Here is a 101080-nt window from a genome sequence, read left to right as displayed (position 1 = left end):
GTGCCCTAAACACTTCTATGGCCAACCCATAGACTTTACTTGTGCCTGTGCGGCTCTATCATCAAGGACTTGGAGTGGAACCCCTTTTTTCCCCTTTGGATGCTTCCAAAGATACCCGTCTTTTAGAAAGAATCCATAGGCCTTTATTTTAATCCTCTTGTACTCTTTTTCAAACCACTCTTCTCTTTTTGCTAGTATGTTGAGGTATTGTCCCATTTTCAGCCAATCCCTTACTAACCTCTTATTTAGCTTCCATTATCCCATCTTCATTCTGAAAGCGTGACCCTAACAATATGTTTGCAACTAGATTATCCCTTAACAATATGTAATTTAGGCTTTAATGACTTAATATAAGCTATCCATCTTAACATGACATTAATGGGAAATGCTTTATCCAAATGTTAGCCAGACAATGGAAGGCATTTGCATTTTCATCCATTGAAATAGGTTATGTGGACCCAAATATTGTGGCTCCAATGGTGATTCTTACTATTCCATATGTGGCATGGAATTCAAGGCCAATTCTAGTGCCTCATGCTTATTTTTCTAAGGTAATGGAGCTACTGAATGAAAAGATATGCATGAAGATACTAAAGCCATCTTCAATCCCATACTCAAATCGATGATTTACTGTGCCCAAGGAAAATGGTGCATTGAGGTTTATTCAAGACATGCAACTAATCAATAAGATGACTATAAGAAATATTGGTGCAAGGCATATAGTTGATGAGTTTGTAGTGGCTTTTGTTGGAAGAGTTATTTATTATTTGGGAAATTTATACTCGAGCTATAATCAATTCAAGCTACCAATTAAAAGCAAGGACATCACAACCACGAACACATCCTTAGGTTTGGTATGGATGTGTACTCTTCCACATGATCTGACAAACTCAGTAGCACACATGATGAATGCAATGAATAAAATGCTTGGGATTTTATACCACGGTTTGCCTTTTTTGGACAATGTATCAATCAAGGGTTGTGTAGAGGAAGAGAAGCATGAAGAGTTGGATACTCACGGATGTAGAGAGTTTGCTGCAAAATTTATAGCCAACTTTGAAAAGATATTAGCTCACTTGGAAGAAGTGCACTTGAACCTTTTAGGCCACAAGTCTATGTTTCAAGTTGAGGAGATCTTGATTGTGGGCCATATATGTGGACCCTATAGTAGGAAGCCTTCACCAGCAAAGATAGATGGTATTGATAGGATGTAGGATAGTTGTGCTAGTGATTCTGAGATTAGAAGGTTTTTGGGAGCATGTGTCAATTACCTTATATGGATTCCTCAATTTCACATGTGGTTAATGATCTCTATCAATTGTTGAGGAATGAAAAAAGGTTCTAGAAGGGTCAAAATTACACTAAAACTATGAAGAAGTTGAAAGGACTATTGAAGTTATCACCTACATCGAGCAAGGTTGATTACTCAAAAGGGAAGCCTATAATCATAACAGTGGATACGAGCCTAATTGGTATTGGGTGGGCAATTGGGTAGGATGGTGGATAAGAGCAAGACATATGCTATCAGGTTTGGTGCAAAAGTCTTGAATGAAAGGCGATGAAGGTATCCACAAGTAAAGAGAGAGCTTTTGGGGTGTTACAACAACCCTCAAATATGACAAAGAGTGCTTTATAGGGGCATGATTGCAAGTTTTTCAACAAAGCAAGAGGAATGCCTCACAACTAATCTTCAACTCTTTCAGTGTTTTAACCATAAGTTTATGCCCTATACCCATTGGATTCCGCAAGCTCAACTACCTTGGTACTTTCTCATACAACCCATCACTCTTAGGTAGTACTGACAAAGCAACTCACTTGACTTTCTTATCAACCATCTTATATTTTGTTTCAACAATTGCCTTAGTCCATTCTTTCAACATTAACCCTTCTTGTTGAAATATTTTGTTATGACTTCAAACATCTCCAAAGAGCATACCTGAAGCACCCTCTTTTCAGCCTCATTTTTTGCATATATTATTATTGAAAGTTTAGCCATAGTATCAATAAAACTCATCCCATCATAGAGTTTGAAATGCCCTCATATGCAACTAGCAAACATTATTTTCTTAGCTCTTTTTTAGCTTTCATTATGTACAAAATTTTAGCCTTGCACATGGTCTCTATATGCTTAAACCAACTTGAATGGCTTGTTGTAAACTAAGTAAAACCCACACCAAACACATCTTTTTCTACTTTAGGACTAAGAGCATCCTCCAAACAACATTATTATAGCCCCACATTACAGCAATGCATGTTAGAAAATCAATTGCCTGAATTCTCTTGCATTTGTAGGCAAAGATAATCTCTTAAAGTGTCTTAGTTTCTTAGTTGATTCACACATACAATAAGAATTTGAACATGCTTTTTACTAGCTTTGCTCCATGACTCTAGCATAAGTTGAGCCATCATCCAATGCTTAGTCTCCATACGGACACCTGTAATATATGGCTATCCCAAAATCACTGAATATGAAGAACTATCTTGCACAAAGAAATGTTGCTCTTTTTGTAAATCCCCAATAGCTATTTTAATATTAGGACAAGTAGTATATAGATCTCTCAAAGAGTTATTTGTAGCTTGCATCCTCCAACCATGATCTATGTTAATTAGCCATTCACCATTCTCATACAAACTCCGAATCATTGCATTAATTTCCAAACGTTTAAGCAAAGCAATGTATAGAGTCTCACATTCCCTAAACTTGAACATAGTTTCAATTGTAGCCCATGCCCAATGGCTTTGTATGTAATAACTTCTAGGGATAAATTCCAAAGCCTCATCATTAATATGATGCATTTGCCTAATTGCCATACGAGTGTTGTTACAAATAACAACATTTTCAATCATCACTATATCATCATTTTTACCCTCAGCCTACTAATTTACAACATCAGCCCTCTCCAAAATATCACATGCATTTTCCTTGCAAATTGAGCTCCTCCTCTACCTCATCAAAGCATTAAATGGATCTCCAAAAAACTATATTTTTCTCTTTATTATCTTAACGATTTCACTTGAAATTAATTCTTAGCAATGTGAAGAACCTCCCCAAGTGCGAATTCCACCCTGAAGGTTGTGAAGGCAGGAGCTGCCAATAATGCTGCATACACAATTACTACAAACGGAATGGCGAGTACTGAGATTACAAACGAAGCTGCGAATACCATCAACCAAGAACCCATCATGGATTCCCATGTACTATATTTTTATAATAAAGGTAGCTAGCAAGCCATCATCCCGTGAATTGGCAACAAAAGTTACGTTCATAAAATATGATTTTATTCATCTTTTAAAGAATTTCTTAGTCGCAAATTCTAAGGAGTAACTTGGGTTTGTACAAGATGAACCTAAGTGAGTAAAAGGAAGGTATTGCATCCCTAAGATACTTAATATTTTAATTTGTATTGATCTAATGAAACCTCTAATGGATAATCACGGATGATGTACATTCTTCCCTTACAAGAATGTAGGAGTGGCTTGCAAATTTGTGGATAGAGTTTGGGGTGTACAATTGAATAGATCTCCCTATACATACCCACCTTTAGGAATAGAATGATAGCCTAGGGATAATGTGGGTCATGGAATCAAATAGATATTTGTATACATATATCCACTTTACAATAATAATCATTCTATTACTCTATGGAGAACTCTAAATGTGTTTGAGTAATATAGATGTGGCCATGCTAAGTACCAATTTTTACAATATTAGATTCATCAAATATATTGGATGTGATGCAAGCCTTTTGATGATTTAGATGTGCTTAGGTCATTTTAGTTTTAGTCCTTGAATTCACACTTGAGCACAAACGAGACCACAATAAGACTAGGTCCATCACAACCATCACATCATGACATTGTTGACAATTCGGGTTATCATCAATGCCACTTGGCCCTTGGCTATGTTACTAGTAGCTAGCAAGGTGGTGATCAACATGACCATAACCTTTTCTACCTCACATAACATGAATATGGGCAAAGAGAGTTATAGATGCAATGGCTATGAGAGTTTTTTTGCAAAGCATTGCCCACATCGAGAAAGGAAAATGTTCCATGATCATCCTTCTACTTTTGGTAATAGTGAATGTTTGGAGTCGTACTGCATTGGAAGGATAATTCAAATTATGAGAATGTTTTGCATTGCAACCATGGATAAGGAGGTCGATGTAGTGTATAAGATGTTGGAGAGAAGGGTAATTCAAATTATGAGAATATTTTGAATTGCATCCATGGATAAGGAAGTAGAAGTAGTGTATAAGATGTTGGAGAAGATCAACACGAGGTAGCAGGGAGGGAGTTGCATGTAGGGCATAATCCCTATATTAATAGGCCATGAGACTATATTTTGAGTTGGCCAAGGGAGGGGTGTTGCATGTGGTGGAGTTGAACATAGTGGACGAAGAATAAAGCTTGAGTTAAGAGAGGAGGCTCTAGAAAGAAAGATGTTGCAAGAAGGGGTCATGTTGGTAGTATGTGCTACAATTGGCATTGCTCTTGCTCCCTTGCTCCCTCCCTCCCATTGTATAGAGGGAGAGAGAGAGAATCTAATGTGTGCATGCACGCACGCGTACACATAGGTCTATAAATATAGAAACTAAATCTTAACTCATGTTACTAATCTTTTTGAAACTAGCCTCAAGTATGTATGCAACATGTAAAGCGTTTTGCCAACAAAGAGAATAATCTACATTACCCAAAACACATAAAACTATTGAAGTAGATACTTGTGAGCTTTACAATAATATATTTCTAGTAATTGACAATGAGGGGCCAATAAAGTGACACTAAAACATACAATGTTTGAAGATCCTATGAAAACAAAGATAATAAAAAGATCATACAATCGAACCGATTAACTCTCGTAAAGCCTACATTTAGTGTTTGAGAATTTGCATCATAACTTCAACCATCTAGTTGTGAGATATCATCATTTGTAAAATTTGGTAGTTGTTGCGTGTAATGCCAAACACACTATTGATTTTATTGTACGTGAAAATAGAAGAGCAAAGATGATTTTGTTCACAAAAGTGCAAATCGAACAAGGCAGAACTCTACTATCGTTGCAACGATGCCAATCCCCGAAATATGGGCAACCCTGGCAGACGATGAGGGTATTTATCGTCTCGGAGTATGTATGCCAGCGTCAGTGTTCCCATGACGAGAAACATCCTCGCCTCACCGCCACACCTCGCCTTTCCAGCACAGAGCTCTTTCCCAATCTCTCTCTGCTTTCGATCACCCGGGCAGCTTCATGCAACTCTCAGGGAAGCAGAGAACGATGCAGTACAAGGCGTTTGTGAACAAGACGAAGGAGGAGGAGGAGGAGAAGGTGAAGGAGACGAAGAAGAAGAAGAAGACTGTCAAGGAGAATCGAGGTCTGTCAACACGGTTCAAAGCAATCCGAGGTCCAGATTCAGAAAAAGGAAGAGTTTGTTTCTTCTGGACGTTGCCCCCCTCTGCTATACAGGAAAGAAGCCCACTCCCTCTTCGTTAATTTACTGGTTGCGGCCTCTGCTCTCAGATGTCACCGGCAAGGATCCTATTGTAGCAGTAAGTCTTTTTTTCGTCAGTGCTGACTAGGGTTCACCAAAAATATTCTTCTGGTAGCAGATACAAAAACCTGGAATTCAGAATTTTGGAGGGATTTTTGAATCAAATCACACATATTTGTTGTTTTCATAACTAAAAACTTTTTGAAATTCAAATTTTTAATTTTTCTTTAAAAATTGAAGTTTGGGGAAATTTGCAATCATTAGATCTTAAATTTCTATGTGAACATTGGTGGTAACATTTCTCACACAATGGTGAATTGGATGATCCAAAAGAATGTTGAAAACGTAGTTTTCTCGCTTGGACTTTAGCATAATAATAGGGAGTGTGCTAGATGATTGCACTATGCTAATTCCTCCTACATTGGTATATCTCCATAGGCCAATAATTTTGCTTAGTCCATAGTTTGACATATAGACTAGGGAGAGACGCTGTGTATATGGGGCTATCTATAGAGATTTTATTCAATAAGTGGTGACACCTTTGTAGGATGCAAGCAATGTAGTTCAAAGTGAAAGGGGAAATGAAAAGGTAGAGTCACTTTTCCTCACGAAAGAAATGAGAACAAGTAACAAAAAAACTTGCACTAGGTGAAGGAAGTTTACATGAGGGTGCCATTATATGCCACAACTTGAGGAAAGCCCTAATGGAGGGTTTTAGAAGAGAACGTTGACATAGGTGGCCCCAAAGAGGTAGCCTAACAATTAGGACTCGCCTCCTCATGCTATTTGGACCTTGGACACATTTTGCTTTGGCCATTGAGTCATTTATAGTTGGGCAACTACTCTTTTAGTCAGTCAATCTCCAATCCTTCTAGTTTTCACACTCCTAGCCCCCTCAGTACAGCCATAAATTGTGGCATGTGCAAGGGGTGCCTTGTATCATCCTTCTTGCTAGTGTTAATTATACATTGGGCTATGGTCCACCATAATAAAGGTAGAGATGGCCACTTACAAAGCTATTTTGTGCTTAAGGTGACCCTTCTAAGACCTTATAGTTGTTGGTTATAGTCTTTTGGACCAGATGAAGCTGAAAGTGGAAGGGCAGCAGGCTGGAAACCAAAACATAGTAGTGTGGAGGGTTGGAATTGGTAAATGTAGTAGTGTAACCGCCTGGAGATAGAGAGAACTAATCATCGGCAATAGTAGAAGCCTGGGAAATAGCTGTAGCACGTGAGGATGATGCTGATATGGGCTGTATTGCAATAAATGCATGCTATAGGAATCTTTGAAAGTGGCTGATTAGTAGGATGGCCTGCCTAATGTGCATACACAAGTGTTTGGGAGCTGTAGGATGGTTGCCAACAGTAGGAAGTGAAGGGTGGCAGCAGTGGACATGGTGCTAGGGATTGGAAGGTATGTGGTAGTAGTCATGGATGGTTGTATTTGTAGATTGGTCAGCTCATGAGTGAGTTTGTGCAGGTGTATTTGTCGGTCGGGCATAGGGGATTATTTTAGGCATTTTTTCTTGTGTATTTTTATGGTTCCTGGCATTTATTGACTAGCCAATTGTATTTCTAGGGCATTATGATACTAGCCAACTTGATGCATTTTTGGGATTATTTTATGCCTATTTATTTAGGCTCCCTCCTCTATGGTTATTGTCACTCACTTATAGACTTTTAGTGTAGGTTTGTTGGAGAGGGAGCCGGTGCTAGTGTCCACACAGCTAGTGACTCCTTGTTGTATGTGTTTGATATATGGATTCCATTTTCTTAGCATTCTTGTGAGTTCTTCTCTACAATGTTCTTCTGTTTTCTATTTTTGCTTGTATTGTGTAGTCTAATACAACAATATTCTATGCTTCCATCGCTGCATCCACTTTTAACATGGTATTAGGCGTCCATGTTTGGGCCCTGGGCTTTGTTTTTTGTGGTGGAAAGCTTGTCCTCACACCTTACTATTGCTGAACCATAAGGGGCGGAATGGTATTTGTGAGTCCCAAGGAATTCATCCATCCTCTAGAACCAAGTGGTTATTCCACATAGACTTCCTCCTCTAGATAACATATTAGAAAGCCACTTTTGACATTCATTTGATAGATTGGCCAACGATGGTGAGCGGTGAGCGCCATCCAACAGACTGAAAGATGCCAACCGCCTTGCTTTTATTGAAACACTTGTACTATAGTCTCATTAGCATTTGGCTTGTTTCTAAAAATCCACTTGGTTTCAATGCCTTTCTTGTGACTCGGATGATCCACCAACGTCCAAGTCTCATTTTGGTCAATACTCTCTAGCTCATTTTCCATGGCCTCTTACCATTGGGGTGTTAAAGAGTCCCCTTGACTCGGAATGTGCTATATAGTTTGCTGTAATAGTGACGCAAATGAAGCTTGAGGGGCAAGTGAGGTAGATCTTTTGGGGCCCTTCAAAGTAGAATCCGGTGGAAAGATCCTCAAGTTGTGCATGGTCTACTGGTATTAGTGAGGTAATGGGTCTCGTGGGGGAGGCCTAAGGGTTGAAGAATTTACGGGAAGGTTAGGAGGTGACATTAGACTCACCTCAAAATGCACCATCTTCGTTGGTGTATCTTGAGGAACTAGCTCGGAGTTTGGTGTAGAAGATTGTACAATGTCTATGTCATAAAAAACATCTCTCCATACAATCACCTTGTTTGTCTGTGAATCAAACTTGCATTTTGAACCTTTGTGTCTCCATTACTGTATACATTTTCTTCACGATCTTTCACGTCCTCGTGATAGCATTGTTGTAGAAATGCGGGCCCGAAAGGGTTGTTCTCCCAATGCAGAGAGAAAAAGGGTGATATATTCTCATTGTGGCTAAGACCACATCGTGGGAGCCTCCACTCGGTTGGGAGCAGCTGGCTACAGCACAGTTATGCGCCCAGGGATTTATATAAAAAGGGAAGGGCCCACCCCCCGCCCCCCTTTCCCCAAACAGAATGGAGCATTTGCATGACCAACACTTATTCCTTGAGCCCCAAAAGCACGACAGGGTACCAATGCTTTCCCCTATGCGTGATTTTGCACACCATGCATGATACCGATGCCGCCATACATCGGATTATGCATTCCATGAACCATACCCGAGTACATTGGTGGGTTATGCAAGCCATGCATTGGTTGCTGAAAGTTATGGGGAGGTGTGCCATACATTCCCACATTCGGTCGCTCACCCACCATGGTTTCGGCTTGGTTTATGCTGTCAGCACTATTGAGAAACAAGAGTTTGGGATGCATCCGATGAGTTTTTGGCAACAGTTTTGGACTATTGTTGAGCTTTATGCTATGTTTATGCTGGTTGGAAATTTTTAGCAAATGGTGGGCACATGAGATAGTTAGCCAGTAGTGGCCAATGTTGTGTTGACTATGATGCTTGGTGAAAATTCCAGTGTAATATTGTTTGCTTTGACACATTACAGTGCAATCGAGGACGATTGCAAGGATTTCAAGGGGGTGGTTTGTCACGAGGATGTGAAAATTTGATGCTTTGCTTATGTTTAATTGACATTTGATTAAAGGATTAATCAAATGTGCAATTAAAAGATGCACATGTGTTGCACATGTGAGGTGCAAGTTGTTTTTTCACAGTTGAAGGCCGAAGGACCATGTGAAAAAGATGGGTGTCAAAGGCAAAAGTTGTAACAAGTTACACTTGTTAAATTCTAGGTAAATTTTGGTGTCAGTTTTTCCCTAGGACCATTAATTGGCCAGTAAGTGTCAGTGGTGACACTAGGGAGTAGGCATTAATTAATGGATTAATGCTTGTCCAAGGGTCAATTAATGCATGGGACCACTTTGGGTTGCAAATGGCCTAGCCAATTAATTTTTGGATGGGCAAGGTCAAATTTTTGGGCATGAATTAAGGGCTGATTTAATTTTCAGAATTAATTAATTCTAAAAATTAATTAAATGACTGGAAATTGCTGAAAATGGATTAAGAAAGCTGCCACTTGGCAAAACTTTCCCATGCAAGTGGGGGAAAGGCTAAATAGGGCTGAAGGGAGAGGGAAATCTCGTTTTTTCATTTTGGAGCTGTTGGAAAGAGGTGTTGGATTGTTCCTGCCAACTTTTGGGGCCAATTCCCAGCCATTGGAGACCATTTTGGTGATGGAGATTGCATATTCTTGACCTTGGGAAGCTGGCAATTGCTGCTGATGCACTTTCTCCTGAAGATCACAGTCTCTGATGCTTCTATTGTTGTTGGTGCATCCGTTTGGGGCTGGTACAGCAGGGCAGCAGCTGATTTTGATTAGTTCTTCGCGACAAATCTCAAAATTTTCTCTCTTTACATCATTCTCTCATCTCCTTCAGCCTATGCTCAGCCATTCTCAGCAATTCTCAGCCACTTGGAAGAAATTTCAGCCATTTTTTGTGGACTGATCTATAATTTCTGCAGAAAACCCTAATTTACAATAGAAATTAGGGTTTAGCAGCCACCTTGGGATCCGTGCCAGAGATTGAAGGCTCAAGGGATTGAAATCAGTAGCTGATAATTGAAGATTATCAAGGGATTTTCAGGAGCCAGCCCATCCTGAATTGATTTGGGGCAGCATTTGGCCAGCCAAGAGTCAAATTGGAGAAGAAGTCCTGGGTGAATCAAGTGGCAAATGACCCAAAAGGCTTGCTGGTCATTTATGACAGCAAGAGCAATCGGTTAGTAAGAGGAGATTGAAGAATCTCAAGTTGTACTCCTTCCAATTGAATGAAAGCTAAAGAAATACCGCAAGGGGCACCAATTTTGGGGCCAACAGGGTGTCTACTGTCCAAGTATGTTATGGTAAAGTGTGTATTTCATTTTATGTGCATTTATTTATTGCTGTAATTAACTCTTAAATCAGGTTATCACCACCCATTCCAAGAAGGAAGGCTGGTTTCACGATCTCAGCCCACTTTTCTTGAATCGCTTCTTTGATCGTGATCTGAACCTTTTCATACATTCCATCATCTTTAATACCAGGGACCTTCCTCACTCTTATCAAGCTCAGAGAGATGGTGGACTTTTGGAGTGTTCTATAGGATTGTTTTTGGGAACGGGTTTGCTTGCATCATTATTTGAAGCTATTTTGTGCAATTGCTAGTCCATCAAAAAAAATTCAAGCATTCAATATTCACTGTTCACTATTGCAGTGCTGTATTTACTGAGTACTATGTATGTATTTAAGGACCGTAGGTCACAAACTGTCTCAATTCATCAAAGTTTACTCAGCAGTTGTCTCAAAGCTCAGCATTAATTGCTATGTACAACTGCCACATTGTCACAATACATTCATGGGAGAGTTGCTGTCAGAGCATTTCAGTGTATATTCCATGTTGAGCTAAAAGGTGCATCATAGACTGATTAGATCTCTAAACCAGCCCCAAAACATGTAAAGTACCTAGAGTCTCATTAAGTGGTGCACAATCCTAGAGAGAGTCTATGTCCTATAAGTCAAGCTCTAATTTGGGAGGGTCCACTCATCTATGAATAGACAGGTTGCCCACCATTCAATCTTATCCCTTGTCTTGCAGGTTTTAACCATCACCTCACCCACTAGTGGCTAACCAGTCCATTGCGATTGTTGCGATGTCATCAGCAGCCCCTGGCACCCTATCCACTGCTATTGCTCTGCTGTCCAACCTCTTCCCGAGCATCATACAACTTGTGTTAACTGCAATGCAGACTAACTCTGCATTAGATCTTTCTCCTATAGCTATCACTAAGCCTCCCATTGCTAATGACAATTAGCTGCCATCATCTTTAGGTTGTCACATTCCTGTGCTTACTAGTTCTAGCCCTCGAGACCGCTATGTTTTGGTTTTCAGCTTGCTGCCCTTCTGCTTTCTGTAGCATCTCACCTCTAGCTAGTGGTTACAACACTTGGGATCCATCTTTGGTGGACATCACTAACTACTTCCTCAACTTGCTCCCGCAAGTGCCACTGGCTGCTTGACAGCTCCACCCTTGAGCATCTTGTATGTTCTTTCCGTCATTTACAACATTCATTCATCCACTTCAATTATCTTTTTTTCCTGTTTGTGTTTTGCATTTTTGCGTTTAGGTTTGAGTTCTTTGTGTTTTAGTCGTGGTCATATACTCATGTTTTCTTTTGCAAACTCTAACATATCTTTACATTCTAGATTGTCACTTAAGCGAGCTAGAGTCAACATTCATGTCAGAGTGGTATTCATGCTATCACGAGGTTGGCCCAACTTGACTAGTATTTCGTCAGACTAGTATCTAAGGCATTCCCATATAATTGTGCGTGTACGTGCACACACGTGCACACATGCGTAAAGAGAGAGAGAGAAAGAAGAAAGATATATTTGTCTTGAGGCCAAAACCGGCCTATAAGACAAAACCATGTACAATGCCGTTCGTCACTGGATATCAAAGTGTGACATGCTAAAAGATGCACAGTGATATACTATGAAAAGAAGCTAAGCTGATGTACAAAAAAGAAAAGCTCATAGAGAGATGCAATGGGAGGATGAGGTAGTAGATGTCTAGTTGTGTGACTAAATGATACCCCTATATCTAGTTCCACCCAGTTAGGATCGGTGGATAGAGTATATCGTCATACATCTCAGATGAAATAGTATGAGGGTAGTATTTGGATTGGGCCCTCAACTCTATTAGCTGCTACTCATGTCGTTTGGGAGATCTTCCTCATCTCTCCCTGATGTAGCATTTGTGTTTGGTATCCCTTTATCCATGGGTGGTGTGCTGTTTTGATCTCCTTGGATCTCTGGATTGTCACCCCTCTTTGTGTGGGTGTTGTGTGTGGTCACTGTTTGGAAGAAATCGGTGAGCTATGATTGACATCTTCCTCTCAGTGTTGTGCAAGCTTGTAATAGTGATGTGCGAAGGCTCTGAATCTCGATTAGGACTGGCCTAGGTGGCGTTGGTGTGGGACTCCATGACTAGTTTGAGGGAGGTGTCTCCTCCAAATATTAGAGGGTACCTAGCTTAGATTGCGCTATAGGCTCCAGTGAGAGTGAGGGGGATGGGTAGTCTTTTTCATGGGGCGAGAGGTGAGTGGGGTGTTGTGCTACCGTGAAGGGTTTCGGGGGTGCGTCCTTGTGTAAGCACCAAGAAATATCAAGTGACATGATGGATTCCCTGCCCGATGGGGGGATATAACATGGTGGACTGTTGAACTGTGTCGGCGCTGGGCCGTGTCGCGTTACCGTGCCGTGTCGACCTCCATGTCGTGTTACCTTACCGTGACGTGTTACCTTACTGTGTCGACCTCCGTGTCGCGTTGGGCTGTGCCGTGCTGGGGTGCTGTGACGAGTTGGGGGAAGTGTGTTAAGTTGTGCCATGCTATGTTATGGTATCATGTTGAGTTCCAAGGGGCGTGGTACGCCGTGTTATGCTGTGTTATGGTGCCGGGGCATGTTGGCATGATTTTTGGAGTTTATCACTGCATTTGCTCCTCGCTCTCTAGATCTTCCTAGCATAGCGTGCAAATCCGCTTAGCTCGGGAAATGTGGATTTCCCTCCTGATCTCAATCTCAAGTTGATGAGAAGATACCTTGATTTGGCCAATGGCTACTCGCCTCTCATGTGACATGTATACATCTAGGTATCTAGGTCTCTCAATGAAGCCATCCATTGTAGTCTTCATGGAGTGTTCTTTGTAGTATGACATCTTTGGGGGAAGGCATGAAGTGAATTTGATGCAAGGGTGCCATAGCACGAAGGATGCCTTGGAGCAGGGAGACTATTGACGAAGCGTACGAGTCTACAAATGTAGGGATGATGAGGTGTCGCCTAAAGCAGGGAAATTGCCGAAGAAGCCTTTGAATTTGCAACGCAGGGATGAAGAGGTGATGCCTTGAGTAGGGATACCGCTGTTTAAGGGTGAGGAGCCTTTGAGCCTGCAAACATAGGCTTGAAGAATGACGCCAGCTGTTGGAGAGTGACGACAAAGAAGACAGAAGAGCCAGAAACTAAAAACGCAAATGTCAATAGTCTCTGATGATGATGACACCAACTAGGAAGTGTGATGTGTGATGAAGGGAGCAGCCAAGATGCAAAACACAAGATCCATCTAACTCTAATGATGAGTGGATGAAGATGCTTGATGAAGAAAAACTCCCCAGACAGTCGAACGCAAGGTGGAGATGTCACTTGGAGGAGGGGAAAGGTGTCGCTAAGGTGGGGTTTTTGACGCAAGATAGAGATGTGCGACAGAGGAGGAGGAATTTGTCACTAAGGTGGGGATGTTGATGCCAGATTGAAATGTGTTGTCGCCAGGGTGGAGAAGCTAATGCAAGGGTGGGGATGGACTCCAAATGCAAACCTAATGTTGAGTAGACGGAGCGTTTGAAGGTGATGGAAGGAGAGAGGAGAGACGAAAGTCTTAAAAGAAGTGAGAGTGGTGAGAGATGCTGAAAATGGGGGATGTGTTGTATATACATATCTAGGCATGACTTGTCTAGAGTCTTGCTCACTGAAGTCTCTTGAGTGGAACTTTGACTCTCTTGAAAGGCCCTAGAAAGCCTTTTTGGGGCTGGAAATTGAAACCAAAAATGAGAATGAAGAAGGGAAATTATACGAGATGATGTGGTTTCTGAACATATGATATGATTGTTCTATGTTCATGAGCATCTCTTATAGAAATTGGTATCTAGGATGTCTAGAAACTTTAGTAGCAAGTGAATCCCTGGGGCAGCCACCTATCATTATGAAATTCGAATATGTATGATTTATTGTAAACTAATAGGTTTACTAGAGAGAGTTCTCAATGATATTAGGCAACAAAGAGTGCTTGATCCCCCCTTGAGGTTCCAGCATGAGCCCTCCTGAACTTGGCCATTATGAAATGTTGTTAGAGATGATCATCCTATGTGCACTTCCTAATGGGATGAAATATGTGCCATACTCTATTATCCCCGGTGTAATATGATAACCTTTGCGTGTTCCCATCCTCTAGGGCAACCTCTTCATACTTGGTGTTACGCGTGCCATGAATCACGGTTTGGGTGGTATTTGTGCATAGCTCGACTAGTAAGATGCCATTTGTATTGGCAAACCATAAAATATCCTTATATAGTGGCATGCAAGGGGACTCCTTTGTTGCATCTTCTGATGGTGCATACCTAGAACTAGCTGGTGGAAAATAGCCAATTGCTATGTACAATTCTTTTGAGTGAGTATTCTGTGGAAAGTACAAGGATGCATGCTTCAATTAACTTACTCCACAACACCTACATGGAAAGGATTTCTTACAATGTGTGAGTTGCAATGCAATTATTCTGATCAAGGTTTCTCAAGGTCTAATCATCTACCCCACAAGTGCATTTTCCATTAGAGATTTTCTTTCACCTAATTTGCCAACTATCATTAGGGTCCCAAAAATGACTGCTCTCCTTGTGAAAGAAGATTTTCCAATCTGCTATTAGATGTCTGAGCTTACCACATTTCTGTGCAAATGTGCTTTGGGAAATTTGTGGCTTTTCCCAGATTTGATGCTATTTATGTTTGATAGTGACATTTGTGTTAGAAATTGCAGACATTGTGCATGTTGGCCTCAGTTAAATCCGCGATTTTGCCAAATTTGTTGGAATTTTGCTAATTCGAGTAAAATTTATTGACATTGGACCCAGAAAAATTGGGGCTTTTCATGTATTGATGAAATTTTGTTCAGGTGGGTCAAATTGGCTGATGTTTACGCACTGTTGGACTTGGAAATTTGGGATTTTGTGCAGATTTTGGTAAATTTCTACATTTTTTGCATGTGTGGTGGTTGGTTTATGTAAAAACAGCATTGGTTTTCTTGCTGGTTGGGCAAGAATAGCAATGCATTTATTGGTTTAGCTTGTGCTCTTTACACTTGTGTTTGGGTAAAAAATGGCTGCAACTTCTTTCAGTTCCGACATTAAGAGTTTGATGGAAATCAAACGGTTTGATGGTTAGGGTTTTGACCTTTGGAAAGACCGTTTGTAGGCCATATTGTTCTTAAAGGATTGTGAGGATGCTTTGAAGGAAGATAAACCCGCACAAATGTTTGATGCAGATTGGGCCAGGGTCAACAAAAAGGCTGTGGCTTATATAAAGATGGGTGTCACTGATGACATTTTGACAGACATTAAGGGTTTAGATACTGGTCATGCAATATGGAAGAAATTGAAAACTACTTATGAGATCACCACACCTGTTAATAAAGTGCATTTAATGTGCAAGTTGGTGAATATGCAGTTGAATGAGTCCAAGCCTACAGCTGAGCACTTGAGTGCATTTACTGTTATTTTAAATCAGCTCAAGGATGCTAATTTGGATTTTGATGACAAGTTGAGGGCAATCTTTTTGATCATGTCATTGCCTGACTCCTGGGGGACCTTGGTAGTTTCTCTCAGTAATAACCCCAATCTCTCATATGATGGTGTGAGGGATTCAATCTTGAATGAACAAATTAGATGTAAGTCTAGTGGAGAAGGCAACAAGTCAGCTTACAATGTTAGAGGCAGGGCTGAAAAGAAAAATGCAAATGCTGGATAGAGAATAGAAGCAAGAGCAAAGGAAAGAAAAAGAGTAATCTTACTTGCTATTAGTGTGGTCGGAAGGGCCACAAGAAGCTTGATTGCAGGTATTACAATAAGGAACAAGAGAGAAAGAAGAATGCAGGAGACCAAAAGAAGAAAGAGGATAAGACAGATGCATCTGAGGTAGCCAAAGGCAAGGAAAAGGCCAATGTGGCTTCTAGTGTAGTCATAGAGGAGCTCTCAGATGCAGAGGCTGATGTACTATGTGCAGTAGATTATGATGCCCTTGTATGTCACATGCAGGATATGCAGATTACCAAGGCTGATGTGATTGATTCACTTTTGTCAGTTGATGATGGTGTCACTCAGACTTGGATTGCAGACTCTGGTGTCTGTTTCCATGTAATTCCTTGCTTGGAGTGTTTTGCTATGTTCAATGTAGGCAGTTATGGAAAAGTATATCTTGGAAATAACCATGCTTATAGGATTGATGGGATAGGCACTGTACACTTGTCCTTGGATAATGGGTAAGAGCTTGTGTTGAAAGATGTCAAATATGTGCCTTGCATCAAGAAGAGTTTACTATCTGTTAGACAACTGGACTTGTATGGTTACACTACAGTGTTTGGTAGTGGTTTGTGAAAATTGAAAAAGGGTTCCACGTTGATTGCAAAAGAAACCAAGAAGGGCACCTTGTATTGCTTGCACTGTAAAGCTTTGAATGGCAAGTTTCTTGCAATTGCTGAAATGGGCTGTCATTTGGAGTTGTGGCACAAGGGATTAGGCCATATGAGCGAGAAAGGACTTGATGTCCTTACCTCTTTGAAGAGGGTTGATGGAAAAGGTGTCAGAGTGCAGCGGTGCGGAAGCGTAGGACTGAGAGAGAGAGAAAACGCAGAGAGTGCACACGGGCGCTGTGCGCTGGACTGCGTGTCTCCACCTCAACGTTGCAACCTGCTGTTCACCTCAAAGTCCGCTGCAGTCTGCACTGTCTCTTGTCAGAAATCTGCGAACAGAGACGGAGTCTGCGCGAGCCACCAATCTGTAATTTGCGAGCAGAAAAGTGTCCCCTGAAGACTGAAAACTCGGCTATAAATAGCCAGGAAACGAGCGCCAAAAATAGGCCTGTCGGCTGCATTAAATGCAGCTGACTGACAGGAACAGGTCGGATTGACACGTGGCAGTCCGACTGCACCTGGACAAATCTGTCCGACTGCACCTGGACAGGATCTGATCTAACTGCTAACACCCCCTCTCAGAGCCTGGGCGGGGCAGAAACCTGAGGGATCTGGAATGTCTCCAAAGTAGAGCCTGGGGAAGTGCCTTCGTAAACAAATCTGCAAGATTGTCCTCCGTCTTGCAGTACTCCACAGTGATGGTCTCATCCAGAAGTTTCTCTCATGAAGTTGTACTAGATCTCTATGTGCTTCGTTCGAGCATGAAAAACAGGGTTCCGTGCCAAGGCAATGCAACTCTCATTGTCGCATCGCAGCAAAGTAGGACGAGTCTGGGGGCAGCCAAGCTCCTCCAACAATCTCCGAATCCACACAGCCTTACATGTGGTGGAAGACGCGGCCCGATACTCCACCTCAGTAGACGAAAGGGCTACCGTGGGCTACTTCTTGCTACTCCAAGAGATAACACCTGCACCCAAGGTAAAACAGTAACCTGTAGTAGACCGCCTGTGGTCCACATCACCGGTCCAATCCAAGTCGCTCCAACCTGCAAGTACAAGATCTGAACCATCTGTGCCTGCTGGATAATGAATCGCTAAATCAGACGTTCCCCTCAAATACTGAAGTATCCTCTGAGCAACCTGCCAATGCACTGTCTAAGGTTCACTCAGAAACCCTGCCAAGAGCCCAACAACAAAACAAAGATCAACACGAGTGTTGAGGAGCTAAATCAATGATCCAATCAACTGACGATAGCGGGAAGCATCCGCCATGGGAGAAGCTGAATGGGAAGTGGCCTTCCAGTTCGGATCCATAGGAGTAGAAAGGGCCCGACAATCCTCCATCGCAAAAGAAACCAAGAGCTCTTGTACATATCTCTGCTGAGAGATGAAGATCCCCCTCTGAGACTGATAAATCTCATGGCCCAAAAAGAAATGGAGTAGACCCAAGTCCGTCATCTCGAACGTCCGATGTAAAGCTGCCTTCGTCTCTTGGACCTTCTGTGCATGATCACCTGTGATAATCAAATCATCAATATACAACACAAAAAGCACACAACCATCCTCGGAAGTGTGAACATAAAGCTGCGGATCGGCCTTAGAACGCCGATATCCCAACTGTGTTTGAAGGAACGAATCAATCTTCTCGTTCCATGCACGCGGAGCCTGTTTGAGGCCATACAAGGCCTTCTTCAACCTGTAGACTTTCCCATATGAAGATCCAAAGCCAGGAGGCTACTCGACATAGATCTCCTCCTTCAAATCACCATTGAGGAAGGCCGACTTCACATCCAATTGGTAGACAGGCCAATGCCTATGGCTAGCCAAGGCAAGAACAGCTCGAATAGTCGCCATACGAGCAGTGGGGGCAAAAGTATCATGACAATCGATCCCTGGGTGCTGTGCAAAACCTTTAGCAACAAGGCGAGCCTTGTGCTTGTCCAAAGAACCATCGCTAAGGTACTTGGTCTTGAAGACCCATTTGACACCAATCACCTTCTTATTCGGGGGGCGTGGCACGAGTGACCAAGTGCCATTCCTCTCAATAGGCTCCAACTCAGCTTCCATAGCTTTCTTCCATGGTGCGGACTGTAAAGCCTCCTTCACAGAGGTGGGCTCTCGATCCTACATAACACGGGTCATCAAACAATAGTTGGAGCAAACAAGCTCCGTAGAATGTGCCTTGGTGCCTCCGTGGCCGCCGCGGACCATCCTGCGGTCCCCACTTCTCAGGAACCCCCTCGATCCCTGAATCACGGAGTGTGTCACGGCCCCAACAAGGAGGAGGCCGACCTCTCCTCGTCTCTCTCCATCAGCTGAAGACTCTGGAATATCCACCGGTGGGAACTCCTCGGGGGGGACCGGTGGAACTGTGGACTTTGTGCCAGAAACAGAATCTGTATCATAAGGGGCGGGCTCCATAGGAACTGTAGCGGGAGCCCAACTCTCCCCTGGATCTCCAAGAACGGGATGCTCCTCACCCGCTGGTATGGCCGGAACCTCCACAAACCGCACATCTCGACTGGTGTACACATCTCGCTTGACGGGATCATACAAACAATAGCCTTGGGACTGGGAGCTGTAGCCAACAAATACCCGTCTTCGGGAAGCTGCTTCAAATTTATCGCGATGAGCCTTGGGAATGTGAACATAAGCATCACACCCAAAGACCCTAAAATAAGAAACATCGGGGTTAGTCCCAAAGTAAGCCTCAAAAGGTGTCATCCCATCAACGGCCGAAGTGGGGGATTGGTTAAGGATGTGGACTGCAGTAGTCACAGCCTCGGCCCACAGAAACTGAGGTGTCTGTCGGTGCTCCATCATGGTGCGCGCCATCTCGATCACAATGCGGTTCTTCCGTTCAAGAATGCCATTTTCTTGAGGAGTGTTGGTATTAGCAAACTCTTGGTGAATACCTTTATCTGCACAAAAACGAGCAAACTCATTAGAAACAAATTCACCACCCTTGTCGGATCGCAAGGTCTTCAATCTCCGGCCCGATCGGTTCTCCTCAAAGAGAAGCCAATCCTTGAAGTGGGAGAAAGCTTCTGACTTCAATTCCAAGAAATAGGTCCATGTCATCCTGCTGTAGTGATCTACGATCAACATGAAGTACGAGCTCCCTCGCAAGGACTCGTTCCTCATAGGGCCACAAAGATCCGTAGATACAAGCTCCATCATTGAAGTAGAACGCCGCGAAGCTTTGTGGGGAATGGCATCCCTATGCTGCTTCCCACGAATGTAGGAGACACATGGCTGCTGGCTCACCACTATATCCGGCAACCCTCTAACAAGTTGTCCACGTGACGCCCTCCGAAGATAATCATAGTTGAGGTGACCAAACCGAGCATGCCATAACTCTGACTGTGTCGGAGAGGTAAGAAGAAGAGTAGAGAGGGCGGTGAAAGACTTCAATTTATAGATGTCGTTCTCCTCATATCCGGATGATAGAACCTTCCTTGACCACGATCAAGGACTCGCACCGAATCACTATCAAACTCCACCAAAAGTCCAAGGGAGCAAATCTTATGAACTGACAGTAGATGATACCCTAAACCTGGTACGTGCAAGACCTCTGAGGTATGGGTACGACCACGTCCATTTGGAATAAGCTGCATCTCACCCCGGCCTGCAATAGACACTGAAGAGCTATCTCCAATGAGAATTTGCCCACGCGAGGGTCGCAACTGGGCAACACCATCTGATGAAGGAGTCATGTGCCAAGAGGCACCACTATCAACGATCCAATCTTGAGCCTGGGGAGCCGTCATCGCAGCATCAAAAGCATTCGGTGTAGAGTCCTCAATGACAGCTAGATGAAGAAATGCAGCTGATGAGGGTGCAGCCACCGCTCCAGAATCCTTTGTGTCCTTCTTGTTGGTGTCCTTCTTGTCTTTCTCAGGGCAATCCTTCTTCCAATGGCCAGTCTTTCCACATCCTTGTACTACAGCCTCTATACACTTTGTAAGGCCCCTGCTACAGCCTTTGGTTGTCCATCATGTTTGTGGTACCCACACTTAGCCTTTTCTATGACAGCCTCTGGTGTTTTGCCATGTTTATGGCGTGCCCACACTTTGCAGGTGTTGCTTTCACTAAAGCCTCTACATACTTTGTACTTTTGGTTGTGATTGAGGAGGGGTGTTGAGATATTTGCAATCACACCTACTTTAGTCCCTTTGTGTAGGATAGCTAGGCTAGGAAGATGCAGTCCATTCTAGGAAGAGAGACAAAATCCCATATGCACAATGGATGTTAAGTGCTACCAAAGAACTCTATATAATGATGTACTTGAACTATCACTTTCATACGATAATAATGCAGTCCATTGTAGGAAGAGAGAGAAAATCCCATATGACAATGGATGTTAAGTGCTACCAAATAACTCTATATAATGATGTACTTGAACTATCATATGGCATGTGGATTCTTTGTCCTTGTCCTTGTCCTTCTTTGACTTAGTATCCTCCTTCTTTTTCTTTTGGTCCTTCCCCTTCTTCTGAGAGGCTTGACTTGCTAGTGCCTCCGACTTGGAAGCATTCTGTCCCTTTAGCTGTTCCTCTTGGTCCAAGACCATAGGAACCAACTCTTCCCACCGAAGAGTGGACTCATGCCCCGAGGCAATAAGGGCAGAGTAGAAAGCACCGAATCGTGGCGGCAACTGGGACAAGAGTGTGATCGCCATGTCTTCGGAGGAAATCGGCTTCCCCGCATTCTGAACCTGCATCTGAAGCTGTCTAAGCTTGTTGATGTGCTCCCGCAACGAAGAAGACTTGTTCATGGACAAGGTCCGCATCTGTATCTCCAAAGAAACCCGCTTCATAAGGGTCATCCAGTTATACATCTGATCAAGCTCCAACCATATCTCCCGAGCCACTATCAAGTGCTCGATGTGAGCTATCACGGTTGTAGTACAAGACAGAAAAAGAAAGGAACGAATCGTGGCATTCAGTTTGTCCGGTGAGACTGTGCCCTGGCCAACTCCACACAAGCATCGGAAGAGAGTTTGGACTTATCTCTCACCGAGGGCCGGTCGATTTCCTCCTGTACAAGCTTCGCCAAATCATAGGACTCAAGGATGGCCAACATCATGACGCGCCATATGCGGTAGTTGTCGCCATCAAGCTTCTGATTTGCGGGAAGAGCCGGTAAGACAGGCACCTTCCGGTCCATAATCGTTTGGAACTCCAAGTCAATCTCGGTAGACATCTTCACCTGTAATGCCTTCAAAAACGCAAAAGCAGCCCCCTCTGACTGTGAGAACTCAGCCTGCTAGAGCTCTTCCGCGTCCTGAAACTTCTTCACCCGCCGGAGGCGATGAAAAAGCAAAACCTGCACTAGAAAGCTAAAAACTCAAACTTCCTCCTTGTCAAACAGCAGTAAACAGCAGCAAGTCCACCACCTGGACTCCTTTCCAGCGCGCCCACGCTCGCTTCAGCCTTGTTCCGAGGCGCAGCCCTCCTGCCTGCCCTCAAACGCTGAAAACGCAGCCTTGTGTTGCGACAGAAACTCCTCTTCAGGTTGGTTCTGCACTCAGGCAGCCCTTTAACACTGCTCTGATACCATGTCAGAGTGTAGCAGTGTGGAAGCGTAGGACTGAGAGAGAGAGAACGCATAGAGAGAGAAGAGAGAGAAAGAGACAGTGGAAGATGAAGATCTGCTGTATAAAGTGTGCCGTATACAAAGATATGTAGATATGTATACGGGCGCAGTGCGCTGGATTGCTTGTCTCCACCTCGACGATGCAACCTGCTGTTCACCTCGAAGTCCGCTGCAGTCTGCACTGTCTCCTGTCAGAAATCTGCGAATAGAGACATAGTCTGCACGAGCCACCAGTCTGTAATCTGCGAGCAGAAAAGTGTCCCCTGAAGACTGAAAACTCGGCTATAAATAGCCAGGAAACAGGCGCCAAAAATAGGCCTGTCGGCTGCATTAAATGCAGCCGACTGACAGGAATAGGTCGGACTGCCACGTGGCAGTCCGACTGCACCTGGACAGGATCTGATCTGACTGCTAACAAAAGGCTCTAAACTTGATTTTTGTAACAATTGTTAGTTTCGAAAGCAAATGAGAAATTCATTTAACTCTTGTGTCTCCCGTAAGTACAATGTCTTGGACTTAGTGCATTCTGATGTTTGTAGCATGCCTGTGAATATGTTGGGTAGTGCTGCATATTTTCTCTCTTTTATTGATTATTGTCGCGGGAAGATGTGGGTTTATTTGTTGAAAAAGAAAAGTGAAGTGTTACTGTTTTTAAAACTTTTCATGCATTTGTGACCACTTAGATAGGTAGAAAGCTGAAATGCTTGAGAACTGATAATGGGGGTGAGTTCACATCTAGTGAGTTTAAGTCTTATAGCCCTTCTTCAAATGGTGTGGTTGAAAGATACAATAGGACTTTATTTGAAAGAGTGCGGTGCATGCTGTCCACTATTAATCTCCCTCATGAATTTTGGAGAGAGACTTAAAAACCGTGGTTCACATTTACAACCGCTCTCTAAAGAGGTGCTTAAGTAATGGTATTTCTGAGGAGGTTTGGTTTGGCAAATGGGCCTCATATGACCATTTACGGATATTCGGTTGTGATGCTTTTGTGCATGTTAGAGATGGGCTGAGTAAACTTGACCCAAAATCCACCAAAGGCATTTTCATGGGCTATGGTGATGAGAGTGAATTTGGCTATAGAGTGTGGTCACCACAGTCCAAGAAAATTGTTTGCAGCCGTAATGTTGTGTTGAATGAGGCAAAGTTGCTGAAAAGTACTTTTGCCTTTGATGAAGACATGAAAAAGGTCATATTTCTGAACTTGCAGCCACCTTTTACTTCAAATGATGAGCATCATGATGCTGTACCACAGGCTGAAACTGATGATCAGCCGGTTATTTTTGAGCTAGATGATGATGGATAGCAAATAAAAGCACAAGGAGGTCATGGATAGCAAGATAGACTTGCTGATTATTAAAATGCAGTTGCTGGAAATGAAAACGAAGGTGTTGGATAGGATGAATAGTATGCTGAAAATGGCTTACAATAGCCAATAAATGCTGAAAATAACATGTCTCTAGATGTGGACCCAATTCCTGAGAATGTACATCATTGGGTACGTAGGTCTATACGCTAATTTGGATGTAAACCTGTGTGACCACATAGGTAAAACAAGCCGCAGTCGAGTACGTGTTGAGGATGTATACCATAATGTTAGCAGCCTCAACCCAAAGGCATTTAGGGAGCTCTGCTGCGAACAACATAGAGCATGCCATTTCCATGACTATCTGGTTTTGACGCTCTACAACTCCGCTTTGAGAGAGTGTTGGTAGAGGTGAGCTGGCGAGAGATGCCATGTTGTAGAAACTTGGAAAACTCGTGGGAGATGAACTTATTACTGCTATCACTCCTCATGCAACCAACACGATGACCTATTTGTTTATGAATCAGCAGTGCCGAAGTAGAGAAATATATGAAAGCATCGGACTTAGGCTTGAGGAAGTACATCCACATGTATCTCAAATAATCATCTACTATAAAAAAGAAGTGCCTTGCTGCCGTTCAAGGCAGCAATGGATGTGGACTCACAAAGATCAACGTGAATCAATCTAAGAGGTGCCTCAGCTCTATTTGTAGATTGCTGAGGAAATGGGGTATGGTGTTGTATCTTGAGTTGCCATGCTCTACAGTCATCTCGAGCTAGCTTTAGGGGATGAAGGCTCTTAACCATCTCATGGCAAGAGAACTCATAAAGAGAGTCATAGCCAAGATGCCCTAGACGGAAAGGCTAAAGATCATTGTTCGTAGGCTCTCGAGATGTGGTTAATGCTTGGAAGCTATGGAACAGGGAGCCCTCGGTTGTCGGCTCTATAAGAAAATGGGTCATGTGGTATAGACCATTAGGCTATGCTTCACCGCGAGTAATCACTAAACTAGTCTAAGAGTTAAGGACCTCGACTGTGGTCGCTGTAAAGAAAATTGCTTGCCCCAACTGGCAAAGCTGGTGAATAGATAACAAGTTTACTTCAAGTTGAGGGACATGGTATACGTTGTCCAATGAAGCTAGATCCGAACCCTTGTGGGTGGCAAAATTGACGCAACCTTAAGCGTGGATCTTGATGGATGAGTTGTTTCCTACACGGATCCTCTCGGTTGTAGGGGCTTGGGTACGGAAGATCTCCTCTATAGAAGTAAAGTGATGTGTAGCTCCACTGTTCACAATCCAAACATGTGCTAATGTGCTGGCTGTGACGAGTGGGCCTTTGCGATAACCTCGTCAGGAGGCAACTCACAGATCTGGACGAGACTCGCATTGGATGTCTCGACGGAGATGATGTGGGCCTCTGCAGACCAATTAGACAAGCCCTCTCAAGTTAAGAATATTGTCGAGTGAGATGGCTGACCGGCGGCAGTGTAACTTTGACCTTTCCATTGTCCGTTGCCATCAGCTTGCCTCCCGTGATAGCAGTTGCCTGAATGAGGGGCGGGGGTCTGTGACTTGGGTTTTGGTGATGCGCCTCTTGCCTTTAATTGATACTCATTGTTAAAATGGCGAGTCTTTTAACAATGTTGACAATATCCATGTTTCTTAGGTACATTTTGCCACCTAGGTTTGAGTTGAGATTCGAAGTTTCTTTGTGATTCCCTTGCTTGATTTTGATTTTGATTTTGATTTGAAGTTTGATTTGATTTACCCTTCCCTTGCTGCCCCTTCTGAGAATGAGCAACAAGAGTCTCCTTTGAGGAATTATTTAGATGAAATTGATCGAAAAACCGTGCATAACACAATAGCTGACATTCAAATTCATAGAATGTGGGTAAATTGGGCCGAGAAGCCACTTGCTGCACAATATTGAAGTATTTACGATGTAGCTTGTTAAGAAACAATGTGACGTGATCGTCAGAGGACTTAGGAGTCCTTGCAGTGGAGAATTCAACAAGGAGATGTGGATACTCAGTCAACTTGACTTTCAAGTCATCGTGGTTAGAGATTTTGAAGTTCTAAAGCTAATGGTCAAGATTTATTTGACGGGTCCTATTCGGAGCCGCATAGTGATTAGTCAAGTATGCCTGTCGCTTTGACACAAAGTCAAAATACTAAAGCTGAGAATGAAACTTAGGCAACAAGCCTTGCATCAACTCGACAATAGCAGAGGCATTCGTAGCCTTCCATGAGCAAACGACCTCGTATGGAACAAGTGTGGCATCGGATTGGGATTCCAACCCTTGTACAAGATCCCATAGGTTCTGTGAGTCAAGGACATGTCTCATCAAGTTTGACCAAGTTATAAAGTTTGAAACCTTAAAACGAGTCTTGTCATTGAATGCATGCTTGGCGGAAGATGAGGTAGAACCACGAGGTGTCGAGAATGTGGGATAAGATGGATGTGGAGGATAAGATGATGGTGGTGGAGGTGGAGGTGTTTGATGAAGAGGAGGGGGAAGAGGTGGGTAGGTAGAAATAGGCTGTGAATGTCCTATGAGTATCGATTAATACGAAGGCATTGGAACATGAATGTTTCCATAAGGTGCCGGTGGAGGTGGAGGCACTCGGATACGTAAGCTTTGTCCAAATGTTGGTTGGGACACAGTATAATGACCAGAGGGTCCACTAGATAATGCCATGGAGGCAAACTGTGGCACCAACTGATCCACACTCGAGAGAGACTAGGGGAATACCGAGATTGCAATGATATCGAAAATGTGTGAGGAAAAGGTGGAACACCACCTGGCTGAGGAAGAGATGAGGTCCTAACGTCTGTGCCTAAGTTTGAAGAATCCCTTAGTGTGATGAATGAAAACACATGTGATCCTACAAGAGATGCAACATGCGGTGCACTTAATGGAGGTTGAAAGGATGTGGCAACGGAATAAGAGGCCGGGATGGGAGGTAGATTAAATGGATTTGTGATATGTGTAGATGTGGGAAATAGTGTGGGTTCCTTTTATCTTTTAAATGCATTAAATTGTAATGATGATGATGAAGATGCACCTACTTTATTTTGACCTTTGAAAACAAAATTGTTTAAAGAAAAATAAAAGGAAGAAGTACTCACAGTTTCTTGTTTTAGCTGCTTACCTAGTCTTGAGTTCATAAAGAAATATCTATCTTCCTCATTACTCATAAACCAAAAATTGTTTTGCGTACATCCTTCATCATTAAAATCATCCATACTAGTAGGAGAAGGGAAAAAAAAACACAGGTTCGGAGAGAGAAAGGCAAAACGTTGGCTGTAGGAGAGAGAAGACAGCAAACACAGGTTGTAGGAGAGAGAGAGAGACTAAAAACACTGGAAAAAACAGCAGCAGCAGTAAGTATGTTGAAAGCAGCTCTGAACAATGTGTGGTAGGCTGGAAATAGGTGCCATACTATTGTAGACAGCAATGGCCAGCTTGGACCACGATGTCCTTCACGTCTGGGGTGTGGGCAGCAAACTGAAATACTTGAAATCTGCAAAAACGAGATTAAGGCTGAATGGACGGCAGTATACGTATTTATAAAAAGTTTGGGCTCTCCCAAGGGGGTTTGTGCTTATGGGATATAGATAGTCTCTAGGAATGCATTTTTAAAAAAATAAACAAGGTTTCTTTGTTAATTAAGCATGTTTTGGGGCTGTTTAAGTGAAGCTAATGCATTTTTAACTCAACAATGTGGCCCATGTTCGTGGTTTAGTGTTATGGCAAATCTCCTCTATGGTTTTAGCTGACTTGGTTCTTCCTGACATTGTTGCTCCTTGGTTGGGTATTGTTCGCTCTAGTCTAGTTGTCCTTTCTGTGTGCTATTTGTGTGTTATGATCTTAGAGGCCTTTTGGCTTGATTTGTGTCTATTCTGTTTTTCTTAGCTGTTCTGATGGTTTGATGTAAATATCACTACTTAATTCAATTATCTTCACGAAAACACACACACACACACATAGAGAGAGAGAGAGAGAGAGAGAGAGAGAGAGAGAGAGAGAGAGTAAAGCATGTTTTTTCAGTTGATCAGGTTATGGATGGTTCACGGGGAAATGAATATAGAAGAGGCTTGCTTTCAACTTATAAGGCAAACCGCAACCTGTATGCTCCTCTTTCAGCTTCAAGAATCAGACAAACACGAAAAGGGGATGATGCAGACCTCCGTGATGCTCTTCCTTTGATAAGAAACTTCTTTCAAGAATGTCAGATTCCTGTAAGGACTTTGAAGCATACAGTTTTGAGTTTTTGTACTTGCTTTGTGTAAAGTATGCTATAGCTTCCTTCTGGTGTTGATTGGCTGATTGTCTTCTTTGAATTATGTGGTTTATTAGTTTATTACTTTTTTGAATGTACTCTTCAAGGTTGAGGTTGGGTTTGTTATATTTGCTCAAAGTTAGTGCCTTTTGATATAGATACTCAGTACTTATGGTTGCATGGACTGATGTTTCTACACTATGATTGTGTATTCATTTCATAATACGCAAGATAATGATGTGTCAAGGCAATCTTTATTCTCGTGGCATTCAATAGCATGCCTGTTTTGGCTTTAAAGGTTCTTGTTTAAGCTATCATGACCTCTAGAGTGTATTCTAACATTGTATTGATCAATCATAGCCATTATGTATATTCAGCATTGTAGTATATTGATATAGTGGATCCTTTTATTGATCATGTTAAAAGTTGCCAAATGCATTGCAAAGGAATCAACATGTATGATAAAGGGTTTTTGGCAAACAAGAAATAGAGGCAGGATTGGCTGATCACAATATCCTGGCCATGTTTAAGGAGTTAAACAGGCTGTACAATATGACGCTGGAGAAATCGCCAGGATGGGGCTGTATAGTGCCAATATAAAAATTATAGTTGCATGTTAATGACAAATACAGTCTGCATCCTCCAAATGCAGAATCCTTCTGTTTGAAGGAAAACAATATTCAGAGACTTCACCTTATACATATCATGTGGATGTGGCTTTGCATTCCAAGAGCAAGGAATCTTCATCTAGGCACCCTGGTTATGCCTTAGCTATGCTAAAAACTGTGAAACTGTTTGCAGAAGTCTCTCTTTGTGAACCTTTTACTATAACACTAGTCCCAACAACAGTACATAAGGAGAAATAGGAGAAAGCAACAATACTGTATGCATCAAAGTAATTGGCATATTAATCCTGACAGCACACTGTTTGCAAAAATAGAGTTCATATATCTTCATTTGGTTCGGCTGTCTTCATCAACAAATTTACTTTGTGCCTGACTTTGCAACCTTTGTCTGTCTATTGTTCGGAGAAACAATAAGGAGTTGGGTAAAATAACGGGTGAAAAATGGGCCAGTTTTAGGTGATATGGAATGGTGGATGTAAATGATGAATAGTTTCAATTCTCCTTGACAATATTGTGATCTTTGGGTTCTATGCTGAGACCATGTAAGATTGGCGGTTCATGGAAACTCTATTTCTAAAGGGATGTTAATACATTCTCATGCAAGTGTTCATATGCCAAATTGCAACTTGGCCTTTGCCTTCTTCATTCTTCAATGAAAGGAGAAGAGGTCTAGACTAAAAATGTATTATAAATGCAACATGCTAGGCTGGAACTTAAACATGTCAATAGACATGTGCTAGAGTTTCATCAAATGGGATTGTGCAGCTTGGAACACCCAGGTCTGCTTTCTCAGCTTATTTGTTGATGCCAATGAAACTTGTTATGGACTTGACGTGTTTATGCATGTAATATGCTAAGCATCACCCAAGGCAATTATGGTATTAGCTTATGGCTGAGTAGACATAGGTAGGCAAAATGTAGTTAGACATGACACCGTACAGCAGCTGAAGAAGTTGCTAGTTGGTTGTCTATTCAATTGGCGAGTTCTGGGGCCCCCTCTTATAAAGAGGCAGTTCTTCCCTTTTTTCCACTGAGAACAGAACAACTTTATTGATAGCCTCCTCCATTGACTTGACCGATATGAAATCACAAAACAAGCCTTGTATACAATAATAATGCACAATACAAAATAACCAAAAATAGTTTAATAGAAGGGTTATGTGAAAAGTCAATCTAGATGTCTAGAATGCCAAAGTATATCTAGCTCCAGATGGAACAATGTGATGGAGTCCCATGTATCAAGAAATGCATCTCTCTCCATCCCCATGTGCTCAAAGTTGCCATGTAATGTCCCTCATCCACTCATGAAGTGTATGGCTGATCTGTCTCTAGATCCTGGAGATGGGGTTTGCTATGGATGTGTCTTGTGTCTCAATGTTGCAATCACATCTATGTAGGGCACATGTGGACATGAGTGTTTTCCTTGTCAAAACACAATATTGGGCGATAGAACAAGCCAAATGCTTTTCAAAGATGTTTCTAGACCATGGGTACATAATCAGCCAAAGTTTTGGACAATTAAAATGGCCCTATGCAGTCATTTTAATGGTCAAAAACTGGGTTCTAACGAATTGGATGAACTCCTAATTATTTTTAAGTCTTGTAATTTAGTCAAGAGTTTTAGCTATTTAAAGCCATTGTTAGTTTTCAGTCAATCATTAAATTGCAGATAAGAGGATCATGGACTGAGGTTATCCTTGGGCAGCAACAGCAAATGCGTGAGTTGGATGGTGCACATGTGGACAAAGGAGCCATGAGGAGTTGTGGCTTTTTGAGGACAGATCATGGATGATTGTGACTATGTCCTAAGCATGGGAGCAGTGCACCTTTAAGGATTCAGAGCTTGTGATAGTACAGACTGCGCTTGGGGAGGAAGTGTAGTGTAGATTTGCTGTTGGCAGCCTTTACCCTTGCATACATCTATATAATTGCATTTAGAGGGTTGTTTCCATGTTTGGCTTCTTTGAGTCGTGCATTCAAGAGACAAGTGTCCTGCAGTTGGTATTAGTGCTGCCTGGATGATTGGCCGAAGTACTGATAGAATTGAAGTATTCCAAGCTTCTTATTTCTTCTATATGTAGTAGAAGGTTTTTATCATCCATGGAGTCTTGACATGAAAAGTTCGTGTTAAGTGGAGGCTGTGAGGATACACTAAAGTTTGCAAAGAAAACAGAGAAAGTCTACAAACACAATTAACACAATGAACTTGGACAAAACACAAAATGAAGAAGAAAGAATGACTGGGTGCTGGAAACTCAATGAACAGACTGATGGAGGATGTGATAAAAATGGATGCTCAAGAAGCAGAGGGCTGTCGAACAGGCAAACTCTCGGGGGATGGGCTGAGGGAGAGTGCCATCCTCTATGAATAGATTCATGTGCAGCAAACAACCAAGCTCCATGCCAGATGCTGCTTGAGAAGGATGCAGAGGCTGTCCACAGTAGTGTGACATCAGAACACAGCAACTAGCAGACCACGTAGTGTCAGTAGGCGGAAGCAGACTGAAGGCGGTCTGAAAATACAGGTGCAAAGGCCTTTTGGGGAATGATGTCTATGAACAGGAACTCCAACAGGGATTAACTTGGCATGCAGCAAGGGCAGCAGACCTGAAAACACAGTAGTGGCAGTTCTCCAATGATGATGACCAGCTGGAGGATGGTGATGGCCAGGCTGAGAGATGATGTCCAGCCACTGCAGTCTTGTAGAGAATGGTGATGACAGCTCTAGAGGTTGGCGATGTTAGCAGATGATGGTGTTGAACAAGCTGGAGTCCAAATGCAGCTTTGGTGATGATGACGGGGGAGAGATGATGGGAAGGGGGTGTGTGGCAAAGTGGGGGACAAGAGATATTTCCCCTTTGTTAGCAAGATTGTTAGCGTATGTGTGAGCCTGTGCATGCCTATTAGGGCTGGGCACATTGTTTGTCCTTATTTTAGGCATTATTGTTGTGATTTATTTGTGGTATTTTAGGCATCCAGTTGCTATTTTAGGCCTATTTCATGCCTATTTATAGTGTGGCTCCTCCTCTCTTTAGTGATCATCATCATTCACCAAATGGACTTCTGAATGGACTCGGTGGTAGTGCCCACACAGCCAGTGACTCACTACTGTACTCGACTATCTTGTGTTTGGTATATGGATTCCATTTCCTGAGCACATCTTTGAGTTTTCTTCTTTTGCAATGTTCTTTTGTTTTCTTTCTCTTTTGTCTTATGTTTAGTAGTTGATTTTAGCACTTGTCTATGCTTCCATTGTTGGACCACTTGTGACATGGTATCAGATTGCAAGATCTACGTTCCTGCTGCTGGTTTTTCTGCTGATTACAGTTCATTCCTCCATTTGCTGATCCGGTGACTTGTTGCTAATCATGTTCCGCTTGTAAGAGGTCAATTGCTGCTTGCGTTTCAGTCCAACACCTTGCATTTTCAGCCTATGCTAGTGTTACAGCTTGTAGCTGTCAGTTTATTGCATTCACTGCTTAATCAGCCTGCATTTTGCATTTTCTGTCCCTACTCATTGCTAGGTGACTATTTCTACAGGCCGTTTTTGCTAGTTTTGGCAGACTGAGTTTTCATCATCTTGTAGCGGTTGCCTTTCATTTCTAATCAGATTTTTGGTTACATTACTTACGAATTCTCATTTTGTGACATCTTTACTGTAGGTTTGGCTGTATTCTCTCTCCCTCCCTTTACATTTCTATCCTCTCTTTTTATCCTCTCTATATGGGGTCCTCCATGCACTTCTACAGATGATAAGTTACATGGATTTGACTATCTGACCTGGAGTTTTATTATGAAAGCCTGGTGTGTGCAAAAGCGATTGGGGTACATTGTTTGTGGAGCTATTCTCCGTCCTCAACATTCTTTTCCACTTCCTAAAGATTTTGATGAGGAGAACCATGCGGAAGCTATACTTACATGCGATACGGATGATGCGCATGCCTATTTTGCTATTCTTTGATGTATCCCTAAAGAGGTTCTATGGGCAATCATCTCTTGCAGGATATCTTCCGAAATATGGTTGAAGCTTCAGATGTTGTATGAGGCATCTTTCACCATGCGTGCAGTGACCCTTTATGGCCAGCTTTAATAGATAAAGTCTGAGCCTAAGGATACCATTCAATCATTTTTGCTCCGTATTACAGAGGTATAGGACTAGCTTCGATACTTGTAATTTGTCATTCTCGAGGCATGTCTCATGGGAATGGTACTCTATAAGCTTCCCTCGGAGTTTGATGGAGTGCAAATACTTTGAGGGCGCAAACATCATCCACACTTGTGAGCTTCACAAATATGTCCTCAATGTTGCTCGAGTATGAGGCATCTTTGTGTTTATAGGGGAGGCTTCCATCTCATTATGGAGGTTCTAGTGACGCCTTTATCACTTCTTTAGAGAGGAGTGATAGGAAGAAGCCAAAGGCCCAGTGTTGTCACTATGGTAAGAAGGGCCATTTGCAGAAAGACTATAAGCATTAGCAGTCTCACAGAAGAAGGAAAAGATGAATAAGTGGGATGTGAACTCCTCCAACGAGTCATCCCTTTCCTTAGACTCCAACTCCGATCCTTCGGCTAAGGAGAAGTCCAAGGCATGAAAGGGATCCGCTTCTTTAGTGGAGGGAGGACTTGATAGCCCCTTCCTCTCTTGCTTTCTAGTCCAAGTGGTGCAGTCATTTCTCATGACTCTATAGTGCGAGAGAGAGTGTGTGAGTAGGTGGTGAGATGGGGTAGTTGAGCCTCATCTATAGGTATACAGGTGCATATGTTCCAAAGAAGGACGTCCCTGGCGCATTGACCGAAGTGTAACAGTTTTAAATTTTGAAGTCTGGATTGACATCTAGGCTCATGATGAGCTTGTTATTTGATAGAGAGTGGGTTTGGCTCCTAGTCTGAGCTCACATGAAGGGATACTTTGGCAGCCTGGACAAAGGCGAGGAATGCATGGTTACATATGTGCAAAGGCATTTTTGACGAGATAGTCTTGTACGCTATCGTGAGACATTGATTATGAACACAGAGACATGCTATGATTCTTCTGTTTTTTTAGGAGTTGGCACTATTAACATCGACATCCAGCTCTCTTCGAGGTACCTTGGTGGTGGATTGATCACCTATTGCTTGGGTATCTACGGCTCTATTCTGGTGGCTCTATGCTGTATGGACTCAGATGAGTCATTATCATTGTATCAGATCACCTATGATTTGAGAGGGTGTTAGTACGATTGAGATCATGTGTGAGTTTGTGCATGTCTATTAGGGCTGGGCACATTGTCCTTATTTTAGGCATTCTTGTTGTGATTTATTTGTGTCATTTTAGGCATTTTATGCTAGTTTGCTAGCATTTAATGCTGACTGACTAGCTGCTATTTTAGGCCTGTTTCATGCCTACTTATAGTGTGGCTCCTTGTCTTTAATGATCATCACTCTTCACTAGGTGGACTTGGTTGTTGGAGAGAGGACCTAGTGTGAGTGCCTAGGCAGCCAATGGCTCACTATTGTACACGACTGTCTTGTGTTTGATATATGGATTCCATTTTGTGAGTGCATCTCTAAGTTCTTTCTTGTTGTAGTGTTCTTTTGTTTTCTTTCTTTTTTGTCTTGTCTTCAACTATTTATTTCAACATTTGTCTATGCTTCCATTGGTACACCACTTCTAACACCCTCTTGGGCCCAAAACGAGGTATTTCAGAGATAGAGAAATAGACTCTTAAGTCTCAATGGGAAGGGTCCCACCCCAAGGAGATCAGAGCATTGGGCCAAGCAATGTGTTCTTTGGTTACACCACTAGGTTGGGAAGGAGGATTTAGATGAGTAGAATTAAAGCACACCAGTAGACAGCCGCCTGCCATTGGCATAGGCAAGCATTTGAGATCATTTCTTATTAGATTGTGGAGGAGGTTAGATGACAACTGTCTCTTCCTATGGCTATTAGCTGATAGGAGCTTATTAGTTGGTACTTAGCTTGGATATGGCAGGAATTTAGTGGTATGTGTGAGATGTGGTGAGCCAAAGGAGGCAAAAAGATATTGCTATGGGACTATCCTAGAGCGCAAGAGGCATGGAGGAGAGCCCTTGAGATAATCTTTCACAACACAATAGACACCATGGTTGTAGCTTGGGTCGTAGACAAAGGCCCAACATGTAGATATGAGAATGTTGAAGGGAGCCTCTCTTTTCTCATCATTGGATGTTATTTGAGTAGGATTTCCACTAGAGATTACTTGTAGGCACAATGAATCTAGTGACATTCCCATAGATGGGAGCTAATTGCTAGTATTATTGCTTGGTACATTTGGAATGTGATGTGTATAGATTTTATAGACCTTCAAGATGTATCTAATGTAGAAACTCTTCCAAGAGCATTCAGTACATTTGGAATGTGAGGTGTAGACATTTTATAGACCTTCAAGGTGTCTCAAATGTAGACATTTTATAGACCTTTTAGAGGATTTGGATAGCGATGATCCACACCATTCACAAGATGTGGGAGGGGATTTAAGGTGGCTTCGAAAGAATTTTGTTTCTTTAGAAAAGAGATGTCACTCAAGATTGCCTAGGGGCCTACTTGGATCATAGGGGTGATGGATGCGTTTGTACAAGAGCTCCATCTAATGAAATGAAGACATTGGATTGAGGGTGTTGCAATGGGTTGGTGAAGGGCTTGCAATTGTTGGAAAGGCAACGGAACACTCACATGAGACTTAGTTTTTACTTTCATGTGTGATGTCACATGTGGCTTATTAGTAACATACAAGAGTGATACCAAAGTACAAAACCATTGTCAAGATGTCGATGTAGAAAGTATGAGGAGTTCGATAGAAAGTGTTGCAAGGAGTGGAGTAGTTGCTTTGTTCATGGGGTGAGCAATGGAAGCTCATGATGGTTTGCTCGATGATGTAAAAGGGAACACAATGCTATGGAAAGGGAATGCAACAAGGGGCATACTCATGTAGTGGGTTTTTACTTGGACAGTGCCCTCACAAGGGAATTGTTCACTTGCCCAAATGCAATGCCCTTTCACAATTTAACATGAGTGATACATGAAGCGTAGGTACAATAGGAAAGAGAGATTGATGTCAAAGACAAGGAAGATGAGCCAAAGCTTGAATTTACCATGTGGGTGAGCTATAAAGCACCTCCCTCTCAAAGCGTGTATGTTGATGCTGAAGGAGGAGGAGCACAAGCTAGCTAAGGGGTCAAGGATGTGATACAAAAGAAGAAAATGGAGCATCTCAACTATAAGAGCTATGGAGAAAGAGGATTGTTGTGGAAGTTGAAATGGTGTCTGGAAACTTAAACTTGAGTAAAGAAACATAGTCTCCATCTCCATGCTAATCAAGAATGCAACGGGCAGTTGAAGCTTAACCTCGGGTATCTCTGTCTGTATGCTAGCCAAGAATGTGAAGGCTCAACCACCAAGGTAAGACCGAAAACCCCATTCGTTAGTTCTATAATGAAATACCCCCTAACATGCAAGTACCAAAGGAGGAGGACAACTTCGAGATGCTTTTGGAGCTCAGCTAAAGCTAAGAGAGTGTTAGCAATAAAACAAGTGAATTGAAGAAGCCTTAGAAAAGCAATATGCAAATGAAGAAACCTAGCCTTAAAATAGGGGCATGCAAATGAAGAGACCTAAGGACGTATCCTAAGGAGCTACAAAATGACTAGCCTAGAGATATGCTATCCTATCTTAGCCTAGGAGGCTTAATGGGAGATTAGCCTAAAGATCTAGCGAGACAAGCTTGCTAGTTAGACAAGCCACAAGGCACAACCAAGGGGGTGGTGTCTAATTCACAGCAGTAATATAAAGGCACTGATAAACATGGATACTACCGAGATGGAGAAAGAGTTACTGTCATAGGAAGTACCCATAGAGATAGGGAACGCCCGTTTCGGCACTTAGGAATGGATTAACGCGTTTTAGGAGGTCTAAGCCCAAGCAACACTGGCGGAACGTTCCAGCCCGTTCCCGCCCGTTCCGCCTTGTTCCTTGTTTTTGGAACGGCTGTTCCAAGGCATTTAAAAAAAAACGTCATTCTTGTTCGCCTCCACTCCCGCCTCGACTCGTGCCGCGCCTGCCTGTCGTGACGTGTTCTGACTGTTGCCTCACGAGTCACGCCCCAACTGCTGCCTGGACTCTCGCTTGCTTGGCCCAACTCTCGCCGGCAATCAAGTGAGGACTCTCTCTCTCTCTCTCTCTCTCGTGCGCACTTCAGATTCCAAAATCCAGATCAGTCTTGACTCTTGACTCTTCACTCCTTGAGACTTGCCCCAAATTTAGGGGTGATTGAAGATTCATCAACAGGGACTTGCAATTTTGCCCCAATTTAAAGCATCTTTGATTCAGGCTGCAAGCTCCCCCAAATTTGGGGCGTTTTGGATCAGTTTTTTGGCAGTTACCCCAAAATTTGGGGAATCGGGATTCCGGGATCTGAAAGAGCCTCCAAATTTGGGGCATTTTGAATCAATCATTACCCCAAATTTGGGAACTGAAAATGCGCCAAAATTTGGCGCATTTTCAGCAAGGGAATGCAGGTTGGAATGCTCCAGTTTGTGGCATTTTCAATAAAAGGAATGCAAGATGAAGTAGCAACAAAGTTCGGGCATTTTTAGCAAACATTTAACACATGCATGTTGAAATTTTGGCTGCAAATTTCTGCAATTTCATTGAACTTTGCAGATTATTTGTCACTTTTATATAGATGGCAGCATTGACATCTATGGGATCTTCATCATCCTTAGCAGGTACATTTTCAACAACTGGATGAAGTTGAAGCACTACTTGGTCATGGTGGGATGAGGTAGATGCAAGGGTGCCATTGAGAGGTGGAGGGGCTCGCCCTTGGAAATGCAAACTTTGCTCTTATGCTCGCACTAGTGGGACTGATAAAGTGAGAGCCCATCTTCTACATGAGGAGGGGAAAGAGGTGCGTTTTTGCACCAATGTATCAATTGAGAAAAGGCAGGAGTTACTTGATTGCATAGGCATTTCTATGGGGAATTCACATGCCAAGAAGACGCCAAATATGGCAGTGGATCCAACAACATGGACTCCAAGGCCAGCACGGCATGATGCTTCATGCAGAAGACCACTAGGATTAGTGGCTACGCAATCTTCTTGTGGGCCATCAGTGGCAACAAGTCGCGGTGTTAGACAAAGTTCATTGCACACTTCATGGGAACCAAAGAAAAAAGAGGAGACAGATGCAGTAGTGGCACACTTTTTTTACCATGACCATATTGCATTCAAATCAGCCAGGTCACCTGATTTTTTAAATATGGTGACAGATTGTAGAGCATGGACCTACATTGTCCCCTTCATCAGAAACTATCAAGACTACATTGCTTTAGAAGGAGCAAGCAACCATAGAGATTGCAACAATAAATATTCGCAATCAATGGGCAAGAAATGGAGTGACATTGATGGTGGCAGATGGATGGAGTGACACGTGCCATAGGTCCATACATGGTGTTGTTGCATATTCTGGTGGGGATGTATACTTCATTGGTAGTTGTGATTCTTCAGAGACTCGAAAGAGTGCAGATGTATTGGCATCGGAGTGGTGCGAGGTAGTGTAGGCTGTTGGGGTAGAAAATGTAGTGCAATTGATGGCAGATGGTGAACATACAAACAGGGCATGATGGTGATGGTGATGGCCACGTTGCTGTTTAGGAGGATGAGCATTCAGGCACAGTGGAGGCATCTTCCATGAAAGAGAGCACTTAGCGGCTAGCCTCTTGGAGCTTTAAACTTGGAAATTGGAGTTCTTCTAACTTGGATCTTTAGACTTTAAAGTTTAGTGCATATTTTGTGTCTTTGCAATGCACACTTGTTGGACTTATGCAACATTGTTGATTACAATGTTGAATGTGACAATCCATTGCTGGTTACATTGTTTTGAATCTTTATTATCGTTGAAACTTGATTATATGTCTCTAATTTCACAAATTATGGTTGATATCTCTAGATTCTAAGACTTTAGTATTAATTCTCTCTCTCTCTCTCTCTCTCTATATATATATATATATATATATATATATATATGTCTCTAATTTCACAAATTATGGTTGATATCTCTAGATTCTAAGACTTTAGTGTTAATTCTCTCCAAAGTCTCTCTACCCCCCTCCCCCCCTTCCCTTTGCCACATGTAGTTTTGTGAGACCTTTAATGACCTCTCTTTCATTCTCTCTCAACTACCTAGCACATGCATGTTTATAATTAATGTCAGTAAAGTCAATAAGACTCTAAGAAGGTATAGATCAAAGCTAGAGGTAGGAGGATGAAGGTTGCTTGCATGGAAGCAACTCTGCTCACACACATTGTTGGTAATATCTCTTTGTTTGTTTAGCATATTTATATACAGAGGACATGGGTGAGCCCTGCACAGCCACTGCCATCGAAGATGGCACATTATTATACACAGTTCTTGAGCATATCAGAGCAGGGATTCATAGAGATTCCGAGATATATGCAAATCTATATGCCACATCGATTGAGAGTTCTTATTGGACAGCTCAGGGTATCATCACATCAGCTTATGATTGAGAGTGGCAGAGCCAGTGGCATCCCAGGGGAGGAGAGGATATGTCCCCTTTGCAGATCAGAGGTGGAGAGTGAGGAGCATTTTGTTCTCAGATGCCCGGCATACTCAGAGTTGAGATCTAGATACACATTGAGCAGCTCACTTCAGGGATGTATGACTGATATGGATCAGAGATCATTTGGCCGTTTTCTGGGAGAGGCATGGCACATCAGAGAGCAGAGCACACAGCGGGTCCCAGTCAGAGAGGGACCCACCCAGACGACTATTGCACAGTTCTTTTAGACAGACAGAGTGGGAGCTACTGTACCAGCCTCCAGCCAGACCTCCGGGCTCACACTACAGCAGGTTGAGGACCAGCGTACCCGACGCCGCACGAGGATCCGTGGGTTTCGGACCCCACAGCCACACTGACAAGAGATTCGGAGGATTCTTGATCTACATCGACACCAGACTGAGATCTGACGACACTCGACACATTGGATCTCAGATCTCCAGTTTGCTCTTTCTCCACCGCCGATGTACCACATCCTGCATCCAGGAGGGATCACTTGCTATTAGCGACTTCGACGACTGCTACTACATCCCAGGATAGTATATCTCCCTGCATCTGTTACATATACACATCGCACCACTTTATCACAGCCGACAGTTGTTCCCCTATCATAGCCGACATTTGTTCCCCTTTTGTAGCCATTATCTGGAGTACCAGAGCTACATACGCACATACACATACACGACACTTATCACACTCACAGCACCGTATTTTCAGTTTCTAGTTTTTAGCTTTTCATTCAGCACTTTTATTTTGGATAGCTGGACCTCATCAGTTGTATCACAGTTTGTCTCATAGGCCAGTTTTGGTCTTTAGAAGGCGTTAATATAACTTTCTTTCTTTCTTTCTTTCTCTCTCTCTCTCTATATATATATGTGTGTGTGTGTGTGTGTGTGTAAAAAGTATGTATATATGTATGTATGCCGTTCCTTCCATTCTTGTTCCCTAACTTTGGGCGTTCCCCCTGTTCCGGGGGGTCCCATTCCCTATTCCTAGTAACTATGGAAGTACCCCCACTCAATTGCCATTGAATAGTACCGCACTATTGGAGGCTGGATGAGGAGAAGTTTTAAAGTACCCTTGGCCTTTGAATGACAATTGTCATTGAAGAGGTGAGGTTTTTGGCAATATGTTTTCCTACCACTCCTATTTCTTATCATTGATTTAGGTGGATGATTGGCATAGGGGTGATCCCTGCTTTTGATCAACTGGGGAGGGTGGTCTAGTGTGCATGAAGGGAATGCCCAAGATAGGAGCACTTGCAGTCAGATTGAGACATACTTGGGTGAATTGGGAGGTGCATTGTGCAGGGTGGCATTTGTGGCAACAAATCACCAATGTGCAAAGCTGTACACACTTGAAGAGAGTCAGCTAAGGAGGGCCTAAAACCTATATGACGATCTAAGCTAACTTGGGACAAAATGAGACAGCCTATGGTGGGGGACCTAGAGGAGTGCAAGAATGGGAGGGATGGGGGGAATCGAGGATGTGGGGACCAACTCTTGCTGATAGCACATTTGAAACAAATGGTAGACTTTGAGGCAAAGTAGGGATACCTGGCCGAGTTCTCCTGCTTTTAGAGTCTCCTCTATTGAAACATGTAGCAATCTGGGTCTCTGTGGTGACTTACAGCTACTACTTGCACAATAGGAGCAACATAGAGATGTTCATATAAATGAAAAGGATCATATGAACCTGCCATTGGGTTGGCTGAGATAAAGGCATTGGATTGCCAATTACTTTTTAAGATGGTTTGTTCTCCCCAATGGAGAGCTGCACAATCACACAAGGTGGTTGCCCCAACCAAGATGATCGATGAGATATGATGTCAAATGACATTTTTATTGGAAAAAAGAAATATGGTTGTGGGCAATGCCTGATGACTTGCTTGATCTTTTTTGCCCCTTTTTTCTTTTTGCATTTGGACAGTGTATAGATAGTTGAATTTAGCAATCATAAATAGTAAAGTCAAACTGTGAATCATACCATGGAACTTAGCATTTGGCAAGTTTTAAAATGGAAACTCTACATCATGTGCACTCCTGAAGCCACTGTTCTAAGGTGGTATCAAAAGTTCTTCATGAGACTGTCTATAGGCTAAGTTCTGGTGCACTCAGCCTGAGCAGAACAGAGCAGCTCTGCATTGGATGAGTGAGTTTGGAACAATTTGTGTAACATACGAGCATATCCCAAACATGTGAAAACGCTCCTATGTTCTTTCGAAACTTCAAACCATGCAAAGTGCTGCTGGCTTATGGCTAGACATAATCCAACAATTGGAACCTTGAACTGTATTTAGAAACTTGAAACCATGCAAAGTGGTGCTGGATTACATCAGCTTATGGTTGTTTGAACCTGTGATGTACAAGTAGCAACTACATGTACAAAGCTAATGGACCATTCTGCCTTTAACATTTTTTTAGCGTTTGGCATTGAAATCGTACTTTGCACTAGATTTTAAGTGTGTAGCTTTTGGCAAAAACAGGACATTCATGCAAATATAGTTGTCAACTTTCTTGTGGTTTATCCATCAGAGAATACTCATACAGGCTTGTTCTTGTAGATTGCAAGCATGGAAGATGCTGAAGCTGATGACGTGGTGGCAACACTGGCAGAGCAGGCAGTTAAAATGGGAATGCGAGTCACAATTGCATCTCCTGACAAAGATTTCAAACAGTTGCTCTGTGAAGAAATACAGATAGTAACACCATTGTCAGACCTTCAACGCTGGTCTTTTTATACACATAAGCAGTACTTTAGTCAACACAAATGTCATCCAGACATAGAGCTCAGTTTACGTGAGTGGTTATTTTGAACTCTCCTTGCATTTTATAGAATTGTATACTTGTCCATACTTTTTACTCACTGTCAAGATTTTTTAGAAGAGAAGGCAAATCTTAATCTTAAATCTTGCTTGTACAAATAGAACTATTGTGGAATGCTGATGCAACTGTAATTAGTGTAAACCTTTGTGTAGGAAATTGTATAACCTTTTTCTTGTAGTGTATTCATCTTGGTCCCTGTGTTGAGTCCCCATGGTTCATCATATAAATGTGTGTATCCAGCCTCAATGCTCTGCATGCACCATAAATTAAGATGTTAACTACCGTACCATCAGCCAAAACCACATTGCCCACTAGTGTTAATACCATCACACTGATTTTTGAGCCAGATGATGATAGACAGCAATAGAAGCACAAGGAGGTCATGGACAGCAAAATAGACTTGTTGATTATGGAAATGCAGGTGCTGGGAATGAAAATGAAGGTGCTGTACAGCTTTAACAGGATGCTGAAAATGGCTTAGAGTAGTAAAATGCTGAAAATAACATACCTCCATATGTAGACCCAATTCCTAAGAATGTAGATCATTGGGTGTGCAGGTCTATATGCTTAAGAGGGTAGCCATATAGGTATGACCTGTCTTTGCACTATGTGATGCTTAGAGATGAGGGTGAGCTTCTTACTTATAAAGAGGCGAAGTCATGCAAATTCAGCAATAAGCGGGAGCTAGCTATGCAGGAAGAGATTAAATCTCTGTATGTTAATGATACTTGGGACCTTGTGTTGTTGCCCAAAGGAAGAAAGCCTCTTCCAAACAAATGGGTTTGCAAAGTAAAGACAGTTGATGGGAAACCTAAGTACAAGGCAAGACTTGTTGCCAAAGGGTATGCACAGAAGGAAGGGATTGACTTTCAAGAGGTCTTCTCACCTGTTGTGAAGATGACTACTCTACGTGTGTTTTTGGCTCTCACTGTTGTATTGGACTTAGAGCTATACCAAATGGATGTGAAAACAACTTTTCTGTATGGTGACATTGATGAGGAAATCTACATAAAACAGCACGAGGGTTTTGTAGTTCTTGGAAAAGAACAGTTGGTGTGTAAACTAAAACGTAGATTATATGGGCTGAAGCAAGCACCTTAGCAGTGGTACAAAAAGTTTGACTCTTTTATGCTCTCTCATGGTTTTACATGCAGCCATGCAAATCATTGTTTGTACATGAAAAAGGATATAGATGGCAACCGCATCATACTTGTTTTGTATGTGGATTATATGTTGCTAGCTAGGAAAAGAAAGACTAGCTTGGATGCTCTCAAAGATCAGTTGAAATCAGCTTTCTCCATGAAAGATTTGGGGAATGTAGAGCATATATTGGGTATGAGGATTTGCAAGGATAGAACGCAAAAATTGCTGTTCTTATCTCAAGAGTAGTACATTGAAAAGGTACTCGACAAATTTAAGATGGTTGAAGCTAAGCCTCTTGGGGTGCCCTTACCTTCATATCTTAAGCTTAGTAAAGCCAACAGCCCAATGGATGACATGGATATCAATGCCATGAAGGGAGTCCCTTATGCATCGGCTTGTGGCTCTCTTATGTATTCTATGGTTGCTACTCATCCCAGATATTGCTCATGCAGTGGGAGTTGTCGGTAGGTTTATGTCCAATCTTGGCTAAACAATTGGGAGGCTGTCAAGTGTATTCTTTGATATCTCAAGGGTACACAAAGAAAGTGTATTTGCTATGGGCAGGATGTACTTAGTCTGCAGGGTTATTGTCAGATATGGCATGTGACTTGGATACTCCTAGGTCCACTAGCGGGAATGGGCAGGATGTACTTAGTCTGCAGGGTTATTGTGATGCAGATATGGCATGTGACTTGGATACTCCTAGGTCCACTAGCGGGTATGTCTTTATAGTTGCTGGTGGGGCTGTTTCTTGGTGCTCTAGGTTGCAGAACATCGTAGCACTGAGTACTACTGAAATTGAATACATATCAGCTTATACTGAAGCTTCTAAAGAAGCTATATGGTTGAGCAAACTTGCAGAGGATCTCGGCATGTCTATGAGTATTTCATTGTTGGGATGTGATAGCCAGAGTGTTGTGTATCTGGCTAAGATTGCCATGTATTATTCATGCACAAAGCATATAGATGTGCAGTATCACTTTATCAGACAAATTTTGGAAGATGGTCTAATCACATTGATCAAGATCAAAACAGATGACAATCCAATAGATGTTCTCACTTAAAGTCTAAGCAAGGCTTAGCATGAGCATTGCATACGACTAGTGGGAGTTGGTTAGAGGTTCACTTTGGACCTTTAAGTGGGAGGTTGTTGGGATAAAGGTCCTTTATTTGCCTCTGTGTATTGTACACGTGTATTATTTAGTACATGTGAATGCACCGTTACGTGCCCTAAGTATAAATACATTTTATTCTTTGTGTACCAACACATTTGTTGGTACACCCAAATCATATCGTACTCTCTCTCTCTCTCTATTACTCTCACTCACTTGCACACTGTCCCTGCTGCAAATCTTCATGCTTCCTTTTTTTGTGCGCTCATATCACTTTAGGGTCTTTGGGAGTCATGAATACGTGCACACTCTTGATGATAAGATATGAAAGCTCACTCATTGAGTTGATCTCTTGATTTTTGTAGGTTATTTTTCCGAAGCGAAGGCCTATCATCCGTTTGATTCTCAAACAAACAAGGTGATTCTTAGGAGAGATGTTGTTTTTGATGAGAGGAATATTGTGCAGACTTCTACACCAAACTTTGTATGGTTTCTTGAGATTATTTCATTGGAGATAGTGCTTTTTGAGCCAGGTCTATTACTTGCTTCTAACCTTACTATAGATTCTTTAGCTCCTGGGTCCCCTCTGTGGAACCCGTCATCTTGTTGGTACCAGTAGACTATGTAGAATTAGGGGATCCTTCTACCGGATTCCACTCTAGAGGGTGCTAGAAGATTTGGTTGGCTTGCACCTCATGCTTCATTGTGTTGCTATTTATAGTTGATTACGTAGCACGTTCTAAGTTGGATAGTTGGTGGGAGGTACTTCAACAACTCCAATGGTGAGAGGCCATGTAGAAGGAGCTAGGGAGTATTGATTGCAATGAGACTTGAACTTTGGTCGTGGATCGTCTGAGTCACAAGAAAGTCATTTGAACGAAGTAGATCTTTAGGACTAAGCTAAAGGTTGATGGGAGTTTAGACAAGTACAAGGCTTGCCTTGTATTGTAAGGATTTTGATAGAAGCATGGCATAGACTATGAAGAGACCTTTGCTCTTATTGCGTAGTTGATATCATTCTGTTTGTTGATTGCACTAGTTGCTGACTACGGTTGGCTGATCTATTAAAGGGATGCTAAAAGTGTCTTTTTGAATGGTTATTTGGAGGCAAAAGGTTATGTGGACCAGTCCCCTCTGTTTTCTTTTGCTAACCGAAAAGATAAGGTCGTTCACTTTGCAGAAAACTCTTTATGGGCTGAAGCAAGCATTGCGGTCTTGGTTTCAGAGGATGGATGATTTTGTTTGAACTCATGGATACCATTCTATCCCTTATGAACCAAACTTATATGTCCATATCACTTCACAGGGGGTCAACTATATGCTACTGTATGTAGATTATTTACTTATCATTGGCTCAAATTCTAGTGTCATTAGAGAAATTAAGATCAAGCTGTATGATACTTTTGAGATGACAGAACTTGGCTTGTTGTCGTACTTTTTGGGGATGAAGGTAAGTGATTTGGGGATGTATTTTTATATCATAGCACAAGTACGTTCTTTAGTTAGTGGATCAGTATTGTGAGGATCAGACATGGCTCGTGGCCATGCCTCTTGATCCCACCGTCCACTTGTCTAAGGATACCTTGGATCATTCTTGTGATGAGCACACTTATAGATCTATTGTAGGGGAATTGCTTTGGTTCATTCACACTAGATTAGATTTTGCATACTCAGTTAGTTTGCCGAGTAAGTATTTTATTGCATCTCAGATGTCACATTGGATTGCATGTCTTTGTGTCTTGAGATATTTAAGATGTATATTTTCTTATGGCTTGAATGATGGTTCGGTTTTATGTTTGTAGGGATACATAGAATTTGATTGGGTAGAATATCTTGATACTTGGTGTATTTGTGGCTGTTGTATCTTTATCTTAGGCACGACTCCTATCTCTTGGGTCTGTCGTAAGTAGGAGACGGTGGTAGCTTCTATGGATGACGCCGAGTATAGGACTCTCTTTGATGGTACCACAAAGGCCATCTACTTGAAGAGCTTACTGGTAGAGCTTCAATTTCCATGTGCTTCACCGATTGTTCTCTACTGTGACAACCAGAGTGCGATTGCACTAGCTGGTAATCCTATTATCACACCTCGGACTAGTCATGCTGTAGTACATTTTCATTTTACTAGAGAGCAAGTTGAGCTAGACACCATTCACGACGAGTTTGTGCCTTCATTAGACAATTTTGCAAACATATTGTCATGAGGACATAAAATTTAATTGCCTTTAAGTTAATCAAATATGCTAGTATGACTTGCATATATGAGATGCAAGTTAATTATTTCATAGTGTGGGACCTAGAACTCGAAATATCAGTTGGTGCTAATAAGAGCAAAAATTGTAAGAAGTTATGTTTGATAAGTACTAGGTGGTACTCGGTGCCAAATTTTGGTCTAGATGAATTTGTTGCCACTAATGTCAGTGGTGACATTAGAGACTAGGCACAACTATATTAAGTAATGTTGATCTGAAGGCTTATAAGTGTTTAGGAATACTTGGAAGACAAATTGGCCTAGCCATTTTAATTATTGGTTGGTGGAATCATTTTTTTGGGCATTAGAATAATTATAAAATCAAATTTCAGAATTAATATTCCGAAAATCAATTTAATAAGTTGTATAATGGTATTAGAAGGTTGCCACTTGGCAAAAGTTATCCATGCATAGGAAAAACGTTTTTGGGGGTTGGTGGAAGTCAATTCTAGCTATTGTGAGAGAGGAGGTGTCACAAGACTGTGACAACTATTACCTTTTTGTTGATTTCTTTATTACTACTTTATTTGGTTTTTCTTTTTGAAAGGATCCCTCTTGAAATCTAAACGCCTGAGTTGCATGGCCAGTATGTGAAACGGGCAAGAATGTCTAGTGAGTCAAGACTGGACAGTTAAGGTCTAGTACAAGTCTAGAAGAGACTGATGGCACTGTAGATTGACAAGCCTGGAAGAGACTTGTGAAAGTGTATATGGACAAGTGTGTTGAAGAACTAGCCTGGAAGAGACTAGTTCAAAGTGAAGATGGGAAAATCTGCAAGAGGTTAGTCCATGTGGGGTCATCAGTGGAAATTCACTTTCAGTTGAGCTACATTGCAAATTTGGATGTAGCCATAGTCTGCAAAGATGGTCAGAAGACTAGTGGGGATGCAATGGAAGCAGCTCCTAAAATTTAGGGAGTTACTATTTTTGGACCCCAGAATCTGTTCGCGTCATTATCTTCGTTTTTGCACGAGGATTAATTCTCTGTTTGTGCCGAGGTTAAATTTTGCACCGATCATAGAGAATTTTAGACTGAAAGGTTTAAACAGGAAAATTGTTACGTGTATGCCATGTGTCACAATTTGGGCATAAATTCCCAAAAGAGAGAGAGAGAGAGCAACACAAAAACGAGTTTCAGTGCCTGAGGGGCAGATTGGAGCATGGAACTCATGGGGCTGAGGGCAGATTGCTGCAAATACATCAGCTATGGAGGGTACTTCTTCATCTCTGACTCATGTACAGAGGTTGAGCTTGCTCCTCCTAGGTCACTCTCTCCTAATCTGAGCAGATGGATTATGTACAGTGTTGTGGGCTGATCAGATGGATCATGTATAGTGTTGTGGGTTTATGCATAATTGCCGAGGCAAGAGTCTCTTGAATAAGTACAGGGTTTGCTAATTGCATTCCCAAGCAGATACTTGTGTGGAAAACGCTGTTTTCGTGAGATTTCTCGTGTGAAATCTCGCAGGATTCAAGGGGCAAGTGGCCCATAGGGTGTGGGAGCCCGTTGGCTACGCACACAAGTGATTGGCAGGTAAAACAAGGCCCAAAACAGGAAATTACAGCCTGCTGTATATTTTTGCAGGTTTAGGTTTTTGGACATTTTTGCTGTCTAATTGCTCCAGAAGTTGCAAGGAAGCTCCAGGGACACTGTACATGTATTTTTGGAGCAGTTTAAAGACACAAACCAGAAAATTCAGCGTGCTGAATTTCTTACCAGGCACTTCATTGAGTGTGTTTAGGTGTATGGAGGCACCTATTGAGTAGGGATAATGACCAGGTCAAGTTGTACTGCCGTTATGGTGTCAAAATCTGGTTGGAACTGTGTTTCCTTCTCCACTTTGTACAGGGACAGCTTGTAGGCAGGTTATTGTGGGATTATCCCTTTGTTAATGAATAAAGAAATACCGCAAGGGGCGCCTGACATAGGGGCCAACAAGGTGTTTGTGTCGCAACAGGAGCATTCTAGCTTCCTGTGTTTCTTCTTGGTTCTGTGTCTTTAAGTTCAGGTAAAGTGGGCAACTGTGAATTGGGTGAAAGCATTTATATATTTTGGTTGTACACTACTGCCATTTCCAGTGAACAGGCCGGTTTCAGGAGGAGGCTGCTAGAGAGTAAGGAGATGCTGCTGATGTGATTTGCAGCCATAGGGACTAATTCTATAGTAGGTGACAACAATTTGGAGCCCTCCAAGAGTAGGTCATAGCCACCCAAGGTCCTTCGATGCAAGTGATAGCATACAAGAGGGGGTGTTAGTATTTTTGGTGGTCCTAAGCTGTAGGTGATAGCTTCCATGGTTGTTTAAGTAGGGCAGTAACATTTTTTTCAGCCTTTTCTCATGATCAGCAATTTGGGTGGCCATCTCTTTTCGAATCTTAGCTTGTGCTACCTAAAATTTGGGGCTTTTGTCAATTTTTGCTCCCAGAGTTCAAATCAATAACCAATTCGAAGTAATTTCACAATTTCTTTGACATTACCACAAAAAATTTTGGGTTTTTGCCTGATTATATTATCAAATGTTTACGTTATGGTTCAAATTTATGACTTTTAAAAACAAGAGATAGGCGGAAATACTCGTGTGCATTGGCGTATGGCCTAAGCAACGTGTAGCCTTTAAAAAAGAAAAAAGTACATTTATGTTAATATAATGGTAAAGATGTCCAGTGTGCTGCTTTAGCCATCCTTAATTGGCTTTTTCGCTTCCGACGTGGCATGCGTTGGCCAATAACCTAAAGATTTAGCCATCGTTAATTCACTTTTTGGTTGTCCGATATTGACAGCGGCCTGTGGGCTATGCAAAAACACACTTGGGGTTGATGGGGGCGGGGTGTGGTGCACACGTGAGGCGTAGGACTTAAACAAGCCTACACTCTACGTGGACAAGGTAGCCAACAAGACGAGCCACATCGCAAAAGAGAATGCTGTACGGGCTGCCACATGGGACTTGAGGTGGTCAAACAAGCCTACGCCCTACGTGGACAAGGTAGCCAACGAGACGAGCCACATTGCAAAAGAGAATGCTGTACGGGCTGCCACATGGGACTCGAGGCTATCTCCGGCCATATGCCTTCCTCCACCCTTGTAGTTTCTTTGCAAGGAGACTCGAGAGAGGGGCGTTTTATATTGGGAATAAAAACTCTTGTGCCTTTAAATGTGCTCGGGTGTGAACACACCCTAAGCACTTGTACTTATACATATATATCTATCTAAAAACCTAAAGGTACACACTCGCCATTGTATCAAAAAACGTGCACACTCTTTGCTCTGCTCTCTCTCACTCTCTCTTTCTCTTCGAGACTAAGGAACATCTACTGTCTCGATCCTCATGTTTGACTCGTCACTTCAAACTAGTATCGGAGCCATCAGGTTTTGTGCGCTAGTTGAGATTTGACGAGACCAGCAAACTGTTGGAGTTCTTGGCGACCTGTGTGTGTCGGGTTGAGAGAGAAGACCATGTGCGCAACGGGCAAGTTGAGGAGACGTCAGGTTGCAGATTGGGCCGTCGGCAGACAACAGACAATCGATGGCGTGAGTTAGTCAGCAGGCAACGGACAACGACGAGGTTCACGGTGGGACTAGTGCTGCCCACAAGCGATGTTTGCAAGTGACGTCTATAGGGAGTTCGGGGGTGACAGGCGCGAGGGAGCTGCAATCAACTCGTTGTGGGGGATAGGTGCAGGCGATGATGGGCTCGTGGCGGGTAGGTGCAAGCGATGACCAAGCACCGACCTGCATGGGGTCAACTAACCCCGTCACATCTTTAAAAAAAAAAAGGAAAAATCTTTTCTTCAAAATCTCCTTTGAATTTGCATGCTCTCCTTCGGGTGTTTGCGCGCGCAAGCACAGTGTGCAAATCTGTGCAGATGTAGGCTCAGAAATTCGGGGCTTTTGTGGAATTTGGGGATCTTAATGGAGAATTGGACAATCTGACTAAGAAATTGCAAAGTCCGTGTACATTTTCCTGAGAATCTTGGGGATTTTCACATTTTAGTGAAATTCTTTCAATTTCACTGAAATTAGTGCACGCACGACTTGGAAAATTTGGGGATTTGTCTAGATTTGTGCAAGCAAGACACAACAGTGATATCTGTCTCAAAAATTGTAGGAATTTGTGACATTTTGTCCTTGACATTTGGGGCTTTTCATGTACATGCATAAATTGGGCTGAAATTTACCCAATTTCTCGACATTGATGCATATTGGACCCTGTGCAATTTGGGGCTTTTGCAGTTTGGGCAAAATTTTTGCACCATTTGGTCATTCTATGTGCATGTAGGTTCGATTCCATGCAATTTGGACATCAAAACTTGGTAAAATTTGGGGGGTTTTGCTGAAATTGCTCTATTTTGGCAGAATTTGCCTGTTCTATGCATGACAGAGAAAATGCAGATGTGCGGTTGATGCTTTGAGCACAATCATTTTGGGGCTTTTGACCGTGTGTGTCAAATTTTATGCCCGTGGGTACCTTTACAACATATATTGCAGCTAAAATTTGGGATTTCTCGTGTAATGTGATGCATATGCCCTTGGAACAGCTGTAATCAGGTGTGGAATGCTGTAGCACATGGTTTGGTGCTTCTGAAAATTTAATTACAGATCTGAAATCTGTGCTTCTACGTGGTCATTTATTGTTGGTTGGTACTTGTTTGTACCTTGGTCACTTGGGTGACGGTTTAGGGCATGCATTTGCTTTTTTCTGGTCACATTTGGGCTGAAAATCATGGCTGGCAGCAGTGACAGCAGTAATCTTATGCACATAAAGAAGCTGGAAGAAACTTTGCAGTTTGGCAAAAACAGTGCTACAAGATCGTGTTGCAAAAGAAGCAGGCAAAGCCGATCAAAACCAAAGGGGCAAAGCCTACGGACATGGCACATGAAGATTGGGATGAAATAAATGAGCTTGCATGCTCAACCATCTAGCTATCGATTTCTGATGCCTTGCTGTTCAACATTGAAGGTTTGGATTCTACATATGCTATATGGACTCCATTGGAAGAACTTCGACTGGAAGAATTGTACTCACAGAAAAGTGCTGCAAGCAAAGTGTATTGGCTGAAAAAGCTTATGGATTTGTGTATGAAAGAGGGTACAGCAATGTCTACTCACTTGAGTGAGTTGAACTCCATTTTCAGCCAGGTGGTTGCCTTGAAATTCATGATTGATGAGGAATTTAAGGCTACTTTCTTGCTTTGCACTCTATCACAGAGTTGGGATACATTCAGGACTGCTATCAGCAATTTGAATGTGATTCTTTTGTATGCTGATGTAGAGAGTGCTCTACTCATGGAAGAAATGAATCAGTAGAACAATGCATCTAGTAAGTCTTCTAGTTCTTTGCATAGTAGGGGGAGATCACAACAGAAAGGCAAATCTGATAGCAAGGGACACAGTAAATCATGTGGCAAAGATGTTGAATGCCATCATTGTGGCAATAAGGGTCACTTTAAACTTGACTGCTACAAATGGGAGAAAGAGAAAGGAAAGAGCAAGAAGACAGATGATAGCAAGGAAGAGAAGAAAGACAGTCAGCCTAAGAAGAGCAGTGTCAAAATTGAAGAGGCGAATGTAGTCACTCATGACAGTGATAGTGGGAGTGACGTACTCTTTGTCTCTTCACACTTTGGTGCACATGCTTTAGTTGCAGATATAGATGATGACATGTATACTTGGATTCTCGATCTAGGTGCTTTCTTTCATGGCACCTCTCATCATGAGTGGTTCTCTGACTATATAGGGGGTCGACATGGTGCTGTCCATCTTGGGGACAACTATGCATGTGACACTGCAGGTATTGGCAGTGTGCAGTTGCAGTTTCAGTTTGGCTCTGTCTTCACAACTTCAGTATGTATGGCATGTATCTTAGCTCAAGCAGAGCTTGATTAGCACAAGGCAGCTAGGTGATGATGGTTCTCATACCACCTTTGGTGATGGAAAATTGAAGATTTATAAGGGATCTAGGGTTATTGCCAAAGGTTGCAAGAGTGATACTTTGTATCCACTTTATGTATCTAGTGTGCGTGACCATGTTGTCGCCGTGACCGAGTAACCAAGTGTTTCTTTGTGGCATGGCCGGTTGGGACATATGAGTCAAACAGGAATGAAAGTGCTTTGTCATTTGGCTTACTTGCCTTGTCTTCGTTATGCTGATTTTGAGCATAGTGATTATTGTATTTATGGCAAACATGCACAGATGTCTCATAAAAAGTCTCTTTTGCTAAAATCTTATCCTCTAGAGTTAGTACATTTAGATGTATATCAAATGCCAGGATTATCTTTAGGGGGAAAGAAATATTTTGTCACCTTTGTCGACGATGCTACATGAAAGGGATGGGTTTATCCTATTCGTAGCAAGGATGAAGTGCTTGACAAGTTCAATAAATTCTCATCATTTTTTGAAAATCAGATTGATAAGACACTTAAGTGTCTTCGCTTTGACAATGGTGGGGAATATGTGTCCAAGGTCTTCCAAGCATTTTGTGACACCAAAGGGATAAAGAGGGAGCTCATTGCCTCTGATAATCCACCCCAAAATGGAGTTGCAGAGCATATGAATCGGACCATACAAGATAAGGTCCGTACAATGATGTCTCATGCTACATTACCCCATGGTTTTTGGGTAGAGGCTGTTATGACAGCCATACACTTGTTTAATCGGTCACCAAACAGGTCTTTGGGGGGAGGGGAGTTCCCCCAGAAGCGTGGTCGGGCAAGCCACCTTCATATGCTGATCTAAAAGTGTTTGGCTATGTGGTTTTTGTGCACATTCGTAAAGAAAAATGCAGTTAACTTGAGCCAAAGTCCTGTAAATGCATTTTCCTAGGATATGGTGAGAAGGTTGAAATGCGGTATAGACTGTGGGATCCTAAGAAAATGAAAGTAGTACGTAGCAATGATGCTATTTTTGGGAAAGATCGCATGCATAAACAGCCTGAAAAGACTGAGGAGGTCTGTAGGGTTGTATTCTAGGAAGAAATACCTTTTGGACAGCAAAATGTGCCCGCTGTATAGCAGCAAATACCTGCTGTAAATGAACCTGTAAATGTAGAAAATGATGCTGGAAGTGATGGGCCAGCTATTGCCCATGATAATAAGCCACTACATGTGTAGAAACATTCATGACAGCAAGCCGTCAATACTAATTTGTAGGCTGAAATGCCAGGATAGCAAGCTGAAAATGCTCAACTACCAGCAAATAATGATCATTGGGTTAGGAGATCGTCTAGGGCTACTAGACAACTTGATAGATTCATTCCTGGTGTAAATAATGTGGCTGATTATGTGATGTTGTTAGACTGTGGTAAACCGTGTTGGTTCAAGGAAGCAATGGATAGACAGGACAAGCAAGAAATGGTATAAAGCCATGTTGTGAGAAATTGAATCTCTTGAGAAAAATGGCACTTGGGACTTGGTGCAATTGCCTAAAAGATAGAGACACTTTCATGCAAATGGTTTTCCAAGATGGTCACTTCTGGTTTCTCACCAAAATACAAAGCAAGATTGGTTGCAAAGGGATACAAGCAGAGACATGAAATTGACTTTGATGAGATTTTCTCTTGTAGTCAAGATGACTACATTAAGATCCATTTTGGGCTTGGTTGCAGCTGAAAATATGGAGCTCATACAGATGGATGTAAAGATTGCATTCTTATATGGTGATCTGTATAAAGATATATATATGCAGCTGCCTGAAGGCATTGGAAAGCAGTGAAAGGTATTATGAGATACGTCAAAAGGAACAAAGGATTTGTGCATCTGCTTTGGAAAGCAAAAGGCATTTGTTGTTGGCCTTACGGATGTAGACTATGCTGGTCATGCGGATTGTAGAAAGTCCACTTATGGATATGTGTTTACCTTCATAGGAGGAGTAGTCTCTTGGATCTCCAGGCTAGAAAAGTGTGTTGCATTGTCTACTACAAAGGCATAGTGTGTGGTTGCCACTGAGGCATGCAAGGAGACTTTATGGCTTTCATGTCTAGTGGGAGAGTTTGACATCATATACTTACTTGTTTTCCATTGTGATAGTCAGAGTGCTATTATGCTAGCACGAAATCCTGTGTTTCATGCAAAGACAGCACATATAGGTGAAGTACCACTTCATTAGAGATGTACTTGACATCAAGAGCATTGAGCTTGTCAAAGTGCATACAGACTATAATCCTGCAGACCTTGTCAGGAAGGGTCTTCCAATAGAGCGGTTTGCTTATTTCTGACAGATGATGGGAGTTGGATAGATATATGTATTTCAGCTTTATACATACCTAGACTTAGTTGATTCTTTTATCCTCTTAAGGCATATTGCCTTTAGGTGGGAGGTTGTTGGGAATAAGGGCCCTTGTGCCTTTAAATGTGCTTGGGTGTGAACACACCCTTAGTACTTGTACTTAGACATATATATCTATGTAAAACCCTAAAGGTACCTACTTGTCATTGTACGGAAAAATGTGCACACACTCTGCTATGCTCTCTCTTACTCTCTCAGTCTCTCCGAGACTAAGGAACGTTTACTGTCTCGATCCTTGTGCCTGACCTATCACTACATTTTAGGCCTTGCCTCTCTTTCTCTCTGTGTCTCTAGCTTGTCTTTTTCTGCCTTTAATTATCGGTAACATTTGTTAAAGCTCCCTCCGTCATCGCTTCTTACTCTAAGAGAGAAGCGTTTTTTGCTCTGAGAGAGGAGCATTTCCAGCCTTGCCTCTCTCTTTTGACCAGCCTTCTTTTGCCATAAATAACATATATGCGGTATTCATCACAGCTCCGTCCGTTATCGCTTCTAGCCTTGAAAGAGAGTCTTTTTGTTGCAACATTCATTACTTGTAATATTGTGTAATCAAAGCTCTCTCCGCCATTTGTCTGTTTGCCTTCCTGTGCCATTAATACTGTGTTGTGCAATCAGAAGCTCACTCCGGCATCGCTTGATTTTCCCTCGCGCCTTCTTTGACGAGGGACGATGCTTGATTAGAGACTCTTCCGAAACAAATGGTTTCCTCCAGTCTCTCCCATGCCTTCAGGCTCATCTTCTTTGAAAGGCTTTCCCTCCAGAGTTGTAAAGGTTGAAAAAATTGTTGGAAAACGGCAGCGAGCTATGGAGAGAGAGGAGAGACAATGACAGTAGGAGAGTGAGCTGAAGCAAAAAGAGAAGAGTGTACTTGCTAGAATGAAAGATAGAGTGAAAGTACAACTTATGTTTAGGTCAAGGGTTGACCTAACCAGCCTTCCACCAACTAACTAGAGTTAGGTTTATTTTACTCTAGAGCCTAGTGTCACTACTTTAAGTTTCTAAGATACTAGGTGTACACACCATACATTGACACTTTAATAAGTGTCCACACCACACAAATCACATTGGGCACTGCGCATAGAATCAATAAATTCTAACACCCCCTTACAGTGCTAATGTGATGAAGTACAAGGATGATCAATCACCAAAGGGTAACAAGTTTAAGGACTTTCGAAAAGCCTCGAACTTCTCGCTTGGTAATGCCTTGGTAAAAATGTTTGCAATATTTTTCTATGTGGGTATATACATCAAGCTGATCTCTCCTGCATAGCATCTCTCTTTGATATAATGGTAGTGCACCTTTATATGTTTCATGCGAGCATGAAACACATGATTTCATGCTACTGCAATAGCATTCTGACTATCAGAAAGAATGGGTGTAGAACCCTCCAATGGTTAATGTAGATCAGCCAACAATCTATGCAACCATACACGTTCCACTGTTGCCATGAAGGTTGCACTGTACTTAGCCTCGCAAGATGAGGTAGCCTCTGTAGGCTGTTTCTTGCTTAGCCATGAAATGTATGAACGGCCTAGAAAGAAACAGTGTTCAGTAGTAGATTGCCTAGTGCTTGCATCACTTGCCCAATCTGAATCATTGTAAGTTTGTAAGTGTAAGTCTCCCCCCTAGGAAATAATAATGCATGTCACTGAGTACCTTGCAAATATCTGACGATTTGCTTAATAGCTTGCTAATGTATGGTCCGTGGGCTATGCATATACCTGCTCACTTGAGATACTGCATATTGAATGTCAGGGCGTGTGTTGCAAAGATAAATAATACAACCAACAACTTGGCTGTAAATTGCAATATGAGACATCTCTTCACCATCATGCATAGACAGCTTTAAGCTTGGCTCCATGGGAGTGCACATAGGTTTGCAATCTTGCATACTAAACCTATGTAACAACTTATCCACATATTGTGATTGTGACATGATGATACCATGCTGATTTTGTGTAAATTGAATCCCCAAATAATAGTGTAGGCAGCCCATATGTGACATAGCAAATGCATGTTTTAATTCAGCCTTAAAATCTGCAATTTTTTCTTCTGTAGGTCGAGTGAGCAACATGTCATCTACATAAAGAATGATAATCAGCTTAATGTATAGAGTGGGAGCAGTTGGACTATTTTTGAACTCTTTGCTAGCCAAATAAGCATCAATTTTGGAGTACCATGCACGAGGAGCCTGTTTGAGACCATAAAGAGCTTTATGCAACTTATATACCATGTGCTCTTTCCCTTTAACCACAAACCCCGGAGGTTGTGACACATAAACATCCTCATGCAAATCCCCATTCAAGAATGCTGTCTTAATGTCTAACTGATGTACTTTCTAGCCATAATTTGCAGCCATAGCAATCACACATCTCACTGTACTCATACGGGATGTAGGAGCAAAAGTTTCTTCGTAATCTGTACCTTTCTTATGTGCATAGCATTTTGCTACCAACGGTGCTTTGTACCTGTCAATTGTACCATCAACTTTGCGTTTGAGTTTAAAAATCCATTTTGTGCCAATTGCCTTCTTGCTAGGTGGTAAATCCACAAGATCCCATGTAGAGTTAGTGGGAATAGAGTCTAACTCATCCTGCATGGCTTGTATTCAATGTACATCTTGCTGAGCTTCATCCAAGGAAGTAGGCTTATCATCATCCAATAGTGAGCTCATAAACACATGCTCATCACAATCATCTACTTCCGTAAAATTTATCAAATGTGCCCTCCCTCCACCATTTATTGTATTTCTGGCAGTCCTCCTACTGCGTTGAGGTATAGGAGCATCCATTTTACTCTCTTGGAGAGTCTGTAACAACCATCTTGGGACTATTTTGTCTGCATTTATAGCAGCCCTTTCATGCTGTACTGCTTCTTCCATTGCATGTGGCAAACTATCATCGATACCCTGTTGTTCGGGAGCATATGGTGCAGCAACAGCTTGCTGTATTAAGTTTGTCGTCCTGCCATTTACAATAGGCATAGACTCCAAAGTAAGTGGCAAAAGACCCTCACCAATGTCATGGGTGGCAAGCATTTGAAACTGATCATGTGAAAATGCAGCATTTTCAGCAACTAGGACATCCCTACTGATAAGGACTTTCTTCATGCGTGGATCATACAAGTGATAGCCCTTGCTCTCTGAATTGTAGTCAATAAGTATGCATTTTAGAGCCTTGTCATCAAGCTTCTCACGAAGCTCTTTCGGAACATGTGCATAGGCTATGCAACCAAATACTTGAAAGTAGTCTACTTTGGGTTTCTTGCCATGCCAAGCTTCGAATGGTGTGATTATCTTCATCGCCTTAGTGGGTGCACGAATCAACACATGATTTGCACACCGAACGCCTTCTAGCCAAAATTTATGAGGTAGCACCTTGCTTTTTAGCATAGAACAAGTTATCTCCATAAGAGTTTGATTCTTCCTTTCAGTAATACCATTTTGCTGAGGAGTCATTCTAATAGTGGCTTGATGAGTAATGCCATGCTCAAGCAAATATATCTCAAAAGCACGAGATATATACTCCCTCTCTATCTGTGCGAAGTGTCTACACTTTTAAGTTAGTTTCAACGTCAAGCTTTTGAAGAAGATGTTTGAAATGCATAAACACATCGAATTTTGCCTTCAGCCTATACACCCATGTATACTGAGAGTAGTCATCAATAAATGTAACAAAGTACTGATGACCTCTAAGTGCACGTGTCCTCATGGGACCATAAACATCAGAGTGAATAAGCTGCATTTTTCGGACAACACACACTGCACCATCCTTTTTGAAGCCAAACCTACGCATCTTGCCCAAAATATATCCCTCACATGCATGAGGAGGTGGAGTCTCCACTGGAGGCAATGCATCTACCATATGACACCTCTTAAGGGCCATCAAACTCCCAAAGCTCATGTGTCCATAGCGGACATGCCATAGCTGCGCATTCTACATAGGAGGCGAAAGAGTAGTGATTGCTAAAGCATCATGAGATTGTCTATCATATGTATCCAACAAAAATAGACTCTTATACAGGGTGCTAGACAGCCTAAGTGGATAATCCATCTCTGTGTCTCTAATAATGCATTTGTCATCCTCAAAGATGACGTAAAAGCCATGCTTATTAAAAGCAGAGATAGACAACAAGCTCTTTGTAATGCTAGGTATAAACAAGACATCTAGAAGCATGAAATCACAACCATCTGTAGTAGTACTAGTGACTGTCCCAATGCCACATACATCATAACTGCTATTGTTCGCACATGTAACAGGCTTCCTAGCAGGGGTTGAATGCAAAGAGGTAAACAAACATTTCCTGGAAGTGATGTGCTTTGATGCCCCACTAACAAAATACCATGTTTGCTATGTTTCAGCAGCATTAAATGCTAAATCAGCCATTGAAGAATCATAACTGCATGTGAGAAATGCATAGTCCTCCTCTACAAAGTTGGTTGAAGTATCATCATCAGTAGATTTGTTGGTTGATGTTTCTTGGATAGCCAAACCGGAGTTCTTTTTCTTCTCTTTGACCAATCTCTTTCTGCATTTATCGATATAGTGACCGGGCTTCTTGCAATAATGGCATTTTCCCGTCTTTTTAGTCTTTTCTGTGTCTTGGACAACCTTATTTGATGGTTGTCTTTTTAGCCACATCACCTGAACGCAATGCCACATTCTTCTGAGTTTGTTGCTCTTGTAGCAAGAGGCCTTCCAACTCCATAAATGTAAGGGCCTATCGCCTCCTTCCCCCCTTTTTCCGCGCCCGCCCCTCCCCCCCCTGAAAGACAACATCAAAGAGGTGTGAAAACCAAGATATGACTTTGGAAGAGAGTTTAGTGTTATGTTTACCAATTTAGTATCCTGAATGACCTCATCAACATTGAGTAGCTGCTCACACAAATCCTGTATGTGAGTAAGGTGCTCTGTCATGCTATCATCTTCATCCATGGTCACATTGGCCAACTCTCTATGGAGATAGGATATCCTAGCCTCATTGCGTGTTGCAAACATATACTCAAGTACATCTCATGCTGATTTTGAGGTCTTACAAGACCGAATGTGCGGAATAATTGCCCTTTTTATTGACAAGGCAATCAAAGAAAGTGTTTATGCATCTTTTGAGTCCCATTTCCTCTGATCCTTGGTAGGAGGGAGAGGAGGGGCAGTAGTAGTAGCAGCACCAATACCACCACCAGCAGCACCAACAATCTGTGCTCGAGCGTTACGCTGAGGTGTCTGAGGTGCAAGACCTCCTGGTTGCTACAAATCACCTGTAACATAGTCCCACAAGTCCTTCACCACAAGAAAGTTATAGACCATAAAACTCCATAGTGGGTAGCTTGAGCCATCAAGTTTGTCCTCCTGAGTGAGGACACTAAGGATGTTGCTCTGATGTTTATTCCCCTGACGTGCCATGCTATTAAATGATAGACAAAAATTTACAACCAAATACTTCACTGCTGAAGTATAGAGTATACTCCTCAGAGTACCAAAATCCCCCACGGGATTAAGAAACAAATACCAAGCTGTCACTTAAATGCCAAAGTGTGCACAATGCCACCCGAATCAGCACTCAGCTAGTTAATTATAGAGCTTATTGCTGTACCACATCCGCGTCGAAATGTGTGCCCACAAAAGTACAAAATATAGCAACTTAATGTTGATTCTTATCAAAATTTATTGAATTTTTCCAAAATTCTTTGCCCAGTCTGACTGTAACAGCAATTAAATGCTGTTGTACTACTTGTTGCTTGCCTTGGAGTGTGTGTCGGGCAAAAGCCTTGAATTTTTTTCTAAAATTTGAAAGTAATTGAAGAAATTTGTACCTTACAGTTGGAATTTCTGTAGAAATGTTGCCTCGGGATGCGTGTCAGTAGTGCACAGCATCAGAAATCTGCCTTTGATGCGTGTCGGATCCAAAAAACTGAAAAGCCCCAAATTTTCTTGAGCTAATCTGGAAGAAATCGCGCAATTTCTATGAGTTTGGTAACAATTTGTGCAAAGGGCCTCCAATTGAGCAAAAGCCCCAAATTTTTGGTGGGAATGTCCAAGAAATTGAGAAATTTCTTCGAATTGGTTGTCAATTCGAACTCCGGGAGCAAAAATTAGTAAAAGCCCCAAATTTTTGGGCAGCACGAGCTGAGATTCGAGAAGAGATGTCTAAAATAGACTGGAAATTCTAGAAATTTCGAGAAAACCCCAAATCTGAAAATTAGGGTTTTTGCACTTTTTGGGGTTTGTAGAAATTGATGGGCGGGATTGAGAAAATGGTGGGCAGAGCTGAAAACAGCAGCAGCTCTTCCAAAACAGCAGCTCCTCGGGCTGCGTACAGGGTTGCGTGTGGGACTATGCGTTGGACTGTGTGCGGGGCTGTGCGCAGGCTGAAAAGCGCAGATCTGGAGCAGATGACTGAGCTGGATAGATCTAGAGAAAATGGACAGATTTGGAGCTGATGGCTGAATTGGATAGATCTGGAGCAAATGGATAGATTTGGAGTAGACAAGAGACGGCTCAGCTACAGCTCCTCCTCCTCCACTTGAGCAACACCTCACAGCAGCTGAAAACTCTTCCTCGAGTTGAGAACCAAGTTGGCAGTAGTAGGACCTTGGGCGGGATGGCACCGGCTGACGGTGGCTGAAGGGAATCCGTATGTACGAGTTGCTCTAATAGAAAATGGCAGCTAGCTATTGAGAGAGAGAGGAGAGACAATGACCAACAGAGTGAGCTAAAGCAAAAAGAGAAGAGTGTACTTGCTAGAATGAAAGATAGAGTGAAAGTACAACTGATGTTTAGGTGAAGGGTTGACCTAACCAGCCTTCCATCAACTAACTAGAGTTAGGTTTATTTTACTCTAGAGCCTAGTGTCACTACTTTAAGTTTCTAAGACACTAGGTGTACACACCTTACATTGACACAAGTGTCCACACCACACAAATTACATTGGGCGTTGCTCGTAGAATCGGTAAATTCTAATAAAAATGCCGAAAAAATAGTTGAAGACCTCTATGCTTCCTGATAGTCACTCTCAATAGAAAACATGTGCCAGATGGATGCAACAGCAAGGGGTAGCTTGAATTGGGATGCCCTTTGCGAACGGGGTGTGGATAGCAAAGCTATAATACCTGGAATTTGCAAAAATGAGATCAAACTGAATGGAGGGTAGCATGCCTATTTATAGAAATTTTTGTTAGAATTTGCTAATTCTATAGGTAGTGCCGAATGTTTTAGTTTGTAGTTTTTTTTTAGTTCTTAGTGTAAACAAAACTAAATTTATAACTTGTGTCACCACTCTTAGAGTTAGAGTTAACTCTAGTTGAGTTAGAGCTAGGTCTATCTTAGACCTAACTTGTACATTTGATTCTCATTTTCTTAGATCAAGAAGTAGACTCTACTCTTTTGCTTTAGTACACTCTCATTGTCTCTTTTTTTTCTCCTCCATAGCTGGCTGTCATTTTCCAACATTTGGTATTAGAGCAATGTTCTACATGCTGATTCAATTCAGCTACCATTAGTTGGTGCCGCTCGTCCTAAGGTCTTGTAGCTGTCAACCAGCTCTTTGCTTGAGGAAGAGAAGGACGAGATGCTGCTGTTTTCAGCTTGCATGTAGCCATGCGTGCAGTTCCGTATGCAGCCCGCAGGCAGCCTGAGGAGCCACAGTTTTTGAGAAGCAGAGGTCCTAATTTTCTGCAAACCCTAAAAAGTGCAAAAACCCTAATTTTCAGATTCATGGTTTTTTTTGAATATTTTGCAATTTCCTATCCATTTTGGCCATCTCTTTCGGAATCTCAGCTCGTGCGATCCAAAATTTGGGGATTTTGTCAAATTTTGCTTCCGGAGTTCAAATCGACAACCAATTTGAAGTAATTTTACAATTTCTTTGACATTATTACAAAAAAATTTGGGTTTTTTTCTAATTTGCAGTCCCATGTGCGAATCTTCATTGGAAATGCTAACATTTCACAATTTCATCAACATTTGTGTAAGAAATCTGGGGCTTTTTGTCCTTGAGGCTCCAACACGCATCATAAGGTAGATTCTAGCTGCTTTTTGTTGTTGGCACGCATCGAGAGGTAACATTATTGTAGAAATTTAAGCTCTAAGGTACAATTTTCTTTAATTTCTTTGAAATTCTAGGAAGAAATTTGAGGCTTTTTCCCACACGCATTCCAAGGCAGCAAACAAGCGGTACAACATCGTTTAATTGCTTTTACAGTCAAATTGAGGAGAAAGTTTTGGAGAGATTCAGTAAGTTTTTGTAAGAATCGGCATTAAGTTCTTGTAATTTGTACTTTTCAGGGCACACATTACGAGGCAGGTGTGGTATAACAATGCATTGCTATTATTTCTTAGTTGAGTAGTATTTTGATTCAAATTTGGATTTTTGGTACCTTGAGGAGTACAATCTATACTTCAGTAGAGAAGTATTTGGCTGTAGATTTTTGTCAATCACTAACAGCATGATTCGCCAGGGGACTAATGATCAGAGCAACATCCTTGGTGTCCTCACTCAAGAGGACAAACTTGATGGATCAAACTACCCATTGTGGAGTTTTATGGACCATAACCTTCTTGCGATGAAGGACTTGTGGGACTGTGTTATAGGTGATTTGCAGCGACTAGGAGGTGTTGCACCTCGAATAGCTCAACATAATGGTATAGGACAAACTGTTAATGTTGTTACCCCTCCTTCCTCTCCTACTGAGGATCAGAGGAGATGGGACTGAAAAGATACACACGTACTTTATTTGATTGCCTTGTAAGTGTAAAGATGGATCATGCGACGCATTTGGTCTCGTAAGACGTCAAAATTAGTATGGAATATACTTCAGCATATGTTTGCAGTACGTAATGAGACCACAATGTCTTATGTTCGTAGAGAGTTGGCCAATGTGAACATGGATGATGATAGCATGACAGATCACCTTACTCACATACAGGATTTGCGCGAGCAGCTGCTCAATGTGGATAAAATTATTCACGATGTTGAATTTGTAAACATCACACTCAATTCTCTTTCAGAGTCGTATCTTGGTTTCCATCCCTCCTTGATGTTGTCTTTGGGGGAGGGGAAGCAGCCCTGTATATTTGTGGGATTGGAAGGCCTCTTGTTGCAAGAGGATTAGACTCGGAAGAATGTTGCATTGCGTTCAAGAGATGTAGCTATGCTTTTCAAGTTCACATGCAAAGAAAAATTCAAGCAAAATGCAAAAAATCAACAAAAGGGTGATGTTGGATAGCCATCAAATAAGACTGTCCAGGATATAGAAAAGTCAAATTAGAAGGAAAAAGTCATTATTGCCAGAAGCGGGTCACTATATTGATGATTGCTACAAGAGATTAGCCAAAAAGAGAAGAAAAAGTACTCTGGTTTGGCTCTTTAAGAGACATTAACTAACAAATCTATTGATGGTGATACTTCAACCAACTTTGTGGAGGACTATGCATTTTTGATTTGCAGTTATGATTCTTCAAGGGCTGATTCAGTATTTAATGCTGTTGAAACACAGCGAACATAGTATTTTGGCAGTGAAGCTTCAGAAAAGCACATCAGTTCTAGGAAGTGTTTGTTCTTCTCTTTGCATTCAGCTCCTATTGGGTAGTGTCTTATATATGTGAACAACAACAGTTATGATGTTTGTGACATTGGAACAATCACTATTACTCTTGGAGATGGTTTTGACTTCATACTTTTAGATGTCTTGTTTGTGCTTGGCATTACAAAGAACTTGTTATCTCTCTCTGCTTTTAACAAGCATGTCTTTCAGGTCATCTTTGAGGATGAAAAATGCATTGTCAGAGATAGGGAGATGGATTATGCACTTAGGCTGTGTGGAACCCTATATGTGAACAACAATAGTTACCATGTCACTATTACTCTTGGAGATGGTTTTGACTTCATGCTTTTAGATGTCTTGTTTGTGCTTGGCATTACAAAGAACTTGTTGTCTCTCTCTGCTTTTAACAAGCATGGCTTTTAGGTCATCTTTGAGGATGAAAAATGCATTGTTGGAGATAGGGAGATGGATTATGCACTTAGGCTGTGTAGAACCCTATATAAGGGTTTTTTTTTTGTAGACCTATGGTGCACAATCTCATGATACTTCGGCAGTCACTATTTTGTCGCCCGCTATGCAGAATGCAGAGCTATGGCATGCTCATTATAGACATACAAGTTTTGGGAGTTTGATGACCCTTCAGAGGTGTCATATAGTAGATACATTGCTTCCAGTGGAGACTCCACCTTATCGTGCATGCAAGGGATGCATTTTGGACAAGATGCACAGATTTACCTTCAAAAAGAATAGTGTAGTGCATTCTGTCTGGAATTGCAGTTTATTCGCTTTGATGTTTGTGGTTCCACGAGGGTACGTGCACTCGGAGGTCATCTTTACCTTGTTACATTTATTGATGACTACTCTCGATCTAGATGGGTGTGTGGGTTAAAAGCAAAATCTGATGTGTTTATGCATTTTAAGCATCTTGTTTCAAAGCTTGAGGCTGAAACTGGCTTGAAAGTGCAGATACTTCACACGGATAGAGGGAGGAGGGGGAGTACATATCTTGTGCTTTTAAGACATATTTGCTTGATCATGGAATTACGCATCAAGCTATTGTTAGAATGACTCCTCAGTAGAATGGTGTTGTTGAAAGCAAGAATCACACTCTTATAGAGATGACTTGTTGTATGCTCAAAAGAAGCAAGGGGTTGCCTCATAAATTTTGGTTAGAAGGCCTTCATTGTGCAAATCACATGTTGAATTGTGTATCCACTAAGGCACTAAAGACGATCACCTCGTTTGAAGCTTGGCATGGCAAGAAACCCAAGGGTGACTACTTCAGGTGTTTGGTTGCATAGCCTATGCACATGTTTCAAAAGAGCTTTGTGGGAAGCTTGATGACAAGGTTGTAAAATGGATATTCTAGCTATAGTTCAGAAAGCAAGGGCTATTGCTTGTATGACCCACGCACAAAGAAAGTTTTTGTTAGCAGGGATGTCATATTTGCTGAAAATGCTGCATTTGTACATGATGAGTTTCAAATGGCAGCCACCCATGACATGGATGATGTCTTTGAGGGTCTCTTACCACTTTCTTTGGAGTCCGTGCCTATTGTAAATGGCCAGACAAACATAATACAGCAAGTTGTTGTTGCGTCGTATGCACCTGAACAGCAGGGTATTAATTATGGTTTGCCACATGCAGTGGAAGATGCAATACAACATGAAAGAGCTGCTGTAAATGCAGCAAAAACAATCTTGAGATTGTTGTTACAAATTCTCTAGGAGAGTAAAATGGATGCTCTTGGTATAAAGCTTATAGTGATTTAGATTGGGCTGGTGGTTGAGACATTAGGTAGTCTACTAGTGGACACTGTTTCTTTTTGGGCCGCGTCATGCATTTCATGGCTAAGCAAGAAATAGCCTATAGTGGCTACCTCTTTTTGTGAGGCTAGTGCAAGGGAGTCTTTATAGCAACAGTGAAATCTTGTGTTTCATGCTCGCATGAAACAAATTGAGGTGCATTACCATTATGTCAAAGAGAGATGACATGCATGAGAGATGAGCTTGATGTCTCCTACATAGGAAAATATTGCAGACATTTTCACCAAGGCACTACATGGTGAGAAGTTTGAGGCTTTTTGCAAGTCCTTAAACTGGGTGTTACCCTTTGGTGATTGATTATTCCTATACTTCACCACATTGGCACTGAAGGCGGGGTGTTAGAATTCGCCAATTGTATGGGTAGTGCCTAATGCTTTAGCCTTTAGTTCTTTTTCAGTTCTTAGTGTGACACAACTAACGTTATAAGTTGTGTTAGCACTCTTAGAGTTAGAGTTAGAGCTAGAGTTAGTTAACTCTAGTTGAGTTAGAGCTAGATCCATCTTAGACCTATCTTGTATCTTTGATTCTCATTCTTTCCGTTCAGCAAGTATACTCTACTCTTTTGCTTTAGCACACTCTCATTCTCTCTCTTTTCTCTCCTTCATAGCTAGTTGTCATTTTCCAACAAGTTTCGGGACCTGGCACGACACATCATTTTAAAACTCTCTCAAACCATGCACCAATTTAGGGTTTTCATTAATTAAGCATTTTTGGGGTTGTTTAAATGGCTAATTGAGCATGTAATGCTTATGTTAGCTCAATACTATCTTCAGAGTGAAATCTAGGTAGAAAGAGTTTGAATTACAGCCAACAACTCTTTCTCATAGACTTGCTGGTTCTTTTTTGCACTTTGCAACACCCTACTTTCATAATCTAATACGTGCCATTCTTGCATGAGGACTACATCAATGTTGTTCCCACATGCATCACATTTGGACAATAAAAGCTTTTTGGAGACTTAACAAGGATGAGAAGTTCTTGTTTTAGTTGTGCAAAAGTTGCACTTCGAACATCAACCTAAAAAGTAACATAGATTTAGGGTCGTCTTCGTATGTAGTATGGATTGATGTGGATGGTATGATTCATATGTGTAGGCCATCTCATGGGCTACGCACTGATGCCCTTTGATCCATGATCTGGGCTCCTAGGCGTTTAAACTGTCATTAAATGCAATTGTTGCCCCCTGTGTCTTGGGCACTAAGTAATACTAGGGTTAGGGTTTTGCATAGGGTTTCCTATGACATTTAAGCTATTAGGGTTTTATTTTATCATAAAAAGACACTTTGTGCCTCATTAGTACATAAATGTTGCATTATTCATTGTGATCACCTTTCATTTGTGATCGAGTATCATTATTCTCTCTCTCGCTCGATAATACATCACCTCTCTTTTGATTGTGCATCAGTCAATTCATTCATTATCTTTCATTCTCTATCAATTAATCACACAATTCATTCTCGCCTGCAAGAGTGGTATCAAAGCCACTTATTGCCATCGCTCATGACCATCTTTCTTGGAGCCATTTCCATTGAGCACCACACTTTGGCTGGTTGTTGCCTAAAGCCATTGCCATTGCGTCGGCTTTCATTGCCCTGATTAAGTGGTCTTAACAGTCACACGTCACCATGCCACCATTGTTGCCTCCACTTGATCTCCTTAATGCACAAACTCCCATCAAAATTGCTCTATGCTTGTTGACCTTGTCTTTGTGTCCAAGAACCCACCTATCTGCCGCTGGTCTATAGCTCCTACCTGTCCTGCACTTGAAGTTATTTGCCATATCACTGACCTGATCCTTGGTATCCCCCACTCCTTCAGAATTTGTTGTTTGGAGTGCCTCCAAACAACCTCCACCACCTTGATTGTGACCAGCGGAATTGCCAAGCCACCCATGCTGTGACATGTTCCTTCAACCAACAACCATTAATCACTGTTGTCCTATCACATTACACTGAGCTGAAGAATCACTTGGGGTTCGCCATGTCATGTTGCATCCTGTTAACCTGCCAATCAATGCTTCATCTGCTGCCTTGTCCCCAGCTGGCCGACATATTGTTTTTACTCGAGTCCTTTTTAAAAAGAAAGGGGTACATCAATTATTCATTTTTTTTCAGCCAACAACAAGCCCTTGCTCTCCCACACTACCTTCACAGGCACAATTTGGGGCAAGTTTGGGGAGTTTTCTTTAAAATCTCTGAAATTTGTCCCAATTCCGAAAAAATTTGGAATTTCCTTCAATTTTTTCCAAATTCATTATCAAATTGAAGAAATTAGGTGTATGGCATCCCTAAATTTGGAGCTTTTCATCTAATTGGCTGAATCTCACCCAAATTTCACCATCAAATTTTGGGCTTTTCAAGAATCAGCATTCTTCATCAACATTGAGGCTAAATCCATCAGCGGGTGCGACATTCGGCAACATCCCGTAAGAATCTTACAAAAATTCTTCAAATCTCTCTTCAATTTCATGACAAAATTTGGGGTTTTTAGCCATTTGGGCTCAATTTCATTGAATTTCTTCCAAAAATTTGGGGTTTTATCTGAAATTGATCAAATTTCTTCAAAATCGAGGCTCAATCCACCTTGAGGTGCAGCGTTCAACATCAATTGGGTAATAAATTTGTCCAGAATTCTTTAAATTCTCTTCAAATTTTCATCTTCTTTGGCTGTCACTCATTGAAAATGTCCTTTACAGGACTATTCATGCCCATCTCCATTAAGATTGAAGCCAAATTCTCTTATGTTGGCACATTTATTGGGTGAAATCTCTTAAATTCTGCTGCTGTCCATATTATTGGAGCATCTCAACCACTAATCTTTGATTTCAGCATATTGCTGATTGCTGCCTTATTCAGTTAATATTTGATTTCTGAAAATTATTATTATTAGCATACTTTTCTCTCTCCTCGGCAGGAAAACAGCAAGAGGAAATTATTATTCTTTATATTATTCGACTTCATTGAGCTAGCCAATATCTCTTTTATCAGTGGTTTATTATTATTCAAGCATTTCCTTTCTATCTCTTCACTTGGAAATCATTATTTAATTCCCGATCACCACTCATGGCCAGCAATAATAGTGATTTGTTGGGTATGGTTGGTGCCAATGACAAGCTTGACGGCATCGATTAGGCAATGTGGGCTTATATGATGTGACATGTTCTTGTCGGGAAGAACTTATGGCATGTTGTCAACGGCATAGAGCAAAGGTCGTGGCCTCTCCAACACTGGCACTGCCTCCAGCCTCCACATCGAGAGATGGCTCTCATAATGCCGAATCCTCTTCCTCTTCCTCATCACCTCCCACTCAAGAGCAGATGGAGTCCCAAGAGGAACACCAAGGAAAAGGGAATTCTCTTGCAAGAAAATCTGTCTTGTAACATCAACAAGCTTTTATTTCATTATTTTGATCATCAAAACAAAGAAAAGAACACCAAAGGTAAGAAATCTTCACGCAGTATCATAGAAACAATCTCCCACGGCTTTATCTTTAACAAACTTGATCATATTCTTCATATTCTTCATTAATAGACAAAGAGAACACAACTTTTGATGGAAAAAAAAATCACATAGTATTCATCTTCATTGTCTTCATAGTCCTCTCCCTCATAGAAAAAATACAATGTTTCACATAGAATCAACTATCTCTTGCATATGATTTCTCTCAAAATAGTATGCTCTCAATACTACATCATATCCTCACTACAATTCCTCAATAATCACTCACAATAATCCTCATTAGGTCGTGGATACACCTCCCAAAAGGTATGTCAGATGTGAAAGGGCACCAGAGACTTCATAGTGTCCTGTGAGATCTGTCTTTTGTCACTGTCCTTTTGTAACCTTCTGTAAATCTTCTGTAAATCTTCAGTAGCTACTTCTTCACTTCAATTAGCTTGGATAGAGTTTCCATTCATCCTTTTCCTAAGACAATAACACTTTCCAAAACATCCATACATCCATCATAACACTCAACAGAAACAACAGAACAGACCACAGAACAACAAAGCAACAGGACTACAGAGCTACAGAAGCACAGAAGCTACAGAACTTTACAGAAGATCAACAAAATCCATAAAAATCATAAAAACCAAAACAAAACCAATTCAATCTCTCATAAACCTTTTCACACATTCTCAATTATCTCTCAAAATATTCATTCAACCATCTCAACTACCAAAACAGAACAAAACAGAAGAAAATCGGGCCTTACAGAACCATACAGAGAGAATTACAGAACTCTTCAGAATAACATATTTCATCAAAAACCAACATAAACCCTTTCAAACATACTCAAACCACTCCAAACACTTCAAAACATCTTCAAACTCAAACAATCAACCACAAAAAACAACCATTCAGCAATCAAAAACAACAAAAAATCAGCCCAAAAACCAATCATTTCCACACTCAACGGCAGATTGGATAGGCTGACCATGATGCCCAAGTGCATGCCTTAATCGCTTTATCTGTAAAGAGAGTCATCATTCAACACATTCGATTATTCGTAAAGGACATGTAGTAAAAATAGGGATATGAGGAAATCCAGAAGGGGTAAAAGCCTAATGGTATCAGGACTTGAGGAAAGAAGTGAAATATAAAAAGAGAAATGATACGCCATAAGAGAATAAGAAAGGAGATCACCAGGATCCAAAGAATAGATAGAACAACGGAAATTAAGGTCCCGGAAAAAGGAATCAGTAAATAACGGATGATCAGCAATAAAGCTCAACAATTGAGATTGTAATGACTGGATATCAGATTTATGGAAAACACTCCGAAGACGACGCGGTTCCAAAGCGTCAGCCTCCAAAGGTGGATGCCAAGCATGTCCCTTACACCAAGACGTCTGATTATGATAATACTTCAAACTTTCTGCTACTAACAGGAGCTCAACTGAGTGCACATACATGACTGCCTGTAAGATCACATCCCCCACATAAATATTCAAGTCCTCTTCATCAGGAATTTGTAGATGTTCGACAAGATACATAAAAGATAATAACTGAACCTCATGGGAAACCAACTCATCCACAAATCTATCAAAAACTGCTCTCAAGAGACCCGCAGACCAAAGATTTGACCACTCATCCTCTGGAGGTTCCAAATCCACATTGCTTAAGGAGATGTACAGGGCAAACCTCTGTTGATTATATTTGATTCAAAAGGATGGAGGAGGTGACACCAATTCAGTATAGCGGGTAAAATCTTCCTGCACACTGTTCATCCTCTGCTGAAGGCGTTCCACTTTAGTGGAGAACCCATTACATAATTTAGCTTTATGGTGCAACTGATCAAGCTCTCCTTTGGAAGATATGACTGAAGAGACAATAGGAGTTGGAGGAGGAACAGAAAGAACAGCCACTTTTTGGTGAAGTTCTTCAATAACTTTCTATTGGGACTCTACAGTTGCCTGAAAGTGTTGCAACTCACCTTCACTAGTACCAAGTCTACTAGCCAAAGTGACCATTTCCTCAAGGGCAGAATTTTTCTCAAGCTGCAAGGATGCATTCTCCTCTTTCAACTTAGCAACCTTAGATTCTAACTCTTGGATAGTTGCCTTCTGGGAATCCATTAAGGATGTGGCAACAGTCATTTGAGTATTAATATCACGGAGTGTAGCTCTTTCTGCAGACAAATCCTCCAGTGCCTTAGTCAGCTGACTAGTCAAGGAATCCACCTTGTGTTGCAAGGAAGTATAAACACTGGTATACATTGTCTGAAGACAAGAGGTAATGGAAGTTTCCAGAGTGGATTGGACATTTGAAACTAGCTGTGAAAGCATAGGTCCAGATAATATAGTATGTAAGGATGAAGGCATCTGCTGATCAGTTTGTTCTTCCTTTTGGGCTGAAAATAAATTAGGACAGGAGAGGAAAGAAGGAAGGGCACTACCCGACACAGCAGGAACACGTACGGGTACAGGGGAATCGAGTACAAGAGGGCTAAAAGGACCCTTTGTACGAAGGTGTTTCTTGTGAGAAAATATAACAGGGAACTCCTCATCTTCTGAATTTGGTTGCATAGGTGGAGGGGAAGGGACTGATGGTGGAGGCTGCGGTTGTAAAGTAACAGAATCAAGCACTGGCACACCACCAGGAGGAGGTGCAAAAGTGATAATGCGCTGTAAGAAAGCACCATAGGAAACATTAATGATCTGACCCTTCCATACACGCTGGAAATGTTGATCCATCTTCGAGAGTAAGAAGCTTGCCCAGTTGAACCTAGCACCGTCTAGGATCTTCACAGAAGCTGTGAACAGTTCCTTGGAAAGATACTTAGAAGCTGACTTACTCGTCATAAATCGGTCCTGGAGGAATTGATATAATTGCTTCCATACTGGAGAAGAGATAGGAGCAATAGAGACCCCTGAACTGTTAATAAGTTGATTGAGAAGGAAGGGGGTAGAAGTTTCCTTCTTCAAGAGCGTAACTATCTCTTCAGCAGTAAGTAACTGATGACCGGTGGGCACAAAGGAAGCAGAAAGGGGCAAGCACAATGCTTCATGGATATTAGCTGTAGATAAGCAGAAGGTACGGTTATAAACCAGGCCAGACTGGTTTTTATAAGAAGCCAAGAAGGAGTAACAAAGCTTCTCATCTACCGACGGGAATATAAGGGCAACAAATGGTCTGAGGCTTGCACGTCGGATGCAATCCACCTGTAGAAGGAGAGAATAATCATAGACTGCGAGGGGAACATGCTGTACCATAATCGGAGGGGAAGAAGAAGATGATGCCATTCAGACTATAGCAAAAACCACACACAAAACCATATATGCGATCGAAAGCTTCATGCGGTGCAACATGCAAGCACCCAAATCTTCGTAATCAAGCACACAAAATAAAACAAAAGTATCACACATACCGTAACCCAGACACTGACCAGACTCCAAACAAAATCACAGACTCGGACTAGTAAAATAGACATGAACAAATATGACCGACATCTTTGACAAAAAAATCCAATCCCCGTAAACGTTCAGCGTCCTACAGTGCGGTGAAGTGGATGGGTGAAACTAACGACGCATTTTGTTTAAATAATCAATTAAGCATAGTTCATTATTAATGGTTAATCCATTAATGCATGGTGAGTCAGAAACGTAGCCTAGTTCCTCTCAGACTTGACACGACTTTACTTGATTGGGTCTCTACTAATGCAGTTCATTGTTATAATTACATGATCTGTGGTACTTGCGTGCATGCATGCGTGACTTCGGGGGGGTTCATTTTATTACAAATTAAAGGTGTCTGTAACGCGTGTGCGTGTGCATTGGTGAATGGGTTTTAATTTACAAAAATTAAGTGGGTTATGGTGCAAAGGTGCCCGTGCAACAGCGGGGTTTCTTTTACAATTAACATTCGGGTTCGTTTTATTACAATTTTATGAAGTGCAATATGTTAATTTTGTGTATGTGCAACGGTCAATTGATTTTAATTACAATTTAAATGTGTGTTATGGTGCAATGTGAGAGAGGGAAAAAGAAAAAAAACCTGGCAATGTGTGGGTCTGTCTGCAAAGTCTGAGACGACAGCCTCGAAAAGGGAGAGATGCAATCCATCGATAATCCACAAAACTGACAAAAGACCGACTAAGACTAGTGGTCCTGTCGTACAGGAAAACGGAAAAACAATTAACACACTGACAAAAAAGAAATAATAAAACAAATGCGACGTGTGACCAAATAAAAAAAATAGAGATGTTGGGGGTTTGGATCGATTGGGATTTAAGATTATGATTGTTTGGTTTTGTGGGTTTGTTTTTGTTTTTTTTTTTAAAATTTACTTTTAGTGTGTTTTGATTGTATTGTTTGTTAAAAAAAAAAGTGATGTTATAAAATTTCAGCAACCAATCATGAGCATTAAGTGTAAAGAAGGTGATTGGATTTAATTCATTTTTTTCAGCTCTTTTGTGGAATGAAAATGATTTTTTCATTGAATTTTGTTGTTTTTTTTTTTAAATTAGGGTTTTGGGTCCAATTAATACTTTTGCCAATTAAGGAAAGCATTTTCAATGAGAAAATATTGGCAAAATATACCAAAGAATTTGTAGAATTTTCAAAAATTTTTCTGACATTATTTCGGCATTTTTATGAAATTTAAAGAAATTTCTTTTCATTTTTTTCATGTTTTTGAAAAAAAAATTCAATTTCGATTTTTCTTTTGTATTTGTTTTTGATATTTTAGTTTGAAAAAATATGTCAATTGTTTGCAGAAATATTGGGAAATTTTTAAAGGAAATTTTCTGTAATTTTTTTATTTTTAATGATTTTTTGAATTTTTAAATGTATTTTTAGGGTTTTTCAGGATTTTAAATTAAAAGGACAGTACTCGGCTACATGCCAACAGCTGATAAGGATTGCGTGTGAATGGCGGGTGTTGGCACACCACTGCACGAACAAGGTGGAACGCGCGTCCTCGCGTGGAAACGACTGCTAAGCGCGCACGAATCCGCGATCACGAACACGCAGATACACAACTGCGCGCACACCCTGCGTGTGACAGGGGGCCGAGAAGGAGGTACGGGGATTTTTTTGGTGGGGAAAGTAAGGGGGCGGGTTCTGCACTGCGGGTGGTGTGGGTGGGCAAGGGGCTTAGGAAGGGGAGGGGTGTCTGTGGGGGGAAAGGGGGGCTTATGGGAGGGAGTTGTGTGACTGGGGGGGGAGGGGTTTGGTGGGGAATAGGGTGAATGGGGGCTTGTGGGGGTGGGGGTTGTATGTTGGTGTGAAGGGGGGGTGGAAATGGGGGAGATTGGGAGGGGGGTGTGGCGGCCGTAGGCGGGCATGATGGGTGTCCACGCCAGGTGGCCGGGGGGTGGGTGCCAAGGCGCACGCGACCAAGGGGGCGAGGTGTTGGAGAGGAGGGAGGGGTCCACGGAGCACGCGTGAAGGGGGCGAGGCGTGGGAGAGGAGGGAGGGGCCAGCGTCAGCGGGCGGGGGGGCAGCAGGTGGCTAGGCGAGCAGGGCGTCAGAGGAGTGGCGGGGCCAGTGTCAGCGGGTGGGGGGGCATCAGGAACCCAGGTGGTGGGAAGAGGCGTCAACGCTAGGCAGGGGGCGACGTCAGCGGGCAGGACGGGGGCCCAGGCAGGGGCTGGAGGCGAGGCGGCCTGGGGGCGGCTGGAGGGCGTTCTAGGCGGGAGCGTCACGGACAGGGCGGAAGAAGGAGAGGAGGTAGGGTGGAGAAGAGGAGGAGCAAGAAGGGAGAAGGGAATGTGGAGGAGACGGGGAGAGAGAGAGAGACGGGTAGGAGAGAGAAAAGAAAGAAAGAGAAGAAAGAAAAGAAGAGGAGAGAGGAGAGAGGAGAGAGAGGAGGGAAGGAGAGGGGAGAGGTAACGGCCGCGGGAGGGGGGGAAATAATATTTTTTAAATTAATTAAGAAATTAAGTAAAAAATAGAAAAAAAAAATGAAAGGTGTGCCCCTATCCCGCGCGCGTGCGTGGGGCGGGGTAAAAAAATTTGTCGTGGCAGGATTGGAATGGTGTCAGGACGTCGACATAGGGTATGCGTACGCGACCGGGGCGTGTAGAGACGCGTAAAATAAAAGACGGGTGCGTTCACGCGCGAGACGAGTCGCGTGAAACACGTAAAAACAAGGAAAAATTAATATATCCCAATCCGGGCATCGAAACGTAATGGCATAAAAATAAAAATTGTGCAGGATGACAGAGGGAAGACAGGGCGTTCACATGTAAAAAACGCAAAAAACGGGTCAAAAAATGCAAACGAAAATTAATATCGGAAGATCCGTGCATCGGAACGAAGTGTACGAAAAAGAAAAAATGTACAGAAGCACGTGCTCGATACCCCTATCTCGACAAAACACCGTTCCAACCGAAATAGGATGCGTTCACATGGGAAAAACATAAAAAGGACACACGAAAAACCCTATCCTTTTGCCGGAACAAGGGGCAGCTAAAACGACAACTGTGCGGGAGACATAGTTTCACAGGCCTGGCACGTTAAATCGCAATTTCGATAGGGTTAGGAGATGCTCGCATGCAAAAAACACCAAAAAGATACTAAAAAATATATTGAAAATTTAATAATTAAAAATCTAGAAGTCGAGATAGGGTGGAGGAAAAAGAAAAAATGTAGGGAAAGTCGCGGTGGATACGGCTGTCAAGTCAAATTGAAATTCCGATGCAAACAGGATAGGTTCACATAGAAAAATGTCAAAAAGACGCATGAAAAGGTCTCGAAAAACCACAAAAATTAATATTGGATAAACCGTGCATCGGAAGGACACGGAGTAAAAAGGAAAAATGTCAGGGGGAAATTGGTTGTCAGGGCTATGACGTCAGATCACCGTTTCGAAGCAAGAAAAGTGCGTTCACATGAAAAGCCGTCTAATGTACGCAAAACCCATAAAAAATTAATAACTCAAAAACCGTGCATCGGAACAGGGGTAGGTAAAAAGGAAAATTGGACAGTGCGAAGGGATGGACAGGGCTATAACGGTAGATGGGGATGCTGCTGAACGTAGGGTACGTGCACTTAGAAACACATCAAAATAAATGAGAAAGAGAAATGGAGGAGGAACATTCTCAAGGGAGGGGTGACAGTGGACGGGTGGGTGGGAAAGGGACCCCAGAAGGGTAACAGAAAGTTATAGGGTACATGCATGAGTAAAGTGAGGCATATGCAGGGCGGTAGGCAAGGTAGACGCGCAGGGACGCGTCTCCACACTTAAAATCTTAACGGATAGGGTTGACCGAGCAACAGGGACCTAACACCACACAACAGACCAACCGCTAACGTCCCCACACTTAAAACATGACCGTCACCGACAAAACAAGGTGTAGGGTTAGAAAAACTTGGCCCATGTTGTCGAGAATCAAGGTTGACTGTCGATGGCACGTCCACTATCGTTGTCGGCTGCAAGAGGTACCAAGGCATCTTTACAACACACGTCCTTCGTGGCAGGGACCACTCGGCAGCACCCAGGGAGGTAGCTGGTTGAAGGAAGCGTAGGAAATTCGTCGATAATGAGGAATATTGCACTCAACGCACAATCACTCATATGGAATGAAATAGCAGTCACTCGTCCCATGACTAATATCACTCGAGGAAATCAGAATGAAAACCCATGTCTCACACCCCGGTTTAGGAAGCGACAAAGAAATGGTGTAGAGGGAGTATGCCAGGGTGCACAGTTGATGGTGCATCAGTGCGTCCAACCCGTCTGGCATAGGTGCAAGGAGGAAGATAAGGGAGCCTTACAGTGCAATGCAGAGAACAGGGTGACGTGTCCTGTGTTGATGGCAAAAATCCACCTCGTGGGTGCATAGGAAAACATGAACGTACCTGACTCCAAAGGTCGTAACGTCCCTCAATCCTCACCTCTCGGTAATTGATTGAAGAAACTCCAGTCACACTTAGCTCACTCTCTGTCTCACGCTTTGTTGATAGTTACAGAAGGACAGCCCTTTCCTGAAACCCATTGATGTAGTCCTCACGGTCACTTGTGCAAAGGTTGTATGCCTTGTGCGCATTTGATGGTGCAACTGTGCATCTCGCCCTGTGCCGGCATACGATGCGAGAAGGAAGGCTAGGGGAGCCTTAGGGTGCAGTGCACAAGAACAGATCGTGCTTTGTGCATTGAGAGGCCCATCCGGTGCGTGCAACACTTCATTCACACTTCTCACCTCTCATTTGCGTTGAAGGGAAAAGATTGGTCACTTGCCCCACCCTCTGTCTTTCTCTGTTGATAGTTACAAAGGGCAACTATACTCACTTCCCCATCCGGTTAGGATGAAAGCTCGCGTCACTCGATTGTTTGTTGATGAAGATCGCATCGTTAGCAGTTGAAGAGGCGTACCTAGGGAGGTAGCCATCAGATCGAACGATGTGTTACATAGGACCTGGCGTTTGCTAGAGGACTGTGTCAAACGCTCTGCAGAAAGGCACAGGATACAGCGTACCAAGGGAAGCAGCTTCGAAACTGGATCCTGGGAATGTCAAATGATGAATCCACTTTCTAGACTGCTGGGTGTTGCCACCTTTTCCACAGCCAGCTTTCCGTCCTAGGGTGTTAACCACCTTTTCTTGAAACGAGGCCTGCTATGACGGAATTTTTTCATTTTCTTCTATAACAGTTTTTTTCTTGTGTTTTTTTTTTTTTTTTCTTGTTTTTCCCTATTCTCCAGGGTATCTCCACCTTTTCTCGAAGAATAGGTCGGCATGACAAGGACCGAAGTCCTTTTCTCCGATGACCGATATATCTTTTTTTTTTTTCAAGTAACAAGGAGAAAGGTAGAAATACCATGTGTCAGAACCATCCTCGCCATTGTCGCTGGTGGAAAATAGAGGATAAGAGATCAGGGCTGGAAGGGGGGGCTGAGGGGACAGAGGGTTGCGTTCACCTCATCAGGAGTGGCTGAAGAACGGCTATTAGAAGTAGTATCATAAGAGTGACAATGACACGCCAACGGGGGAAAGGATCAGGTAACCGTGATTGTCAAGATCCTTAAGGAGGGAAGTACTTCTTCAGGCGATATCCATTGATCAGGAAGGAATCATCAGAGGCATCAACGGTCTGCACTTGGACAGAGCCATTAGGATTAACAGCAAGTACCTTATATGGACCCATCCACCGCTATTGAAGCTTGTCAGGAAACTTGCCAAATCGTGAATCATAGGCTAGGACCAAATCACCTTCTTTGAACTCCTTGTGCTTGATGAAGCTGTCATGGTAAGCCTTACGTCGAGCTTGCGGGGCTTCCATGCACTGTAGAGCCATCCTGCGAGTTTCGTCCAAACATTCCAAGTGCAGGAGACGGCGTTGCAATGAATCATCGTCTCCCAAACGCTCTTTGATAGCCACTCGCAAAGAGGGCAATTCCAGTTTAACAGGAAAAACAGCTTACCAGTTGGAAGGGTGTCTATCCTGTTGCTGCTTTATGGGAGGTTCTGTACGCCTAGAGAGCCTCTGTAAGTCGATCATTCCAATCACGACGATGTGCAGCAATCGTCCTTGTCAAGATCGAGCAGAGGATGCGATTGGTGACTTCGACTTGGCCGTTGGCTCTGGGGTAGTAAGGAGTGGACTTGCGATGACGGATCTTATACAGCTCTGTCAACTCTTCCATGACTTTATTAATGAAATGAGTGTCTCTGTCACTTAGCAGCTCTAGGGGACTGCCAGAACGGATGATGATATTCTCGTACATGAACAGGGCCACGCTGTTACCATCGTCCCACTTTAGGGCTTTAGCTTCACACCACTTTGTGACATAATCCGTACATACCAAGATGTATCTGTTCTGTTTCCTTCTGGTGGGAGGATCGATTGGGCCAACGAAGTCGATGCCCCACTTCTCGAACAGCTTCAAAGGAAGGATAGGTTGCAATGGCATGGCACTTGTTTTGGTGGGTTTTTCCATTCGCAAACAAGCATCACATCGCTTGCAGTAATCATAAGCATCCTTGTGGAGGGTTGCTTGCATTCTTGTGGAGGGTCGCTTCCCCATTATTGCAAGCATCTTTGTGGAGGGTCTCTTCCCCATTACTGCAAGCATCACATCGCTTGCAGTAATCATAAGCATCCTTGTGGAGGGTCGAGCACCAGTTACCTGTTAACAGAGCTTTCCTGGCTGTAGCTTCTCCTGCAAAGTGGTCTCCACACGGCTCGTCATGGCAAGCCTTCACAACAATCCCAATCTCATCTCCTGCAACACATCTTCTGAGCACTTCATGTTTGCCTTTCTTGTACAGTGCTCCACCTAACAGGGTGCAGGGGGCTGATTCTAACATAAGCTTTTTCTTTTCCCGACTAGAAATGCCAGGAGGGTACTGTTGGGTTGCCAGCAGATCGGCAATGTCTGCATACCTGGGGGTTACAGTTTCTATTAGAAATTGGGAAACATCAGGGAGGTCTGGATCATCCTGTTCCTCGTCTGAAATCTGTGGGATACGCGACAGGTGATCAGCCACAACATGGGAACGACCAGGTTTGGTAATTACCTCAAAGTCAAACTCCTGGAATAATAGGAGCTATCTCATCATTCGCCCTTTCACGTCTGCTTTGTTCATCAGGAAGGACAGGGCCTCATGATCCATATAAAATTTAAAGTGAGTAGACAGTAAGTAGTGGCGAAATTTCTCTAGGGCAAACACCATTGCCAAGTACTCCAGCTCTGTCACTGTATAGTTCTGTTTCCTTTCAGTGACTTTTCGGCTTGCGTAATAGATCGGTCGATCTAATTTGGAGGGGCCCTTTTGACATAGGACAACACCTAGCCCTTCAACTGATGCATCAGTGTGTACATGAAACTCCTTCGTCCAATCAGGAGGCTGTAAAATAGGTGCCTCAACCAGACATTGTTTCAGAGTGTTGAAGGCTTTGTCACATTCTTCCGTCAAAATAAACTCTGCCTCTTTCCTCAGAAGCTTGTGCAAGGAGGTTGCCTTTGCTGCAAAATGGGCTATGAACCTTCTGTAGTAATTCACATGGCCAAGAAATCCCCTCAACTGTTTGAGGTTGGTGGGTTCTGTTAGAGCTGCGATCTTCTCGATCTTTGCAGGGTTTGTTGATATCCCTTGTGCAGAGACAATGTGGCCCAACAAAACTCCAGAAGAGACCCCAAAGATGCATTTGTCGGGGTTGAGGGAGATCCCATACTCCCGGCAGCATTCTTTCAAATATCCCCAGTGTTCACGGATTAAACTATAGACACAGAAGTCATCCAAATATATCTCAATAAAGTCGTGCAGATGATTTTGAAATGCGGCTATCATGACTCGTTGGAAAGTAGCAGGGGCATTGCAGAGTCCAAACGGCATCACTCGGTAAGCGTAGGTCTCCCATTCTGTGGTGAAGGTTGTTTTAGATTGATCTTCTTCTGCTATCTGCACTTGGTTGTATCCACTGAATCCATCCAGAAGGGAATAAAGCTCATGTCCTGTCACTGTGTCCAATAGTTGGCCTGTGAAAGGGATAGGAAAGTGATCCTTATTGGTATTGGAATTCAACTTTCGGAAATCCACACATATACGAAGCTTGCCATTCTTCTTGGGTACAACCACGATGGGTGAGACCCATTCACTATTTGCCACTGGATAGATGAACTCGGCTTCCAGAAGCTTCAACAGCTCTGCTTTCACCAATGTGGAATAATTCGGGTTCATTCGTCTCTGTCGTTGCCATATTGGCTTGGCATCAGGCTGCAAGTCAATATGATGTTGACATATTGTTGGATCAATCCCCTTTAGGTCTTTGTAGGACCATGCAAACACGTCCAAATTCTCTTTCAATAAGTTGTACAAGGTTGACAACTCCTCCTCTAGTAGGCCGCTATCCACCTTCAAATGGCGTTCAGTGCCATCTGCATTCACAAAGGTTAACTGCCTTTCACCTTCTACTTCACGGATGAAGGTCCCACGGATTGCTTCTGGGTACAGATCCGACTCCTTCAAAGGGGTGGTGTCCTCTTCTGATGTCCCACTAGAACCAACTTCTTCTTTTGGTGGAGACTTAGGTTGCTTCTTGAGATGTTGAAATGGAATTAGAGCCGTTTCGGGTTTGGTTTCAAGATTAGTTACCTCTTGGCTTTGAAGACTCATCTTCTGATGACACGTTCAGGAACATCACATAACAGGGACCCTCTGATGCCTGTTGGAATCGTGAGACTGGTGCTTGTTGGCACGGTGCATCATTATCATCTTTTCTTGACAAAGGTGGGTGAGGCCGGCATGATCCACGGCTGAAAGACGGCTTGTTCTTCTTAACCCATTTCTTATAAAGATTTTGCATATGAGAAAATCCATTTACCAAACCAAATGGTACCATCGCCATTCTGTCCCACAGCATGAGCTCGTCTGCTTTTCATGTTTCTGGAACTTCTTCATATATATCCTCTTCGAGTGGGATAGACTCTTCCATCTCGCTTTCATAACCTTCTTCTTCCGTATCATCTTCGTTCTCTTTAGACTCTCTCTGTATTTCTCTCTCTGTGTCTCTGTAGGAGCTCTGTAAGAGAAGAATATGTTCTCTGATTTACCTTCTGTCTCTGTCTTTGGCTCTACTATGGCCATGTAACAGGGAGAGCAGTATATCCATGCGTCTATCTCACTGTCAGAAGTGATTTCGGAAATCGTTCTTGGTTCAGCCAGGAAGTATTCACCCATTGATAATGGCTTTGCATCTTTTGGGAGTTGGCTTACCGTATCCACTGTTAAGGAACGTGCCACTGTTTTCTTGGGAAGGATTTGTTTGACAACATCTTGTTCTGCTGATGTTCCATCTGTAGTCTCATTAGGGGAGTCAGAAGATAATTCCAAGGAGGTGGATCCATGTCCTTTTTGAGCACCATATAACTTCAGCATCACTTTATTGGGTCCTCTACCCAAGGTCAAGCTTCCTTCGAACCAATCCGTCCTTGCCCAGGCTTCAAAAAGCCATGGTCTGCCCAGTAACAGGGGGTAGAATGTACCATAAGGGTTTGGCTTCACCACCAGATAGGTCAGCCAATAATCTTTTTCGGCCACTGTAGTCTTCACATATGGGAGAATGCCCAAAGGCTTGATTCTGCTCTGATCCGCTAGTCTAATGAGCTATTGGATGGGTTGCACACCTTGTAGACCTAGATCCTTCATTGTCACATCCGTCATAATGTTCACTGATGAGCCACCATCAATCAGTGCATTTGCAATAAAGCAGCCTTCTATCCACACGCCAGTCTCTGGGGTACCTGGATCTAGGAAGGCGTTAGCCACATCCACTTCTTTTACAGGCTCTGGAGCTTTGTTGGACTTTGTTGCTGTTAAGGGAGGAATCCTTAAGCCACGTCTTCTTGTCAGTATACTTTTGAACATTTTTCGGCAACTGGGAGACAACATCAATAATTGTCGGAATGTGAGGTTTGGTTTAAAGGTATCTAGATCTCTGACCAGATCATATTCTTTAATAGGATCCACTGGTTTCTCTAACCGGTTAGAGAATGGGGCGACACCCATTTTCATTTTCCTTTTTTCTTCCAACAGGGGCATTATGGGGACTTCTGCCACTTGTGGCACTTCCTCCTCTGGTATCTCCTGGACCTCTGGTCTTGTCTCTAGTAACGTCTCTGTGACTCTCTATGGCATTGTAGTGCTCTATACGGCACTGTAAGGCTCTGTTTTGTTCTGTTTTTCTGTTGGAAGATTGAACTTTACTATTCTGGCAGGAGGATTATTTTCTTTCTGGATAGGTGGTTCCTTCTTCTTTGCACGCGTGATGGCAGCAACTTTCAATTCCACTAAATTGGAGGTAGGCTTTTGGGCCTTGGACGGATTATCAATAGCACTGTTTTTCACTGGGGCTGGGCTTGGACAGTCTTTTGTAGTGTGGCCTTCTCCTTTGCATCGACTGCATAAGGGCTTGTAATCCACTGACCTTCTGGGATTTGGACAATTTGGTGAAATGTGTCCCTTTTCTCCGCATCAGTAACACTCCACTTCTGATCTTTGACCACCGCCAGACTGTCTTCCTCTGTAACTTTGGGATGGAAATCTTCTGGGTCCGAAATTAGGATCAAACTCCCTAGGCTTTGGTCCAATATCCTGTGTTGTCATTTTGGATTTCAGCAAGTTGAATCTTGCATCTTCTTCTTTCCTTCTTCTATCATGCATCTCCTTCAACGAGCAAATATGCTCTGTATGGTTCTTCCGCAAACAGTAGGAACAAAAAGCTCCAGGAATGATTGGTTTTCGTGTACATTCAGTGGCTAAATGACTTGTTTGATGACACTTACCACACCAAGTATTTGACCGCATCACATCTCTTGCTGCTCCTGCAACGTTGGATATGCTAGTGGTATTCACTTTCAGTGTCTGCAACTGCTCTGTAATCACATCCATCAACTCCTTTTTGATATTTGCAACTGAGTTGGATAAATAATCCTTCAAGCTTTCTTCTCGTGAGGTACTGGTAGTAGGGTTTTGAGGAGTCTCTGTAATCACTGCATAAACAGGTTGGGCTGGTGCAGAGGGGTCTCTATTCTAATTCTGATTCAAAGCTCCTGTTTGAACTGTTGGCTGTTGGCTCCAGTTGGTAGGGTTCCACTGTTGCTGCTGATTTGGCATTGGGGAAATTGGTTGGGATCATTGTTGTGATTGAACCATCATTTGAGGCATGGATTGTGGCCACTGTGGATTTGGTGCACTGTACTGTGATACTGGGGGCATCTGTTGGTAGGGGTAGGGGACAGTCCCTGGGATTGCATTTGGTGGGTACATCATTCCTGGCATCAGAGGAGATAGGACTCCTCTTCCTGGATTCATCGCCAATCTAGCTTCCACTTCATCGTACAGTCTTGCACCTTCTGTTGCAGCTTGCAGTGTGGCTGGTCTTTGCAGCTCCACAAACTTACGGACTTCTGGTTGTAATCCTCTGAGAAACACTCTCTTTTGAATGCCATCATCTAGATTATGGTTGGTCCATCTCTTCAGGATGGATTTCATTCGTGAGACATAAGCTTCTACTCTTTCTCCAGAGGACTGACTTAAATTCATAAATTCTTATCCATCCGCTTTTCAAAACCTTCACGCCTGAATTTAGTGAGGAAGGCCAACTTCAGGTCGTTTCATGTGCCAAAAGTTCCTGCTGCTTGTCTCTCATACCACTGAAACGCCGCGCCCTTGAAAGTGGTGGGGAATATTGCTAACCAATGCTCAGGGGTTCTGGCATTGTTAGCCACACATGCTACCATAAACTCTGCTACATGAAGATCGGGGTCTTCATTGTACTTTCCCTTAAAAATTGGCAACGGGACTACATTCGCTGGCTTGTCATCAATATTTCCAGGAGGGATCTGGCTTAGAAGTGGACCTGCAGTAGGAGGAGGAAGGGCTTGATGTGCCATTGGGACTTTTGTAAAGAGTTCCGCAAGGGCGTCAAAGGCGGCTTCTAGTGCGAGCTCGTTCTCAGCTTTGATTTTTGCCTTTTCTCTTCTCACGTACCTTTGGACTCGTTCTAATGCTTGCCTCTTTATTGCGTCATTCATCAGGGGGTTGGCTCCACTATGTTGTTAGTGCTCCACAGAGGGATAACAGAAGGCTTCAGTCTCTGGAGGACTCTCTTGCCAACATTTCTTCTACTTCTTTCTTTTCAACATCTCTGAATTCTGCTTTCATGCCATTGCACAAAGGAAGGTATTCGGTTTTGAAGGTGTCAAAATGCAAACGTCTAAGCATTGTGGTGGTGCCATCATCATAGTAATGCCAGCTTCTGATGGTTTTAACAGTGTATGTCGTAAAGAACACTCTGTCTACCAACTTCCAGTGGGTTGCTAATTGAACAAACAGAAGATTATCAGTGCACCAAGCATCGCATGTATCTTGCTGTTGAGCATCCACGAACAAATTCCAACTCTTTTTCTTCTTGTCTTCGTGAATCTCTATAGACCAAGACTCTTGAAGCTTCTTCACAATCTCCCACTTGATGATGTCTGGAAACTTCTCAATGAATGCCAAATCTTCCATGGATGGTCATTCTCTCTGTTTCTGCTCTTCAGTTTATTCCCAAATAGTTTGCCACCAAGATGCAAGTTTCTGCTGCTTCAACAGGAAGAGGAAACTGTCCACCACATAGAGCATGCATCATGATGGTGATATGTTTCCGCCATTGTGAGATTAACTTCTTGTAGAAAGTGGCTTTGATTATATGAGAAATTCCAACTCTTCAGTGGAATAAGGAACTTTACAAACATCCATTGAATTCTTCTCTTCTTGGCAATGCCATTTCCTTCATTTTCAGTCTCTTCTGGTGCTTGTTGATGGCAAGTTTCCTCGGCTGCGCACCAAAAACATGGAGCCCCAAGAGGAACACCAAGGAAAAGTGAATTCTCTTGCAAGAAAATCTATCTTGTAACATCAACAACCTTTTATTTCATTATTTTGATCATCAAAACAAAGAAAAGAACACCAAAGGCAAGAAATCTTCACGCAGCATCATAGAAACAATCTTCCACGGCTTTATCTTTAACAAACTTAATCATATTCTTCATATTCTTCATATTCTTCATTAATAGACAAAGAGAACCCAACTTTTGATGGAAAAAAAAATCACATAGTATTCATCTTCATTGTCTTCATAGTCCTCTCCCTCATAGAAAAAATACAATGTTTCACATAGAATCAACTATCTCTTGCATATGATTTCTCTCACAATAGTATGCTTTCAATACTACATCATATCCTCACTACAATCACTCAATAATCACTCACAATAATTCTTATTAGGTCGTGGATACACTTTCCAAAAGGTATGTCAGATGTGAAAGGGCACCAGAGACTTCATAGTGTCCTGTGAGATCTGTTTTCTATCATTGTCCTTCTGTAATCTGTAAATCTTGAGTAGCTACTTCTTCACTTCAATTAGCTTGGATAGAGCTTCCATTTATCCTTTTCCTAAGACAATAACACTTCCCAAAACATCCATACATCCATCATAACACTCAACAGAAATAACAGAACAGACCACAGAACAACAGAGCAACAGGACTACAAAGCTACAAAAGCACAGAAGCTATAAAACTTTACAGAAGAACAACAAAATCCATAAAATTCATAAAAACCAAAACAAAACCAATTCATTCTCTCATAAACCTTTTCACACATTCTCAATCATCTCTCAAAACATTCATTCAAGCATCTCAACTACCAAAACAGAACCAAAACAGAAGAAAATCAGGCCTTACAGAACCATACAGAGAGAATTACAGAACTCTTCAGAACAACATATTTAATAAAAAACCAACATAAACCCTTTCAAACATACTCAAACCACTCCAAACACTTCAAAACATCTTCAAACTCAAACAATTAACCACCAAAAACAACCATTCAGCAATCAAAAACAACAAAAAATCAGCCCAAAAACCAATCATTTCCACACTCAACAGCAGATTGGATAGGCTGACCATGATGCCCAAGTGCATGCCTTAATCGCTTTATCTGTAAAGAGAGTCATCATTCAACACATTCGATTATGCAAGTTGGCCAAGAATGCATGGCGTATGGGATAAGCTTGCATCATTATATCAAGTGCATAATGAAACACGCTTTGTTTACCTATGTAAGCAACTAGAAAACGTTTGCATGGAAAAAGGAGGTAACATGGATGCCTATCTCACTGGGATCAAAGATCAGAACAATTATGAGATATTGATGAGGAGGTCCTTGATAATCAGCTTGTTTCCATCACTCTTAATGGCCTACTGGAGTGATATCAAGATTTTGCTACCACTTTGCGGTTGGTAACTATGGGTAATCAAGTTATGTACAGTTTCAACCAACTTGTCTCTCTTTTGTTGTAGAAATAACAAAGTTGTCTCAAGTGCAATGCTACCATGGCAATCAACCTTCCTTCTTGGCAGTATAACCCTTTTATTCACGATGTTGTTCTTTTATCACACTGATGCAACTTCTACTTGGTATTTGGACAATGTTGCTTCTAAGCATATTACTTTTTGCCGAGAATTGTTCTCATCCATTTCTCATATACCTAGGGGGAGCATAGTCGTGTGTGCAAACAATGCCTCTTATGCGATTCAAGGCATTGGTATTGTGCAAGTCAGTACTATTTCTTGCACTTCCATGACATTATGGAATGTCCTATGTACCAGGCATTAAGAAGAACCTTCTTTCCATCTTAGCCATTGCTACTTCGTACTATCATGTGAAACCATTCTTCTTTCTTAGAAAGGACAATAATTCCTTGATTAAGCACTTAACTATAGCAATCAACAAATGAATATAACTTGAAATGCACAAATTACTTTAAATAATCTCAGACATTGGACACCTTTTTGGCCCCAAAACTAGCGTCCCTTTGAGTATTTCTTTAACTTGATTGCTAATGGAATGAGTACAAGCTGAGATTCATAATGTCCTTTGTTGTTTCAAAAAGCCTCTTTGCTGTAGCAACAATGAGCACAATTTATTTGGGCTAATCGCCCCTTGATTTTTCACCCAAGACTTGCAAAAATGAAACCCCCAATTGGCCAGATGGTACCCCAAATTACAATGAATGGGTTGGCATTTGAATTCCTTGACAATTACACAAATTTCAGATGTGGAACTCGGTGTACGATGCCTTCACCAATTGACACGGGTCCCGAGGTGATTGTAAACCTTGATTTCTGCAAAAATTTAGGGTTTATAATAGAGATCTCTCTGTTGCCATCCAAATTTGGTTAAGATTTGCTCAAAATGGCCAAGAAACGCTAAGATCTCTTGAGAATGGGTTGAAGGTGGGAGAAAGCCAAGATGACAGAGAAATTTGATTTTCTTTGTGAGAAAACCCTAAATTCTATGTGGTGCTTGCATTTAATGCAGCCACCTATTACCAGTCACCTCCCAAATGTTGTCACCTGATCAATAGTGCTGTTGCCTGTTCTTGGAAGGTGACTCACTACTGTCCCCTATCTGCTAAGGCTCCCGGATGGTTGTCTTCTGTAGCAAATTGCTGTTCTCTGATAAAAAAATGGACCAAAAGAGCATAGTTTGATCATAAACTTATCACTTGCTGATCTGAGAATTGATCACAAATTGCTGCAAATGTGACCCCAAAGTGATCACAAACTCATTGCAAAAACTAACCAGCAATCAATGCAAAAGTTGATCCCGAAAAGTGACCATAAACGGTTCTCAAACTGATCGAAAACTAGATTGAAACCGATTAAAAAAATTTTGTCTCGAAATTGAGGCAAATTTCATGCCAAACTGATCATAAGTTGTTGCAAATGTATAGTTTCAATGCCTAGGTGAAACTCATACTCATTTGCATAGATCTCACAGTGACTAGTACAAGTAGTGACCTCATGGCAAACATATTATTAGCACACTACTTTGGATACATGTTGAATACATCCAAGATACACTATGTTCTTAATTGGTGGAGTGGAAGTGTTACCTCCCCATTGAGCATTAGGCAATACTTCAGACCCTTGCGTTGTTGAACCTGACTGAGCCCTAACTAAAGTCGGTTCTAAGTGAAAGGTATCTAGGTAAAGCTGCAATAACTAAGGATAGTCTACCAAGTCATCGTCTTCCATTCATTTGGTATCCATTGGTGAAGAATTTTGAAATTTCATAAAGTATCTCCTAGAAACTTTACCTTTGACCTTTCTTTTCTTACGTGCCAAAATCTGCTAGGGTATCAAAATCTCATCCAGCTTCTAAACCTGAAGCTGAATTTCAACGGACATATCCTTTGGCACATCACCATGATAAGGCCTTAGCAAACTGATAAAAGGCATTGTGTATCCATCAATGTGGAGGTAATTTCAGCCGGTATGCCACATCAGTGATATTCTCCAACAACACATGGAGATCCCATAGTATCTCATACTCAACTTCGGATACAATCTTTCTCTTCGTTTCATCTTTTTAAGCTTTGTCTTTTTCAAACGCAGCAATATATAATTGCCCTCTGCAAACTGCAAAGCATGTTTGTGATGATCAGCTATCCTCTTTTGCTTTTCTTGTGATCTCTAAAGTAGGATTAGAGATAAGACCATTAAAAATCTAAAAAATTTAAAATTTAAAACATGAGTTGCATTTAAGTTTTCCACAAAATGGTCAGCCTTAAAGATCTTATTTTTAGTTTGTAAGATAGTTGGTACCTTCTTACCGCTCTCAACCACCTCAAATGGAGCTTTGCCAGCGAAACTATGCAGTGTGTTGTTGTGAGAAAACTCAACCAAGGGCAAATACTACTCCTATTGTGTCCTGTAGTTTGAAACATAGCACCTAAAAAGATCTTATCACTATGGAGTTTATTTCCTCAAAAATTGACTATCTATCTGCGGATGGAAGGATGATAAGAATTTCAGCATGGTATCCACATTCTCAAACAACCCCTTGCAAAAGAAACTGGTCATCAGAGGATCTTGATCACTAACCATCGCCTATTATATACCATGATAAGGATGTGTTGTAAAAATAATCATGCCATATGATCAATCTTTATTTTCTCCTCATCGAAATGAAATGGGCTTGTTTGCTAAACTTGCAAATGATAGTCCATATCCCATCATTTCTTGTAGGTATCCTAGGAATAAAACCGGCTTCTTTTACCTATTATGCTTTACCTTTTGACATACAATGCATGTCTTGAGAAACCGTTCTACATCATGTCTCAAAGTTGGACAATAAAAGAAATGCTCCACTGCTTTAATCGTGGCATCAATATCATTTGTCCTATATATCGAGGAGCATGACTTTCAGTGATAACTTGGGGCCATAACTACTTTGTGACACACAATCGTCCATGCATCATTAGAAATCCATCTCTTAGAACAAAGTGCTCATACCTTGAGTCATTGCAAAGTTGATCATAAACATTAGCAAAATTCCAATCAACAACATACTGCTCTTTCATGGCATTCAACTCAGTGTGATAAACCATGTTGATAGCTGAGATTTGTGGCTTATGTGACAGTACATTAGCCACAATATTCTTTTTATCATCAATATGTATAATCTGAAAATGAAACATAAAGAGAAAATTTGTCCATCTCATATGCTTCTTTGACAACTTCGTCTATGTCAGAAAGTACCTCAAATTTTGATGGTTTGTTTGCATTGTAAAATCAGCCTCCAACAAACAATGTTTCCATATAGATAGTGCATGAATTACAACCAAGAGCTCATTCTTATAGACCTGCAAATTATTTTGTGCAACCTGGAAAATTCATCTCTCATAAGCCACAACTAGGTCATCTTGCATAAGAACAGCTCCAATGTTGTTACCATATGCATCACACTAAACTAAGAATGACTTTCTTAGATCAGACAACACAAGTACAAGATCTGAAGTCATCTTTTCCTTCAACTTTTTAAATATTGAAATTTCTGTCGTCGTTTATCTAAATGGCATATCCTTATTCTGGAAAGCATGCAATGGAGATACAATTTTAGTAGACCCATGTACATACTTTTTATAGTAAAAATATAAACCCGAGAAGTTGTGGATCTCGTGCACATTTCTCAAAGGTGGCCATGATTGTATTGCCTCAACATTTGCAAGGTCTATATGGATACCATCAGTAGATATAATATGTTCCAAAAAGTAGATTCAATGCAAAAAGAATGCACTTTTCTTCTCATTGACAACTAGCCTATGCTCACGCAACTCATTGAACACAATGTCCAAGTGTCGTCTATGCTCTACCTTATTTTTTGAATAGATAATCATGCCATCAAAGAAAGTACCCACACCTCTATGTGGCTTAAAGATGTCATCGATCATTTGATTAAAAGTGACATGAGTATTCGTAAGTCCAAAAGGCATAACAAGAAACTCATATAATCCAAAAGATGCCCTAAAAGCTGTCTTAGGCATATCTTCCAGTCTAATGCGTATTTGATAATATCCACCTTTTAAATCTTTACAACTGAATATGGCTATTCCCCGCAATCTATCCATAACGTCATTGATTTGAAGAATCGAAAAGCGATTCTTAATGGTGATCTCGTTTAAAGTATGATAATCAATACACATACGCAATGAACCATCCTTTTTTTGTACCAAAAGCACTAGAGAACAAAAAGAATATCAGCTAGACTGAATCAACCCTTTTTCTAACAGCTCATTCACTTGACTTATAATCTTATCCTATTGGGCTGCACTGACTCTGTAGGGTGGCTTATTAGGTGGATTACTTCGAGGGATGAGATCTATGCCATGATCTTTTGGCATTTCAAGCGGTAGTTGCCATTGAAGTGACTAAGAGAAGCAATCAACATACATTTTTAGAAGTGACATGCGATTCTTCTCTAACTTAGACATGTTCCTAACATTCTCACTATCATATTTGTCCTTAGTAAAAACCAAGTATGTTGAAAGATAAATTTTCATTTCTTTAGAAATGGTAGCTGCAAATACAACAGGGATGGATTCACCTTTCAACTTTATATCAAGTGCGAGTACCTTTTCCTTATGTTGAATAGTAATCTTTTTTGCACAAGAATCAATCACTGCATGTATACGGTGACACCATGGCATACCAAGTAATACATCATAACTCTCAAGTGGAGCAATGAAGAACTCTTTGTTGTCCACATATCCTTGTATATGCAACTGAAGCTTTTCAATGAGCAATGTGACGTGCCCTGCATGGCCTTTACAGGCCATTCCAGCTTTCCCCATGGGTCCCATCTCATCCTCTCTAATGTCTAGAAGGCTTGTCTTGTCTAGAGAGATGAAGTTGACTCGTGTACCATTATCAAAGAAAATCAATGCACGCTGATTCCTAATTTTGCCCCCATACTTTGCACAACTTAGTAGCATCATCATTGGGCTGATCACTAATAACATCAGGCACCAATCCCACTTATGTTTTAGATTTTTTTTCTTTAGAATCTCCTTGATTTTCTGATTTTCCAGCTTGCTGTCTATTGGGGCAGTCCCTTGCAATGTGACTCACATGTTCATAAATAAAACATTTATTTGTAGCCATCAATTCCCTACCTTGTGTCAATGTTTTCGAGCCCTTTATTTGCTATTTTAGCCTCTTTACAGATTGATTTTTGAGATCTGCTCCTTTTCTTTGCCTTACACAACTTTTTATTCGGCTTGTCCCCACTCTTTAGGAAGCTTGAATCCTTCCCATGTAGTAAAGCATCGGTTGTAGCAACAGTCTCTTTGAGCTGAGATATGCTAGACATAGTGGATTTAATGTAAAAATCCTTGATTCCTTTGGGCAGCCCACAAACATATTTTTCCACTTGCTCATGAAGGGGTATGGGGCGATAAGAAGTAATAGGCAGCAATGCATCCCAAAACTTCTTATTATATTGCTTCAAATTCTTACATTCCTTAGCATCTAGCTTATTCCAAGTTGTCATGATGTCCACCTCAAAGGTACTTTCCAACCAATTTGATGCAGACATTTGCTTGAATTGTACCCACATTGATGGTGTACTATCTTGCATCAAAAGAGTGGACCACCACTGCAATGCATTTCCTTTCAAGAAAGTGGTTGCCTTTCGAATATTCGAGAACTCAGTGAAGTTCACCCCTAAATAGGCTGCATCAAAGTGTTGAATGAAAGCCAAGCTTTCAAGCTATCTTGTGCATTAGTGAAGGACTCAAACTTCACTACTTTTCCACCCTCATCATAGTCTTTTGTTGTCCCTTTGGGTATCAAGCTGTCATACTCTCGCTGTTGCAAAAAGGTGCACTCGCTGAATTCGTATCAAAGTCAACACAGGGTTTTGCACATTTCCAGCCATACTCGAATACATTGGGGCTTACATACCATGCATTGGTTGTTGCATACCATAGGCGTTTATGCCATACATCACCGTATGCGGTTCATGTCCAATCATAGCATGAAAAATTGTACTTTCACCGAAGTATCCTAGGTGTCCCATCATAGCATGCATACCCAGCTATCCAAAATCCATTGGATTGGCACTTCCATGATGGCCTTGCATTTGCATTTCTTGCTCGGTAAGTACCAATTGTTTTGCTTCATTAACGTCTTTGGAAGCTTTAAGTGAAGGCTTTGGTATTTTGCTTCAACGCACCTTGTTGTTCCGAAGGTGTCTTCTTCTTCTTGCCCTTATTGTCCTTCTTCAAAGCATTCAAAAATTAGGTAAATTAAGGATCCTTTGCGAATGCAGCAAAGAGATTTGTTGTTGTCCTCATTCGATTCCTGAACTGGTCTTCAAATTCCTCTTTAGTTTGTTGATCATCAATCTCATTATGCCTTAATGGCCATGCATCTTGTCCAACAGCAATATTTTTAGCTTGTTGTCCATGGAGCCTTGTCCAAGATCAAACATTGCGTTTTCTTTATTTCCAATGTGAATGTTCATACTGAGAGGCATCATCATTGCTTGATTGCAATGATGATGCCTTGTCCAAGATCAAACATTGCGTTTTCTTTATTTCCAATGTGAATGTTCATACTGAGAGGCATCATCATTGCTTGATTGCATCTCACTGTACGAAGACGTATTGTTCTAATTTCTTAGTTGAGAGCAAAAAGTAGCACTAGCACAAAGCTTTGGCTTGCAATAAGGTATCTTGGGCCTACCAAATCAAGGGATTGAGTAGTATGCTCAATGGAACCATGAAACTAGCCTTCCTTCTTGGAAAGGGTGGTAATTTCTTGATTAAGCACTTAACTATAGCAATCAACAAATGAATATGACTTGAATTGCACAAATTACCTTAATAATCTTGGATATTGGACACCTTGTTGATCTCAAAATTGGTGTCCCTTTCAATATTTCTTTAACTTGATTGCTAATGGAATGAGTACAAGCTGAGATTCACAATTTCGTTTGTTGTTTCAAAAAGCCTCTTTGTTGTAGTCAGCAATGTATTCAGATCAATTGCCCCTTGATGTTTCACCCAGGACTTATATAAATGGAACCACCAAGTGGCCAAATGCTGCCCCAAATAAATGGGTTGGCATTTGAATTCCTTGACAATTACACAAATTTCAAGTGCTAAACTTAGTGTACGATGCCTTCACCTATTAGCGCGGGTTCTGAGGTGGTCGTCACACCCTAATTTCTGCAGAAATTTAGGGTTTCCAGTACGGATCTCTCTATTGTCCATCGAATTTGGCTAAGATCTACTCAAAATGACTGAGAAATGTTGAGATCTCTTGAGAATTGGTTGAGGAAGGTGAGAGAAAGCCAAGATGAGAGAGAAATCTTATTTTTCTTTGTGAGAAAACCCTAAATTTTACTTGTTGCCTGCATTTAATGCAGTCATCTACTGTTAGGCACCTCCCAAATATTGTCACCTAATCAACAGTGCTATTGCCAGCCCCTAGAAGGTGACTCCCTGCTGTCCCCTACCTGTTGAGGCCCCCATATGGTTGTCTTCTGTAGCAAATTGCTGTTCTCTAATTAGAAAATGGACCAGTAGCTCTCTCGAGTTGTAAACTGATTGAAGGACTGAGACTTGGTCCCCAAAATTAATTTAAGCCCTTTTGACCTTGCCCAAAATTAAATGTGCCTATCCATAATTAATTGGCTAGGCCATTTGCAACCTGGAGTTTTCCCCAACCTCTGTTGACCCTTAGACTGACATTAATTAATTAAATAATGCAAGTGCCTAGTGTCACCATTGACACTTATTGGCCAAACCACTGCCCTAGGGTTCAATCTGATACCAATCGACCAATAGAACCCAGTCCACATAACTTATCATAACTTTTGCCTTGGACACCCATGGCATCCTCGGGGTCCTTGGCTTGTTATCATGAAATAATTACCATGTGCATCACATGTGCTAAACAACCTTGCACATTTGATTAATAACTTAATTAAATGTTATGAGCAAGATTACAACATCTAAAAATTTCAGGTCCTCATGACATGTGTCCTCTTTGATGGCTTTAAATGTGCGATTTGTGATGATTGGGTACCTTCTTCTATTGTATTGATTGGCATTCTCATACTGGAACCTTATTCTCTTGATACTTGTGATCAACAACATGCTGAAATTTCTCTTGATTATACTCCTTAAGTGAGTGATCCTTTTATGACACATGTTTCTTCCATATCATATATTTCAGATTTGTTGCTTTTAATTCCATATATTGATGATTTGATTATTATTGGGATCAATGCTATCCAAATTGCAGCATTACAGCATCATTTCTAGTAACCACTTGATGTCATTTATGTTGGTGTTCTTTGCCCACCTTGGCTCCCCAATTTGTCACCATTGAGGGGATATACTTCCATCAACAACAGAGTATTCAGCTGCCCAATGAAGCATCATAATTGATGCATCGCTAACAAAGTCTTTAGCTTCCCAACTAAGCATCATAATTGACAGCCCTTTTGTGAATCATTGGTAAATAGTGAACATTGTCTTTACTTATCTCAATGACACCAAGGATTTAAACCTTTTTTTCAAGAGTGTTTCTTCACTTATGCATTGTTTCATGGATTGTGATTGGTTTGGTTATTTAGAAGACATTTTGATAGATTTTTTTATGAAGGCTATTCCTCCATGAGAATTTCAAGCTATTTGGTTATTTCTACATGTGATACCTTTTAAAACACGATTTGTCATTCATTATATTGTCATAGGTTGCTATATTCACTGGGATGAACATGTTCAACCGTGATCACATAGATCACTTTTTCCTAGGATTTTATCATTGTTCCTAGATTAGTCCTCCCATTTCATGGAGGGGGATTTGTAGATCATCTCATGGGCTACATGTTGATGCCCTTCGATCCATGATTTGGGCTCCCTAGGCATTTAAATTGTCATTAATTGCAGTTGTTGCCCTTAGTGTCCTAGGCAACAAGTGACTAGGATTAGGATTTCCTATGATGGCTAAGTTGTTAGGGTTTTATATTATTATCAAAAGATACTTTGTGCCTCATTAGCACATAAGTGTGGCATTATTCATTGTAATCGCCTCGAGCATTGTATTCTCTCACAATCATTAATACATCGCCTTTCATGTTTGATCAAGTATCATTGTGCATCAATTAACTCATTCATTCTCTATCAATTAATCACATAATTACTTCATGTGTGGGCGGATAGTACCGTACATATTTAAACAAGGTACAAAAAAAGAGGGCCTTTTTTGCCACCCCCCCCCCCCCAAGTCTACAACTTTCTTTATTTCTTTTTTCTTTTTTTTCCTTCTCTCTCTCTCTCTCTCTCTCAAGCCTACACGTCTCTTATTTGTATGAAGATTAATGTATGATGTATCCACTCACATCTATGTATTTGTTGGTTGTCGGTATAGTAGTGCATTTTGCAGATGTAGTATGAGGTTTTGGCATGTTACCGTCAAGTATTCATCTTTAGTCTAAAATAATCAAGTTTAAAAAAAATCATATTAATATCATACCATATCTTATAAAATCTTAAGGTACCATTTAGTATAGTATTTTATCATACATTTCGTACCTTGCAACTATGCATACATCATGCAAAAAAGAGAGAGAAAGAGGCCCAAACATCCAAGATGAAATTTCTAAATGAACATTTAGTTGCTTCTTAATTAAATCTTGTTTTTTATGAAGGGCCTAGGGTTGTCTTTATACGTAATGTAGGCTGATTTGTACGTTATGGTATGGTGCATATTAGTACGATTTGGTATGAAAAAATAGGGTGTTTTTTGCCACACCTCCCTAACCCCCCTTTTTTTCAAGCATCAACCACACTCCCCACCACCACCACTACCACCCACCCACCCACCCACCCCCCCCCCCAATATAAAAAGAGGGCCTCTTTTTGTCTCACATGATCAAGCTTCTCACAACCTCTCTCTCTCTCTCTCTCTCTCTCTCTCTCAAGTCTACACTTCTCATATTTGTATGATCATTTATGTATGTAGTCTCATCTATGTACTAGTAACTTGTATGCTGTAGTGCACATTGCACGTGAGGCATATACCATAGAGGTTTTGGCATGTTACCCTTAAGTAATCATCTTGTATACTCTAAAAGCATTGCTATTTAGACTTTACACATTTATTCTATCATCTTTAGTCCAAAATACCCAAGATGCTTTTTTTTTTTGGTACTAATATCATACTGTACCTTATAAAATCTTAAGGTACTATTTAGTACTGTATTTTATTGTATTGTATGATTGGTGTTTAGAACAATTAGCATACTTGGTAAAGTGATAACCATTGTGCCTTATGCCTTATTCAAAAGCAGAAATGAGTTAGTCTTTCTGTAGCAAATAAGCAAAGGGTAGCTGTTCTGCAGTGCTACTAATTTTCACACCCATTTTTTCAGCTCTACATGCTTACGTACTTTTGCTAAGTACAACTTTTGCGTGCCATTAGTGCAATGCTGTAGATGAACTCTTGCATCCTTCTTATCTTGGGCCACTGTTTTACCCCCCTTGTGTGGAAGTTTGCAATTACCTCGAGTGACTCTGCATATGATGATGGGGACAAAAAGAAATCTAAATATGTTTGAGCTAAGTGACAACTAAAATCAATGGGAGTGTTCAACATTTGCCTACAAAAATGAAGGGGTGAGGATTCATGTGGCTGAAGTTCTATTGCTAAATTTCAAATTAGCTTTGACTTCTGGTTGATATATTCCCATTGTTGCCATTCTACTCATTAAGGGATAGCTTTGCTTATAGTGTTTGATGTAAAGTTGCAAAAAGTGGTCAATCTTCAGAAGTTAGATCACAATATTGTTCCATTAGATTTTTGTGTGGTTGTTTGAAGATCCCTCTTGCTGCCTCCTAACTTTGAACACCTGTAAACAGGCTGTTTGTTGGGCGATAAGGTAGATGGTGTTCCTGGGCTTGCAGATCTTGCACCTGGTTTTGGCAGAAGTACTGCACTAAAACTTTTGAAGAAATATGGTTCACTGGAACTTTTATTGAAGGCAGCAAGCTGCAGAACAGTTGGCAAACCTTATATTCAAAATGCTTTAACTAAGCATGCCTCCTTTCTTTGGAGGAATATCAATGTACTACGGTTGCGAAGGTAATATTGTATTTAGATCCTGTATTATATGCTTATAATTAGGTCTGGGTAATCTGCGGGGTCTGCCTTACACAAGTCTTCGATCACACATTTATGATCATGTAACAGTTTTGATTGCCAGAACTAATGAATGGCAATCAATTTTTGATGTTTTCTTATCAATGGTAATATTATGCAAGTTGTGAGTAGAGGTAAAAGTACTAGTCATTATTAAAGGTCCTACCTTGTATAAGTTCCTGATTAATCTTGGTCACACTTTCTAGGGCCAAGAGCTTTATCTTTGTCCATTCAAGAGAATCTTGTTAGCTTGGTCTATTACAGTGTCTCCTGATTGTTTTAGGCAATCTTATCAATGTACGATAGTATTCTTTTGCTTGCACCAGAATGCTTTAATTGAAAGTTTACACAATGCACTACTTTGCATCAGTCATGGTGTGGCTGACATGTTTTTGATTTTTGCAGAGAGCTTCCAATTTGTCTCAAAGATGATTGGTGTGTTGCGAGAGACAATTCAAGGGATGGTGAAGCTTTTCAAAAGCTAGAGCTGAAGTTGGAGGAGTTGCGGGCTCAGCGTGTCTTACAAGATGGTATCAGCCTTTCTAACCGTATGGCTGTAGGGATCTGGAGGTCTCAACGGTTCAAGGAACAAGCAGCTGAGTTGTAAAAATGGGAAATTGTGACTCAGTCAGTCATTACAATGAACAAGTCCATATTGTAACAAAAGGACAATTTTGCAGGCTTTTCACTCAAACAACATGCAGCCTTTTGCCATGTTCTATATTAGAATGAGTCTGGGTAGAGGACTTACTAGTGGACCATGGATGCTCCCAAAGCCAATGACTTACTTTTGGCTGTGTTGTAATTAATCAATTTCAGCACGCATTAGTTTCTCATAGAACAGTGGAGATAAAGTTTTATCATATTGCCAATTCATTAGCTTCTCGATACACTCCAAGTGTATGGCTTTGGTTTTCACTGGGTGCTAAGGGATGTTGTCTACCTTATGCAAGATGGTTTCAGAAATATGATTTGAGGTTTCAGCTTCCCCTTGCATGAAGGGTAGTAAACTGAGGATATTTGGCGAATGACTGAAGCAAGTCAGCTGACAATGCATTTTGGTCAATCAGACATACATTGGTCATAGCCTTCTTGCAAAATATGGTATTAGTATTCTCTTAGGACTCTTAATCTATAAGTGCAATTGTCTGAATATGTTTGTTTCTAGTTGAAGTGTGTGTGGGTGATACCTTGCCCCGTTTTCAGAAAGGTGTAGAGGTTGCACTCGTTCATTATGAGATGGTCAACTGTCTTTGTTTGTTTGTTTTGTGCGAGGACTCCTAAATTATTTTGAACTATACGATACCCAATCAATATATGCGACTGAACAAGAAGTCCTTGATCTTTTCAGAAGCTACATTTGAGCTTTGAAATGATTGCCAATCAACAAAATTGCATTATGCTATGGTAAGCTAACTGGATACATTGTGGTTTGATGGTATGGTACAATGTTGCAGCAATACACTTGTTTCGCTTTGATGGCATGGTACAATGTTGCCAAGGTTTAAAGCTTCTTAACTTGAATCACACAATCGTAGGGTAGAGGGACCAATCATGGAACATTTAACTTGACACACTCCATTACATCCACCATTCAGCACACCGAGTCAAGAAGATAGTAGATAAGAAGAGAAAAGCAAGATAACAAAAAAATTCGTAGACCTGTTGGTTCAGACTTGATGGCATCTAACTTGATGCACTCCATTACATCCACCATTCAGCACACTGAGTCAAGAAGCTAGTAGAGAAGAAGAGAAAAGCAAGATAACACAAAAATTCGTAGACCTATTGCTTCACGCATGATCACATGATGAAGGGGAAGCAGCAAAACAATTTTTTTGCTATTGCGATTCTATCGTCGTCTCAAATTGCATCTCCATTGCATGCGTTCACAATTTTGACTAGCCATTTGTTGTCGTCTCAAATGCTTTTAAATTTAACTTGCATCTAGAAGAGTCCCAAAGTAGGCAAATATTCTTCGAACTTGATTTGTATCAAGGAGAATCATGAAGTGGGTAGAATCATATGCAAGAGATTCAATGACACCACTAGATCTTCCTTGCCCTTTAAAGTTTTTGATAACATCTTGTTGTGCTAAAAGATCAAATAACAAAGACAAGCACCAACGGTAGCCCCTTAAGAGTTATGACAATTGTAGGGTATATAAAACAATCCAAATATATGAAACTTGAAGGCTGGTACATGATATTAGATAAGTTTAGTAAGTGCATTGATAGTTTTGCACATATGACATTGGTACACTTGATGAGCATCATAGTTACTCCTTGCTAGCGATTCTCTATCAAGTTTACTAGTTTGTCACATCTAACATGTTAGTTTTGGAGTCCATCTTCATGCCATGTGATTATTTTGGCTCAATGCTCAAGTTGCAAGGAAGGTGCACATGATGAGCTTGAGGAGCAACGAGTAAAGAATAAGGCATGCATGGAAGGAAGTAATACAATAGTAAGATTGCTCTTTATTCCCTTAACTATGGTATGTGCACTTTTGAGGAAGGCAACCAGGGCATGTGCAAGCAACTTCT

The 101080-nt window shown here is 41.6% G+C and overlaps 1 protein-coding gene across 3 annotated transcripts; it reads left to right on the top strand.

Moving 5' to 3' along the window:
* Nucleotides 1-5028: 5028 nt before the first annotated feature.
* Nucleotides 5029-99642, top strand: LOC148030307 (5'-3' exonuclease family protein). 3 transcript variants are annotated; one of them, XM_087686601.1, is made up of 5 exons: nucleotides 5029-5550; nucleotides 27625-27807; nucleotides 41634-41868; nucleotides 98256-98478; nucleotides 98941-99642. In XM_087686601.1, the coding sequence occupies exons 1-5, from the start codon at nucleotides 5131-5133 to the stop codon at nucleotides 99140-99142; spliced, it is 1263 nt and encodes a 420-aa protein (XP_087542727.1). In that variant the 5' UTR covers nucleotides 5029-5130; the 3' UTR covers nucleotides 99143-99642. The 3 variants fall into 3 exon arrangements, with proteins under 3 accessions (XP_087542727.1, XP_087542728.1, XP_087542729.1); XM_087686603.1 differs by having other exon boundaries at nucleotides 5418-5550; nucleotides 27617-27807; XM_087686602.1 differs by lacking the exons at nucleotides 41634-41868; nucleotides 98256-98478; nucleotides 98941-99642 and adding an exon at nucleotides 38824-41627.
* Nucleotides 99643-101080: the final 1438 nt, after the last annotated feature.

Source organism: Lygodium microphyllum, chromosome 10 (assembly GCF_053477565.2).
Source record: "Lygodium microphyllum isolate KBCC chromosome 10, Lygodium_microphyllum_v1.1.10, whole genome shotgun sequence".
Lineage (NCBI taxonomy): Eukaryota > Viridiplantae > Streptophyta > Polypodiopsida > Schizaeales > Lygodiaceae > Lygodium > Lygodium microphyllum.
Note: the sequence above shows the minus strand (reverse complement) of the source record. Positions and strands in the feature narration are given on the sequence as shown.

Coding starts and splice junctions, on each gene's coding strand:
- LOC148030307 (XM_087686601.1), top strand. CDS start 5,131: ATGTATGCCAGCGTCAGTGTTCCCATGACGAGAAACATCCTCGCCTCA. Junction 27,808..41,633: donor TTCAAGAATGTCAGATTCCT/GTAAGGACTTTG, acceptor TTGTTCTTGTAG/ATTGCAAGCATGGAAGATGC. Junction 98,479..98,940: donor AATGTACTACGGTTGCGAAG/GTAATATTGTAT, acceptor TGATTTTTGCAG/AGAGCTTCCAATTTGTCTCA.